The 140,865-nt window shown below is 40.9% G+C and overlaps 7 protein-coding genes across 9 annotated transcripts; 5 read left to right on the forward strand and 2 right to left on the reverse strand.

The window, feature by feature from the left end:
• The first annotated feature begins 14,078 nt into the window (after positions 1-14,078).
• LOC131242167 (uncharacterized oxidoreductase At4g09670-like) lies at positions 14,079-22,615 on the forward strand. The gene is made up of 2 exons (XM_058240633.1): positions 14,079-14,594; positions 21,817-22,615. The coding sequence occupies exons 1-2, from the start codon at positions 14,133-14,135 to the stop codon at positions 22,435-22,437; spliced, it is 1,083 nt and encodes a 360-aa protein (XP_058096616.1). The 5' UTR covers positions 14,079-14,132; the 3' UTR covers positions 22,438-22,615.
• Positions 22,616-31,658: 9,043 nt separating this feature from the next.
• Positions 31,659-41,188, forward strand: LOC131242168 (uncharacterized oxidoreductase At4g09670-like). Its single transcript, XM_058240634.1, has 2 exons — positions 31,659-32,168; positions 40,296-41,188. Exons 1-2 carry the CDS (start codon positions 31,707-31,709, stop codon positions 40,914-40,916), a joined length of 1,083 nt encoding a protein of 360 aa, XP_058096617.1. The 5' UTR covers positions 31,659-31,706; the 3' UTR covers positions 40,917-41,188.
• Positions 41,189-48,686: 7,498 nt separating this feature from the next.
• LOC131242169 (uncharacterized oxidoreductase At4g09670-like) lies at positions 48,687-52,168 on the forward strand. The gene is made up of 2 exons (XM_058240635.1): positions 48,687-49,207; positions 51,445-52,168. Exons 1-2 carry the CDS (start codon positions 48,746-48,748, stop codon positions 52,063-52,065), a joined length of 1,083 nt encoding a protein of 360 aa, XP_058096618.1. The 5' UTR covers positions 48,687-48,745; the 3' UTR covers positions 52,066-52,168.
• Positions 52,169-57,048: 4,880 nt separating this feature from the next.
• Positions 57,049-62,971, forward strand: LOC131244332 (uncharacterized oxidoreductase At4g09670-like). Its single transcript, XM_058243960.1, has 2 exons — positions 57,049-57,550; positions 62,129-62,971. Exons 1-2 carry the CDS (start codon positions 57,089-57,091, stop codon positions 62,747-62,749), a joined length of 1,083 nt encoding a protein of 360 aa, XP_058099943.1. The 5' UTR covers positions 57,049-57,088; the 3' UTR covers positions 62,750-62,971.
• A 10,425-nt stretch (positions 62,972-73,396) lies between these two features.
• On the forward strand, positions 73,397-77,512 carry LOC131242170 (uncharacterized oxidoreductase At4g09670-like). The gene is made up of 2 exons (XM_058240636.1): positions 73,397-73,965; positions 76,326-77,512. The coding sequence occupies exons 1-2, from the start codon at positions 73,426-73,428 to the stop codon at positions 76,944-76,946; spliced, it is 1,161 nt and encodes a 386-aa protein (XP_058096619.1). The 5' UTR covers positions 73,397-73,425; the 3' UTR covers positions 76,947-77,512.
• A 2,461-nt stretch (positions 77,513-79,973) lies between these two features.
• Positions 79,974-93,391, reverse strand: LOC131242173 (F-box/kelch-repeat protein SKIP6-like). Its single transcript, XM_058240639.1, has 2 exons — positions 92,211-93,391; positions 79,974-81,259 (listed from the first exon to the last, which is right to left on the reverse strand). Exon 1 carries the CDS (start codon positions 93,330-93,332, stop codon positions 92,229-92,231), a length of 1,104 nt encoding a protein of 367 aa, XP_058096622.1. The 5' UTR covers positions 93,333-93,391; the 3' UTR covers positions 79,974-81,259; positions 92,211-92,228.
• A 6,682-nt stretch (positions 93,392-100,073) lies between these two features.
• Positions 100,074-119,806, reverse strand: LOC131242171 (4-alpha-glucanotransferase, chloroplastic/amyloplastic). 3 transcript variants are annotated; one of them, XR_009169530.1, is made up of 17 exons: positions 119,204-119,805; positions 118,599-118,661; positions 116,903-116,991; positions 116,747-116,807; positions 113,076-113,154; positions 109,657-109,793; positions 109,019-109,177; positions 108,840-108,916; positions 104,774-104,913; positions 104,648-104,679; positions 104,489-104,563; positions 103,083-103,155; positions 102,895-102,983; positions 102,308-102,352; positions 101,998-102,150; positions 100,252-100,458; positions 100,097-100,129 (listed from the first exon to the last, which is right to left on the reverse strand). XR_009169530.1 is itself a non-coding variant. In XM_058240637.1 (16 exons), exons 1-16 carry the CDS (start codon positions 119,612-119,614, stop codon positions 100,354-100,356), a joined length of 1,788 nt encoding a protein of 595 aa, XP_058096620.1. In that variant the 5' UTR covers positions 119,615-119,805; the 3' UTR covers positions 100,074-100,353. The 3 variants fall into 3 exon arrangements, 2 of the variants coding, with proteins under 2 accessions (XP_058096620.1, XP_058096621.1); XM_058240637.1 differs by having other exon boundaries at positions 100,074-100,458; XM_058240638.1 differs by lacking the exons at positions 102,895-102,983; positions 103,083-103,155 and having other exon boundaries at positions 100,074-100,458; positions 119,204-119,806.
• Between the last annotated feature and the right edge of the window lie 21,059 nt (positions 119,807-140,865).

Below are 140,865 nucleotides of genomic sequence, written 5' to 3' on the forward strand. Positions count from 1 at the left end.
ATACAACTGCATCTCCTAGGGTAAATACTCACCCTGTAGTAGACTTGTTGTCCCCTTCACTTGATATCCAGCTCGCATCGGTATATCTTTCCAATACGGCAGGAAACTTTGAATAAAATAGTCATACGTCTTTGGTTGCTTTTAAGTAACCAAAGACTCTACTTATTGCATTCCAGTGTTTAGTACTAGGGTTACTAGTAAACTTAGTAAGTTTACTCGCAGCATATGCGATATCAGGTCTAGTGCATTGCATAGCATACATAAGACTCCCTATAGCACTCACATATTCTAATTGTGCAACTGTTCTTCCAGTATTTTCTTTTAGCTTGATACTTGGATCAAATGGGGTCTTTGCTTCTTTTATATTTATATGGTTAAACTTGTTTAGTATCTTCTCAATATAATGAGATTGACACAAAGCATAACCCCCACAATATTTTTTAACTTTGATACCTAGAATGGTATCAACTTGTCTAAGATCCTTCATTTTAAATATGGAAGATAGAAACCTCTTTGTTTCAGTCACACCTTCCATTTCATTACTTATTATTAACATGTCATCGACATACAGACAAATAATAACGATATAACTACCATCTACTTTAGAATATATGCATTTATCAGCTACATTATGAATGAAACCATGAGATAGTATTTTGGAATCAAACTTCTCATGCCACTGTTTTGGTGCTTGTTTTAATCCATACAAAGATTTGACAGCGATCAAGGGTCAAGCTGTGGCCGACCTCATTGCCGAATTCACCACTCCGAGCGCAGAAGAGATCAGTACTGAAGTCGAAATGACTCTACCCATCCCCCTAGGTGACCAAAAAGCGATATCGGACCCGGGGTGGGTTCTCTATGTGGACGAGTCATCCAATATCAAAGGGGCCGGGGCCGGAATCGTCCTGATTGCACTTGATTCCACGGCTATCCAACACACGATCAGACTCAGGTTCAAGGCCTCAAACAACGAGGCGAAGCATGAAGCTTTACTAGCTGGACTCAGATTGGCGGCAAGCCTAGGTGTTCAGTCCCTTCGGGTTTGATGCGACTCTCAGTTGGTAGTAAACCATATTTCTACCAAGTACGAAGCCAAGGAGACAAGGATGATCGCTTATCTCGACGAGGCAAGGAAATTGATTGAAAGATTTTGGAGTTGTACTATCCATCAGATCCCGATAGCGAAAAATTCATGGGCTGACGCCCTAGCAAGGCTCGCCTCGGTCGCGGAAAGGAAGATCCCGCGAGTCATCCCCCGTTGAATTCATAGAACATCTGAGCATCGACAAAGGAGAGAAGGAAGTCAATCCAGTGTGTGCTAATCTGAGCTGGATGAACCTAATCTTTAACTACCTTGCATCCGGCGAGATCCCCTCGGATAGGTTGGAAGCCAGGCGACTGAGAGTCCGAGCAGCACAATACGTCATCCTGGACGATATCCTATATAAAAAAGGGCATTCTCAGCCCTACCTCAGGTGTCTCCGACCCAATGAGATAGAATATATCATTCGGGAGATTCACGAAGGAATATGCGGAAACCATTCCGGCAGCCGAGCCTTGGCCCTGAAGATACTCCGACAAGAATATTTCTAGCCGACTATCAAGGAGGATTCTAAAAATTATGTTCAGAAATGCGACAAATGCCAATGCTTTGCAGCCGTGCTAAAGCAACCCGCTGAAGAAATGACTCCCATAAGCGGTCCCTGACCGTTCGCTCAGTGGAAAATCGACATCATTGGTCCTCTGCCTACATGAAAAGGGCAAGTTAAGTTCGCCATCGTTGCAGTCGAGTACTTCACCAAGTGAGCCGAGGTCGAGCCCGTTGCTAAAATTACAGAATAGAAGGTGATTGACTTTGTCTGGAAAAACATCATCTGCCGTTGGAATTCTGGGCACCATTGTGTCAGATAATGGTCGACAGTTCGACAACGACAAATTCTGAAGCATGTGTCAAGAACTCGGCATCACAAATGCATACTCTTCTCCTTGACACCCTCAATCCAATGGACAGGTGGAGGCAGTCAATAAAGCTATCAAGCACCATCTTAAAACAAAGTTGGAGAAAGCGAAAGGCAGCTGGGCCGAGGAACTCTCATTCGTTCTCTGGGCCTACAGGACCACAGTTCAGTCCTCGACTAGAGAAACTCCATTCTCGCTCTCTTATGGCTCGGAGGCGATGGTGCCAGTTGAAATTTGCATCCCTACGGCTCGGGTTAAAAGTTATAAAGAAAACCAGAACTCCGAGCAGATTGCGACTAACCTGGATTTGCTTGAAGAAGTTACAGGTATCTTTAGGCTTCGAGTCGCAGCTCGACATCAACAGGTTGCGCGATTCTACAATTCGAAAGTCAAGACTAGGCGATTTCGTATCGGGGACTTGGTCCTTCGCCAAGTATTCTAGAACACCGCTGAGCCGGGGGCTGAAACATTCGGACCTAACTGGGAAGGGCCCTACCAGGTCGTTTGGTCGACCAAACCGGGCTCTTACCAGTTAGAAGGCCTCGAGGGCCATCAGCTCCCCCACCCCTGGAACACCGAGTACCTGAAAGTCTACTACTATCCATGATGAAATAGCCTTTGAGGCTCTCAACAAATGTACGCCTCCGAGTAACAAGCCTTTAAGGCTCTTAATGAAATCACCTCTTCTTATCTACATGAATGAGTTATTTACTAAGAAAAAGTTGCCCCTCATATGCAGAGGCGAACAAAACAAACTAATCCCTTGAAGAAGGGGTTAGGGCGTTATCTCGTGAAAATTCGACAGGGCATCCCCTCTCAGTCAGGGAAAAAGGCCTAAAGATGACCCGACTCCCCCACATAAGAGTTGGCTCATCGCTTGACTAACGGATGAAGTGGAGGATTCTCGCCAATCGTGGGATGAGCCGACCTCAACGGGTTCGGACTCAATAATGATCAGGCCATAAAGGCCTAAAAAATTCTATGAAATGGCACTGGAAGGGGCCAACCTGTCAAAAGGTCGGCTCGGTCATGCCCTGAAATAAATCGACTTATCAACAAATCAATCCAGCAATCGACAATCGACAAAAATTAACTACAGATTAATATATAAAAGAAGAATCGTGATTCGTGCGCCTTCTCCAGAGAGTAAAAAATCTTTATTCATATACCTTCTTTAGAATGTCAAAAAGTAATCAAAAAGAAAAGTTTCAACAAGTTCTAAAAAAAAGGGAGGCAAATGATTCGATCTACGCAGTCAAGGGAGGAGGAGCTTGGGAGCTGGGGCCTTCATCCGGGCGGACGCTGTCGGTAGGCTTCTCCCCTGCATCTTCAAGCAACAAAGGCTCTAAGTTGAGGTCTGGGTATAAGTCCCGAACCGTCTCAATACAGGCATCGAAACTGCAATTGTAAAACTTGGTGGCTTCAGCGTCCCTTTCCTTTGATGCCTTCAAGGCGTCCACTGCAGAAGCCACCACTACAGTGAGGGAGGCTTCGTCTTCTGCCCGTTGAGTCTCCCTTGCTTGAGAGACGACTCAACTCTGCTCTTTTACCGCCTCGACTTTAGTCTGCTCAAGGACTTCACCCAATCGAGTGTTCTCCTTAGCCAGTGAGTCCACGTGAGCCCTGACTCGAGTCAGCTCGATAGTTGCAGCGTTGCACCGAGCTTTTAAGTCATCCGCGAGTCCTTGTAACTGCAGCCCTCTAGCTTTAAGGTCAGTCACGACCCCTTACGGCCGGAGCTCCCTTGCCTTCCCATCTTCAAGCTGCCGATGCAGCTCACCCTGCTCGAGTCGAATAAAGGTGGCCTCATCCTGCAAGACCCCCACTTCATTCTTGAGGGCCTCCACTTCAGCTTCTCTCTTCTTCAGCTCCCGCGCCCTCTCCCGAGCCGAAAGAAGCTTCGGGATAGACTGGTCAAAGACGAGAATAAGCGTTCGGAAACAGTAAGTGCAAAAAAGTAAGGAAAGTTGACAAAAATACTGTGTAGAATACGAAAGCCATGTCATTTAAGGAGTTGTTCGATTTGCTGAGGAGGCGGGCTATATCCTCCTCTCGGGCGTGTTTGGCAGCCCAAGGCGTCAGGCAAGACAGGTGGTAGCCTGGTTCGAACCTTCCACTACTCGTTCTCACCTGGGCCGAGCCTGTTGCTTCTGCGAACCCAGTCCTGCTGTCAGCCGAGGTCTGAGCCTCAGCCCCGAGGTTATCTCCAGCCTCGGGAGGGGTGATCATGGCATCAGCCATCCAAACGGCCTCCTCCCGCTCGGATGATGAAGGAATCGCTATGCAGGGGGCTGCAGGACGAGCCTCCTCGATGGGGGGAATGACGGTGGGCGGAAGAGAAGGAGTTATGGTTGATGGAGTCGGAACAAAGATTGCCGGAGTCGGAACAATGATTGCTGGAACTCGGGTCTTGACGGGCACCACAGCGGGGGCTGCGGCAACAGGAGCTGCAGTCAGAGCTGCAAAAACAGGAACGAGACCAGAGGGGCCCTCCTCGTGAGGGGCAGTCTGTCGTCTCTGGACGGTAGTCTTTGTCCGGGGCTCGGCCCTCAGCATCTCCTCTGCCGTTGGGGCGGTTTTCCTCCTCCGAGAACTAGATGTCTTGGCCATGCCTATGCAAAAAAAACAAATCAGCAACCAAGTGATTAAGTTTGGCCTTTCCAGAAGGGGATATAAGAGAAACTTACTGAAAGATGTCGGGAGAGGTGGGGACTTGCAAAGCCTAGACCGGTGAAGGTTGGTGGCTGTGATTAGGTCCGACCAAGAGCAAAGCTCCCCCGACCCGCCTTAGCCTTAGCAACGCGATTTTTTTGGTCCGAGGTGAGGAGTGACATGCCCCTCAGGAAATCTACAATGATAATGGAGGGCTTCAGTCAGACTGGAGTAAATAAAATGGGTGAAGGAAAAAATGTTTAAAGTCCGACCTAGTTTCGAGAATCGGGTAGGGACCTGATTCGTCAGAGTCCCGAACTCCGCCGCTGGCACCTCTCACTCGCCCGCAGCCCAGAACCATTTGTTCTTCTAGTCCTTGTTGGAAGATGGAAGATTTAGGACCAACCCTGACCCTTTGCTGCCTCAGGTCACGAAGTAGTACCATGGTTTTTGATTGTCGTGCTTGACCAGGTACAAGCTTATTAGCTCTTTTGGGGTCAGCTCCGGATTCCCGACTTGACGCCAGATGATAAAGGAAGAAATTAACACCCTCCAAGTGTTGGGGGTGAACTGCCCAAGAGCTAGTCCGAGGTAGGCGGTGATGGCTTGGACGAAGGGATGCAAAGGAAGTCGAACCCCGCATTATAGCGCATAGAGAAAAATAGCAACTTCTCCTTCAGCAGGTGCACCAGCGGTGTCGAGAGGCTCTGGGGCCCTAATCTGAACGGAGTCTGGGATCTAAAACTCCGAGCGGGTCCACTCCATTTGAGGCTCCGATAGTACAGATCCTCCTGGGACTACCTCTGAGGCTCGCCTACTCGCTGGTATCTCGACGGCCTCAGTAGTTGTGGTTCGGGGGGCTCGAGCGGTTTTCTTTTTGCCACCTCGACGAGTCCGAGCCCTCGTCTCCTTCGATTTTTTGGCGGGGGAAATATGGGCACAGCTTTAAAGGGGCCTTCAGAGGCCCCTCTCTTGCCATCGGAACTCCCCGACTCGGAATCATCATCATAATCCCGAACGGTCTCCAAGTCGGATGACATCTTAAAAAGAAGGAATGTAGAGAAGCACAAGGAAGAAGACTCACTGGACGGTCACCGGGAATTGTTTCTACCGGAAAGACTTAATCGGTCGGAATCGCCTGTCGAAAAACCTTATCGACCGAAAATCGCTTCCTCCGGTAACAACTCAAACACAAAGCGCAGAAGTAAACAGAGGTCTCTGAATGAGGCTTATATAGACCTTGCCAAATCCCTGCATTAATGACAAGAAATGATGGTCGTAGCTGAATCGTCGCGAGCTGACTTCGGAGCTTATGTGGTCACACGCTATTGGCTCGGGCTCTATCAGGCAGTACGCCTCTGATATCGAGCGGCGTGCTCCGAATAAACGAAACATCGCCCGAGTAAGGAAGGCTCTGTCCGAAACACTAATCAGGGCATACGTGGCAATAGGTCATAGGCGGACAACGATTCGAAATCCTAACTGTCGCCACGCACTCGATGAATGATTGGACCGTAGGCGGGAAACCCCGAGAGCGCAACGCTTCAGACTTTCAGAATCGTGCTAATATCGGCCTGCGCAGAAGGTTCAACAGATGAGGTGGTTGATCTTCCATGCGCTTACTCTCCGAGTCCGTGGCCGACCTCGAAGAGTATGAGGCTTCTGTTATGGGAAGATCCGAGCCTCTTACAATTCCAAGGGTCGACGTCATGCTGGGCTGATCGGACATATGACTGCCCTATGTGATGCCCACAATTGAAGGATTCACTGATGAGCCTCAAAGTTGTTTCGGTTCTGAGATTAATGACCGATTCGGCTCAAGACGATTTAAGAATAAAATATGAGGAAACTCAACTTGATAGAATAGACCCGACACTTCACCTCGGACCTCATGTAAAAGCCGTTCAGAACGTCCGACTGGCAAGAAGCCAAGGCCATCAGCTCAGCTCGGACTGTAAATGTGGCCACTATTCGACGAAGGCTTGTAACTGCTTTGATTGAGACCTTATCTGTCAAAAGGACCGAGCTGAGACCAGCTTTTGAGGTGGACGTTCCATGAGCTACGCTTAGAAACTACCATAAGTGAACGTGGCCGGTTATGTCGCTCACCGATACGCATGATGTGCATAATATCCTACACGATTCTTGAATTACGTGCGATATCCCCACGATCTAAAAATCCTCCTGATTGAGTGAATCGTGCCGATATTAACGGACTCGGACCATCCGACAGTCAGGTACAAATATATCAAGACTCCATTGCTACAGATACGCAAGATCTTGCACTCTCCCTTTACCTTTCAACTTAGACCCGGATTCCCTTGACCTAACTTAGGCATCGGAAGGTCCCCCGCTTAGCTAGGGTCTTCTTTGCTTACCTTTTGTGCAGGGTCAGGATTCGTCGAGGGTTCCTCTCATGGAGTGGAGGGTGATCCAGATTTTGACTTCAACACAAATCATTATAAAAAAAAAACTTTACACTATAAAGTTACCCTTATATTTTGATTTTGATGATATTTGCCAAGTATTTAATAAAATACTTATAAAATGTTGTTACTGGTTTGCATTAATTGGTGAGAAATTAAAGATGCATCATGCTTTTGAGAAAATGTTACACATGCTGGAACTCAACTCAAAATGGCTTGAGTTGCTGTTGGATCCGAGCTAAGCTAGCCTAAGAGGCTTGGGACCAAGCCAAGCCTAGTTAGTGTTGGAGTTAGCTATTGTCCTAGTCGAGCTGGGCCGAGCTGTGCCAAGATTGGCTCGATTTTAAAGGTATAAAGCTCTATCTCTTGCAATATACGTACATTCACTATGATGCAATCATTTGGGAGTACATTTTACCCATTTCAAATTACATCCTTTTCTGTTCTAAGCCCTACACGTGGCATTATTGTACGGCAACTAGACAGTGCTGCACCACATTGCGGACCTGACAGTGGAAGAAGCATGCTATAAGTTTCAATAAGACTAAAATCAGCTACGTGATTTTTACCTTCAAAATTGGATTAATCACCCTGTCTTCATAACCATATTTTTTTTTGGGTTAGCTTGTTAGTACACACCAATGTCGGTACACACACACACACACTCCATGTTAGCCACCCCCACTAGGGATCGATATCAAGACCTCTAGTGTTGAAACGAGGTATCTCCACTCATAACCATTCATTTGGTAGTAATGAGATGATTAGGATTGCTTATGATGTTAGAGATATACTTCATCCACAATGAACTCATAATCTGAATAATTAGGATAACAGTACACTGGTGCACATGTGAGGCGGATTGGGTACGAAATCTGCCTGCCCCGGAATGGACAAGGGCTATGAGGGGTCACTGTGACGTATGTGTCCATCCATTTGGCCTGTATCTTTTTTGGTAAAAGTAAAAAATGAGACAGATCTAATGCTCAAAAAACCCACACAAAAGGAAGCAGCCGTGATAATTACTACAGTTGAAACCTAATTGTGACCAAATGAATTGATTGGATGGAAAATAAACGTTAGGGTGAGTCCATGAATGTTTTAATGGTGAGAATCATTATCCCACTCTATTTGTGGTGTGGTCCACTTTAAATTTGAATATGACTCATTTCTAAGCTCAAGTTCTAAAATGATCTCAACAAACGGATAAACAGTGTGGATATAATAAATACATTATTTTGGGGCCATATAACTTTGATTCTTTTGAAACATTGGTACCTAGTAGCTTCGCACGCCACGTACCCACGCCATTCAGTTCGGCAGTGTGTGGTGCAACAGCCAATCCGCTTCCTCGTTTCTCAGGATTGATAGAATTATGAGACGCGTCACCAAGTTCTGTGGGCCCTACCATGATGTATGTTTTGTATCCACACTGCTCATCCTTCTGGAGAGATAATCACAGGGCATGATATTCAGATCCAAAGCTCTAGTGGATCCCACGCACCATAGGAAACAGTGGGGACAGTGATGCCACCTGTAAAATCTCCTAAGGGTCACAAGAGTTTTCGATCAAGGTGATAACTGTGTTTTCCCTTCCTTCATGTCTTTCCGAACTTGTAAACACGTTGGGTCTCAAATAAACATCATGATACACCATAGTAGTTTTTAACCGTGGGCGTCACTCTCACACTGTTTTCTGTGGTGGGTCCCCTACTCTCTGAATCAGAATCATTCTTTGGATCGCGTGCCTTAAAATTATCAAACCAGTGTAAGGACGGTGTGCATACAAAACAGATATCATAATAAGCTCACGGAATTAGTGACGTCACTTCAATAACAAGCGTAGCTACTCAACCCATCAGTAGCTAATCCGCGTCCGAATTATTAAGGGCGGAGATTAGGTACGAAGCTTATGACATCGGAGGCTCCGAGTGCCACTAAAAGGCCACTGTGATTTATGACTTTTATTCACACCTTTCATTCATTTTTAAATATTATTTTAGAGCAATGGACAAAAAATAAGGAAGATCCAAGTCTCAATTGGACCACACTACATAAAGTAGTTGTGCCAAGTACATCTACCATTGAAACCTTCTTACTGTCCACCATGTCATTCACTTTTCATCCAACCTGTTGATATGGTCATATACAACTGGATAAAGTGAAAAAACAAATACTCTCTTGATCCAGAACTTTTATAGCTCGTAAGAAATTTGCAATGGTGGGAATTTAAAACCCACTGTGTGGCCCATTTGAGGTTTGGATCTTCATTATTTTTGAAATAAAACTCTAGAATGATATAAAAAACTGTCATGGACGGTGTGGGTAAAATTTATACATCACGGTGGCCCTTCGGTGGCCCTGGTAGCCTCCACCTGTCCAGAGATCCAATCAGGCCAGGATACTACCTAATCACAGTGGCCTTTTAGTGGTTGACATGTGATGCAGACATGCATCACGGATCTGCAAATTAAGAGGTTGACAATGGACCCACTGTAATCTGTCAGAGACTCGGAATCATGTGTCGGTGGCAGTATGCGTGCACGGAAGACGAATTGTAATTATGTCGCCCGGCTTCGGTGGATTCCTTACTGTGAGTGTGGGGTCCACCATGATGCATGTGACTTACATCGAGTGCGTTCATCCGTTTTTAAAGCTCATTTTAAAGCATGACCCAAAAAATGAAGAATATCCAAATTTTAAGTGGACTACACTATAGGAAGCAGGTCACAAAGGTTTTGGATTCAGCTGACATTTGTGTGGTACGTTCATCCATGTCGATGGCAAATGAAGCTGATCATCCAGGTCTTTGTGACCTTATCAACAGGTTGGATGGCAAATGAATGTTCCAGTGGCCCCAAGACTTTTAATGGTGGGTATTCAATCATACATCGTGGTCCACTTAAGATTTGTTTAGCTTAATTTTTGGAATCATGCCCTAAAATGACATGTCAATACGGATGTAGTGTTGAGGAAAGGAAAAGACATCACGGTGGGCTCACTTTCAGTGGTCCACCAACGCCAGTGTCAGGGATGTGGATTGCGTGGATTTGATTGGGCCACGTCTATAAAAGAGACGTGTCACACGAAAAAGTTATTAGCTTTAGTGCATCACTGACGGCGGCATGTAGGAAGCGGATTAGGTCCTGGGCTCCTTACTATGGGACCACCTTGATGTGTGTACGCTATATCCACACCATCCGTTTTTCCATATTAGTTTAGAATATTAGCCTGGAAATATACAACATTCAAATATAAGGTGACCATACTTATAATAAATAGTAGTGATTGAATGCTTCAACATTAAAAACTTCCTAAGGTGCATGATAATATTTATTTTCCATCCAAATTGTTGGTAAGGTCATACAAACCTAGATAAAGGGAAAAAATAAATATAAATTTGTTCCAAAACTTTTGTAGCCCTATGAAGTTTTTAATGGTCAATCACCACTGTTTCTCATGGTATGGTCCATCTAAAATTTTAATCTGGTTTATCTTGTGCTATGCCTTAAGATGATCTGCGAAAATGAGTGGACCGCATGCGTATAGAATTAGTACATCAACATGGGCTCAACAGTAAGGGCTGCACTGTCTTTCATGAGGCCGGATCCGCACCTAATCCGCCCGTCCTACTTACCGTCAAAGATCACTCAGCCTATGGTACCAACTTTGCGTGGGCCATATCTGATAGTAGGACATGGCCCAATCAAATCTACAAACGCGTCCCTAAAAGCAGCAGTAATATATTTTAATCCCAGTCATTTGTTGGGGCTGCAATTAATGGGAGCGGATTAGGTGAGAGCCCGACCTAACCCAACACAGCGTTGCCTTAAATGTGGCCCCCACCTTGATGTATGGATTGTGTATCAAGTCATTCATCTGTTTTCTAAATTAGTTTATGATATTATTCTAAAAATAAAAATAAAAATCTAAATCTCATGTGGACCATACTCTAAAAAATAGTGGTGATTGAGTGACCTACTATTAAAAACTATTGTTACTGTAGTGTAGGCCACTTAAGCATGGATGAATGAAAATAAATAAATATAAGCTTAATCCACAACTTTTGTGACTCATTAATGATCAATCACCACGCTTTGCTAATGTATGGTCCAACTGATAATTGAATCTACTTCATTTCTGGGATAATGCCCTGAAAAGATCAGGAAAAACTGATGGACAGCATGTATCTGCTTCATTTTTGGTATAATGATAGGTTATGTTTCAAGTGAATAATATGGCATTGGACAGCTATTAATGAGGTTTATGCTCTGCCTATCAACTGGAATTCATTCACTCTCAAATGGTTTTGTAAATTTTAATCATTTTAAGAGTTAAATAAGAATATTAAGTTCTTAGTGGTATACTCACACGAGTTTCAATGCTAAGGTCATGGGTTCAGGTACCCATTATGGCGTGTGTGAGTGGGTATAACCGTGTAGAAATAAAAGAAGTTAAATAAAAAAAATTCATTAAGTTGGTATATTAAGAATTATTTACAAGCTTTAGTGGGATTAGACGTGTTTTTGTCATTTTAGTAATTTTAGTACCTTTTTTTCCATCTTTAATAATTTTTATCCTTTAAAGTTTTGCACTTCAATTCAAGTTAAGATCGTTATTATTATTATTTTTTCTTTTCTTTTCTTTTGTTTTAAAGGTACATTAGATACTTATGAATTCAAATATATCCGTCAGTTTCAGAGATTTTTCTTTCTATAATTTTCTTTATCTTTTTTAGTGGTATTTTCTCTTTGAGAATTTAATGGCTATTATTCAACAAAAAATAATGATATCTTCTCTTTAGCTATACAGTCATTATGTTAGCTTGGGCCTAAGTTATTTAGTCTATCCTACCTTTACATATACATGCATGATATTTTATTATATACATAACACTATCAATTAAGCCTTATCTTAATTAACAGTTCATTTGGGAACTTATATTTAAAATGCATTGGAGTCCAAATCACAGATTAAAGTGATAATGAGTATAGATGCAAAAATATAGCTTACCCTCTTTAGACCTTCGAGTAACTGCACAGGAAGAAGACAAATGAGATCCCGACTAAAGTAAGGGACGTCTAATGCCAAAGTCAAAATAGGAATCTAAGTCTAATAATATCGAGGGATTTTGGGTAAGAGATTTTGCATACATTTTCATGTAAATGAGCCCTTTATTTATAATGTAGGTGGGTTGAATACGGTCTGCAATCTAAGGCATAATCTTGACGCATGATTCTCAACCGTTACATGAGATCCACGTAAGTTATAAGTGTTGACGTAGTTGACCTTAGAATCATGCAATGGGTGATCAAGACCGACCAGAGCTGAACCCTCATCATTCAGGCTAAAGTTGAGCTGAGCCAAGCCATCAATTGGTCGAGCATATTTCCATGATCGGCTCAGAACGAGTTTCCTCATTGATTGTCGTTAGTCGGCTATTCGTGTTCCTCGATCTAGGTTCCGATCATAGAGGGTGGATCCATTTCCTCGACTTGATCGACCGTCCCTTTGATCTCGCCAAGCTGATCAATCTTCTGATCATCTTTTGATCGTATACATTCGAACCGCTCTTGGAGATGTACAAATAAGCTAGGTTGAAGCTCAGACAAATAAGCTTACTCCAAGCTCAGAAATACACTATACCAGTGACTAGGCTTGGGAGTGTAAAGTCTATCCTTTCTCCAAGATGATTTGCAATGGCTCTTCAGTAGATCTTTGGTTTAGAAGTATGTGCGCATGAGTTCGAGTTGACTCTATGGATGGTCCGACCACTTTTACCCACAACAATAAGTACTCAATTATGTTTTGTGGCATGTAATTTGAGTGCAATGTAATATAAAAATAAAAATACATTAAAATTTTATAAAAACTAGAATTTAATTACTAAATTAACTTTAATATCTCAAAATAATGTACATGTATGTGGTATTTGATATAATGATTGTAAAAATTTTATTAAAATATATAATTTGATAAAAAAAATGATGAAATTGTCAGCATTGGATGGGCCACAAGCATAGGTTTCACAAACATGTGACTGGCTGCTAACGTTTTTTAACCGCTTATGTGGCTAAGGTTTGGACAGCTTGAATCATTTCGTTGATGTGATTTTAGGGATGTAGCCGGTACTTAGATTATTTATTTGTCATCAACCACTTGAAACATACAAATATTAGCTTGATCCAAAACTTTCGTGACCCCAATAAGTTTTTAACGGTGGGCATTCAATCCCTACTGCTTCTTGTAGTGTGGTCCACTTGAGCTTTGGTACTGCTTCATTTTTGAGTTCATGCCCAAAAATTATGGTGAAAATTAGATGGACGGAATACACACATTACGTTAGACCCACATCGCCCAACACATGAACACACCATCGTTGGGGTTGTGTTAGCAACCCCGCCTGACCTGCGTCCAACAAAAAAGCCTACGTGGGGGCTACCGTGACCTGTGAGTGACTTCCAATCCATCCATCACACCCGCCGTCGCATGCTTAGGACGCAAGCCTAAAAATAAGACCGAACCAAAAATCAAATGGGCCAGGAAAAAGTGGGGAAGGGGATGCATACCGTTAAAACCTTCTTTCGGCACACCGAAGCTTACGCTCAGATTTATGTATTGCCTCAATCCTAGTGAGACTCGACTTTTGAACATGTTGGATGGCATATGAACATCAAGACGGGCCCCAGGAAGTTTTTAATGGTGGCCATCTCCATCTGCACATTTTCCTTTGGTGTGCTTCACTTGAGCGTTGGATCGGATTGATTCGTGGCCTCATGTCTTAGCATGATCTGGAACTCATGATGGACGGATTGGATTTCACGCATACATCACGTTGGGTCCCACAGAGCTTCTTGCTGGACGATCTCCCACTCTCCTCACAACAGTCGTCGGAAATTCGCGTCCGTCTTTTTCCAGCCGTAGATCAGACAACATTAGAAAGTAAAAAAGGAAAAGTAGGTGGGTGAATAGTGGGCCCCACTGACATGACAGAAATTATTGGTCTGATATCGTCTTTATAAATTTCCACTCTCCTTCATCTCTATCAATCGCTCCACCACCTCCTTTTTCAGAAAGCAAAGTGGGGAAAGGATGGCGGGAAACCCTATCCACTTCGGAATAATAGGATGCGCCGAGGTATCGAGGAAGTTGTCGAGGGCAATGTCCCTCGCTCCCAACGCCATCCTCTCCGCCATCGGGAGCCGTTCGATCGACAAGGCCAAGAGATTTGCGGTCGAGAACGGCCTGCCGGAGGCCGTCAATCTGTACGGCACCTACCAGGGAGTCCTCGATGACCCCACCGTCGAGGCCGTCTACGTGCCGCTCCCCACCAGCATGCACGTGCAGTGGGCCGTGGCGGTAGCAGAGAGGAAGAAACACGTGTTCCTAGAGAAGCCCACGGCCCTGAACGTGGCCGATCTGGACCGTATATTGGAAGCGTGCGAGTCGAACGGCGTGCAGTTCATGGACTGCACCATGTGGGTCCACCATCCCAGGACCCACAAAATGAAGGAGTTGCTGTCTGACCCCAACCGCTTCGGGGAGCTTCGATCGGTAAAATAAAATGTTTTTTACCCATGCATATTCACACGCGGGCGCATGTGTCACAATGTGACACGTGTGGTAAATTATACATGTGTGAGAATATTACTATATTAAGCTTGAACTTAAATTACCATATGAAACAGCATTAAGGAGATAAATATACTTTGGAGAATCAATTTATATTAGACTTAATAGCAAATAAATATAATATAATATCTAAGCACACGTATACTGATTTGAAATTCCGCAGACCATGCTATATCTCCACCGTATGCTTGTCTGAGTGATACATGAGTTGGTACTTCTAACTAGTGGACCGTCTCTTGGATGGCCCATTTTAAACACATGGGCCTATCAGACGATTTTATTTGCTAATTCTTTTTCACTTTCCACTGTTAATTTTTTTTATTTTCCACCGTTGCTTCTAAGGCTACTGATATGATGGCTAGTATTTATCTGAACCATTTTCAAATCACAGCATGAAAAGCTTGATGGACGGGTCAGAGTGTGACCGAGCTATGCATAATCTGGTGCTGGTATTACGATATTCCGTTTCTACCCGGTGTTCGATGTCATTAATATTTTTATTCTTTCTTTCTTTCTTTTATCTTTGTCATTTTTATTTTCTTTTTAGTGACGAGATTCTATCCACAGTGGTACAAGAGTTCCACATGTGAGGAGGATGAGTGACCACCTTTTAAATAGATATCACATCCGTGGGAAATGGGAGGCTGAAGAGCGGCACACGTGCTACTGTCTACAAGCGTGCAGGACGAGGGGCCGGAGGTTGCAAAGTCAATATGACCTGATGGAAAATTCAGGAAGGTCCATCCTGTTTAACACTTGTTTGACACATCGCTTTGCTTCCTGTCACGTGTAATGTGTAGTGTGACGAGAGCGTCTTAGAATCAATGCATTGGCTTGATCCAACTCGATTAACTTTGACCTCAAGTATCAAAATAACTAATATAAACGTATATAACCAGATTGAGATGATTCATGATTCATTGCTTAATCTGTTACTTATAGAATTTGATAATGATTAGGTGATGATAGAGAGTGGGGTTTTTACTCTAAAGATTAAGTACTTTGTGCCTTCTACATAAAAAGACATTTAGAATACTATTGTAAATTAAACGAAAAAAAAAAACTCATAATTAGTTACTAAGAACAACAGTAAAAATGTATCTTTTGAAAGAACCACTTAATATTGGATAAAGAACAAATCTAGCATTTGAGCATAAAATTTGATTACAACTAAAGATTACGACTAAAAATTAGCGCTACTTTTAGGATAAAATAAGATTAAATAAATTAATAGATTTGATCGATTGTTGATTTTTTTAAAAATTTTTAATTAAATATTTTTCCTATTACAAAAAAAAAATAAAATACATTAGATATAAAAGTTGGGAGTGGGACACCCACCCTTGATATTTTTAGGGCTCATTATGATAATTCTATGAAATCCACTCTAACCATTAGATAGAAAGCTAAAATGTAGGCTTTGAGACCAAAAATCAGGCCCATCATTTATTCGGGTGGGAAGAGCCACACAAAAGGAAATAACTTAGAGGGTGAGTGTTATTGTTCGCATGGTTCACAAGAATCATGGAACAGGCTGATATTTGAACCTTGTGGTTAATATCGAGTAACACACCTAATGATTGGGATTGATTTTGCATAAATATCATGGTGGGCCATCTAGACAATGTTTTTTAGGCCACTTCTGCATGAAAAATGGTCACTAGTTCACTTCAAGAATTGGTGTGCCCAACTATAATGTTTATGTGAAATCCACCCTAATCACCATGTGGGTTATCTCATTTTAGCCGCAGGGCTTAAAAATCAGTGCAGTCTGTGATTTAGCTGGACCATACGAGGGGAAATTGTTGGAAGAAGGACACTCTTATATTATTTTCAATCTTATAGTACACTTGAATCATGGACTGGTTGATATTGGGGCCCTATAACTAAAATTAAATGATACAGTTGATGATTGAGGTGGATTTTACATGAATATCATGGAAGGCTTATATGAGTTGATTTCACGGCTTCAGCATAAAACGATTGAAGTTAACTTTAAAGAATGGTGTATCTTATTGTAATGTTTACACGAAATCCACCTCAATCATCAGCCGTGTCACTCTACTTTAGTTATAGGACAAAAAATCAGCCTAGTCCCTAATTTAGGCAGATCATGCAAATATGAACACCCCGTTTACTATTTTCAGTCGCATGGTCCACCTAAATCATTGATTGATCTGAGTTTTGGGCCTTAAAAATAAAATGGAGTGACACGATGATCAAGGTGAATTTCAAATAAACATCATAGTCTTCTATGTGTGAGAATTGCTAAAATACATATCGTGCATACATGAAAGTGACAAATACAAATTTTGAATTCATATAGAATCCACATATATAGTCCTAAACACAAGCCCCCAAAACAAGTGAACGATTTCAATTTATATAAATTTTATGTTAATGATTAGGAATATTCCAATTCACTGGAATCCAAGCTGCCAAACACCCCTTTAAGCCATGAGCAAAAAAATAATTGAAGCAGATCCAAATTTAGGTGGACCACGGGACAAGAAATAATGTTGATTGAACACCCACCATTAAAAACTTCTTAGGGCCCACTGTAATTTTTATTTGCCATCCAACCTACTGATAAGGTCACACAGGTGATCTGGTAGAAGGGAAAACAAAAATATCAGTTTAATCCAAAACTTTTGTAGGCCCAATAATTTTTTTAACGGTGGGCAGTCAATCATCCATGTTTCCTGTGGTGTGACTCATCTTAGATTTAGATCTACCTCATTGTTAGGCTGGTACCCTAAAATGAGCTTGCCACGTGGATGAATAGTGTCACATACATCATGGTAGGCCTTATAAAGAATTACTGGAGGGGTCACTACCGAATCGGAGTCCTTTGGCTGCCACTTTGTGAGGCTGCTAGAGGACAAGGCCAAATTTACGTAGTGGCCCACAACGAGAACGGTGACAAAATCTCCTTTTACAGGATCAGATTTTCATTGCCATTTTTCTTGAACTTATGGGAAAGGACAAGACGGAAATGATGTGGTGGGCCACAAGCACGTCAGGATTACAAGAAAATTTGGATTTTATAAATTGAGAAGAGCACGTGAAGTTATAATGCTCCAAGTTGCCTCAATTCAGTTGGACAGCTTGCCCAATTAATTGATATGAACTGTCCATTAGGTCCGGAACACATTTCTCAGGCGACCATGCAAAAACTGCCCTGATGGGACGGCCAATCCATCCTTGATATGGCCTTATTTTCTGTATCCATCCTTTTTTTATGCAATAGACAAAATGGCTATGATTTCCTAACAAAGGTGATTCTTTAGAATCATAAGCAATCCATGAACGTCTCTAACAAATAGATGGATCAAATTGTTGATTGGACCTTTTTATCTATAAACGATATTCATCATCCATATAAAAAACCATTGATTAAATTGTTAATATCCATCAGATTAGTGAATGCTTGTATGATTGTCCATGAAATGTCCCTCGGACCTAGTGAAGAGGCTAGATCAATGGATTGGATAGTCCAGGTGTCCCAATGCACTTAAATGCAACTAGGAGCACTAACATTTCTCTTATAAGATTGGCTGGGCATCTAACGCCCACATGATTTTTAGGCATTATAGCAAGAAACTAGTAGTTTTTAGGGTTCATTTAGATAGTAAGTTGTTTTTCTTTCTTATGGTTCAAGTAGCTAATTTGGGTTTTTACTTATTTAACATGTAAGTATGTTTGATAAACAATATACTTAATCTTAATCTTGAAGAGAATTCATAAATTACAAATTTGATGTGGATAGTCTATCATTAATACCCACCTTTGATGTAGAGCCATACATCATGTGGTCTCTACCTTGAATATCTACTGTCCATCATGAGAGTTCAACTTTTATTATGTTGGGCCCACCTTGATGTGGGTCATCATGCAGGGCCCACCTTTAATGTCGATTGTCCATCATGTGGAGCTCAGCTTGATGTGGACCCTCCATCACGTGTGCCCCACCTTCGATTTAGGCTCTCCATCCTGCGGGGCCACTTTTGATATGGATAGTTTGTCATGTCGGGTCTACCTTGGTGGTGGTTGCCCATCACTTGGAGCCCACCTTCTCTCTCTCTCTCTCTCTCTCTCTCTCTCTCTCCAATGAAAGTAAGAAGTAGAGAGATTTTTAGGGCCTGCGTGGATCTTAAGTTGCTTAAGATAAGTTACTTATGCCATAAGTAATTTATCTTAGTTTCTACTTATTGGCATAAGTAATTTATCTTAGTTTCTACTTATTTAGAAGATAAGTATATTTGGTAAACAACTTACTTATCTAGCTTCTCCTCTTTTTACGTATCTCTGGTGCCTCTCTTCAGCAACTTATGAAAAGTACAAAGGTTAACTAAAGTAATTTAGTACGTTTAAGTAAAAAAAATTACTTATAACTAATCATAAACCAAACTTACTTATCTACTGGTGCAAGTAGAAAAAATAACTTATTTTGTGGTATCCACACGGGCCTTAAATTGCATTTTATCAAACTAATCATATTTGTCGGTATCCAAACGGGCCCTTAAATTGCATTTTATCAAACTAACTTTTGTTGCATAAGTTACTGATTTTGACCGTTTGCTGCTGTCAACCAAATACGTAGCTCACCGATGCTTTTACAAATGCGCTTCTAGCGGTTTTCTTTATCGGGAAAAGCTCCATTGTTCACAGAGCGTACTGTATATTTCTCCTGGTTGCATTGGCTCTCAATTAAATGCCATCTCCACACATCACGCATGTTCCAGTTTCAAGTCGGAACTTTTCAACTGGTGGCAACGCTGTAGTGCTATGGATGGGCCATTCCATTAAAATTTCCATAGGAAATGATACAAGCAACTTATTAAAAGGCATCTTTCCATCATCTGTTTGTAAAATCTCAAAAGTCGTCCAAATTGCTGACTAAGATTATCTACTGGTTTGATTCTGCAACACAATATCCAAGTTGAGTCTCAACACAGCTTCTTGCGAGTCTTCTGTACTAGTTTTCTTTGCTATTTTTGCGAGAATATCTATTCGACATTTCAAGTGAATTTATCTGTTAGTAGGAAGGCCAATGGGCCCTAGCCTGGCCATAGTCCCCCAAGCCCAGACCTGCTCCAACCCTAATCGGGCTTGAAAACCCTGAACCTATAAGAAGGATCAAAATGTCTAAAATAGTCCAATTTAAGAATTTTCCAAAGGCATCTTTCACTTAATTCCCCACCATTGGAACTGTTTGGAATACTAAAACATTGCCTGTAGTTAAACTACACATATAAGTTGAATGAAAACAGTTTTATAATGTGAAGTTTTTTCACATAATACAAAACAGTAACAATAGTACATATGTATTTCATCAAACACCCAGCGGGCAGTATCAAAATCATGATTTGAGGGTGGTTTTCTAATGCGAAGTTCTTTTTTTTAAATTTTATTTATTATAGTAATTTGTTTGGTATCCATTCCTTCGTCGCCACTAACCGATCCCGCAGAGAATGTATGCACCTAAAACAACACTTTATCGAGTCATTTCATCAAACACTTGGTGAGCAGTATCAATATCAAAATAACCAAGTCACCAAGCCGATTCAATCCGAGTCGATTTGAGTTGAGGTTCAATCTGAGTCGAGTCGAGCTCGAGCAAGCTCGAACTCGGCTCAAAATTTTTTGTGCTAAAAAAATCAGCTTGACTCGGCTCTAACTTAGTTTTAAACTTAGTCGAATTGAGCTTTTTCGAGTTGAGTCGAGCGAGTTAACCGAGCTAACTCGATTCATGTACAGCTCTATTTATAACCATGCCCTGCGATGATTCTCACCATGGTTGGGTGACTCATCCTCCTATGAAACTCGTTTGATTCAACTCAGTCGAGTCCCATCAGGTCTGACAACACGAGTTGTGCTGATTTGGACATACTCCGATGAGTTGCCTCGTAATTCGATGATTCTTCCGAGTCAGACGATGCGAATAGTCTGGCTGAGAAATTGTACAATATAGTTGCGTTTTTTAATTCTGGTAAGTGAGGCCACATGGTTCGGCAATCAAGACCGTTGGTATGTTCTGGATTGGCATTGATGGACAGTACTTCAAATAATTCCCGGATTGGTGGTCTATAGATACTCAGGTGGACTGTTAAGCAGAATGAAATAACAACACTGATTTGGGTCTAAATTGTTCCAAGCTGGATTTTTTTGGAGCATGATCCGTCGAAGATGTGAATGATAGACCAATGGTCTTGTGATGTAGAGTGGGTCGCAGACACTTTCATGGCTAAGATGTACCAAAAAAGGTTCCATGGAGACAACTGTTAGAATCTTAAAACAATAGTATCTTACAAACTAGAATGAATTTTGGACATATCATATATGCTTTTAGCGTAGGAGAAGTTACTTTAGCCAACCAACACAGCTCAGTTGCCCATGCTGGATTTGCGATATTCCAAGAGATAAACAGTCAAAATTAAGTTAATTCCTCTTATTTTTGTTTTTATTATAAATAATAAATTCCAGATTGAGCATAACTAAGTTGTGGGAGTCTTGAAAAGGGCTTAGAAAAGTAAGGAGAACAATGCGGTTATACTAAATTAGACACTTACCATTTTGGGCCGAAACCATGAAATCTAGTAGGAATGATGACTGTCTATAAATATTAAGTTTACTAGTTATAGTAATTAATGTTTGTAGGGTTTTTGAGTCTAAAACTTCCTTTTGAGTTTAGGCTCATTATTTAAAGGATTGTAATTTAGTTTTTTATTTTTAATTTTTTTTTTTTTTAAAATTTTTAATCATCAATCAAACTTAATTTTGGATTTATTAAAAATTATTTCTATTTTATCATTCGTGGATTCGAGAAAATTCTATGAGGAATTCAGATAGTTCCGTGAAATTATTGGAGTAGTTATTCCCTAGGAACATGGTGATCGACCTCATCGCGTCCCTCTGTGTCATCTAGATTACTGAACCATGGTCCCCATTTTTTAAACTTAGAACTGTAAATAGGGGTGACTCGTCCGGCTGAGTCGCCCCTGACTCGTCCGATATGACTCAACTCAAGACGTACCGGACCAGTTGGTCCAAGTCACCAAGTCTTGAAACCTTGATTCTAGCAACATTGTTATCTTCTATAATCATGATTTTCATACCTAATCGTTACTTACTGGACTGGCAGGTTCACAGCATTTTCGCATCCTGCGGCGATGCACATTTTCTCGAGAACGATGTTCGTGTGAAGCCTGATCTTGATGGTCTTGGGGGGCTTGGTGACACAGGATGGTATTGTGTCCGTTCAATCTTGTGGGCCAACGATTACCAGCTGCCCAAGACTGTAACTGCATTCCAAGGTACGTACTACAACAAAGCTGGTGTAATTCTATCTTGCGGCGCGTCGATGGTGTGGGAAGATGGAAGGGTAGCCTCATTCCAATGCGGTTTTCGGATCAATATTGTGATGGATGTAACTGTCCATGGATCGAACGGGACCCTTCATCTTCATGATTTTGTCATCCCTTTCGAGGAGACATCGGCGCCGTTCACATTCGTGACGAACACCGAATTCAAGGACAGACAATTAGGATGGAAGCCATTCCCTAGAGAACATGTTGTGACCACCAATTTACCTCAAGAGGTCCTTATGGTTGAGGAATTCGTCAGGTTGGTGAAATCCATCAAAGACTCAGGCTCAAAGCCAGATAGCAAATGGCCCACCATTAGTAGAAAGACTCAGCTGGTAATAGATGCCGTGAAGGAATCGATCGATAAGGGCTGCGAGCCGATCAATGTTGTGAATTAATCTAAGGCCAGCTAATTACTTACTCTTGATGGTGAATAGTGCTACTGCTACTGCTGGTGTTGCTTGTTGTTATGTCAGGTGTGTGCATTTTTACTGGCACGTTGGACCATTAAATAATCAGTATCTTGTTTTAAGCTTGTTCAATAAACATTGGACCAGGCCTTGTGTTTGTGTTGAAGGTTTCAAGGCTCAGGTGAGTCGCAGCTTGGAATCCTTTGGACCTAATCCACTTCGACGCCAGAGGTCAGAGCTGACAATGGAGGGTGACCCGGCCAACTTAGATAGTCACCCTTAACTCGGATGAGCCACGATTCGACTTTGGACTGGATGAGTGAGTCCCAGCGCCCTTAAAATGTTGCTATGGCTAGCTTAGGTAATGAAAGTTGAGAAATGCTGATGGTGAACCTCTGGGGCATGGGATACTGTAGATGTAGGCCCATGATTTTCGTAAACAGTTTGTCAGATTGAAAGATTCTAACCGTCAGTCTTTTGAAAGCTTATGGCAATTTGCTCAATGAGAGAATGAAGCGGTGAATCATAGCACACTCGCCTGTGTGGTGGACATGCTTGGGATCTAGGCCAGTAGTTTGGTGGGTCATAAACATGCTAATGCAGTGGCATTTTCATACTGGATTCGAGTGAGGTAGTCCGTGGGATGCAGGGACACACTTAGGATAGGCAGCCCATGTGAAATGAGTGGCTTGTGTGAGGCGGTACCCATGTGATGTAGGGCCCATGAGGAGGGTTCGGTTCAAGTCTTAACTCATGCGATGTGGGGTCTGAGTTACGAGATAAATGAATTGATTCGTCATGATTTAATAGTTCAAACTTTTAGAGCAAGTTGTTAATTGTCCTGATTAATGCACTGCTTGTGGAATTTTTGAGAACTCATCATATGATGTGAGTCCAAAATTTGAGCGAATCCTGGATCTTCCTGTTTGCCCACGCCTGCATGCATGACTGTGGAGTAGTTTCTTAGGGTCAAAACGTGTAAAATATGTGGGAGATTAAGAACCGAGATCTGATTTTATAAAGGATGAGAGATAAGAGTTCTACCCATAGCTAAACTCCATTTCTAAATATATCTCTTAAAATATATGGGTGATCCTAACCATTAGTAAATGTAGATGCCTCAGGAGGCACAGCATTTTCAAGCCTACATATTTTGTGTCCTACGCATGGTACATGTGTATGGTTATTAGAATCATGTATCATGCATGTTCTAGGTTTTTCTCTCATTGGCTATCTTTCAGTTAAAGGGGCTGTCCTCTTAATTAGATCCACCGTCAATTTCTGTCTTTTAATGTTCATTTCTATGCCACGACTAAACATTGTGATTTTTGAACCAAGGCTCGTTCATCACTGGAAACGTTAAATTGATGATTTCCATCTCATCCACTTGTGCCATGTGTTTAGAATGGCATAGAAGCATGGGAAACGGCGTGCCTCTAGATGCACAAAATTGGCCCTAAAATGTTTAGATTTTTGGAAATCAGTCCATGCAAAAACACTTTAATTTGAATTGAAATGAACAATTAAAAATGAAAATCTAAACAAATACACAAAGAACATATAATTTTTACATGAAAAACTCATGCGGAAAAAACTACGGTACAAAGTAACGATCAATCCACTATTCAAAAAAAAATTATAGGAATGGAAAAAACTTACAATTAAAACCCTGACCCCCCCTTAAAAATATAAAAATACAAAAATTGTAGCTTACTCTTAACCCAATATAATTAACTATAAATGCTACCATTTCTTAAGGAAAATATTAAAATTGTCCATCCAATTAAAGTGAAACATGGGTCATATAGGCTCAATAAACCCAACAACTATTTATGTTATTAATAATATGAATCAGTACAATTCTTTGGTCCTAATAGGAGGGGGCTGTCCATATTCATACACTCCATATGCACTGCATTTGTCACCATCAATCTCCAAGAAACTTACATGTGGAGCATAAATTTTTTTGCATGTGCCATTAACTATCATAAGTTTTCCATATGTGCTATATTTCATATTTACTCTTTGTTTTGAGTGTTTGACAATAAAGTATATAATAACTACTTTACAACATTGTGCCTTGGCTCCTTCCAGGTAATGTTGACTTATAGAGTGGGTGCAACTTTGAACTTTGCTTACACCCAAATAACCAATAAGGCCTATTGGGTAGAGCTGGGCATCGAGTCAAGTCAAACTGAGTTACAGCTGACCTGACTTGATCCGATTTTGAAATAGGCCTAACCCGAACTCAAACCGACTTAGTATCGAGTCCAGCATGCCTGACCCAATCCGATTAAGGGTTTGACCTGGATAATTCGGGTCAAGTTTGATCCAATCACTAGTATAAAGTCAGGTCGAGTCGGCAACGAGTCGAGTTGGGTGCAGTGGGTATTCATGAGTTGAAATCACCACTCAAAGTCTAGATTCACTTGCCAGAATTGCAGCCTCTCTCCATCAACTATACGGCATCTCAGATATGAAACATTATATCTCAATTTTCTTTACACACTCACACGAGTTGAGTTGGATTTTGGGTTGAGTCAAGTTACTAGGTGACTTGAACTCGACTCGATTTGAATTCGGATTAGACGAAGTCAACTCGATTTGGATCGACTCACCCACATTGTTTGAATCGAGTCGAATGAGTCGAATTTGTCGAGTTGACTCGTCCCATACCCATCTCTACCATTGGGTGACCATTGAAAAATGAAATCATCTTATTTTAATTAGCAATAATTATATGTTGGAGATATCGAAAGGATTAATATAATTTATCTTGATAATCATTTCAATTATATGAATTTTAATCACTATTAAAATAATTAATGATAATTAAAATAAGATGAAATCAATTTTAAATGCAAAGTCATATGTCACGGTGCATCTTCTGTTTAAGTGATAAAGACCAGTTCCTAATCCATCTGGAATACGATGGGTAGCCTCCTTTTCAATAATTAATTTTGGATGCTGATCTACTAGGCATTGCAGGTTAAGCTTAACTTATAATGTTATGGGTGTGGTCCGCCATGGAATCTTCAACATCCAATCCGTCTATTATGTGCGCCCCCTCATGTTCTTCTTAGCATTTGAAAATCAGGTTAATCTGAAACTCATGTAGGCTACAACATAGAAGAAGTTGAAATGGAGATGCCTGCCTTTAAAAACCTAGCAAATGATGTGTAGCCCACTGTATTTTCTATGTGCCATCTAATTCAATTGTAAGATGCACCCGCTAGAACGAATGGACACAACAAAACTAAGGCCATTTCAAAACTAATGAGGATCGCATCACCTGATTTTGCAGGTCTTAGTCATGATTTCATTTTACGTGGACTACCTTATATATATATATATATATATATATATATATATATATATATATATATATATATATATATATATATACCTTATATATATATATATATAGAGGCACGGGTCTTCTATTCCTGTTAGATAAGAATACATGAAGAGAAATGGACCGCTGTAAACGCCACCTTTTACCCGGCGTCTTTGCAAAGGGCTCCCAAACTTAACTTTTCCAAAGCAAACCATTCTGTACGGATATACTATTTGCCGATGAAAATACCTTTGCATTCAATAACTCTCGCTGCGAATTATAACCATAGCGATGGATACCCACCGTGAATACAAGAATGCTTTCGTCTGCAAATAGTACGTCCATGCATAATGATTTACTTTGGGAAAGTAAAGTTTGAGAGCGTGTTGAAAAGACGCAGGCTAAAAGGTAGCATTACAGTGGTCTATTTCCTCAATAAGTCTGGATCCTCTGTTATCTAGTTAATAGGGATTTCCTGTTACCTATGATTAGGCGTCGTAAGCTTTATTTTGTTATTATTATTATTTTTTCCTTAAGTGAGTGGTGACGTGCACCAATGAGGATTAGGATAACAGGAAATCCCTCTTGACCAGATAACAGAGGATCCCGACTGTCAATGCATGAGGTACTCAAGATCCGATATCATTGACATTAGGGCACCACATAGCGTTGTAGTCACGTGTATTTCGTCCTATGTCCACGGACTCTTGTGGTGAAGGTTCATGATGTATATATTTTTTTAATATCCATGCCGTCTATCCATTATTTCAGATCATTTTAAATATGAACCAAAAAATGAGGTAGATTCACGACTCAAGTGGACCACAGTGCGGATTGAACACCCACCATTAAAAACTTCTTAAGAGTCTGATATGTGTTTTTCTTTTTTCTTTTTACCTCCATCCAGGTGTATGTATGTGGGCTTATTAAAAGGTGGGATGGCCTAAAGACATCACAGTGGGCCTTGTGAAGATTCCAACGGTGGTTGTCATTATAGCCGCTGCTACTTGCTGTGTTATTAACCTCGGCATTCTTTTGATATCCAATGAGATTTGTCGGATCCCGGTCGTTCCACGGGAACGTGGGAACACTACTCACCCACACAGATCCACACGTGCATAAATGGAAAATATAGAAGATCTGATCTTTTAGTCTGGCAGATTTCACACCTTAAGTGGGCCACAGCATTTAAAACCATTGGACGGCTAGAAAATTTTGACTTAATAGTCAATTCATTTTTGACATCCTGGCCCACCCAAGGAGTGAAAGAGCTTAAAATTTGCAGTACAAGATCTAGGGATTATTTCCAATCAGAAAGAAGGCATACATCTCTCACACACGATGGCACGTGTACGTACGTTTGGTTTGGCATGGCTCCACACGCGCGAGAAATTAACGAACCTCATAAAAGAGAAATCCGAAAGCTTTCACTTGTAAATGATATCATAAGGCGGCTGTATACAGCCATCTTCTTCTTGCCAACGTGGCATGTCTATAGTAAATCCCGTCAGTAAAAACAGTGGGCCACTCTTTGACGCTCAACGGCTGAGAAATTCAGGATGATCCGATGATTGAACAGGACATGACTTTGAAATCAATGTAAGCTGAAGATATGATTTAATGAAACAGTATTGCCAACCTATTGAATGAATCAGTTTAAATCTTAATAACCCATGATCATGATTGTGTGCCAAACATTTTGAACGGATAGGATATTCTTTTACAGGTGGTTGGAAAGAAACATCTGTATGCAAAAGTTCATGTACAACCGTGGTATGTGATCGTCTCTGTGGTTTTTTTTTCTTCTGTTTCGTCCTTTTCTGTTGGGTGTTGTGCGGACGTGAATTTCCAACTACCACCGTTGGAGGGAGTCTTTTTTTAAAAAAAAAAAAAACCGGCGGGATGAACGGATTGGATAAAATACTACATCAATCACCGTGTGGATAAAGAGGAAGCGGAGTGGCTGGTGTACCACACACCAGCTATATAGCGGAAACGGATTGGCTACTCCCCTCCCACCAGCCAATGGTCGGTGCTCTATGGGCCCCAACATGATGACATGATGTATGTGTTTCATCCATGCCATCCATCTATTTTTATATATCATTTTATTTCATGAGAGAAAAAATGAGTTATATCAAAATCTCAAGTCGGCCACATTACAGGAAACAATGTTGAATGAACGTTGAAACGTTTTAGGGGCCATAAAAGTTTTGTATCAAGTTGATATTTATTATTTCCCTTCATCTGGGTCTTTATGACCTAATCTACGGATTATATTTCAAATAAACAGTACAGTGGGCCTGAGGAGGATTTTAATGGTGGATATCCAATCATTATTGTTTTCCTACGGCGTGGTCCACCTGAGATTTATATCTGTATAATTGTTTGTATAAAGCCTTAAAATGATCTGTAAAAATGGATGAACGGAATGGATGAAACATATACATCATGGTGGGGCCCACAGAGCACCGACCACCAGCCACGGGGCTGGTGTCAGGGGGAGTAGCCAATCCATCTCCCTATATAGCTGCGGTAGGTACGATGTCGTGCTAAGACGAGCACTGACTCTCCTCGAGCTCCGAGTTGCACGAACGGTTCAAAGGAGATCAAAGTTACATGGCCCCCTCAGTGATGTATTTATTATATCTACACAACTCATCTATTTTTAGAGATTATTTTAAAGCATTATCTAAAAAATGAATAATATCCAAAGATCATCTGAACCACACACCAAATAGCAACAGAGATAATAACTTTCCCTGTTAAAAAATTTATAGGGCCCACCATAATATTTATTTTCCATCCAATCTATTCATAAGGTCACAAAGACCTAAATGAAGAGGAAAAACAAATTTCATATATTAATCCAAAGCTTCTGTGGCCCCAAGGGTTTCAATGGTAGACATTTAATCCCCTATTGCTTTTTTCAATGTGGACGAGTTGATAGTTAGATCTGTCTTATTTTTTGTCTCACGCCTTAAGATGAGCTAGTCAAATCTCAAATGGATGGACGGTTTGAATATATCACATACCTCTTGGCCACTCGTCTCGCGTAACTTGCTGATGTCAATAAAGCAGCTATACATCCCGAGGATGGATCACTTGTCTCTTAAATAAAGGACAGTGGTCCTAAGGAGAGATCCCTTGTATACAATTCACTCACGTGGGTTGGCAGTCTCGAGGAGAGAATTTTTATGGGATTTTTGAAAAACGAGGTCGAAGATTAAGGTTCCACCTTAATATTGATATTAAATTCACCCCAACCAATACTTTTATCACACCATATTAGGTGCATGACCCAAAAATCAGTTCCATCCTTAATTTAAGTGGGCCACATGATTTTCTTTAATGTAGTCCGCTGTCTTAAATAAAAGACAGTAGTCCCGAGGAGAGATATTTCGTATACAATTCACTCACGTGGGTGGTCATCTCCAGGGGAGAATTTTTATGGGATTTTTGAAAAAGGAGGTCAAGGCCTAGGCAGGCTCCACCTTAATATTGATGTTAAATTCACACCGGCCATTAGATGTATCACACCATGTTAGGTGCATGGCCCAAAAATCAGTTCCATCCTTAATTTAAGTGGGCCACACGATTTTCCTTAATGTAGTCCACTGTCTTAAATAAAGGACAGTGGTCCTGAGGAGAGATACTTCATATACAATTCACTCACGTGGGTGGTTGTCTTCAGGAGAGATTTTTTATGGGATTTTTGAAAAAGGAGGTCGAGGCGTAGGCAGGCTCCACCTTAATATTGATGTTAAATTCACCCCGGCCATTAGGTGTATCACACCATGTTAGGTCCATGGCCCAACAATCAGTTCCATCCTTAATTTAAATGGGCCACATGATTTTTTTTTTTAATTTTTTTTATTTTTAATGTAGTCCACTTGAATTTATGCCTAAATATTGGTGTGACATCTAATGGGTACAGTGGATTTTATATAACTATCGCTGTTGATGCTAAAATCTGGATCACCTTCCACCGAGCTCCATGTGCTCGGAGCGAACCCTGGTTGTTGTACAAAAGGAAGATAAAGGAAACCCTGGCTAGAACAGCGGATCCTCTGATGTCAAAGTCAGGCTAGGAAATCGGGTCTAAGTAGCATAGAGTAGGTTTAAGGTGCGAGATCTTACATACCCTCTCAAATGGATTCGTCCTCTATTTATACTTGTCGATGAGGATAATCGTGCCCCTCATTCTTGGCACAATTTCAGCCATTAAGCAAGATGAACACAGTCGGTAATGTAGTTAGCTACCCTATGATCGTGCACCGGACGTTACTCTTGTTGTGCGTTACTGGATTTGGCCTCTTAATGCTATTGCTGACTAAGCTCTCATCCGAGCCGACCTTGTGGTTCAGATCTTACTTAGCGATCCAAGCCCACGAATGAGTTGATCCTTGACGCACTAGGTAAGGAGGATTGGGTCGGAGGTGATCTGGTCAGGCGTGTAATGGCTTCTTCCGTGTTCCGAGTTGATGTGAAAGCCCTACAAAAGGACTTGGAGGCGAGTCGGTTTGGACATACTGCTATCATTCTGAGGCCCTATTTGTCGGCTTCTCAACGCTGACCTCTATCGGGTTCGGTTCAGATTTTCCCACAATAATCACGATGGTCCTTATAAAAATCAAGGGTGTACTTTTGTCTTTTAACTCTTTCTTTTTGTGTGGCTCACCTAAATCATAAGGTAGCTTAATGTTTTTTTTTTTAAAAAAAAAATTATTTTATATAGCATTGGTGTAAAGTATGATTACACATCTAACTGCTTGAGGATATTTAAAATATATAATAAAAGTTGATCCATTAAAAAAATTAACATAATTAGGTAACTAGAATCTACACGAATAATTAGATTTGTATTATAGGCCACGAAAGTTTTAGATCAAGAAGATATCTGTTCTTTCCCTTCATCTAAGTTTATGTGATCTTATTAATATGTTAATCCACAAATAAAAATTTCAGAAACATTATAATGTGCCCTTTGACGTTTTTAATAGTGAAATGTTCAATTTCCACTGTTTCCTATGGTATGGTATACCTGAAATTTGGATTTGCTTCATCTTTTAGCTTAATAAAATGATATGAAAAAACACACAACAAGTGCCACACCATCCTGGGTGAGGCTGGGACCGCACCTAATCCGCTTCCCCTCAATTCGGGCGTGGCTTCTGTGTATCCCAGATCCACGACGTGGGTGAAATAGCTGGTGTGTGGTACACACCAGCTGGTACACCAGCCATATAGCTGGGAAACGGATTGGCTACTCTCCCTGACACCAGCCAATGGCTGGTGGTCGGTGCTATGTGGGCCCCACCATGATGTGTGTATTTCATCCATGCCGTCCATCTATTTTTAAAGATCATTTTACAGTATTAGAACAAAAATGAGGTATATCACAATCTCAAGTGGACCACATTAAAGGAAACAGTTTTGAATAAGTGTCGACCATTAAAAACATTTTGTGGGCCTAAAAGTTTTGGATCAAGCTGATTTTTGTTTTTTCCATTCATCTGGGCCTGTATGACCTAATCAACAGATTGGATGTCAAATGAACAGTACAGTAGGCCTTAGGAGAATTTTAATGGCGGATATCCCATCGCTATTGTTTTCATGTGGTGTTGTCCACCTGAGATTTATATCCCTCTCATTTTTGGTATCAAGCTCTAAAATGATCTGTAAAAATGTATGAACGGAATGGATGAAACACATACATCATGGTGGGGTCCACAAAGCACCGACCACCAGCCACGGGGCTGGTGTCAGGGGGAGTAGCCAATCCGTTTCCATATACCTGGTGTGGCACACTAGCCAATCCGCTTCCGAAGTCGATGCTGTCATCACGTCTCTATAAAAAGTCCAATCCCTTTTCATCTCCATCAATCGCTCCACCTCCACCTCTTTCAGGAAGCAAAGGATGGAGGGAAACCCTATCCACTTCGGAATAATCGGATGCGCCGAGATATCGAGGAAGGTGTCGAGGGCCATGTCTCTCGCTCCCAGCGCCACCCTCTCCGCCATCGGGAGCCGTTCGATTGACAAGGCCAAGAGATTTGCGGTCGAGAACGGCCTGCCGGAGGCCGTCAATGTGTACGGCAGCTACGAGGAGGTCCTGGATGACCCCACCGTGGAGGCCGTTTACGTGCCGCTCCCTACCAGCATGCACGTGCAGTGGGCCGTGGCGGTAGCAGAGAGGAAGAAGCACGTGTTACTGGAGAAGCCCACGGCCCTGAACGTGGCCGATCTGGACCGTATATTGGAAGCATGCGAGTCGAACGGCGTGCAGTTCATGGACGGCACCATGTGGGTCCACCATCCCCGGACCCATAAGATGAAGGAGTTGCTATCTGATCCCAATCGCTTCGGAGAGCTTCGATCGGTAAATAATCAAATATTTCCGACTTTGATTGGGTACTACCTCCACCGGGACGTAGCTAGAGACAGACGGTTCTGTCAGGGTTCTGTGGATTCCACTGTGAGGTATGTGTTTTATCCACGCCGTCCATCTATTTTGAAAAATAATTTTAGATAACAGGCCCAAAAATTAGGCAGATCGAACGGTCAAGTTGACCACACCACAGAAAGCACTGATGACAGTGACTCCCATGATTGAAGCCTTCGTGGGGCCGCCACGATGTTTATTTCTCATCAAACCTGCTCATAAGGTGGAATAGATCTGGATGAAGAGAGAACGTAAATATCTGCTTGATCCATAACTTCTGTGGCCACCAAGAGGTTTTCAGCGGTAACTGTTCAATCCCCACTATTTCCTTTGGTGTGGTTCATTTGAGTAATTGATCTGTCTCAGTTTTGGGGTCGTCAACTAGAATGATTTTTCAAAACGAATGGACGGCGTTGATATAACACATAAATCACTGTGGGCCCCACAGGATCTTCCGTCTTTAGCTGCGTCTGCTGGGGTAGTAGGCCATCCGCATCCAAATGGGAGCCGTAGATATCCACGACCACGTTCGTTACATCCGAGCTTCCCACAAGCTGTGATACACTGTTTGGATTCATTCTCATGAAAAATCAGGCTGTTTCGGACTTCAGGTGGGCCGCATTATATCCAAAAGGCCAATAGGGTTACCAAAAGGAATCTAACCGTCAATTTACGTTGAATGTTGTGGCCCACCTTACAAGTGAAATTGTCTAAAATTTTTCGGCGGAAAATCTAAGCGTTATTTCCAACTTTAGGGAATGCTGAGATCTCGAACGTTTTTCATGATTGCACGTATGCCCACGTGAATATGTGTACTGTTGTACGCGTATTGAATTCGAAATCACTATTAAAACGATTTGCGCGCGAACGGCGCTTCAAATACGTGAATTGCAGCTTGTATGGTAAATGTACATTTAAGAGAGAATATCACGGATAAAAAGTGCATACAGCCGTACCAAATTAGGTCCAACTCAATTTGATTCGATTTTTACAAATACTCAAACTCAATATCCGAACGAATTCCTTATTGGCTTGACCTAATTGAAGTAAAATCTGATCCGAACTGAGTTTTTGTTATTTGTTTTTTGTTAGCTTGTTTAGTACACTCATTGACAGTTCACACTTTATTGTTAGCCACCCTGCTAAGCCCTAAGTGTTGAAACGAGGTATCTTTCACTCACTCTCCTACTTGAGCTATGGATCACACAACTTGACCTTGGTTTTCGGTTCAAGTCGAATCCGACGAGTCATGTCCAATCCTGTCCACCTCTAACTATAGAGGCTCATGTGTGGCACAAGGTAAGCTTGCCCCAATTTTCAAGAAACATATTGGGTACTCCTGCCACCATCCAATGGCTGGTGGTACCGCCATGATGTATGTGTTTCATTGATGCTATTCATCTATTTTTATAGATCATTTTAAGGTACGGGACCAAAAATGAATTATATACCAATATTTGAATCCTTATTCTTGCTCGGGTGGCAGACTCTTGGGAGTTTTAACACCCGGTCAAGGGGTCGAGTATCCATAGGAGGTGAAAGCCCATTATGGCGTGAGCGTGTGGCGGTGTGCATGCGTGTGTAAAAAAAAAAAAGTTATATACCAATATTTAAGTGGACTACATTGTAGGAAACAATGTTGAATGGGTGTCGACCATTAAAAACTTTTGGAGGCCCATAAAAGTTTTGGATCACGCTCATCTTTGCTTCTTTTTTTTTTTCCCTTCATATATGCCTGTATGGCCTAATCAACAGATTGGATGTCAAATAAAGAGTACAGTGGGCCTTAGGAGGATTTTGAAGGTAGATATCCAATCACTATTGTTTTCCTCTGGTGTGGTCCACTGAGATTTATATCCCTATCATTTTTGGGATCAAGCCCTAAAATGATCAGTAAAAATTGATAAATGGCGTTGATGAAACACATACATTATGGTGGAGCCCACATAGCACCGACCATCAGCCACCAATCTAGTGGCAGGGGGAGTAGCCAATCCGTTTCCCAATTTTCATGTTCCATCTCTCCTCGAGTGGGCCTGGTTTTCACGCCTCAGGCAAGGAGAGAATATGCTACAACCATGTTGCAGCCTGAATACTACGTAACTATATTTCCACCATACACGTGGCTGAGTGAAACACGAATCGGGATTTCTAGCTGGTGGACCGTTTCTGGATAGTCAATTTTTTAAAGACACTTGCTGAAACAGATACTAAAGAAAATGTACGGATAAACTAAATAAGGTTCTAATAGAACTTCATCTCTGGGAAGACCATCAATATTCTAGAGATCAGGTTTCTAATCAATATTGGGCTGAGCACAGTCAACGTCACCATCTTGAGATGATTGGTACTCTTATATGTAAAATTGGTGCATGAGGCTCTGTGCTACTCTCGAGATACACCCCCCAATAAAAATAATAAATATTCAGACTATCAGTTGATAATGAAATTTCAAAAAAAAAAAAAAAACACTCCAATATTATCCTAAGAAAGAACAAGCAAAGAAGAAAAAGTTTTAGAAAAGAGAGGGTTTGATTGAGCGTATAAAACCCTATGGATGAAACTTTTAAGTTTTTAAAAAGAAAATTCATGACTAATTAGAAAATGTTGCGGTGAAGTTGTAAATTTAGGCAAAATTAAGTCCATCAAAACTCAACTAAGATTGTTCAATCCTCCTAAGGAGAATGAGAGAGGTGTGTCCAATCCTACCAAGGCCGAATCCTCTTCCCTAAGTGGGAGTGTCATGTGCACACATTGACTGAGCTGGCTTGGGGCATATGTAAGGGCTAGAGCATTATGTAGTATATTTTACTGGAGTCCATTGTAAGAAAAATGTTTATAACTAACTTCACAACCTTCTTTCTCTTTGATGTAGTACTAAAGATTCATACTAAGAGATAAGACAAAACAAACATAGTTTATCTCCTTGTCAATATTCTTTTCATAATGTTTAATGTACCTTTAATAAGCACTCACTTATTTTAAAAGAAAAACATAAAATTGAGCATCATAAAGATTTATTGTGCATAAATGATGGTGACATATTATCTTAAATCTCATTTTAGTGAAATGTGTTTGAATTATAAAAAATTCATGAATTACATCTTGAGCTAGATCTCTTTTAAAGGAGATCATAGATAACTTATACACAATAGTTTAAAGTTTTCAATTCAGTTACCTAACTTATTGATTGATTTAAACTGTCCATTATGTTCAGAATACATTTCTCAGACTACATGCAAAAACCAACCTAATTGGATGACCAATCCATCCTTGATATGCCTTCTTTTCTATATTCATCTTTTGTTTAAGCCATGAATGTGATGGCTAAGATTGCCTAACAAAGATGATTCTTTAGGGCGTGCTTGGGCACTGGGATTAGAAGGGATTAGGTGGGATGGAATTGTTGATTGGACTTATTTTTTGTATAAATGATCTTGACTGTACATATGAAAAAAAAACCATTTATTGAATTGTTAATATTCATCATATTAATTAGTGTGATGTTGCATGGTTGCCTGTGAAATATGCGTTGAACCCAATGAACAGTCTAAATTAATGAATTGGATTAGCCCAGGTGTACAGTGCAGCTAAATGCAACTTGGACCACTAACATTTCTCTTATAAGATTGCCCGGGCTTTAAAAAGTCATATGATCTTTGGGCATTAAATCAGGAAACAAGTCTCCATTATATCAATGGTATAGAACAATAAACATGAACCTGTATTTAAACTACACATATATGTTGAATGAAAACTGGTCACCAGTGTCGTTAAACCATCCATTCTTTTGTATAATGGTGTCTCACTTGATGATTGGATTAGGCCAATTGGCTGGACCGGGTCATTAATCACTGGCATTGGCTCAGCCCGGCACAGGCATTGGGCCTAGATTTCAGCCTTTCTGGCCCCTTTTCATCCCAATATCTACACTGCACTTGTTTCGTGTTAAGACATGGAACTAGTGAGTTATTGCTCACTAACTGGACATGGTATGTGCCTGGGCCAGCCTGACCCACATTCATCCATCAGTGGTGGTTGGTCTCTGGAGCATTTTTTGAAAGTTGTCTAACAATGAATCATCCACCTGACCTAGTTCGGTTGGACAACTGAATGAGTCGCCCTGCCAAATACATATGTACTAGGAGATCGATGTTTCATGCCAATTACTCAACCATGCCCTGCTATGGATTCTCATAAGTGCTGGTTGGATGGCTCATCCCATTTCGATGCGATTGTTTAGAGTCAACTTGGACATGGTTGAGTTAGATCCGGTCTATATCATGAGTTGGCTGTGAAATTGTGAGTATTTCACTAATACCAATAACTTAGGAGCTTAGAGCTATGGCTAAATCCTAAAGGGTGACTCAAATATTTTTAAAAATTTGTCAATCAAATCAATTTAGATCACTTACTGACTAGGTGTAGTGTGTACTAGATCATAAATGATCAAAATATAAATTTCATGAATGTTAGTCTATGAAGTGAGAAAGTTATATTTATTTAGGCACTTATTCAAACACTTAGCATACTATCTATACATGCAATCATAGAATAAAAATCAAGATAAAACATAAGTAGAAAATCATTAACACATTGCAACACAATAATATATAATGATTCAGCTAATTACTTACTCTACTCTCGGATGATGAACCCAAACTTGAGTTTTCTAAAATTTCACTATCTCACATGGTTTTCAATAGGTTCACCACAAATTATTACATTCTACCCAAGTTCTCACATGTACACACCTTTCGGTGGCCTAGATGAGGTGTTACGAGTTTGTATATCAAACTCTCAATTAGTTTTACATAAGAACTAACCATGTACACACCCTCCAGTGGCCTACACAAGGTATTACAATTTGACTTTGAGTCTCAAACTCGAAACCCAAATCTCCACAAGAAGTGAGTTGTACAATGGACTCAAAATAAACTCTTGCAAGATGAATGAGCCCCTTTAACAGCACAAGTCAAGATACTCCTTTAAAATTGAATTAGCTTCTCTTCAACTCCCATGAATTGACAACCTTAAGTGAATCTTCCAATTTAGTGTGCCAAGGTATTGGAAGTATGGGGATGGTGGTTAATCTCCTATAATTTGGGGCTTTGTAGGTTACAAGGGAGGATTCACCTAATTAAGCATTCCAGGTTGTTAAACAAATAAGGTTTACTTGTAAGATTAGTGTCTAAGCCCTAGAGAATGCTAGAGGTCATGTTTGTCTTTAGTGAGAGCTTTGAATGCTCATTTAGAGTGGTTAAAAACAAGAAAATGACATGAACTCCATGAGATTTGAGTCTTAAGAAAAAAGATGGGAGACGAATACACTCATACTTAAGCTCTAACAGAAACCCATGAGCTTGCAAATGCCTTAAAATATCCCTCAAGTAGATGAGTGAAGCCACAAATGTAAAATGGTTAAAAAATGGCTAGATCGACTCCGTTCGACATGTTTCTGTTTTCGCAGTTTTGGTTACCAGACTGTTTTGACAATTTTCGATCGAATTGATGGAACTGTCGATTCAATTGATAGTTCAATGATTTAACTGTTTTGCTTGCTTGACAATTTTGACTAGTTTCGATCAGATCGACAAGATCTGTTGATTCAATTGACTTGAATAAACTCCAATCGATACTGCTGTCGATACAATCGATGGGCCTCTGATTTTGTTGCTTTTGAGTTTCTAACTATAGAAGCTTTGAACCTCTTACAAGTCTAGCTGAACTTGTTCAATTTTAATTCTAAGGCTTGGGATGATGACTCAAGGTTTTTCTATGAAATTATATCATCTATAGGTAGGTGTTTTGGGTTTAAATGGATTCCAGGACTAGAGATACTGAGACACTTCAATATATACCCGTGTCTTTGTGCCTCCATCGCTGCAAGTCTTCAAGTCTTCACCTATCAATAAAGCTCACCTAACTTGACTACACACAGAAACAAACAAATGCACTTACAGGCTGGTCTCAAAACCATGGGCTGACGTGGATTGACTCAGATAAGTTGGGAAATGGATTGGCTACTCCCCCTCTACCCGCAAATGGATGGTGGTCGGTGCTCTGTGGCCCCACGATGATGTATGTGTTTCATCCATGTTGTCCATCTATTTTTCTAGATCATTTTATTTCTTGATCCCAAAAATTAGAGGGATATGAATCTCATTTGGACCACACCGCATGAAAACGACAATGATTGGATATCAATCCTCCAATGGCCCACTATACTGTTTATTTGAAATCCAATCTGTTTATTAGATCATACATGCCCAGATGAAGAGAGAAAACAAATATCAGCTTGATCCAAAACTTTTATGGCCCCTAAAATGTTTTTAATGGTCGACCCTCATTCAACACTGTTTCCTGTAATGTGGTCCACTTGAGATTTGGATATACCTAATTTTTGGATTTGTAGCCTGCAAGTCTTGGAGTCTTCACCTATCAATAAAGCTCACCTAACTTGACTACACACAGAAACAAACAAATGCACTCACAGGCTGGTCTCAAAACCATGGGCTGACGTGGATTGACTCAGATGAGTTGGGAAACGGATTGGCTACTCCCCCTCCACCTGCAAATCGGTGCTCTGTGGGCCCCACGATGATGTATGTGTTTCATCCATGCTGTCCATCTATTTTTCTAGATCATTTTATGGTATGAGACCAAAATCGAGGTACATCCAAATCTCAAGTGGACTACATTACAGGAAACAGTGTGAGCGTAGACCATTAAAAACTTTTTGGGCACCATAGAAGTTTTGGATCAAGTTGATCTTTGCTTTTTTCCCTCCATATAGGTTTGTATGACCTAATCAACAGATTGGATGTCAAAATAAACAGTACAGTGGGCCTTAGGAGGATTTTAATGGTGGATATCCAATCACTATTGTTTTTCTTTAGTGTGGTCCACCTGAGTTTATATCCCTCTCAATTTTGGTATTGAACCATAAAATGATCTGTAAAAATGGATGAACGGCATGGATGAAACACATACATCATGGTGGGGCCCATATAGCACCGACCACCAGCCACCGGGCTAGTGGCAGGGAGAGTAGCCAATCCGTTTACGATGAGTTGGCTAGATAATTTGATGATTCTTTTGTGTCAATCAACCGTCCAAAAATTTTCTGGCTGAGAACTTGTATAGTAATTGGGTTTTTCGGTTATTGCAACTGGGGCCCTATGATTCAGCAATGGAGACCGTTGGTATGTTATGGATCCCCGTTGAGGGACAACACTCCAAATAATCACCGAAGTTTACGGATACTCATGTAGACAGTTAAGTAGAGAGAAATAACAACACTTTATTTTGGGGCATGATCCATACAAGATGTGAACCAACAGACCAATGGTCTAGATTACTGAACGATAGACCCCATTCGTTAGAACTGGCAATAGAGGATGACTCGTCACAACTTAACTGAGTCACCCCTGACTTGTCCAGCATGACTTGACTCAAGATCAGACGAGTTGGTCCGACTCACAGTTGTATTTTAAAAATAATTAGGTGTTTTAAAAATTCCCGTTGGGAAGGGCGGTGACCGTGGCTATAGGTGAGCACGTGCCCTATGGATGTGTCTTTTCAATAAGAATATTTTGTTTTGAAAAGTTATATCTTTTTAAGCTTAATGGTCACGCCAAATAGGTTTAAACTCAATAGTTACAACCCTTTTTAAAAGGGTGTTTTCACAAAGTCTATAGATAGACTTCTGTTTTTAAGTTTTGAAATGTATTAAAAAGTCAGGTTTTGTTTTTAAAAATTGTGTTTAAATATTTCTGGTTCGGATTAAGATTACAAATGGTTCTAGCATGTGTAATTGTTGGGACCGGGTCATAGTCATTGTATCTTAGAGGTTGATTGCTCTGGAAACTATTACACTTGGGATGTTGTTGAATGAAAGCAAATTCGATTTCAAGCCGAGTGGCTTACATCATGCCTCGAATAAATTTTCTCTTATTCTTAATTTAAATTTATTTTGTTTAAATGATTTTCAAACCTCTAGCCACATTGTTATATTCTATAATTATGATTGGCATGCCTAATCATTACTCAATGTACCAACAGGTTCACAGCGATTTCGCGTACTGCGGCGATGCACAGTTTCTTGAGAATGACATCCGTGTGAAGCCAGATCTCGATGGTCTTGGGGCCCTTGGTGACACAGGGTGGTATTGCATCCGTTCGATCTTGTGGGCCAACGATTACGAACTGCCCAAGACTGTAACTGCACTGCAAGGAACCTACTTCAACAAAGCAGGGGTAATCCTGTCATGTGGGGCATCGATGGTGTGGGAAGATGGAAAGGTAGCAACGTTCCACTGTGGGCTCCGTATCAATTTGGTTATGGATGTAACTGTTCATGGATCGAACGGTACACTTCATCTGAATGATTTCGTCATCCCTTTCAAGGAAACATCTGCGCCATTCACGTTCGGAACCAAAAATGGATGGGCAGAGCTATCGTTGGGTTGGAGGCCATTACCTAGTGAACATGTTGTAGAAACCGATTTGCCTCAGGAGGCCTACATGGTTGAGGAATTTGTTAGGTTGGTGAAATCTATTAAAGACAGTGGCTCGAAACCAGATAGCAAATGGCCCACCATCAGTAGAAAAACTCAGCTGGTAATCGATGCTGTGAAGGCATCAATCGATAAGGGTTGTGAGCCTATCAACGTTGTGAGTTAATCCAAGGCCCATTTATCGGTTAATATTCATGGTGAACTGCGCTACTGCTGCTGCTGCTGTTGTTGTTTGTAATGGCAGGTGTCAACAATATTTCTACCTACTACTGCTGTTGTTGTCTGTTATGGCAGGTGTGAACATTTCTACCTATTAATGCTGCTGTGTTCTTGTTTGTTATGGCAGGTGTGAACATTTCTATGCAATATTGGGCCGTTAAATTCTCAATAGCATGTTTTAAGCTTGTTCAATAGATTTTGCTCTGGGTCTTATTTCTGAACGGAAGGTTTTAAGACTTTGGTGAGTCACAACTTGGAATCGTTTGGAGCAACCCAGTTCGTAGCGGGGTGACTCAGCCAGCTTAGCTGAGTCACTGATGCAGAGAAGGATGTGTTGAGGTGAGCACTGACTTCCTCAGGGGATAACTATTCCGAATCCACGTGACTAATCTAGACTCCTCGTGAAGATACCTCAAATCGAAGTGTAAAATAAGAAAAATAGAATAATTTTTAGAAATTCATAATGATGAAAAACGTGCTTACAACCTTTGCTGTATTGGTAATGATGAAAAACAAGCTTAAAACCTCTTGAATAAAGCATAAACAATAGAAAGAAGTTTCGAAATAATACTATAACTAAAACTACTAATTATAGACTGTTGTGATTTTTGCAAGACCTCTTGGTTTTTGGCCAAAAACAATAAGTGAAGCCCAGCGGATGAAGAGTTATAATCAAACTAAAATTTATTATAAATAGTAAAATAGAAAATAAACAGGGATTTGGACTGTTGTTCTGATGGAATTTTGCAAATTTGGTGTGGGGAGCCCAACATGCTAGGGTTGGGTGGCTAAAGTACCTCGTCTTACCCCAAAATCATATATGGTATATTTGATAACTCATTCCGATTTGCGAGATACATCTGTTTTAAAGTTTTGACAGTCTGAATCACCTCCGTCTCCGATCGGACTTTTCTGATCCATCTTAGCCATGAAATTATCCGTGACCCTCTCTACATCAACCCTTAACTGCAACGACTCTACTTTAGACTGAGCCACTTGGTCTGGGTTGTCCTTTTTAAAATCTTGTTATGGCTAGCTTAGGTAATAAAAGATGAGGAAATGCTGATGGCGAATCCATGGGGCATGGGATAATGTATAGGTGGGCCCATGATTTGTATATATCAGGACACGGATTTCCTACTAGAGCCTTTCAGAACTTCCTGCGTTGGGAACCCAAGTGGGGCCCATTGTGATGTTTGTGAGAAATCCTACCCATCCATTCGTTTTTTGAGTTCATTTCAGGACATGATGCCAAAAATGAACCGTATCCAAAGCTCAAGTGGGCCGTACTAAAGGAAAATGTGGTTAAGAAAATTCCTACCGTTAAAATCTACCTGGGTTCAGAATCTACCTGGGTTCAGTAGTGATGCTTACAAGCCATCCATACTGTTAATAACTTCATTCCTAATGGGACGAACTGAAATCACAAATATTAGCATGACTCAAAACTTATGTGGCCCACGAATATTTCAACTGTGGACGTTCAATTATCATATTTTTGGCCCACTTGAGCTATGGAAACGGTTCATTTTTGGTTACATGTCCTGAATTGAACTCAAAAAATGGATGGGCAGATAGGATTTCTCACAAACGTCACAGTGGGCCCCACTTGAGTTCACAGCGCAAGAACTCCCTGCTAAAGACTTTCGCAGGAAATCCGCATCCTATATATCATTGAGTTGATAATTCCCATCTTGAATTGGATGCTTCAAATCGAAAGATCCCAACCATTGAAGAGGTGAATCATAGCACAGTCGCTAATGTGGCAAACATGCTTGGGATCTAAGCCGGTCGTTGGTAGGGACCATGAACATGCTCGAGTCTACATATCAGGCTAATCCAATAATCCCATTGGCCCACCTTTGCGAGATAAAGTGGGTGTTCAACAATGGTCCGTGTGTAATGCACACATGTCACCCATCTGATGAGTGGACTGACCAGGTTTTTGGCACGTGGGGTGTTCATGTGGAACATCACCAGGTTTTCATCCATGCCGTCTATATATTTTTCTAGATCATTTTATGGTATGAGATAAAAATAAGGTATATCCAAATCTCAAGTGGACCACATTACAGGAAGCAGTGTTGAATGAACTTCGACCATTAAAAACTTCCTAGGAGCTATAAAAGTTTTGGATCAAGCTGATCTTTTGTTTTTTTCCTTCATCTGGGTTTGTATGACCTAATTAACAGATTAGATGTCAAATAAACAGTACAGTGGGCCTTAAGGATGATTTTAACTGTGGATATCCAGTCACTATTGTTTTCTGGCGGTGTGGTCCACCTGAGATTTATATTCCTATCATTTTTTTTCATAAACCCCGAAAATGATCTGTAAAGATGGATTAACGGAATGGATGAAGCACATACATTATGGTGGGGCCTACAGAGCACCGACCGTGGCAGGGGAGTTGACAATTCGCTCCCCTCTCTGCCATTCATTGGCATGTTCATGTGGACCTAGTTGTAGCGATGGCGTGCATTCCATCCATCCAATCCATACAGCGAAAGAGATCAAAAGCACGTACTCTCGTACACGGTCGTGCACGGAAAAGGATTAGCTACTCCCCCACACCTGCCAATGGCTGGTTGTCGGTGCTATGTGGGCCCCACCATGATGTATGTGTTTCATCCATGCCATCCATCTATTTTTACAGATCATTTTACTATATGAGTCCAAAAATGTGGTATATCGAAATCTCAAGTAAACCACATTACAGAAACAGTGTTGAATGAGGGTGGACCATTTAAAACATTTTGGGGGCCATAAAAGTTTTGGATCAAGCTGATCTTTGTTTTTTCTCTTCATCTAGGCCTGTATGACCTAATCAACAGATTGGATGTCAAATAAACAGTATAGTGAGCCTTAGGAGGGTTTTAATGGTTGATATCCAATCACTATTGTTTTCATGTGGTGTGTTCACCTGATATTTATATTCCTCTCATTTTTGAGATCAAGCAATAAAATGATCAGTAAAAATGTATGAACGGAATAGATGAAACACATACATCATAATACATCATAGTAGGGCCCATAGAGCACCGACCATCAGCCACGGAGATGGGTCAGGGGAGTCCGTTTCCCTCGTACACCTGCCATTGGAATCATCCTGCCGACCACATCATGTGCGCTCACAGGGAGGGGAATCATCCTGCCATTGGTCTACAACTCCGTACTAAGTATGATAAAAGTGCACTGAGTAACTCAGCACGGAATACGATTTCACAGGGGACGCGGATTGCATATTGAGGTACGCGTACGAGTAAACTCCGTGAGATTCACAAAGATTTATATATTTTATCTACTCTGTCCATCCATTTTACAAGATAATTTTAGAGTTCTAGACTAAAATCAAAGTATATCCAAATCTTAAGTGAATCTCACCGCGGAAAACAGTGTGAATTGAAATTATACTGTTGAAACTTTTTTAGGGGTCATAGAAGTTTCGAATGAATCTGGTATTTGTGTTTTCCTTTCATCCATGTCTGTGTGATCTTATGAACAGGTTGCATCACTATGGGGCCTACCAAGGTTTCAATGGTGGAAGTCATTATTCCCACTGTTTCCCGTGGTGTGATCAATTGAGCTTTGGGAATGCTTTAATTTTCAGCTCAACCACTAAATTAGTTGGAAAAACGGATGTGCAGCATGGATAATCCACCCACATTCAGGGTAGGCCCTACTGAGTTTACTCAGTATGATAAAAGTGCACTAGGTAATTCAGTACGCAATCCGATTTCACAGGGAAGCGGATTAGCTGGTGCATCACATGGTGAAGGTACGTGTCGTGCGAAGACGAGCGCTGACGCTCCTGAAGCTCCTAGTTATACGAACGGATCAAAGTTACATAGGCCAAATAGTCATGTATTTACTATATCCAAGCCGTTCATTCATTTTCCTTGATTATTTTAGAGCATTATAATAAAAATGAAAAATATCCAAAGATCAGCCAGACTACACCACAAATAGCATCGGGGATAATAATTTTCACCGTTAAAAAATACATGGTTTCAATGGTAAACATTCAATCATCCACCGCCTTTTGTAGTGAGATCCACTTGATAGTTAGATCTATCTTATTTTTAATATCAAGCTATAAGACCAGCTCGCCAAATGAATGAATGGTTTGGATATAACATATACCTCATAATGAAACCCACAAAACTTACTAACATTATTAAAATAGCTTTATTTCTGGTGCGTGGTACACCAGCCAACCCGCTTCTCTAATAGTGATTATATCGCAAGCGGATTAACCGGTGTACCACACTCACTAGCTATATAGCTGCGATGGGTACTTGTCGTGCAAAGGCACGCTATGAGTTGTACCACCCGCTGAGATGATATCAAAATTATATGGGCCCTACAATGATGTATTTATTATATCCAAACCGTTAATCTATTTGGCGAGATCATTTTAGAGAATTAGACAAAAAAATGAATCATATACAAAGCTCAAATGGACCACACCACATAGCAGTTGGGATAATAATTTTCACCATTAAAACATTCATAACGCCTACTATAACGTTTATTTTCCATCCAATCTGCTCATAAGGTCCCAGAGATGTGGATTGAGAGGAAAAACAAATATCATATTGATCTAAAACTTCTATGACTCCCAAAAGGTTTTCAATGGTAGATGTTCAATCTCCTACTACTTTTTTCAGGGTGGTCTAGTTGATCTTTAAATATGTTTTATTTTTTGGCTCAAGACTTACAACAAGCTCTCCAAATGAACGGTTTAGATATAACAAATACCTCATAATAGGATCCACAGAACTCGTTGACGTAAATACACCTGCTTATAGCTGGTATGTGGTACACCAGCTAATCCGCTTGCGCTTATTTGATCAACTATCACGCAAGTGTAAATAACGAAATCAGATTGTGTACTGAGTTACTTAGTACGTTCTTATCCTACTGAGTAAATTTTGTTGGGCCCACCGTGGATGTATCTGGTCTATCCACGCCGACCATCCTTTTTCTATATTATTTTAGGAATTTAGACCAAAATTTAAGCATACCCAAAGATCAAGTGGACCATATCATTGGAAATAGTTGGAATAATGACTTCTACTGTTGAAACCTTTCTAGGGCCCACAGTGATGTTTATTTCTTATCCAACTTGTTCCTAAGATTAAAAAAAAAGACATGGATGAAGGGAAAACACAAATACAAGTTTGATCCAAAACTTCTATGCCCACCAAGAAATTTTCAACAGTAGTTGTTCAATTCACACTGTTTCCTATGGTGTGATCTACACGAGGTTTTGATATAATTCATTTTAAGGCTCAAGCCCTAAAATTATCCGGTAAAATGGATGGACAGTGGATAAAATACATGAATCACATGGGAACCCACAGTTTAGCACGCAATTCGTTTCCACAAATAACGAGGATATCAGCAGGTCACGGAAATTTTCGAGGACAACATAAGAGAACCTTCAGTAAATGGCTATTGAGAGGCTTCAGTGAAGAAGACAAAAGAATCCCGGATCTTCTTAGACGTGGATTTCTCATATCATATTAGGACACAGGCCCATGAAAATAAGTGGATTCAAAACTCAAGTGGGCCTCTTGACAGGAAAAAATTGGGTAAGGAAATGCCTGCCGTTGAAAGCTCCCTATGGTCCCACCTGATGCCACGCGAAAGAAAATAGTGGAGATTGTATGCTCATTGTTGAAACTTATTTAGGCCTTAGGAAGATTTTAATGGTGGATATCCAATCATTATTGTTTTCCTATGGTGTGGTCCACCTGAGATTTATATCCCTCTCATTTTTGTAATCAAGCACTAAAATGATATGTGAAAAATGAATGAACGGAATGGATAAAACACGTACATCATAGTGGGGCCCAAAGAGCACCGACCACCAGCTACAAGGTTGGTGGCAAGGGGAGTAGCCAATCCGTTTCCTTGGATCTGTCTCATTTTTTATTTTTATTTTTAATTTCCGTGCCTTAATTGACTTGTTGGTTGCTGAAAAGATAGGTGCTGCGGTAATAGCCATTTTTGAATCATAGATAATACGTTCAGGATTTCCAACATCCTGCCCAGTGAGTCCTTACACCGCACCGTGGAGCAACATGGTGTAGAGCTGGGCTCACCACACAATCCCGGTGCCTATGTATGTGTAATATCCTCATTTTGTCAGATTTTTTTGTCAAGGCATTAGACAAAAATTGAGGTAGATACTACTCTAAAGTAGACCACACCACGGAATGTAACTATGCCAAAACTGTGAAAAAAGGACGGTCCAAAACCGTGTCAAATGACATTCATCTGGTCCTGTGCCAATTCCACGGAAGAGCTTGGAATTACATTAAATAGAATTGCATTGGTCCCGTGCCAATTTCACTCAATGTTAGCAAGTTGTTGTAGGTCCCACTATGATGTGTGGGCTACATCCACATCATCCACCCATTTATCGAGATTATTTTAGAGCATGGACAAAAAAATTAGGTAAATTTAATGCTCAATTGGACCCCACCATAGAAAGCAGGGGAATTGAATACTTACCATTGAAAACTTTTTTGGGGCCACGTAAGTTTTGGATCTACCTCATTTTTAAGCCCATGCCATAAAATGAGGTTACAAAACAAATGAACAACTTAAATATAACACATGTATGATATTTTCAGTAATTTCAAATGATGGTGGGTATATCCATTCAATGTACCACTGTATTATCAACAAAGCAGGGCATTAATCTTATCCCATGGCAAAAGCGGCAATCCCTGCCACGGGTAATAATTATGCTTTATTATCCCATCCCACCTAATTCCTTCTAATCCCACCGCCCAAACAGACCCTTGAAAACTTTCAAGAGCCGCGGAGGTATTCGATCAAGCTGATATTTGTGTTTTTAAGGTGTGTGAACCTTATAAACGGGTGAAATGTCAAATAAACATCTTGGTATACCTTAGGAAGATTTCCACTGTTGCGAGAGTAGCCCACCTAGCTAGATGACGTCAACGTACCACGGCGGTCAGTGGTGTGTCACACCACGCAATCCGCTCCTGTAATAAATGCTCAGATCACGTGCGTTGTCTGTTTCGATGTCAAATAAACAGTATAGTGGGCCATAAGAGGATTTTAATGGTTGATATCAAATCACTATTGTTTTTCATGTCGTGTGGTCCAGTGAGAATTATATCCCTCTCATTTTTAGGATCAAGCAATAAAATAAATTTTAAAAAGTGTCACACCACGCAATCCGCTCCTGTAATAAATGCTCAGATCACGTGCGTTGTCTGTTTCGATGTCAAATAAACAGTATAGTGGGCCATAAGAGGATTTTAATGGTTGATATCAAATCACTATTGTTTTTCATGTCGTGTGGTCCAGTGAGAATTATATCCCTCTCATTTTTAGGATCAAGCAATAAAATAAATTTTAAAAATGGATGAACGGAGTGAATGAAACACATACATCATGGTGGGCCCACAGAGCATCGAACACCAGCCACGGAGCTGGTGTCAGGGGGGGTAGCGAATCCGTTTCCGTCTGTCTGAGTCCGGATCCTCCGTTATCTGGTCAACAGGGATTTCGGATTTCCTGTAACCCTAATGGTTTAGCGTCCGAAGCTTTATTTTGTTTTTTATTTTTTTTGAAGTGACTGGTGACGTAGACCAATGAGGATTAGGGTAATAGTAAATCTCGGTTGACCAGATAACAGAGGATCCCGACTCTGTCTAAAAACATCTCACCCCATTTCATCTCTGTCAATCGCTCCATCTTCTCGTCATTGAGAAAGCAAGAGGGGAGGAAAGGATGGCAGGAAAATCCATCTGCTTCGGAATAATTGGATGCGCCAAGATATCGAGGAAGTTGGCAAGGGCGATGTCCCTCGCCCCCAACGCCATCCTCTCCGCCATTGGGAGCCGTTCAATCGACAAGGCCAGGAGATTTGCGGTCGAGAATGGCCTGCCGGAAGCCGTCAATGTGTACGGCAGCTACGAGGAGGTCCTGGATGACCCCACCGTGGAGGCCGTCTACCTGCCGCTCCCCACCAGCATGCACGTGCGGTGGGCCGTGGCAGTCGCGGAGAGGAAGAAGCAAGTGCTCCTGGAGAAGCCCACGGCCCTGAACGTGGCCGATCTGGACCGTATATTGGAAGCGTGCGAGTCGAACGGCGTGCAGTTCATGGATGGCACCATGTGGATCCACCATCCCAGGACCCACAAGATGAAGGAGTTGCTGTCTGACCCCAATCGTTTTGGAGAGCTTCGATCGGTAAATAATCAAATGTTTCGTAGCTGTATATATCCAGAAGCAGTCACATATGTTACACTTTTGACACGTTTGATTGTATCACGTTTATGGGTATATTCGTGCTTCTCCTGAGCTGGGATAATGATGCAAACATGAAAATGAAAATGAAAGTAAATAAAGCAATATAAAAATGAAAGAGACGGATGGAAAAGACCCAATAATCTTTTAGCCGAATATTATATATCACAAATATAAGACTATGACAAAATTCAACAGTCCTCTATTCTTGAAGTAGGCGCCACTCCCACTCACTTCAACAGTGACCCCGATATTATACATCATAAATATAAGACTGTGACCAAAATTCAGTAGTCATTATTCTTGAGATAGACACCGCTCGCACTCACTTCAACAGCGATGCTAGAGAAAATTAGAAAATTTCATAAAAAGAATATTAATTAACTTTTCTTATTTCATAAGTTATAGGCTCTATATATAATTAAACTTTACAATCTATAATAAAGTATGTATAATCTAAAAATCTACGAAAATAGGAAAGTACCTAAATAAAAAAGTATTATAATTAAGAAAATGAATAAAATAAGAAAATACTTAAATAAGAAAATATTTGAAATTATTCTTTGCCTAAAATAAAGATACGAAAGAAAGAGTACATTTTCTAATTTAGATATTTGAAAAAAAAAAAAAAGAAGAAGAAGAAGAAGAAAAAAAAAGAAAAAGAGAGAGATTTGAAAGAAAATGAAAGCGGTGATGGGCTAAAAAAATGCGGTCCTTTTCTTATACACACGTGCGGAGCGTGCATGTGTAGGATGTGTGATGATTGCATCAATTCTCCTGAACTCTCCTCAACTTGATATTATACAATGGACTCTAACAAATGACCCTTGTTGGTCAGAGTGAGCCTCATTGATTCTCCTTCTTTGAGATGCGCGCGTCTTCACCTCTTGAATCTACTTCTCTTGTGCTACAGTGATCTTTGAAGTCAATCTTCTTTCACTTCCTTGAATCGACAATCGGCAATGATCTTCCTATTAAGATGCCAATGTAATGGAAAAGAGGTTAAATCTCCTGCAATTATGAGAGAGTAGGTTCTAATAGAAAATTCACTTAAATGGGCATTCTAGAGGATGATAGACATTAAGATTTACTTATGTGATTGATGTCTAAACTCTAGTTAATGCAAGATATCATGTTATTCATCAAATTGAGCTTGGAATGCCCATTAGAGTTATTAATCACGGTGAAGGCTCACTTTAGGTGATAACCTAAGAGTGTTTGGAATGCATAAAATGCTCTGGAACTTCTAAATCACCTAAAACCATTATTTGCTCAATATTTAAATACAAAAAACATATAGAAAAAACTCTAACGAATCTATAACGGCTAATATTGATCGATCAAGCGATCCTTCGTATGATTGAAGTTAAGTTCGATTTCAGGGCAGAATGTTGCTGGACATTTTTACACACATTCGATTGATCGAGATTGATTAAATGTTTACTTAATTGATTACAAATCAATTGAACTTGTGCATGTTTTTTTTTTCATTCTTTCCATGGACTTTGCACATGATCTAATATGATCTAGTCGACACACACCTGATAACTAAATGTTTTTCTATATAGAACAAGCTATATAATGTATGTTATTTTTACCTAAAATGAGTCTAAGGTTAGGGTCATCAAGGCACCTCAATTTATATGTAATTGACAAACAAGTGTACTTACACCTTTAAGAAAGAAAGAAAAAAGTTACTTTTTGTTTTATTTAACACACACTCACACCCCACATATACTCGCACACTCAGACCTCAGTGGGATTACCACAATGGATACTTAAACCCATGACCTGTGTTGAAACTCTTGTAAGTCTACCACCCATGCATAAATAAGGACCAAAAAAGGGGAAAAAAAAGTAACTTACAGGAAAAAAGTTAACTTATAATTTCTAAACTAAACATATCTCAAATAAGTTATTTAATATTGCATATAGAAAAAGTAACTTATTTGGTGGTATCTAAACAAGCCTTAAACATATATACTTCTCTACCTTTTGACTGGTAAGTATGTTGCTTGCCAGACATATTTATTTGATGAATAAGCCGAAACCAAGATAAGTTACTTAAAGGTCAACTCATGAACCAAACGCTCCTTAGTCTTGAAACCTTGACTCTAGCAATGTTGTTATCTTCTATAATCATGATCGGCATACCTAATCATTGCTTACTGGATGGGCAGGTTCACAGCATTGTTGCGGCAGGCAGTGATGCACATTTTCTTGAGAACGACATCCGTGTGAAGGCAGATCTTGATGGCCTTGGGTCCCTTGGCCATGCAGGGTGGTACTGTGTCCATTTGATCCTATGGGCCAACGATTACATGCTGCCCAAGACGGTAACTGCTTTCCAAGGTACAATCCACAACAAGGCAGGCGTAATTCTGTCGTGCGGGGCGTCAATGGTTTGGGAAGATGTAAAGGTGGCTACGTTCCAGTGTGCATTCCTGATCAATTTAGTGATGGACGTATCAGTCCATGTATCCAATGGGACCCTTCATGTTCATGATTTTGTCATCCCTTTCGAGGAGACATCAGCGCCGTTCAGGTTCGTGACCAACACTGGATTCAAAGAGCTACAACTGGGTTGGAAGCCATTTCCTAGCGAACATGTTGTGGTGACGGATTTACCTCAAGAGGTCCATATGGTTGAAGAATTCGTTAGGTTGGTGAAATCCATCAAAGACTCTGGCTCCAAGCCAGATAGCAAATGGCCCACCATCAGTAGAAAGACGCAGCTGGTAATTGATGCCGTGAAGGTGTCGATTGATAAGGGCTGCGAGCCAATCAATGTTGGGAGTTAATCTAAGGCCTACCCTGTCACTTGATCTTTACGGTGAACCCTCCTGCTGCTGCTGTTGTCATTGGACCATTAAATTCTCAATAGCATGATTTAAGCTTCTTTAATAGATTTTGAACTGGGTCTTATGTCTGTACCCAAGGTTTTATGACTTGGGTGAGGCACAACTTGGAATCGTTTGGACCCAATCTAGTTTGACACTACAAATGAGGATTGAATGAGTAAGGTACCTCGGTAGACTTGCAAGAGTTTCAACATGAGGTCATGGGCTTCGGAGTACCGGCACATTGTGGTGAAACGGTGAAATCCTATTATGGTGTGAGTGCATTTGTCAAAAAAAAAAAAAAAAAAAAAAAAAAAAAAGAGTCAGAATTTAAAATAAGGGTTGACTGCGACAGCTTAGCTCAGTCGCCTTTAACTCTGGATGAGCTACGACTCGGTTTTGGACTGGACATGTTAATTAGTTTGAGTCGCCCCTCTTAAAATCTTGCTATGGCTGGCTTAGGTAATAAAGGATGAGGAAATGCTGATGGTGAACCTCTGGGGCACGGGATACTGTAGACGTGGGCCCATGATTTTTGTATAGCGTTGAGATGATAGTTCCCATCGTGAATTGGATGCTCCAAATTGAAAGATCCCAACCATTTGATCTTTTGAAAGCTATGGCAATTTTGTGCAGATTGAAGAGGTGAATGATCATAGCACAGTCGCCAATGTGGCAAATCTAGGCCAGTCGTTTGGTGGGTGGACGATGAAGGACGCGGATTTCCTGTGAAAAACCTTTGCAGAAGTTCCTGCGCTGGGAACTCAGGTGGGGCCCACTGTGATGATTGTGAGAAATCCTCCTGTTTATCCATTTTGTAAGTTCATTTTAAGACATGATGCCAAAAATGAACCGTTTCCAAAGCTCAAGTGAGCCGAAAACGTGATAATTGAACGTCCACGGTTGAAATATTCGTGGGCCAAAACTGTTTTGAATCATGCTAATATTTGTGACTTCAGTTCATCCCAGTAGGAATGAAGTTATTAACGGTATGGATGTCATGTAAACATCACTGCCGAACCCAGGTAGGTTTCAACGGTAGGAATTTCCCTAACCACATTTTCCTTTAGTACGGCCCACTTGAGCTTTGGATACTGTTCATTTTTCACATCATGTCCTGAAATTAACTCACAAAACGGATGGAAGGTGAGGATTTCTCACAAACATCACAGTGGGCCCCACCTGGGTTCCCAGCGCAGGAACTTCCTGCTAAAGGCCGATGAACATGCTCCAGTCCAGATATCAGTCCAATGCAATGGGCCCACCTTTGCGACATAAAGTGGGTATTTAACAATATCGCCCGTATGCAATGGAAGCATGTCGCCCATCTTATGAGTGGACTGCCCAGGACTTATCACATGGCATGTTCATGTGGAACACCACCTGGGAAATGGCCTCTCTCTCTCTCATGTATTTTAATCGGGTCTAAGATGGTGTACCCGAACTTGAATAGGCCCATTTTTAACAAGGTTGAAAATGGCACACCTGAGCCAACTTTAATCAAAATCTTTGGCTTTGACAGTGGAATTGAGTTCACTTTCAAGGGCAATGTCTCTGAACTCCAAACACTCAGAGGGCTCATTCACCCAAGGGCTATTTCAGCAACCAGTCTACTCATTTTGGATGCAGCCTATTTGAGAATTCAAATATCATCCGTTCCTAAGAGATGACTAATTTTTTTTTTTTTTAAAAAAAAACCTCTTGTGTGACCGTGACTCTTAGGGTGCTTTTGGATCTTAAGTTACTTAAGTTACTAATGCCTCAAGTAGCTTATCTTGGTTTCTACCATTAAGCTGAAGTGATTAAGTAACTTTAAGTAAAAAAAAATTACTTATAATTGATCTTAAACCAAATTCAGTTATCTCGAATAAGTTACTAATACACTGTTGTAAGTAGAAAAAGTAACTTATTCGATGATATTCAAACTGGCGGTTAATAAAATTTTAAAAAATCAATAAGAATAACGGTCGCACAAGAGGCACCGAAAGTAAAATACAGATACATTACAAATACATTTACTTCTCATCAGGATAAATAAAAAATTTAATCTTTTACCAACTGTGACAATCCACATGAGCTGGCATGCAATCATTTCCCGACATTAAAGGTTTATATATTATATGAAGAGAGTACCTTGGTAATCTGAGAGCTTATGTTGCTTGATGCGCAGGCACTGTAAAATTGTAACCTTCTGAGCTGTGGAAGTTACTGTCACAAAATTAGATTAGTTGAACAATCCTATAAAATCAGATTAGGTGGTAAGGATTGTGATGAGGGCCTTACCAGCTAATCCGTGTCAGGTGAGGATTGGGTATTTCCTCGCCCATCCAGAGATCGGGACATGCTAGGGCTCTGAGGGCCGTTGTGATGTATAGATTTTATATATGTAGACCGTCCATGCATTTTTCCACTCGGAGTATTTCTCTCTCGATTTCTCTAGGAAAGAATACTTAACAATCAAAGTCTTATAAATTAAAAGTTTTCTTCCACTCTTATCAAATTTATTTTGATAGAAATGCAATTTTCAAAAAAAGTATTAAAAAAAAAAAAAAAAAACCCAGAATCTCCACAACAATCACACAAGTCAAAATCATGAGGAGAGCAAGGGGTCAAAGAAAGTGGCTTGAATGAAGAAGACAATGGACGCCAACATGCATGCCTATTTCAGTAGCTTCTCCACACGACTCCATCATCTGTGTAGTATGGTAGATGCAAGGCTTTATCATTGTTTTCACACTATATTATTGTAGGCCTGCTAAATGCTCATGTGATGATCCAAACCATCTAAAAACCTCTATTCGGGGCCGCAGTTTAGGTGTATTCCTGGATTTACTGAGGTCGGTGAATCCTTAACTGTGGGGTCCACTGTGATGTATGTGCCTTACATCACACCATCCATTCATTTTTAACCATTCATTTTAGAGCATGATCCCAAAAAATAAAGCAGATCTAAATCTTAGATGGATCATAATATAGGAAGCAGTAGTGATTGAATCCCCCACCATTAAGAGCTTCATGAGGTCATCCAAATATTTATTTTTGTCATCTAACTGATGGATAAGGTCACAAAGACCTGGATCAAGAGACCCACAATTGTGATGTAGAGAGGGTCGTGGACAGTTACATGGCCAAGATGGATCAGAAAAAAGCCCGGTCGTTGATAGAAGTGATCCGGACTGTCGCACCTTAAATCAGACGTATCTCATAATCCGGAATTAATTATCGGACGTAAAATATATGATTTTGAGTAGAACAAGCTACTTTAGCCAACCAACCCTTTTCCTATTTTAATTCTATTTTACTATAAATAGTAAGTTTTAATTTGATTATAATTCTTCATCCGCTGGGCTTTAGGAGTTGTATCCAATGTGAAAAGAGCTTAGAAAAATTAGGAGAACAACTTGGTGAAGCCAAATGGGACACTTATTATTTTTGACCGAAAACCTTGCGCACTAATAGACATCACAACCATCTATAAATAGTAAGTCACGAATTCTAAGAGTTTTAGTTGTAGTTTGATTCTAATTTCTTTCTCATTGCTTGGTACCCCTATTTAAAGGGTTGTAAACTCGTTTTGTTCATTCATCAATCAATGTTAAATTTTATAGAATTTATTTCCTATTTTACTTGCTTTCTTTTTTATGGATTCGAGAAGTCTCTGTGAGAAGTCTAGAGAAGTTCCATAAATTTGAAACAGTTATTCCCTTGAGGAAGATGGTGCTCAACCTCATGTCCTCCCCTACGTCAAAATATCAGCTTGACCCAAAACTATTGCAGCTCAGGAGAAGCTTTTAATGGTTTATTAGCCCTTGTGTATTAATTATGATCTACCTTATATTTGGATTTGCTTCATTTTTTGGTTCATGTTTTAAAATAAGTTTTCAAAATGAAATCTTTTAATTCACATGGAACTTGTTGATAAGGTCACGGAGATATGGATGAAGATACGCACAAATATAAGATTGATCCAAAACATTTGTAATCCACGTAAAGCTTTTAATGGTTTACCAGCACTGTTTCTTGTATTATGGTCCACGGAGATTTGCATCTGCTTCATTTTTTGGATTATACCCTAAAATGAGTTTACAAAACGGATAAATGACGGTGATATATATAAGGCACATCCATCACAATGGGCCACACAGTCAGGGATCCCACTTACCTCGGTTGACACTTGTACCAGGTATGACCCACTTTAAGAAAAAAAAAAACTCTTAACATCTTATTCTCATTAAGATCATCCATCTTGGTATGTTTCAACCATTTACTTTAAAATTTGACAAAAGCTGTGCTTTATGTCAAGACAGATGCATGCATTCCCAATTATAGAGAGCTCATCGATTAAGTTTTATTGGCGGACGCGGTTTGGACAGTGACGTTGCCACCAGCCAGGTGGCTAGTCGTAGGTGCTATGTGGACCCCACAATGATGTATGTATTTTATCCACGCCGTCCATCCATTTTAAAATATAATTTTAGTGCTTGATCCCAAAAATGAGATAGATACTAGTCTCTAGAGGAACACACCATGGGAAAACAGTTTTGATTGAATGTCCACCATTAAAAACCTCCTAAGGCCAACTGTAATGGTTATTTGACATATAACCTGTTGATTAGGTCCTACAGAATTGGATGAAGGGAAAAAATAAATATCAGCATGATCCAAAACTTTTGTGGCCCTCAAGAAGTTTTTAACGGTAGGCGTTCAATCAACACTCTGCGGTCTACTTGAGATTTTGATCAACCTAATTTTGGGCTAATACCATAAAATAATCTGAAAGAATGGGTGGACGGCATGGATGAAATACATACATCATGGTGGGGCCCACAGAGCACCGAACACTAGCCATTGGCTAGTGGCAGGGTGAGTAGCTGATCCGTTTCCGTTATTGGCCACTCCTATTAAAATACATAATAAGCCTTTCTCAACCCTCGCTCACTCCACTGCCGGCCTTCCTTATTCTCTCCTTTCAGGAAAAGCGGAAATGTTGGAGAAACAGATACGGTTCGGAATTCTGGGATGCGCTGACATAGCCAGGAAGGTGGCGAGGGCGATATGCCTCTCTCCAAACGCCACCCTCTCCGCTATCGGCAGCCGTTCGATCGACAAGGCCAAGAGATATGCGGCTGAGAACGGCTTCCCCGAGACCGTAAAGGTGTACGGGAGCTATGAGGCGATTCTGGATGATCCGTCCGTGGACGCCGTCTACGTGCCTCTCCCCACGAGCATGCGCGTGCTGTGGGGGGTCTCGGCCGCGGAGAAGAAGAAGCACGTGCTCCTCGAGAAGCCGACCGCCATGCACGTGTCGGAGCTGGACCAGATACTGCAAGCGTGCGAATCGAACGGGGTGCAGTTCATGGACGGTACGATGTGGATGCACCACCCGAGGACGCACAGGATGAGGGAGATGCTTTCGAATCCCAGCCTCTTTGGAGACCTCAAAGAGGTAAATTCTGTGAAACTTTGGGGCATTTTGAGATTATTTATTTATTAAAAATGATCACGTGGATAGTCCGATCATTGATGGACGGACACTGAAGATTCCTGACAATGGGGCCCACCTTGATGTACGTATATTATATCCACGACTTCCATCCATTCCGACCATTTTATTTTATGGTATGATACGAAAATGAAGCCTATCTAAATCTCAAGTGGACCACACGGCAGGCATGAAACATCAGTGATTTGTGTTTTCACCGGTGAATACTTTTTATAGCCAACAAAAGTTTTAGATCGATCTGAAATTTGTGTTTTCCTTTAATTAATAGGTTGGATGGGAAATAAAAATTACGGTGGGCCTTAGTCAGTTTTTAATAGTGGGCATTCAATCCACAATGTTTCCTGTGGCGTACGTGGCCCACTTGAGATTTGGATCTACTTCATTTATCGTCTCATGTAATAAAACGAGCTAGCAAAATGGACGGACGATGTAGATATAATATACGTAGATAATGGTGGGCCCCGCAGTTAGGGATCCACCGACCTGGTTGTTGGTGGATCTACTGCTGGCAGGCAGGACGCCAATTAGGTAATTAGGCTCTCACGGCGAGATCTAATCGGTGGATCACATGCTATCAAAGAAAAGATCTGCCCGAGCATTTTTTTTTTTTTTTTTTTTTTAAGAGGTTTTTCGGCCAGTAAGGGCCTAGGCCCGATCAAATGTCGTAGCGTAAGGATACGGTTTGGCTAGTGACGCCGCCACTAGTCAGGAGGCTAGTGGTCAGTGCTCTCTGGGCCCACCATGCTGTGAGTGTTTTATCCGGTAGGGAGTGGCGCGGCAACGGTGGATCCCCGGATACAGTGAGGCGGGTGGATCGCCCTCCATGATGCATATGCATTACATCCATGCAGTTCATCTGTTTTTTTTTTCGGCTCATTTTAGAGATAAAAGTAAAAAATGAAGCAGTTTAAAATATAAGATGGACCACACCACAGGAAACAGTGTGATTGACTATTAAAAACTTCTCGTGAGCCACAAAAGTTTTGGATCAAGCTGATATTTGTTTGGCTCCTTCGTCCGGGTCTTTGTGACCTTAGCAACATGTTAGATGGTAAATAAACATTCCGATGATCCCCAAGATGATTTTAATGGTGGGTATTCAGTCACCACTGTTTCCTATGATGTGGTCCACCTAAGATTTGGATTTGCTTCATTTTTGGGATTATTACCTAAAATGATTTGCAAAGAAAGATGGATGGCGGAGATTTAACCAACATACATCATGGTGGGAAACCAGAGCCAAACTGAATGATAGTGCTGTAAACTTTGGGTTTGTGAATGAAATCCCAATAATACAGGTTTGCAATAAAAGGGTTAGAAAGACATTTCGCTGATGTTTGTGGCTGGGTCTTAAGTGTTTCTTCTAGTTGATGGTTTTGGACCCATTTCTCCCTACTTGATCTTGACTGTTTTGCATGATATTAGCTGGATGGTTAGGATCATTGGGTTGATATGATTCGCTCGTTGTCCCTTGCTAAGAGCTAACGAAAATAAATGACTAGTCTAGATCAAGAATTGGATGTCCCTTGAGTCTAAAGCCATTAATTTTATTTAGAACATAAGAATTGATATCCAAATCACCTTGTTTTTTTAAATTGAGTTGATTGTTTATCATAATGTGTGTGAAAGTTTAGTGGAGCTTAGAATTTCGACTAAGGATTTAGAGAGAGAAGATTGGTGAATAGAATCACTTTAAAATTTTTTCTAATTAATCTAATTTACCAATTCAACAATTAAGGCAAATAATATTTAGGCTTCCAATCTAAGTTGGTCCAATCACATATACTATAATAGATGTAACATTTTAAGCAACTAGTTTATAAAGATATAGTGAGTTTGTATGTGCTTACAAACTAAGTGCACATATCATGCAATCCAATTCAAGCATGCATATAATTTAATAAATCAAACACAAACATTGATAGAATTGTGTTCAAATGACAATCATAAATATAACCATATCTAGTGTTTCGGTTTCCTTATTCCACTTCTTGCAGATGCACTCTCTTCGAGTGTACCGGTATTCACTATTTTAAGAGTTTTTAATATGTTCACCCTTAACCTTTACAATGGTTTCTCTTAGACTAACTACTAACTTACACATATACTCCCGTGTCAGATGAACATATTTTCACCCGTGTTGGTGGCTCCTGCAAAAGACTTTAGTTGGTTTTCTATCGGCTAGCTAACAACCATTAGCGATCTTAATCCAACGCCCTACATACGCTCCGATTAGAGGCTCCGCATAAAGACTAACACATACACAACCGTCTCCAGTAAATTTGTCCCTACACAAGAGCCTACATCCTATACAAAAACATATTTGATTTTATTCGAGTTTGAGGCATAAATTCTACACTCAATCATACATAAGGAGTGTGAATTGAACTCTACAATTGATAGCTTGTCGAATTGACCCCCTTTTGTAATACATTTTTTATATGCTTTTTCAATAATCGGCTTCTCAATTGCTCCAACGTTCATCGATGCCGCTTGTTCAACTCTATGAACAAACACCTTGCATGCGATGTACCAATGAGGTGTCTAGGGTGATGGGATAATGGTTGAATCTCATACAACTAAAGATAATAGTTGTTTCTTATTAGGGATTCATCTAGATTAGTCTTTTAAAGGATTCAGATAAGAATATACATATAAGCTTAGTGTCTAATCTTTAGAAAATTGTGGAGATCAAGTTCATCTTTATCATGGAAGTTGAAATCCTCATTATAATAGTCAAACTCAAAAAAATGACTTGCATCTCATTGGTTTAGAGACTTATAATGAGGGATATGAGTAGAGAATCACATAGGCTTCAATTACACCAAAAACAAATCCAAATGTCCGAATGTTGTGTTTTCTATATAAAGGAATTAAATTCTAATGGTAAAAAAATAGATAGAAAATGGTACATTCAATCGATCAAGCGATGTCTTCGATCTATCGAGAGACCATTTGATATGATCGAAGGTCCCTTGATGAGATTGAGAAAGTCCAGAATTTTAGACAATTGTTGCTGGACGTTTTTGGTAAAGTTGGGCACGGGAAAACTCGACTTGTCTGACTTGTCTAGACCCGACTCGATCCGAACTGAGTGGGTGAGTCGATTCGAACCAAGTAGACTTCATCCAATCCAAACTCAAACTAAGTCGAGTTCAGGTCACCCAGTAACTCGACTCGATCTGAAACCCAACTCGTACATATATAGTAAAAAAAACTCCATATTTCACATTTCAGATCTGAGATGCCGTGTAGCTGATGGAGAGGCTGCAATTCTAGCAAGTGCACCAAAGTTTTGAGTTGTGATTTCAGCTCGTGGAAACCCGCTGCACCCGACCCCACTCGATGTCAACTCGACCCAACTCAGTACTTATGACCAGATCGAACTTGGTTCGGATTAGTCCAGGGCTAACTCATACTCGGATCGAGTCAGGCATGCTAGACTCGGTATCGATCTAGGTCAAGTTCAGGTCAAGTCTGTTCCAAAACCAGATCGAGTCGGGTCAGCCCTAACGCTGCCTAACTCGACTCGATACGGCCAGCTCTAATTTTTTACCACCTTCAATTGACCTCATCTTCGATTGATCGAATGTTCCAATCAAGGTCCATCGACGAGATCCCTCGAAAAACTGTTGTTTTTAGGTTGTTACTTATAAAACAACTTTGTACCTCTTTTTGCACATCTTATCATATTCCAATATAGTTCATAAAGCTATGTGATGATCAACCAAGGGTTTACCTATTAAGTTTAGGATCATCTACATGGTAAGTTGTTTTAGGTTTAAGATTAGGGTCACCAAGACATCTCAATTTATATGTTCTTCATTCCTTGATACTTCTTGTCCTTTTGTATTTTCAGTTTTCAGCTTCCAAGGATTCAATCGAGGCAATGTATTTTGAAATCTCACTTCTTTTTTTTTTGTGATTTGAGTGGAATTCCGATAAAATGCCTTTTGTAACACATTTTTTAAGGCAGGAGAGTAGAACATATAGCAAAAGTCTTACTGGGGTACTAATTTGTTATACACTTGGTAAATGACCTTTATACCTCTCATTTCAGGTCTTCAAATCAGAATGCATTTCTTTTTCAAACCTCTTGCCCATGAATTCCCCATTCTCTGCTTGTCACAAGCAGAGAAATCCAACTTGTTGCAATCTGATTGGGCCACATTATCATACACTGCATTTAATGCAGCAGTGCTGGCAACATTGACGATACTGTGAACTAATCAGGATATAAGAAAACAGGATTTTAAAATGCAGCAGTGCCGACAACATCAGTGACGACGTTAACCGATCAGGATACAGGATTTTCCTGCTTGTTGCAAGCAGGGGATCTGGATTCCTTGCCCACTAATCATCTGTAAAATGTCAGACCTTTGAAGGTTCAGGCATTAAAACTATGGAGTCTAGATGCATGGTCGTTTTTCTTGCACTCTGATTTCTTTTTCTTTTTGTCTGTCAGCTCATCTTTTATTAATTCTCGATATTATATGATGTTGATATTCCTGGGTCTCCCAGGTCCACAGCATTTCCGGGTACCGTGGCGACTCAGATTTTCTGGAGAATGACGTCCGTGTGAAGCCAGATCTTGATGGGCTTGGGGCTCTTGGTGACGTTGGGTGGTACTGCATCCGTTCAATCTTGTGGGCCACAGATTACGAACTGCCCAAAACCGTAACCGCACTCCACGGTCCCGTTTTCAACAAAGCAGGGGTAGTTCTATCGTGTGGAGCTTCCTTACTATGGGAAGATGGAAAGACAGCGACCTTCAATTGCTCATTCTTATTCAATTCGTCAATGGACATAACTGTTCTTGGAACAAAGGGGACTCTGCATCTCAACGACTTCATCATTCCTTTCAACGAAACCTCGGCAAGTTTCTCATTTGCCTCCGAGTCGGGATTCACAGAACTGGCGACGGGCTGGGCCCCATTGCCTAGAGATCATGTTGTCACCACGGATTTGCCACAAGAGGCTCTTCTGGTCAAGGAATTCGCGAGTTTGGTGGGACTTATCAGGGACTCTGGTTCGAAACCGGATGCGAAATGGCCCACTATCAGTAGAAAGACGCAGCTGGTGCTGGACGCTGTGAAGACATCGATCGATAAGGGTTGCGTGCCTATTAACATTGTGAGTTAATTGAGGCTTGCCTAGGATGGAAGCTGATTGCGTCCCAGTCTCTCGCCAGGAACGGACAGATCTGTGTGAGAACCTACCTTGATGTTTCTATTTATCTATGTCATCCACACTTCTTGTATCATTTCAAGGAATGGACTCAAAAATATGCATTTAATGCCACCTAAGCTTATCACTTGGTGTGGTCCACTTGAGCATTGTATCTGCCTCATTTTTGAGCTCATGGCTTAAAATCATATGAGAAAAGAGATAGAACGCTGAAGTGGAACACATCACATATGACTTTTGCATTTAATATAACACAAGATAACAACCCAACTTACTATTTGGCATGGTCTACTTAAGCATTGGATTTGCCTCATTTTTGGCCTCATACCTTAAGATAATCTGAATTTTATTTTATTTTATTTTATTTTAGTTTTTCGTGCCTCAGCTAAACATGGGGGCCAAGCACCCAATGGTTAAGGTTCACATAAATAACATGACGGGGCTCACCCGAGTGCCAACCCATTTAGTTGCTAGGCAGTGCTAAATAGCATACCGAATGCTAACAAAAAGGCACCTGAATGTAAGTTTTATATTAATTATGTACTTTTCTTAAAATTTATTTTAAAATAAAAATAAATTGAAGCCACTTCTTCTGCAACTCTTTTTAGAATGAGCTTATTATACATTTCTTATTGCACACTGGAGTGTGTGTATGACATCTAACCTGTCCCCCAAGGTCAGCCCACCATGAAATTTGGATGCCCCAAAAATCAAGCAAATCTAATTATTATATGGGCCATCATGTGAATTTGGAAGAGGTTTTTGGATGGTTTGTACATTTTTTTCTTGTGAATTAAGAAGAGGTTTTTGGATGGTTGTACATTTTTTTTCTTGTGAATTAAGAAGAGGTTTTTGGATGGTTGTACATTTTTTTCTTGTGGGGCCTACCATGAGTTCCACCGTGATAATGGAATGCCACGTAAATGAGCCCTTTACAATCATTTGGTGGGCCGCAACATATAAAATAATGGAAAATCGTTTTAAAATAAAATAATAATAATAATAACAACAATAATTTTAAAAAAAAAAAAAAAAAAAACTCCAAATTTATACAATGGTGCACCTGATCATCCTATTTTTTGGAATTTTAACTTTCGTGATAGGCCGATCCTATTGGATATGGTAGATTCCATACACACGGCTTGTGGGGCCATTCCAACTCGTGCATAACCCGACTCAAGTAGAAAACGGTATCAGAAGCTGGGAATGGGCGAGCGGTCCTGTTTTTAACAAGAGAAAATACACTCGAACTAGGGAGCAAAATGTTCACCTTGTACTCTACCTGATGAATTTACTGTAACTTTGACACGCCTACCGCACCGGATGTCCTATGCCGTAAGATCCCTTTCCAACGTATCATTAAAACTTAAAAGGGGTTTTTGACGTAGACTGTTGAATGAATTTTTGTGGGGTCCACCTTTAATATCCACTGTTGATCATACCTTTGATGTGGACCACTCATTATGTTGGGCTTAGCGTGGCACTATCTTCAATGTGAACTGGTCATTATGTGGGGCCTACCTTCAATGTGGACCATCCAACTTGTGAGGCCTAGCTTCGTTGTCTTGGATATGAGCCGGCTAACATGTCAGATATTGGATGTAAATTATCCATTATGTAGGGCCCACCGTTAACATGGACGGTCCATCATGCTTGCCCAACTTTGAAGTGGGCTGCCCACCATGTAGGGCCCACCTTGGATGCAGCTAATTCATTGGTATGGGCCAACCTTTGATGTGGACTGTCCATCATGAAGAGCCCACCTTGATGTGGATCATCCATCATGTGGGGCCACCTTCAATGCCCACCATCCATCATGCCGAGTGCATCCTTGATGCGGATCATCCATTGTGTGAGCCCCACCCTTGACGATGGTTGTCCATCCTGTGGAGCCATCTCCATCCTCTCTCCCTTTGACAAAAGTAAAAGGTATAAAAACATTTAAATGTCATTTTATTAAACCATCTTTTGTCATATGAGTTACTGGTTTGCTATTTTTAGTCAAATAAATAGCTTAACAAATTTTTCTCAAACACATCATTAGTGATTTCCTTTTGTGGCTTATTTGGATTCATAGAAATCTTTACTTTTCATTGTTTGTTAAGCTTTTTTTTTCTTAATGAAAAATTGTAGAAAATGTTATTTTTCACTTTCTGTATTTGTCGGAAAATAAATTTACCACCTCTATCTTGAGAAATGAATTTTCCTACTATAGAAGGAAAATGAGTTTCTCAATGGTTAAAGCCTAATTGCATTCCTATCCATGTTCAATGGCCTCACATGTACTACATGTCAAATGAGGCGTTGCTCGTCTCAGTCGTGCCCCACACTTGCCATTATGCTACATGTGCCGCCACCATCTTATCTTGTGTACAACATGTGTAAAGAACTCCTAATGTGCTAATGTGTCACATGTCACCATCCATCTTCTCTTGCGCACTATATGTACTATTGTGTCATGTGTACCACCATTTATTTTACTTGTGCCTCACATGTGCAAAGCCACCCACATGTACTAATGTGTCACATGTGCCATTGTCCATATTCAATCCTCCAAATATGACACATGCCATTGTCCATCTTGAATTCTCCAAATATGGCACATATCAATGGTGCCAATGTGCACAAGTGTCGTCGTGCAACTCTAGTATGCATATATCAAATGTCTCAGTGTGTCTTGTGCTACATGTGTCACAATACAACTTAAGCCACCTTAGATTTATCACATATGCCACAATTTAACTTAAAATGCTCACATGTGCCGTGTATGCCACATGTGCTAATCTAGCACATGCTAGTGACTACTTTTTAAAAAAATCAAGAATCTTTTTTGTTTTGCCAAATAACAAACTTAAAAAATAGATTCCAAAGTTCTACAAAAATACAAATAATAATAATAAAAATAAATAATAAATCTTTATGAAAAAATAATAAGGAAAGTAATATTTCATTTCCCACAATTTCCTAAAAATAAAGTTTCTCAAAAAACATTATTTCATTTCTCATGCTTTTCATGAATCCAAACAGGCCTTTATTGAAAAATGCTCCATTACTCTCAGTGCACCATAAGCTATAGTGTTCTTAGTTGCATTAGTTCACTATTAAATACTATCTCCATGCATCACACATATATTCCCAGTTTCAAAGTCCATGCTATTCATCTGGTGGGCAACATTGTAAAGGTGAGGATGGGCCATACCATGAAAACCATTAGAGAAAATGATACAAGAAGGCTGTTAAAGTGCATCTTTCCATTCAATGTCTGAATCGAGTGATCTTATCATCTTTTTGTAAATCTCGTAACTCGTCCAAATTGCTAACTAAGATTATTAATTGATTTGATTCCGCAACCCAACATCCAAATCAAGTCCCAGCACTGATAGCTCCTCATGGGTCTCCTGCATGAATCTTCTTTGTATCTTTGTTAGAACATTCAAATGACATTTTAGGTGAATTTTTCTTTTAGTTGGAAGGGTGGCCTAGCCGTAGTCCCTTAAGCCATGGCTTTCCCCGAGCCTAATATGGTTGAAACACTTGATCCTATAAGGAGAAGAGTTAAATGATCAAAAAATCTGAAATAATTGTTGTACCCTATTTTAAACTGTTCATGGGAAATCCAATTGGAAAATAACACGTGTTATTGCAAGGGAAATATATAGCATGCGTGAGATCTTTGAAAATATTCAAAGCGCTTTTTACAGACCTACAACTAGGAAAACTGAGCAGTCCAAGGTGCAAAAAACAATTGAGCAGAAAGATAGGATGTGGCCGAGAAGCCTAAGAGGCGAAAAGCGATTGAGCAGAAAAGAATGGTTAGAGAGAAACTAAGAGACAGAAGTATCCAAAAGGCCAATATGGCAACGATTCAGTTGTCATAATTGACAAAATTAAATAGTAGAACCGCTTAAAGAAAAGCTGCAGAGGATATCTATAAATAGCATAAGAAATTAACATAACAAATCGTCTCACATCGATAAAACCAAATTAAATCTATCAATTTATTTTATCTCAATTTATCGTAAGAATAACGATAATCCAATAGAAACAATCCTTAGAGGTAATACTTAGTTGTAATCCAAGTCTATGTGCATACGCTGGACTTGATCTTTATCCAATATTAGCAGTTCTTTCAAAAGATGCATTCTTCCAGTCGCTCCTAATGACTCGTGCGTTTTTTATTTTGTTCAATTGCACATAGTATACTGAAAAGTACTTTCTTGTGAAAGACAAGGCGCGACCCATCCTCAGAGGAAGAATCCCACCCTCCGACAATCGCTTGACCATTATAAAATTCTGCAAGTGGCTGAGTAAAGGACTAATCTTATTAGATTATGGTCATATATGTTCATATTATATGTATCTATTTATTTCAGCCCTTGGATCAAAGTTGATCAATTTGAATTAAGCAGGTATATCGATTCTAGCACACTCGCACACACCTTACATGACAGAAAACAAACCAAGTCCCTATAAAAGCCTAATTTAAAATTTTTGTGGAGGCATCTTCCATTTAATTCCAATCTCCATCCCGAGAATTATAATTTCCTATAAAAAGCAAAATAAATAAGCTACCATTATCATTTTCAAGTATTTGTTTAAACAAAAATTATGGCTCATAAATCAAGAGCCAAATATATGTGTAAAAGAAGTAGGTAAAGTAAATTATAATTATTACATTTTTATATTATAAAATTATAATTTTTATGGTAATTTATGAGTGAAATAAAATCATCATTACAATCAAATATAAGTAATGTCACCACAAAATTGCAAGAGCAAATAATCATTACCCATTAGAGCCATTTATAGCTGTAATGAAAACCAAATAAGCCTTAAAACATGACCATGTATACATGTATTAGTTGAATGGAAATTGCCCGCATGGTGTCTTTAAACCATCCATTCTTTGTTTTCAAATACTATTGCTCACTTGATGACTAGACTGAGCCAACAGCTTGAACTGGGTTATCCATCATTGGCCTGGGCTCAATCTGGCTTACACATTGAGCCTAGATTTCAGCCTTTTCATCCCAATACCTATGCTGCACTTGTTTCGCAGGTTATTACTTACCTACCGGACATGGAATGTGGCTGGCTAGCTCAACCTGCATTCACCCATTAGTGGGAGTTGGAGTCTTAGAGCATTGTTTGAAATTTATCCAAAAATGAGCCATCCACCCAACACAGTTCAGGTGGACAACTGAATGACTCGCTGATGTAGAACGTGTCACAGATACATTCCCAGCATGGTTGAGCCAAAAGAAGACGGATCGTGAATTGACCATAACTTTTGATCCGGGTATCGTCATGGGGCGTACAACCTATCAATCTTTACTAAAACGGGCCATCCGAAGTGAACCGACCCACAAAGTGGGTCACATCTATCTGTTTCATCAGAAAACGTGCGCTTTCAGCTCAAAAACGAATTTTTAGAAAAATTTTACTATTTTTAGTAATTCCGATTTTTTAATATTTTTAGAGTTTTAGATTTTCTTTCCTTTTAGAAATAACTTTTAGTTATACTAGGACACTTCTAGAGAAAGTTTATTTGTAATTTTTATTTTTAGAAATTAGGCCTTAGAAGAGTTTTATTAGAATTAGGATTTTTAGTAGAGTTAGAATTTTGCTATTTTTGGTAATTACGAATTTTAGTTTTTTTTTTTTAATTTATTAATGGTGTAAGGAGATACAATAGGGAATTTATCAATGATCAATTAATCAATTTCGAATTTATTAGAATTTATTTCTATTTTTTGCTTTCTTTCCTCGTGGATTCGAGAAGTCTCTGTGAGGAGTCCAGAGAAGCTCCGTGGATTCGAAGTAGTTATCCTCACCATGTTCATCTCTGCGTCAATTGGTATCAAAGCGAGGATTCCCCTCGCGCCGATGGCAAACAACGAAGGTATGAATCAAAATATTATGGACGGTGATCCAGGGATTCGTTATCTTTCGGAAAGAATGGAAGCTTTCCACCGGAAGAGTCAGTTAACCATGCAAGGGCTGTAGGCAACCCTTAACCGTATTACGGATGTGCTAATTCCGCCCTGACCTCAAAGTGATACTCAACCGCCTGTGGCCGCTGTACGACACAACCCCAATTTCTACAAAGCACCATTAGATGATGGTAATTCTCAGGCCACCACTTCGATTATGAGGAAGCCGTTATACATGTCAAAGGTAGAAATAGAATTACAGCAAGACAACATCTTTCGAACAAGGTGCACTGCATACAAAAAAGTCTGCAATGTGATCATCGATGTCAAGAGCGATGAGAATTTCGTGTCGAAAATAATGGTGGAAAAGCTACAACTGAAAACAGAAAGACACCCATCTCCATACATGATTGGATGGATCAAGGAAGTCAACAAAATAGAAGTAACTAAACGATGTCATATATCTTTTTCCATTGGTAAATATTATAAGGATAAAGTAATGTGTGACGTGGTCGACATGGAAGCTTGCCACTTGCTACTTGGTCAACCCTAACAAAATAATATTAATGTTACACATAGGAATTGGGATAACCTATTTATCTTTATTAAAGATGGTAAAAAGATTATCCTCGGCCCTATGGGAAGGGAGAACCAACCCAAGACTTCTAAAGTTGAGGAACAGTCTCTCACAACTAAACAGGCTTTTGTCAAACAATCTGAGGAAACAAGACATATAAATCCATTTGTTAAAAAGAAAGAATATATGGAGCCTGTGAATATCCCAGAAGATTTGAAGCCAATTTTGCAGGAGTTCAAGGAGATTGTGCTCGATGAATCCCCCGATAAATTGCCTCCCATACGAGATATACAAAATCACATTGATCTTGTCTCAGGAGCAAGTCCGCCTAATTGTCCACATTATCAAAAAAAATATAAAATCTTGAAGGCAAATATGAAGGAACTGATCAATATTAGTCAAGTCAAGGAAAACATGAGTACATGTATTGTGTCAGCTCAAAAAAAGAGCTAATGAACATCGGCGTCAGAAGTTATCTCAGACTCATGTGCCAAGTCTCTTGTGTAACTCGAGGACGAGTTTTTTTCAAGTGGAGGGGTCTGATGTAGAACGTGTCACAGATACATTCCCAGCATGGTTGAGCCAAAAGAAGACGGATCGTGAATTGACCATAACTTTTGATCCGAGTATCGTCATGGGGCGTACAACCTATTAATCTTTACTGCAACGGGTCATCCGAGGTGAACTGACCCACAAAGTGGGTCACATCTATCTGTTTCGTCAGAAAACGTGCGCTTTCAGCTCAAAAACAAATTTTTAGAAAAATTTTACTATTTTTAGTAATTCTGATTTTTTAATATTTTTAGAGTTTTAGATTTTCTTTCCTTTTAGAAATAACTTTTAGTTATACTAGGACTCTTCTAGAGAAAGTTTATTTGTAATTTTTATTTTTAGAAATTAGGCCTTAGAAGAGTTTTTTTGAGTTTTGGATCTGTTTCATTTTTGGGGCCATGCAGTGTGTGGTACTGGCTTTTTAGTTTATATATATATATATATATATATATATATATATATATATATATATATATATATATATATATATATATATATTAATGGTGTAAGGAGACACATTAGGGAATTTATCAATGATCAATTAATCAATTTCGAATTTATTAGAATTTATTTCTATTTTCTACTTTCTTTCCTCATGGATTCGAGAAGTCTCTGTAAGGAGTCCAGAGAAGCTCCATGGATTCAGAGTAGTTATCCTCATCACGTTCATCCCTGCTTCACTCGCCCAGCAAAACACACATGTATTTTGAGATCGAACCTGGATGCCCTGACATGGATTCTCATTTCTCACCATGGTTGGATAACTCATCACAGTCTGATGCGACTCGTTAGAGTCAACTTGGACTTGGTCGAGTCTGATCTGGTCCGACACCATGACTCGTCTGGTCTTAAACCAGTGGCTAACTTGGAGTGACTCGATGAGTTGGGCACATAAACTCGATGACTCTTCTGAGTCGACCCTTGTGAATTGTCTGGCTGAGAACTTGTACAATATAGTTGAGTTTTTTAATTCTGGCAGGTGGGGGCCCATGGTTCAGCATTCAGCCATCAAGAGCGTTGGTATGTTATGGATTGAAGTTGATGGACAACGTTCCAAATAATTACTGGATTTGTGGTCTATAAATACCCAAGTAGACGGGTATAAGGAGAGAAATAACAACTAATTTGGGTCCTGTTCCAGAAGACATGTTCATATCGCGTAAAGGAGTTACTCCATAATCTGAGAGCATTTGCTTAATGCGCACGCACTGAGAAGGAGTTGGTGTCTCGGATTCGGTAATGTACCCTTCTGTCGGTGCTAGAAAAAGCTATGGGCCCACTTCCAGCTTATTTTAATACATGATGTCAAAAGGGAGGCAGATCCAAATCTCAGGAGGACTACACCACAAGAAACAGTTGTGATTGAAGGTCCACCATTAAAAACTTTCACCTTTCGATCAGGTAACACAGACCTGAATGAACCGGAAACATAAATATCAGCTTGATTCAAAACTTTTGTGGGCCCAGAGAAGTTATTTTTACTGAGGGTGTTCAATCATGACAGTTTCCTTTGGTGTGGTACACCGTAGATTTGGATCTGCCTCTTTTTTCACTGATGCTCTGCATGACATGTAAAAATGGAAGAACAGCGTGGATAAAACACATCCTCCATGGTGGATAAAACAAATACATCATGGTATGCCATCATATTCTCATATTCGTGGAAACTTCTTGAAATAAAACAATCGGATGTTCTCCATTTTTAACCGTCTAATAAATGTCCCCCAATCCCATATTCAAATAACAAGGTTAGCGTGATATTTAATTACTGAAACTCACAAACTGATTTTAATTACTTATATTCCAGTTATGCAATTTTTTCAGTAATTTATAAATGTCTCTATAGGCAGATTAGGTGAGACCCGGGCCTCACCTGAGATGTGCGACCTTACTGTAGGGCCCACCTCTGCATCCATGTTGTCTTCCCATTTTTCCATATCATTTTAGGGCATTCCCTAAAAAATGAAGCAGATCCAAGTACCAGGTGGATCAAAACACAGGAAACAATGTGGATTGAAAACCCTACCATTAAAAACTTGTTAAGGCGTACCTTGGGCCTGTTTGGGAGCGTGGATTTGGAACCCCCTGGATTCGCAACCCCCGGGATTGGAAACCCCCTTGATTGGCAATCCTCTTGGTGTGTTTGGTACCCTTGAGTGTGAATCAACTTTAATTCAAAAATACCTATACATGGTATATTCACGGGGGTTTGAATTACTAAATCAACTTTAATATCCCCAATTAGTGAGATATATAATTTTTGACACTATGGTTGTGATAAGCCCGCTAAAATATATGTTTTGCCTAAAAGTGATGAAATTCCAAGTCTCAAATGGACTGCAAGCACAAGATCATGTCTGAGTTACTAACCAACGATTTTTAATCGTTGATTGATATGGACAATGTTTGGACGGTGCTGATCTACATGAACAATGTTTGGACGGTGCTGATCATCGTTAGTGGGCCATGTGCCCAGTAGAATGATAGTGTACAGTGACATACATTTATACCTGCAACTATTCAAATGATTTTAGGTGTAATCCAAGCTCTCACCTTGGATTACAAACCCCCTCAAAGAGGGGATTGGAAACCCCCTGGATTGGCAATCCGCAGTTGCCTTACGCTGCCAAACAACCATGGGGATTTGAAAACCCCTCTAATCCTCTCTAATCCCCTCCAATCCAAGGTGCCAAAGGACCCCTAGTGTTTGGTAGTATTTATTTGCCATCCAATCTATTGATAGGGCTGGATGAAAGGAAAAACAAAAAAACAATTATTAGCTACATCCAAAACTTTTGTAGCCCACAAATGGCCAATAACCATTGGTTTCCTATGTAATATGTAATGGTCCACCTGATAATTAGATCTGCTTCATTTTTGGGATAATTAGATAAAATGATATGGAAAAATGATGACGGCGTGGATACAGAATGTATACGTCAAGTGGGCCGCACCGTCTTGGGAGAGTCGGAGTCCGGGGTCTCACTTAATCCGCTCCCATCCCCCTTTCCCGGGGGAAACGCTACTCCCCCTGCGACCAGCCCGGTGGCTGGCCGTCGGTGCTCTGTGGGCCCCACCATGATGTATGTGTTTCTTCCATTCCGTTCATCCATTTTTAAAGATCATTTGAAATCGTGATCCCAAAAATGAGAGGGATATAAATCTCAGGTGGACCACACCATAGGAAAACAATAGGGATTGGATATCCACCATTAAAATCCTCCTAAGGCCCATTGTACTGTTTATTTGACATCCAATATGTTGATTAGGTCATAAACACTCAGATGAAGGGACAAAACAAAGATCAGCTTGATCCATAAAAGTTTATGGCCCCAAAAAGTTTTTAATGGCCTATGTTCATTCAACACTGTTTCCTGTAATGTGGTCCATTGAGATTGGACTACATGTAATTTTTGGTATCATACTATAAAATGATCTATAAAAATATATTTACGGCATGGATGAAACACAAACATCATGGTGGGCCCATAGAGCACCAACCATGTCACGTGAGTAGCCAATTTGTTTCCTTATCCAGGACACTACGCCAGAGCATCAAAGATTCTCCGATGGAAAGCCTTTTTTTAAACCCTCAGCACTCCAACGCCGGCCTTCCTGACGTCTCTCCTCTAATAGGAAAAATGGAAATGGCAGGCAATCAGATACGGTTCGGTATTCTAGGATGCGCCGAGATAGCCAGGAAGGTCTCCAGGGCGATATCCCTCTCTCCAAACGCCACTCTCTTCGCCATCGGCAGCCGTTCGATTGACAAGGCCAAGAGATATGCGGCTGAGAATAGCTTCCCTGAGACCGTAAAGGTGTACGGGAGCTATGAGGCAGTCCTGGATGACCCGTCCGTGGACGCCGTGTACTTGCCTCTCCCCACGAGCATGCACGTGCCGTGGGCGGTCTTGGCCGCGGAGAAGAAGAAGCACGTGCTGCTCGAGAAGCCGACCGCCCTGCACGTGTCTTTGCTGGACCGGATACTGCAAGCGTGTGAGTCGAACGGGGTGCAGTTCATGGACGGTACGATGTGGATGCACAATCCAAGGACGCACAAGATGAGGGAGATGCTTTCCAATCCCAGCCTCTTCGGAGAGCTCAAAGCGGTAAATTCTCTGATGCTTCAGGGGTATTTTTTGGGAATGTTTTATGGAAAATGATCTCCTACAACTACTGCATTGGACACCTGGACCATCCAATCATTAATGCGGATGGTCCATCGATCTGGCCTACTGCAGGCAGGGCAGGCTACAATTGCCAAAACCATACATTGATGGGTTGATCTTTGCCCTTGAAATGTTTGTGAGTGGGTCTCATTGAATACATGTTTCTTCAAGTTGATGGTTTTGGACTTTTTTATCTCTGCTTGATGTTGACTGTTCATTTTTCATGCTGTTGGTTGGATGGTTAGGATCATCTGGTCGGTGTGATTCTTGGGCCTTCCCTCGCCGGGACCCGTCGAAAATGGATGAATAGTCTAGATCAATGATTGGACGTCCCCAGAGTCCAAAGCCATCAGTTTTGTGTGTGTGTGTGTGTGAGTATCCAAATTATCCATGATTAAGTTGAATAGATGCATTTCTGTTTTGGGAATTTGAAAACAAGCATTTTTGAACCATTTCAATGCCCAAAATAACAAATGGTTGTAATTAGTGGCTCCCTGAAACAGAACTTGTTTGAAGCAGGGAGTTGACATTTTACACTTTCTACCTTTTGGTGCATACACACTTTTGCTACTTTGGGTTTTAGATAACTATTGAATGTAGGCCATTCAGGTTCTGGAAGTGGACTAGCCTGACTTTTGTGTATGGCCATCTTCTCCATGGGGGCCACCTTATGCTTTGTTCGTGTGTCTCACATGCTTCCCATGTTGCCATGTGTGATATGTGTGGGGCTAAGGGTTCATTTCGATGCCTGTAAAATTTTAATTTGGAAATTCTTTACACTTGAGAAGAGTTTTGATGTAAAGTGTTTGCAGTATTCCTGTTTGGCTTTAAGATGTAAAGTGTTTATAATAGCTGCGAGCAGAGACATTTGGATGTCTGTAAATTTTGAAGTTGGATATGCTTCACACTTGAAAAGAGTTTAGGTGTAAAGTATTTACAGTATGTCATGTTTGGCTTTAAGATGTAAAGTGTTTACAGTAGTTGCAAGCAAAGAGAGAGAGAGAGAGAGTTAACACCCGAAACTCTTTTCAAGTTTAAAGTGTTTTCAGTCTGTCCTGTTTGGTTTTAAGCTACAAAGTATTTACAGGTAGTTGCAAGGGGGGGTGTGAGTTAAATCACCTATAACCTGAAACACAACAAAATATCATGATTCTAAAAGCCCTTATGACCTATAAAATTATCTCTGTTTACAAGCGCTTTACGCTTGAGACCAAGGTATTCCATAATAGTAACAATGGTCGTAACAGCCACCACCATTACCTTTATGATTCAGGGCCGTAACTGGTCTCTTTTTTTATTGGAAAAAAAAAAAAAATCCAGAAAATCTGTATTGGCCCCATAACAGACCGTTACGGGGTCTTTATGGCCTTTATGGGGGCGTTACGGGCCTTTACGGGGGCTATAACGGCCTTTACCAGTCCTTTTTTCTGTGACATCCTTTACAACCTCGTAAGGTGTTACGGTTGCCACCGTTGAATTAAATCACTTATAATATGAAACACAACAAAATATCATGATTCTAAATGCCCTTGCAACCTATAAAATATTTACTACTTGTAAAGGGTTTACAAGCACTTTACGCCTGAAACCAAGGTATTCCATAATGGTAACGGTGGCTGTAACGACCACCATCATTACCTTCATGATTCGGGCTGTAACGGCCATTATGGTCTCTATTTTTATTGAAAAAATTCCAAAAAATCTATATCGGGCCCATAACGGACCGTTACGGGGTCTTTATGGCTTTTACGGGGGCGTAAGCGACACGACAAAGTGTTACTGGTGGATGGGAGGAGAGAGAGAGAGAGAGAGAGAGAGAGAGAGAGAGAGAGAGAGAGATTACCTCTGATCTGAAACACACACACACACAGTTGGATTACCAACAAAATGCCAAGATTCGAAAAGCCTCAGTAACTTGTAAATGGTTTACCGGCAATTACAAGCGTCCAAACAGCCCCTATAATGTCTTTTCCTGTAAACCCTTTACAACTAAAGGATTTTACAAGTATCCAAAAAACCTCTATATCCTTCATTTCAAATCCTCTAGTTAAAACACACTACATTTCTTCATCAGACCTCTTGCCCACTTATCATCAGTAAAATGTCAGACCTTTGAAAGTTCAGGCATTAGGACTATGGACTCTAGATGCATGGTTGTTTTCCTCAAACTTTGATTTCTTTTTGTTTTGTAATTTGAATCTCATTCTGCTGAATGCTGTCATTCAGATCATGTTTTATCCTGTGGATGTGACAGTCTCAAAACTGATATAACACGGTGATGCTATTTCTGGGTCTTCCAGGTCCACAGCATTTTCGGGTTCTGTGCCAACTCAGATTTTCTCGAGAATGACATCCGTGTGAAGCCAGATCTTGATGGGCTTGGGGCTCTAGGTGATGCTGGGTGGTACTGTATCCGTTCAATCTTGTGGGCCGCCAATTATGAATTGCCCAAGACGGTAACTGCACTCCAAGGGCCCGTTTTCAATAAAGCAGGGGTAGTTCTGTCATGCGGGGCTTCTTTACTATGGGAAGATGGAAAGTCAGCGACCTTCCAGTGCTCGTTCCTGATGAATTTGACAATGGACTTGACTGTTATTGGAACAAAGGGGACCCTGCATCTCAACGACTTCATCATTCCTTTCAACGAAACCTCGGCAGGTTTCTCATTGGCCTCGGAATCAGGATTTACAGAACTGGTGACAGGCTGGGTGCCATTGCCTAGCAATCATGTTGTCACCACAGATTTGCCTCAAGAGGCTTTTATGGTCAAGGAATTCGCGAGTTTGGTGGGAAATATCAGGGACTCCGCTTCTAAGCCAGATGCGAAATGGCCCACCATAAGCAGAAAGACGCAGCTGGTATTGGACACTGTGAAGGCATCAATCGATCAGGGTTGCGTGTCCATTGACATCGTGAGTTAATTGGTGTTCATTTATCCCTTCATATGCATCATGAACTGGGATTATGTTTGTTACTGCTTTAATATATGCGATAATGAGGTCTCAAGTCCAACCATCCACCTAGCGAATAACTACCAACCTTTCATGTGTGCGTGAAATCCAACCCATGCAATAGGTTTTCCACATCATGAGGATCACCTTTGGCTAAAATCAGCCGCATCCACTCATTGAAAAGTTTTTTTTTTCCCTATGGTATGGCCCACCTGATGAGTGGATGAGGCCAATTTTTACACAAGGCAATCCTCATGGTCAGGCCAACAAATTAGGAAGGGTTGGATGTGGCACGCATGGTAGAATGGATTTAGTCGCTAGGTGGACTGTAGATTGTGGTCCAAACCCGTTGGAGTTGAGACCTCTGCAATGATTATGACTATTGGACTTTAAGGTACATGGAACTCCTTCGGACTTTTACAATGTTTAAATTCTGTTCTTCTGAATTTGGTTTTTGTGTGGGTTTGTTGTCAGGCTTTTTCCACAGATTTCTGTAATGCATCTTATTCATATAGCATGTGAGGAGTTATCGGGGATATGATCAGTGTTTTAATATGCTACTTTATGCAACTGGGGACCATGGTTGATCCAGACTGTTGATTTGATGTATTGAACCTTCCATATTAGAACTTCCTAGCTATCCAAATCATTGGTCATTTCATAAGTTGCCGTTGGAATCTGTACCTAACCTCTATCTTGTAGGCTAGTAATTGACAGGCTTAGAATGCCAAGCTGGAATATTTTGGGGGATTGCGAAAAGGGTCGATCATGAAACTATTCGTGTTCTAATAGTTTCATGATGCATCAATGCCAGCAATTTCTGTTCAAATGAGACGACATTAGCTTCCTGAGCATGCTCTGTTGGTGGGTTCTGAAACAGAAGTGTAGTTAAAACATGGTCTTCAGACTTGCCGACCCAAAATGATTTGTGCGGTCTTGAGTCGGGTCGTGACCCAAACCTTGTTGGGCCAAATCACTCCTTTTTTCGGTTCAGACGCACAGCTGTTTTGTCCTACTAAGTCCAGCTTCTTGTGCAGGAATCCCAACTATGGAAAAGTGCAGTGATTGCCTAGTAGAACCTTCTTTCTTTGTTATGAAAACATCTCAAACTGTCACACCAATGAAGAACCTTTTCCATTTCTATTGATTTCCATAGAAAACCTTTTCCATTTGTGGAGTCATCGCATTTCTTTTCTTGTTTGGAATGGAAAAGGCAGGCACTTTTAAGGGAACTGGTGTACCTCCCACTTCTGGAGGTAGACCCCCCACTGGATATCCCATGCTAATTCAAAAATGAACTTGAATGTCTATGATTGTAATTGTAACTGCTTGTAGATCAAACAGGTAGATCGTATGGCAACCAATTCGACCATGGCATAATAATTGTGATGGCCCAGTGGACAAGGAATTCACTTATGCAATCCACAAGCAGCATCTTGATAACCTGCAGAGGCTGATGACATTAATTAAAGTTGTACAGTTTCTTATGAAATTCTTCTGGTTATCGATGGGCCATTGTCATGCTTCCTTTCTTAAGACTGCAAATTAAAAATCCCAAAACCTCAGAATTATGATGATAACTGCCTTTTTATATGCAATCTTCGGAAAAATATTCTAGGTTGTCGCTAACATGTGCTAGATTAGTGGCACATGTGGAATGCTTGAAGATAGATAATAACACGTGGCATATTTGGTATGTGGGAGCTTGAAGCTGAATTGTGGCACACATAGTACATGTGAGCTACATGAAGCTGTCTGTCCACTGTCACATGTGACACAGGGAAAGCATTGGCACCTTGACAATGGCACTTGAAGCTAGATGCAGCACTTGTGCACATTGCCATTATTAGCACATCTCATATTTTGAGGAATTGAAGATGGATGACCATGTGGCATACTGGTGCATGCGGAGTGCTTTGCACGTGGGGTGCAAGAGAAGATACACGGTGTTACATGGGGCACAAGAAAATATTGATGGCATCACATGTGAGAGCGGATTAGGTGAGACCCTGGCCTCACCCAAGACTGCATGGTGGTCCTTACCGTGGGGCCCACCTTTATGTATGTATTATATATCCACACTGAAACAGTGGTGATTAACCATCCTATTAAAAACTATTCAGGGCACACGTTAATATTTGCCTAGTGTTTATTTACCATCCAATCTATTGAAAAGGTCACATAAGCCTGGATGAAGGGCAAAAACAAATATCAGCTTGATCCAAAACTTGTGGCCCATTAATGGTCAATCACCACTGTTTCTATGGTATGGTCCACCTGATAATTGGATCCACTTCATTGTTTGAATAACATCCTAAAATTATCCGGAAAAACGGATGGACGGTGTGGATACATAATACAAACACTAAGGTGGGCCCATGGTAACCCCGTGCGTGCTGGACATAAACCTTATTAAGCACATCGACACTTGTAGCACCCGTAGGGTAAATGAAGATAAATGGTGGCACTTGTAGTATATGAGGGTAATTGAAGATGGATAGTAGCACTTGTGGCATGTGAGGTAATAGAAGATTCTCTCTCACTCTCACAAGAAAAGGCCCCCTAAATTCGTTTATCTTCTTCTAGCCCTATAGTGGGATAACAACACATTGAGTAAAATATTTAAAATACCCTCTGAAGGTGAAAATACCCGTTAAAGGTGTGTATACACAAAGACACTTGCTACATTACATATTATAAGTTCTTTCATGCGGCAATAATTTTAGTATCACACACTAGTAAGTACACCTGTATACTGAATGGGATCCAGCAACAAGAATCTTTAAAACCGTACAGTTCTTTGACTTAACCGTGGCCCACTTGATGATTTGACCGGGCCATTCATGGTTGGCTCAGGCACAGGCTGACACCAGACCTAGATTTCAAACACCAACCTGACCCTTGGGCCAAGTTTAGGGGCCAAGCCCTGCACAGCTAGGCTGACTGCCACACCTATTAGTAGCCAAGAGATAAACTTCACGGAGAACACAACAAATATTCCGGAATAACAACCACAGATAAGATGGATAGGGATCATCCAATCTGGAAAGTTTCCCAGGCATATTCAATCCATGGAGGCTTATTATTATTTCAGTGGTCTAGATAACATAAACCCAAACACATATTGTACCAAATAGATGCGTGAGGACACTACTCGCCCTGTTAGATACCTGTTACATTCATGTTTGGAGTTGCCAGGATCTACCAAACACCTCACACAGTGACTGTGAAAAAAATAAGCAGCACCAAAATAATACCCACCATCACATACCCACTGCAACAATGGCCTTTGTTGGACATGAAGGTCAAGACAGATGATGATGACGATGTTCTCTTACATGGGGGCATGATCAACCATGTACACATTCCAAGCGTGGTTCCCTCTACATCCTGGGAAGATGTGCTGATGGACGCAGGGAGCACCCATCTGCCAAGAACACTTTCTGCTCATCTAAGCTTTTCACTTCAATCCAACTTCTGCCCCACTAATCCAGCTTGAAATAGAGTGCTGCATCATCGACATAAATTTCATAAAACTCTTATCCCTCATCACTGTTGTCATCGCCCTGTCTCTGCTATCTGGGATCCGCTTCCCATTATCGCTTGGCAAAAGTTCAACGACGATTGGCTGCCTCACCGACATCAATTCTCCTTCACCCGGGCTTGAAACTGCAGGCACATCACTCCTGCAGCCTTGTTACTTTCCCCAACTCCTCTACCTTTGAAATTAACAGTATCTAGAGGCATGTAATATGAACACCTACCTTCAATTACTTCTTTTTTTTTAATGCTTTTGAACACCCTCTTCCAGACAATACAAAAGGCTATAGAGTTCATCCACCCGTACTAATAAGTCCTTCAGATACAACCTGCTGCAGCTACCTTTACATCACCAAGTTCTGCATAGTTTATGTCAGGCACTAAACCAATGGATAGCAGAAATCAGGCCAGCATACTTGGCCTAGTTTTTCTGGTGAAAAATAACCCCACATGCAACACTCATTTCTCTATGCCACTCCAGCCTCCATATGGAATGGTATAGATGTGATGGCTTAATGAATGGAAACACTGCTAACACTGCTATTCACAGCACCAACAAGAGATGAAAGGTCTCTGAAGAGGTAACGGAGAATGACGAGGATTTGGGAGCTTTGGATGGATCCAACATGTTTGACCACCAAGCATTAGTTATCTGCATCCATGCCACCACCATTCCAAGCAATGCCCAAGAGTGTAGAAAGCCATAAATAGTATTTCAGAATCTCCCTCACAAAAATTCAACCCTGAAAAAAAAAAGAAGTGTTAAGACTGAATGTAATCCTAGAATAAAAATGCTTTATTACTCTCTTTGAACTAATTCAGCAACACAGCATGCATGAAAGCTTCCTCATTTCGGATTGAAAATTAGGGGAGAAAATGCATACGTCAGAAGGATGATAATCCCTCAAAAAACCACTGGTGTAGGACGGCCTAATCCAACCTTAAATAAGCATGGTATTTGAAACGGGCAGATTCATGCAATTTTTAAAAACAAATAAAATATCAGCCTTGTACATCATAAACACAAGAAAGAAATAAGGTTAATACAACATTGATTATGGCCATCGATCACAAACATGAAGTATTGAATCTTAAAATCTGAATTTAGTTGGATCCGGCGAAAGATATAACTTTCGTCTTGCAATAGGCCCGTCTAACGATCCAAGTGGATTTTCTAATCTAGAAAATAGAAATTTTCTGGATTGGGAAATCTGGAAATTTCATAAGAAAAAAATAAAAATTAGTGGTTCTTCAAATTTAAGCTTTGGATGATGGGTTTTGAAGAATGTCAAAATATGTAAATGTGGGGATGAAAATATTTTAAGATATAATAATTTAGATAAAAAAAAAAATAGGATCAACTTCTACATCTAAAGATTTTAGGAGTAAACGAAGATAATAGGGTTAAAGAAAAGAGTACTTTAAGAAAAGAAAGAAAGAAATAGAAGTAGAGGATGAGAAATCACTTCCCTGGGCCACACACCCTCTTCCAATCACTGGAAGTCGAAGACGAAATCGTCAAAAGCAAAAAGCTCTCTTTTTCTTTCATAAACATAACATAGCATGCTTTAGGTTTAGGACAACCCTTATAAATTCGTAATTACATAAAATTACCAAAATACCCCTACTAAAAAAAGTTTGAAAAAAAAGGCATTCGCACAAAAATTGTACGCAAATTGTCTCAGAACTTAAATAAATCAAATGTTCATAAACTAAATTCAAATTAAAGATGCCTGATGGGCTTCGATGATAGCGCCATAAAGGTGGCGTAACGAAGGTGAGTCGTGACGATCCAACGGTCCGATCACACCATCTTCACGATCCAATGGTCCAAAGGTCTCCTTTAAGCAACTTACACATGTCACGAACACGTGTAAGATCTTCAACCTCTAAAGACCCGAGCCGTACCCGTCATCTAACTACATTAACATGGGTAACGCATTCCTCCTGCGTTGATATACATTGAATGGCCTAGTGTCCACATCAACTCCCCTCGGCTGAGAAGAGCTCGACTTCGGCGAGATAAAACTCTTGTGTTTTTCTAACAAATCTGGATCTAGTGTCTGCAACTCCGCTTCCGTCAACTATGTACAGTCAGATGATGGTCTGTTCTTCCACTTCACCAAGCACCTCTGAAATCTACTATCTCGAGTGGAAACAATTTGTTCATCCACAATTCCTTCAATTTCTTCTCTTTTCTCAGGTATAGTAGGCATAGGTGGTGTGGGTTGGGAAGAAAATTCATAAATTGGCCAATGGTTTGGAACAAAATTAGGGTCTATGGGATGGCTTGAACAAGGCATTAGATCCTCCACATTGAATGTTGAATTAATCTCCATGCGAGGTGGAAGATCTATCACATACGCATTAGACCCGATCTTTTTCAGAATCTTAAATGGTCCATCACTACGTGCTTGTAACTTCTTAACGGTACCTTGTAGGAACCGTTCTGGCGTCATCCTAACCATTACATAATCACCATGATTAAATTCTTAAATTCTACAATATAAGTCAGCTGAAATTTTATATTGTTCATTACTAGCATTTATCCGCCTCCTAATCCCTGCATGCAACTCATGAATGTGATAGGAAAATGCATCGGTTGACTCTGAGGTCCTCTGGGTGACTGACATAGGTAACAAATCTATGGGTAGTCTAGGTTTGTAATCACTAATAATCTCAAATGGTCACATACCCGTAGACCTATTAACTGAAGTGTTATATGCAAACTCGGCGACTAGTAGGACTATGTCCCAAGTTTTAATGTGTTCACCCACCAAACATCGTAGTAGATTTCCATGACTTCGATTCACAACTTCAGTTTAGCCATCAGTTTGAGGATGGTAGGCAAACGAGAACTGGAGTCTCGTACCCATCATGTGCCATAATGTCTTTCAAAAATAACTAGTAAACCAAACATCCCTGTCAGACACCAGGGTCTTAGGCAAACCATGTAATTGAACCGCCCCCTCAAAAAAAATCTTGGCTATGTTGGACGCATATGAGGTTTTTGAGCACGGGAGAAAGTGGGCCATTTTTTAGAAACGGTCCACGACCACAAAAATGGAATCGTGCTTTTTATTTGTCTTAAGAAGCCCAAGCACGAAATCCATACTGATGTCTTGCCACGGTGCATGTGGCACTGGCAATGGCGTGTATAATCCAGTATTTTGCTTCTTCTGTTTTGTCAGTTGACATGTTCAACATTGCCCTAAAATTTTGGCTATGTCTCGCTTGAGACTTGGCCAATAAAATCGATCCTCCACTAGAGCTATGGTCTTATCTCGACCAAAATGGGTAGCTATACCTCCAACTTGAAGCTCCCAAACAAGGAAATCCCAGAGGGAAGTGCGGAGAATACAAAGTCAGTCGGTCTCCTTTGAAAAGGAAGTCATCTTTGAGCACGAACTCACCCGAACTATGCTGGGCACCTAAGAGTGACAAGTATGTTCCCCAAAAAATCTGGACACATGGGATACTCGTCTTTCAATTACTCGAACCCGACAATTTCTACGCTCAAGGAGTTGAGCAATGTCACTCTCCTACTAAGGGCATCGGCTGGTTTATTCTCGATCCCGGCTTTATGTTTCAGGACAAATGAATATTCTTGAAGAAACGCTACCCACTTGGCATGCCTTGAGTTAAGCTTCTTTTGAGAATTTAAATACCTCAAAGCCTCATGATCAGAAAACAAGACATTCTTGCGGTAGAAGATAATGACACCAATGACGTAGCGACTGCTCTACCGCATAAAATTCTTTGTCATAGGTGGAATACTTTTGTTTTGCTTCATTCAGTTTCTCACTAAAATAGGCAACTGGATGACCCTCTTAGCTTAATACTCCTCCTATACCTACGCCTGAGGCATCACGTGCTACTTCAAAGACTTTAGAAAAATATGGAAGATGCATGACGAAAGCCTCTATCATCTTGCCCTTAATATCTTTGAATGCATTAGCTGCGGCCTTAGACCATATGAACTCCCCATTTTTAATGCAATCAATAACGGTAGTCATAATAGTGTTAAATCCTCGAATGAACCGACGATAAAATGTAGCTAAGCCATGAAAGCTTCTCACATAATGTATGTTCCGCGGTTCAGGACAGTCAACTATAACCTTGACTTTTTCTGGATTTGCTCGCATCCCTACAAATGACATGATGAACCCTAAGAAAACAACCCTATCAGACATGAACGAACATTTCTTAAAGTTCGCACATAACCTCTCCGCCCTAAAGACACTACAGACCTGCCTCAAGTGGTCGAGATGCAGCTCTTTAGTGGTACTATATACGATTATGTCATCAAAATAAACCACTAAAAACTTTCCCATGAAGGGTTTTAAAACCTGGGTCATCACACGCATAAAAGTATTGGATGCATTAGTCAAGCCAAAGGGCATGACCAACCACTTATAGAACCCATCCTTCGTCTTGAAGGTTGTCTTCCACTCAGCTCCTGGGCGTATGCGTATCTGGTGATACCCGCTCTTGAGGTCTATCTTGAAAAAAATGCTGGATCTGGCCATCATGTCTAACATACCATCAAGCCTCGGTATTGGAAACCGATACTTGATTGTGATCTTATTAATGGCCATACTGTCCACACACATCCGCCACGTACCATCTTTCTTATGCATTAATAGCGCTAGTACGGCACATGACTCATGCGCTCACGGATGAAACCCTTTCGCATGAGCTCATTTACTTGCCTATGCAACTCTGTATGCTCTGCAAGATTCATCCTGTAATGAAGAAGGTTCAGTAAAGTAGACCTCGGGACGAGATGTCCCGCATAGGTTGAAGCTCATCCGGTAAATCCTCAAGGAATACATCACTGTACTCCTCTAGAACTGGAGTCACCTCAGGGGGTAACTCTACATGAACTCCGAGTGTAACTTCCCTAACCATTAGGGCATACACCGTCAAAAATCTCTTTCGCAAACTCTTTTGCATTTATGATATGTAGAGACTTCGGAATAGATTTCCTCTCTTCCTTCCTTGACTCACTCGTTCTCACATCCCTAGCATTGTCCGTGTGGCTCTTGGGTGGTAATGGATTAATCTTGATTTTCTTGCCCTCATGCGTGAATGTACACACATTCGAGTGGCCAAAAATCGTAACATCTCTATCGTATAACCACAGCCTCTCTAAAATGATGTGACCTACATCCATAGGTAAAACATCACACCACAACATGTCTTTATATGAACCAATTTGAATAGGGACTTAACACTGCTGGGACACAGGCATAGAAGATGTGTCAACCCAAGAAACCTTGTAGGGTTGAGGGTAAGGAATGGGCTTCAAACCCAAACGAGTGACTATGCTAGCGGAGACCACATTAGTGCAACTACCACTATCCACGATGACTTTGCAATTTTTGTCACCGCTCTTGATAAACGTGTAGAAAATTGTGCTTCTGCGCCAATCATCACTCTCTTTGACCTGCGCCAAAGCACATCTAACTACAGCTAGTGGTGCATCCTATGGTTCTTCTTCTTCATAATCACTAGCACCTATCTCTGGGTGATATTCCTCAACTTCATAATCACCCATGTCATCCGCATTTTCATTTAACTCGTCTATGACTAGGGCTTTACCGCGAGTCTTTGTCGTGCACTAGTATGCAAAATGACTTGTACCTCCACACTCATAACATCTCAAGTGACTACCACTACCAGGATTGGCACCAAGGACACATTTGCTCTTATCATCCTTAGGCTTAGGTGGTGCACTAGCCTACGCCATATGCTGACTTCCAATGTTAGGTTTGGTTCCCTGAAAACCAGATCTAACAGTAGAGTCTCGGAACTCAAAGCGCCTCATGACAGGAGACTTTAAGTAAAGCTCTTAACTCATGTACAACTTGGTAAGCCTAATCTAAGTCACTCACTGCATGGGTTATAAGCTCACGCTGCAGATCCATGCGAAAACCCACCTTGAAACGCGTTAGCGTCACTAAGGGATCCTCTTGAATATCACACCACATCATATACTCCTCAAATTTTGTGATGTAATCTGTAACCAACATATATCCTTGGCGTAATGTTTGCCACTGATCTAGGAGCTTTTGACAGTAAGAAAGAGGAAGATATTTTTCTTTTAATAGCTCCTTCATCTCTACCCAATGTGCGATCGAGACACCTCCTGATCTCTCGATCCTACGCTCCGTATTTGTCTAAAACAACTTAGCTTGACCCACAAGCTTCATCTTTGCAAACTGCACTTGTCGGTTCTCAGACACTCATACCATTCAAAATAATGGTTCGTGTCCGCTAACCAATCAAAGAATGTTTTTGGGTCAAGACGCTCATCAAAACTATGAGCATCTACTTTATTACTCTTTAAGACCCTCTCATCAGTATCATAACGGTCTTGATACTCAACAGTGAACTGTGGATTTCGCGCCCCTCCACGTCCTACCCCTCGGCCACATGCTCCACGACCTCGACCTCGATTTCCTACCCATTCCTCAACTACTCCCCCTATGTGAGATTGTTCATCCCCTCCAATGTCGGAGACTTCTCTTAGGGACGCTTCTATCTGATCTATACAGGTATTCGTGTTCCTAGATTATGCCTCAATGGCAGCCAAACCTTGGTTGATCGTGTTCATCATCTCGGTCAACTGCTCCATGTTCAAGATAAAGTGTAGACCAAACCCTCTACCAGTCCGAGTGGGCATACACAATAAGACTCAACTTAGGTTTCCTAAAACACGACTCTAAGAGATTGTTTTGACACAAGACTATGGACACCAATGATCCTAACCTTTAGAATGATGCAAATGTGAAAAAATTTGGATCTAGACTCTTATTGTGCAAATCTAAAAATTTCAGATCTAGACTCTATATGCTATGCCTGAAACCCTAGAAAAATAAAATAAAATAATAAAAATAAAAATCTAGACTTTTGATAACTCGATCTAGGACGACCCAATGTAAGAACCGGGCTTTTATACCAAAAATTGGTGTAGGATGGCCTAATTCAACCTTAAATGAGTGTAGTATTTAAAAGAGGCAGATTTATGCAATCTTTTAAAACAAATAAAATATCACTCTTATACATCATAAACGACAAGAAAGAAATAAGGTAAATACAGCATTGATTATGGTCATCCATCACAAACACGAAGTATTGAATCTTAAAATCTGAATTTAGTTGGATCCGGTGAAAGATAAAACTTTCATCTTGCAATAGGTCCGTCTAACGATCCAAGTGGATTTTCTAATCCAGAAAATAAGAATTTTCTGGATTGATAAATCAGGAAAATTCAGAAAAATAAAAATAAAAAATTAGTGGTTTTTCAAATTTAGGCTTTGGGTGATGGGTTTTGAAAAATGTCAAAATATGTAAATGTGGGGATGATAATATTTTAAGATTTAATGATTTAAATAAAAAGAAACAGGATTGGCTTGTAGATCTAAAGATTTTAGGAGAAAAGGAAGAGAATATAATTAAAGAAAAGAATACCTTGAGAAAAGAAAAAAGGAAAGAGAAGTAGATGATGAGAAATCACTTCCCTGGGCCTCACGCCCTCTTCCAATTACTAGAAGTCGAAGACGAAATCGTTAAAAGCAAAAAAACCTTTCTTTTCCTTTCATAAACATGACATAGCATGCTTTAGGTTTAAGGCAACCCTTATAAATTCGTAATTACATGAAATTACCAAAATACCCCTACTAAAAAAAGTTTCATAAATTTTAAAAAAAAAATTTGTACAAAAATTGTGCGCAAACTGTCTTAAAACTTAAATAAATCAAATGTTCATAAAGTAAATTCAAATTAAAAATGCCCAACGGGCCCCGATGATAGCGTCATGAAGGTGGCGTAATGAATGTGGGCCGTGACGATCCAACAATCCGATCACACCATCCTCACGATCCAACGGTCCAAATGTCTCCTTTAAGCAACTTACACATGTCACGAACACATGTGTAAGGTCTTCAATCTCTAAAAACCCAACCCGTACCCGTCATCTAACCACATTGACACGGGTAATGCACGCCTCCTGCGTTGATATACTTTAAATGGCCCGGTGTCCGCATCAACCACAACACGCCATTATCAGTTTATTTTTAACCTGAAAACATGGTTTTGACAAACTCCTAGAGAAGCAATATAAATATCGCATGGTGCAGTTTTGTCACTGAAAGATGCCCATCTCAAAGAAGGCTCAACTGTTCATTCTGAGTTTCCTTATGCTCTTCTTTCTTCCTTATCCTATCCTTTCGATTTCTAACTTACGGTAAATATATCAACAGTCCTCAAAGAACTGAAAAAGACCCAGATTTGGTGGCTTGGATCTTCCAATAATTTTCGGGCATCAGCCATCCTTGATGGTAAGCAACATGCAGTAATTTGGATTGCTGAAGCATGGGCCCACCCGTCAGAACTTAGAGCCAGAGAATACCCTGCAAAGCCTTGGGTTGATGATCCTACAATTCCTCATTCGATATGATAGGCATATGGATTGAAGGTTACATCTAAATTTTGAATAGGCAAGATATTTCTTCAAAATAGCAGTACCTTCTAAAACCTTACAGATAGAATTGTAAGAGCCTGCATGCATCATTCATTGGCTACAAATATAGAAGAGTTACTTGCATACTGTCAAAAGGTTGATTGAGATGGGAGGAAGATCAAATCATGAAATATGATCCCACGTTAAAAAAACAGCACTTAAAAAGCTAACCCAAGAGTTTATAATGGATCTGTCCAAGTTTATTCGAGACTCTCAACCGAGTTTTCGCTTAGGGCATGTTTGGATTGATGAAATCCAAAATGTAGATTTTGAAAGGAAAACATCACGTCTCAAGAAAACCATGGATAAAGAAATTTGTGGAAAAGAATTCTAAAAAGGTTATTTGTTTTAGCTTCCATGATTTCCAAGGAAATGTGGAATGGTCAGTCAAAAGTGAAGCCCATCTCTCAAAAGGTGTGGAATGAGGATTATCAAAAAATTTAGAGGAAAAGTAAAACACCATCTTTTGAGGAAAACCATGGAAAGAGAAACAGCATGGCACAAAGTACTTTACTGTCACAATCGGCTGAAAACCTTACATTTTCAGATAACATTTTCTTTTCCACAGTTGCCTTTTGGATTCCACCAATCCAAACAGACCATTAGATTTTTGCATTGGTGGAAAACTTGAAAAACCAGAGAAGTGAAACCGATTTCACATATTGGATGCTTTCACCTACTTTAAATTAAACAAATAAATTTAAAAAAAGGTCTAGAAGTTGATTTCCGTTTTTGCGGTTTTCTTTGAAAAACAAGTAAAATGATTTCCGAAAAATGTCAAATATAGATTTCCTAGTTTGCAAGAGAGCTCTACTGTTTGACTATTGACCTTCGAACATTTCCATGAAGATCACGTGTGCTAAACCTAACAAGTTTTTGTGGTTTCTATTCCATACATTTCCTTTTCCTCATATGTGAGGTTTGGTTTTCGACAATCCAAGTAGGCCCTCAAATATTTACTAAAAGCATAGAAAAAGATAAAACCAGATCATGTTAGAGAAATAGAGAGAGAGCAAAGTGAGAAAGATGTCTTCAAACATGCAAAAACGAGCTAAAGAAAGGGTAGGGACCTAGATCATCTTAAATGCATTAAGAGCGATGACCAGAGGATACTAATAGAGGGCAATGAGATCAATGAAAGGTGGAGAAGCTATTTTCAGAACTTATTAAATGACAACAACTCCAAGAGTATGGGGATAGAAGGAACCGTAAACTCAAATGAAGTCGGAGACCATGGATACTTTTTTAGGATTAGGATATCTGAAGTAAAAGAAGCTTTAAGAAAGATGAAAACAGGAGAGGCCTTTAGACCATATGGTATACCGATAGAGCTTTGGAAATGTATGGGAGATATTGAGTTATTTTAGTTGATAAAGTTGTTCAACAAGATTGTAAGACCGAAGAAACTGCTAGAAGAATGAAGGAAAAGTATTGTACTACCTAGTTATAAGAATAAAGGAGATACAGAGCTGCACTATCTTAATCTTAAGCAAAGATTAAGATATAAGACGAATATATCATAAAATCAATTTGGTTTCACGACAGGGAGCTATAACACTGAAGCTATTTTCCTATGCGGAAATGAAGGGAAAAGAGGAAGGATCTCCACGTGTATTTCTTAACTTAGAGAAAGCTAATGATAGGGTGTCCCAACTCCCAAGAGGGTCAATTTGTTCAGCGTTGGGAAAGGAGGAGTTTCAAGAGACTATATTCACATGATGAAGGATACGTATGAGGTAGCAGTAACAAGTGAGAGGACGACTAGTGGAGCAAAAAGTGAGTTACCAATTACTGTAGGCTTACACCAGGGATCAGCATTGAGCCTATACCTTTTCGCGTTGGTTATGAATGAGTTAACAAGGCATTTGCAAGAAGAGATCCCACAGTTTATGCTATTAGCAAATGACATAGTTTGTATGACAAGTTGGGGGAGAGCGTAAGCACAAAAGCTAAATTTATGGAGGTATACTTTATAATATAAAGGATTTGAAATTAGTTGGACTAAAACAAAGTATATGGGATGCAATTTTATTAACAATAAGAGTGGAAACAAGTAGTGAGTTAAGAGTGATGACCAAGAAGTTTCCCAAAATGACCACTTTCAGTATCTTGGGTTGATACATGAGAGTGGAGAGATTGAGAAGGATGTGGCCCATAGAATTCAAGCTGAGTGGAAGAAATGGAGATGTGCCTCCAGAGTTTTATGTGATCGTCGTTTACCACTCAAACTAACAAGGAATTTCTTTAGGATACCTCTAAGACCAGCCATGATTTTTGGGATAGAATCGTTAGGTAGTTAAAGAACAACATGTGCGTAGGATGGGTGTGATTTAAATGAGGATGTGAAGATGGATGGTAGCAAGATGAATAATAGAATTAAAAATGAATGCATTCAGGGGAACTTAGGACTAGTACCAACTACCAATAGGTAATAAGATGAGAGAGTAGACATAGATGGTTTGATCATGTGCAACGGATGCCAAAAACTATGCCAATTAGGAGTGAGTTGGTACAAGTTGAAGGCTTTAAAAGGGCAAGGGGAAGGCCCAAAAGGACATGGGTAGAGGCAATAAGAAAAGACCTGGGTACAAGTTGAAGAATCTAAAAGGGCAAGTGGAAGACCCAAAAGGACATGAGTAAAGGCAATAAGAAAGGACCTGATGACCTAGGTCCAACAAAAGTTATGGCCTTCCAGAGCGTGGAATGGCAGAAAGGATTCATGTAGTGAACCCCAATCAATTGAGATAAGGCTTAGATGCTGATGATGATTAAAATATTAAAAAAATGTAGAAAATCAGTACAATACAAGCATAAGCATAAATTTACAAGCTACTGTAACACAAATATCAGTCATGATTTTATACAGTAGTGTTGCCCAAAATGGGTAGTGGCATGACCCACAATAATGTTATGTAGTAGTTATGGTTTGCAAATCAGTTTTTGCGTATTGAATTGTTCACCGCCAATTAAGGTTGCATTGACCCTGCGGTAGGCTGTTCGATGCCAATACAACCGTATAGTTTATGGATGATAATGGTACGTATCAGCCAATACATACTGGTATCAGACAGTAGAGCGAACCTTGGTAGTATTAGCTTGTAAGCAGATTCCATTAGAAGAAGGAAAAAAAAAATCAAGGGGCAAAGGTGACAAAGGCATCCAAATACCGGATCTTTCACCATCGATCACAGTCCAACCGCCACGCAGTTCACAACTGACGACTCACTCAGAACCGCCATCACAACCTCCGACCAGAGGACCACTCCGGACAGCCCTCCCCCACTATCCTTAAAAACATTAATTTCGGCGGACCAGATCTCCATCTCCTTACCCTTCCTTTTCCCTTCCCAAATCACACACAGCCTACCCCCAGCATTCGCCAGAGCTGCCCCACATAGGAAGCTCGGCAATTCACTATCTACCCCCTTCAATTGCTTCCATTTATCTTCCTTCCCATCATACCCTCTGATCTTCCCCAAATAATCATAGCAATACAATATTCCATCTACCACGGCGGCCCTCCCTCTCCACCCCAGATCGAGCCTCTTCGACACAGAACACCACGTGCCCGCCACCGGATCAAAGACCATGCCGCCGCGGTCTGCCATCGCATAGACCTTCCCATCAAGAACCGCATTCCCATGCATCCATTTAGCCTGGACATCGGCCGGGCTGGGGACCCCCGCCCACGATCCAACGGCTGGATCGAATGCCTCCGCCCATGACGTCGACCTGGCCCATGAGTCGACCGGGCAGCCGCCGAGAACGTAGATCTTCCCGTCCACGACCCCGGCGGCGGAGAATTCGCGGGCGATCCTCATTCGGGGGCCTGGCTCCCATCGATTGAAGCGGGCGTCGAATATCCAGACGCGGGCGGTGGGAATCTCGTTGACGGACCCGCCGAGGAGGAAGAGCCGAGGGCCGAGAACGGCGGAGGATGATCCGATGGCTGGTATGGGCGGTGGAGGGAGGGGGACGAGCCTTCTCTTGGGGGAGTTGGGGTCGAGATAGAAGTATAGGAAGGAAGAGGAAGGGCGGGGAGTACGGATGGTGATGTAGAGGAAGTGCTGAGAGATGTTGAGATGAGATCGGACAGTGTAGAAGAGAGGAGAGCGGAGGAGAGAGTGGAATGAGCGTGAGACGAGGGAGAGGTTGGGGTGGAAGGAGCGTGGGACCCGCGCTATGCACTGGAGCGATATGTCGTCTGGGAGGTTTGGGATGAGAGGTGGCAATGTGCCGCACGGCGATGTATTGACTGGAGAGTGATCGGAATCTGTCTCCTCGCTCATGTCTTTTTTTTCTTTCCTTTTTTTAAGAAATTAGAGGAGAGGAGTTCCAGTAGAGAAGATGCGAATTGTTTGGTGTACCACACATCCGGTGCAGATACGTCTCGTGCGAAGATGAGCGCCGACGCTCCTCGAGCTCCGAGCTGTGCGAACGGTTTAAAGGAGATCAAAGTTACGTTGCCCATAAGGATGTATTTATTATATTCATACCGTTCATCCATTTTTCGAGATCATTTTAGCATTAGAAAAGAAAATTTAATCATATCAAAGCTCAAATGGACCACGCCAAAAATAACAGCAAGGATAATGATTTTCACCATTGAAAAATTTGTAGGGCCTGCTGTAACGTTTATTTTCCATCCAATCTATTGATAAGTCATAAATACATGAATGAAGAGGGAAAACAAATTTCATATTATTCCAAACTTCTGTGACCCCGTAAAGATTTCAATGGTAGACGTTCAATCCCCTATTGCTTTTTGGGGTATGGTCCACTTGATATTTAGATTTATCTTATTTTTCTGCTCCAGCCTTGGGATGATCTTGTCAAATGGATGGACGGTTTGGATATAATACATACCTCATAATTAGACCCACAGAACTTGCTGCTGTCAATACTGTATAGCTGGTGTATTGACTGTGGGTTTGATCATGAGGTATGTGTTATATCCAAACTGTCAATCCATTTGGCAAGCTTATCTTAAGGCTTAGAGAGTAAAAATAAGACAGATCTAATTATAAAGTAGACCACGCTGCAAAGAGAAGTGGGGGAGTGAATGTCTACCATTGAAATTCTTTTTGGGGTCACAGAAGTTTTAGATCAATAAGAAATTTGTTTTTCCTCTTCATTCACGTATTGCTGACCTTATGAACAGATTAGATGGAAAATAACTGTTATGGTGGGCCCTAAAAAATTTTTAACGGTGAAAATATTATCTCTGTTGCTATTTATGGTGTGCTCGAGATGATCTTTGGATATAATTCATTTTTTGGATAATGCCCTAAAATGATCTCTAAAAATATATTAACAATGTAGATATAATAAATATATCTTTGTGGAGCCCATAAAACTTTGATCTCCTTTGAACCATTGTACAACTCAGAGCTTGGGTCGGTGCTCGTCTTAGCATGACACGTACCTACAGCAGCTATATAGCTAGGTACACCAGCCAATCCGCTTCGGAGAAGATGATACTTATGCGGATTTCCTAGCAAACCTTTTGGCAGGAACTTTCTGCACAAGGATTCTGCGTGGGGCCTAATTAGATGTTTGTGAGAAATCCAACCCCTTTATTCGATTTTGAAGCTCATTTTATGACGTGAGACCAAAAATGAGAAGGATCCAAAAGTAAAGTGGGCCACACAAAAGGAAATAGTGTAAATTTAGTGACCACTATTGAAACATTTATATGGCCATAAAAGTTTTGTAAAGGTCTAATTTTTTGGTGTTTTCAATTTATTTGAGCGAAAATGACCTTATAAACTGTTTAGATGGCATATAAACAGCAAGGTGGAGCCTAGGAAAGTTTCAACCATGGGCATTCCTATCCCCACTATTTCATCTCCTATTGTCTACTTGAGTTTTGGATCCTCCTCATTTTTGGTAGCATGTCTTAAAATTAGGTCAAAAAATGAATGGACAGATTTAATTTCTCACAAACATCACAGTTGGCCCCAACTAGAATCCTTAGGCTTTCGCTAGATTTCCAGCCAAACCCTTTCCCAGGAACTTCCTGCGCAAGATTCTGTGTGGGGCCCAATTAGATGTTTGTGAGAAATCCAACCCCTCTATCTGTTTTTTAAGCTCGTTTTATGACATGAGACCAAAAATGAGGAGGATCCAACACTCATGTGGGCCACACGAGAAGAAACAGTGTAGAGTTAGTGACCACTATTGAAACATTTATATGGCCATAAAAGTTTTATAAAAGTCTAATTTTTTGGTTTTTTCACTTTATCTAAGTGAAAATGACCTTATAAATAGTTTAGATGGCATATAAACAGCAAGGTGGAGCCTAGGAAGGTTTCAACAATGGGCATTCCTTTCCTCACTGGGCATTCCTTTCCTCACTGTTTCATCTCCTTTGGCCTACTTGAGTTTTGGATCCTCCTCAGTTTTGGTAGCATGACTTGAAATTAGGTCGAAAAACATAGATGGACGGATTTAATTTCTCACAACATGGATTTCCTGGGAAACCCTTTCGCAGGAACTTCCTGCGCAAGGATTCCGTGTGGGGCCCAATTAGATGTTTGTGAGAAATCAAACTCCTCTATCCATTTTTTAAGCTCATTTTATGACATGAGACCTAAAATGAGGAGGATCCAAAACTCAACTGGGCCACACGAGAGGAAATAGCGTAGATTTGGTGACCACCGTTGAAACATTTACATGGCCATAAAGGTTTTGTAAATGTCTAATTTTTTGGGTGTTTTCACTTTTTCTGAGTGAAAATGACCTTCTAAACGGTTTAGATGGCATATAAACAGCAAGGTGGAGCCTAGGAAGGTTTCAACGGTGGACATTCCTTTCCCCACTGTTTCATCTCCTATGGCCTACTTGAGTTTTGGATCTTCCTCATTTTTGGTAGCATGTCTTAAAATTAGGTTGAAAAATGGATGGACAGATTTAATTTCTCACAAACATCACATTTGCCCCCAACCAAAATCCTTGGCAGGAACTTACTGCTAAAGGCTTTAGCAGGAAATCCAAAATCCGTGGATTTCCTGCTAACTTCTTGTGCAAGGATTCTATGTGGGGCTCAATTAGATGTTTGTGAGAAATCCAATCCCTCTATCTACTTTTGAAACTCATTTTATAACGTGAGACCAAAAATGAAGAAGATCCAAAACTCAAGTAGGCCACAAGAGGAAATAGCGTAGATTTAGTGACCACCTTTGAAACATTTATATGGCCATAAAAGTTTCGTAAATGTCTAAATTTTTTGGTGTTTTCACTTTATCTGAGTGAAAATGACCTTATAAACGGTTTAGATGGCATATAAACTGCAAGGTGAGCTTAGGAAGGTTTCAACGGTAGGCATTCCTTTCCCCATTGTTTCATCTCCTATAGCCTACTTGAGTTTTGGATCCTCCTCATTTTTTGTAGCATGTCTTAAAATTAGGTCAAAAAATGGATGAACGGATTTAATTTCTAAAAAACATTGCAGTTAGCGCAACCAGAATCCTTGGGTAGGAACTTCCTGCGAAAGGCTTTCCTAGGAAGTCCCAGTTGGTGGATTTCTCGCTAAACCCTTTCGTATGAACTTGCTACGCAAGGATTCTGTGTGGGGCTCAATTAGATGTTTGTGAGAAATCCAACCCCTTTATCCGTTTTTTAAGCTCATTTTATGATGTGAGACCAAAAATGAGTAGGATCCAAAACTCAAGTGGGCCACATGAGAAGAAACAATGTAGATTTAGTGACCACTGTTGAAATATTTATATGGCCATAAAAGTTTTGTAAATGTCTAATTTTTTGGTGTTTTCACTTTATCTGAATGAAAATGACCTTATAAATAGTTTAGATGACATATAAACAATAAGGTGGAGCCTAGGAAGGTTTCAACGGTAGGCATTCCTTTCCTCACTGTTTCATCTCTTATGGCCTACTTGAGTTTTGTATCCTCCTCATTTTTGGTAGCATGTCTTAAAATTAGGTCAAAAAATGGATGGACGGATTTAATTTCTCACAAACATCGCAGTTGGCCCCAACCAGAATCCTTGGGCAGGAACTTCCTCAAGGCTTTCGCAAAACCTTCTGCAGGAAATCCGGGTGCGTCAATACTGACCTTCCAAATAGCGGACCCTCAGTTGCCTACAGCGTACCTAGAAATTGACACTGATGTGATGATCTTAGCCGTCCGGTTTCTCTCCTTGAATTTTGACAGGTGATGATTACAGTTTTAACCATTCATTTGGTGGCCACGGATGATAATCTGGGCTGGTCGACATATATGATTATGCAGTGGGGCATGTGCTTTTGGCTATTTGGATTGGCGTGCATGCATGCCAGGTCTAAATTGAATGAAACCCCAGCTCAAAACAGTGGTAGCAAACTATCACCCTAGTGTTTCTCGACTTCGGGTGGCTGAGCCAACGCTGTTCTTGGTATTTGAGTTGCACCAGAACCCAAGTGATGAGTGCCTGAGCTACGATTTACTGGATCTGGATCGGTAGCCATCGGATCGGACCGCCTAAACTTGTGGTCACTAGATCTGATGATTCTTGAAATCAAGTGGCCAGAATTGTCCCACCGATGCAATTTCGGACAGTATCCCCAATACGGATAGTCGATTTCTTTTTCTTTTCTTATTTTTAGAACCAGATCTGACTCATTTTTTTTAATTTTTGGAACCAGACCTGAATCATATCAGGTCCATCCGTATTCGTTGCTACCTATTGGGTCATTGGACCTTGACTTATGGTCGGGTCTACGTCAAACGAAGGCATTTTTACATGGTTGGCTGGCTCCCCTGATGGATGGATTAGATTGCACACACATGTTCTACTTTTACGCATGGATGGTGTGAAGGGTCTCTCTTATGTCCGTGTGACTTACCAAACCTCTTTCAATTTTATTTAGCATACATACCATCAAGTCGGACGAGAACTTGTGCTCCGACCGGTTGGACTTGAGACTTCTTTAACATTACTGCTAACTTTAGCTGGACCTTACCTGACCAGATTGTAACAGGGTCTAAAGTAGTGGGCCCAACCCAAACCCGAATAGACAGATTTTTAACTGGCTCTAAAATGGTGGGCCAAACCCCGCCTGACTCTTAAATGGGTCTCGAAAATTGGACCCAGGCCACTTAAATTCTGGTCGTGTCCAACGTGGACCCGCACGAGTGCCCATTGACAGGCCTACACATGAAGATGGACTCTCAAGCGCCAAGAAGGAAAAATGTCTCTAACCATGTCACAAGGGATGTAAGTGTTACAGGACCCCCTCGTGACCCCCTGATCCCAAGGAAAATGAGATGCATATGCCTATGAGATGGGGGTCATAATTTCATGTGGGAGACTTTGCAAAGTTCGAAGTTCGCTGTAAGCTTCACTTGAAGCATGCATGGCCGTGGTGCTTTTTCATTGGCCACGGCAGGTCACAAGAAATTCCGTAAACCCATGATTGGGTTTGTGCTGGCCTTGAGGTGGGTGGGGTAGAGGAATTGGAGTTTTAGGCCAAGCAACTAATTCAGCTAAACATGTGCTTGTGACTGACAAAAGACCTGCCAAGTAGGTAATATGGGCCTGACTTATTCCGTGGGCTGAATTTTTTTTTATTTTTGCCGAATTCCCTGAGCCCGACTTGTTGGCTCATGTTGGTATGGGCCTGAACTCAGGTTTATAGCTCACAGGCTAACTTGGACATGCTTTCAACTGGGAAATTCTATGATGTAATGCCTTAAATGGGAGGCTACCATGCATGCAGCAGTCCATCCAATCCCTGGGTCCAGGCTGGGCTTTACGGAGTAATGGGCTGGACTGGCCAGGCCCAGAACAACCCAAGGGTAGCCTACAATGAGTTAGATTTGCACTGAGACCGTGGGCTGGACGACGGTCTTAAGTAGTAGACAATTGGGCTGGACATAGGTGTGTGTCTGCCTGAAGGCCTGAGAACTAGACACATCCCGGCCAACTTTTTTTTTTGAGGCAGGGCTGAATCTCAGTGGAGATCCTGGCCAACTTACTAACATAGGAGAGCTGTATTTTTATATGGTAGGCCCACCCGGTGGGAGCTAGATCCAGACAGGGATGCACGTGTACACAGGTCCTTAGCTAATGGGGTGGAACTGAGCGGTGCCTCGGCTACCATGGCTGCCTTTAGCAGGAGAAAAGGAAGTCCATTGATCGCAGCAAGTTTGGAGAGGAGTCAGCTTTTGGCAAATGGTGAATACCAATTAGTTAGCTACACCAGCCTGAGCGATACTGAGAAAAATAAAAAGAAACATCATATTTGAGGAGATTTAAGAGAATGTTTCACATGTGCAGCATGATTTCTATGCGATATAAACTTGAAGATCTGATAAAAAAAGGACATGTCAACAAAAAGAAAAGAATTGATGACCCGTGGTTTAACCGAGGTATAGCTTGTAATAAGAGTGTAATGGCTGAACAGGATTCATGTAGCTGAACCCAATTAGTGAGATAAGGCTTAGATGATGATGATCAACTTAAACCAGTAATTAAAAATGGCGAATCAAAGATATCACCTCTACTAATTAGTTGAGCATCGCCATACGGTTGATGTCACACAGGACCAATGGAACACTTGGTTGGCTACATGTGACACGCTGTGCTTACGCTCATAGTTGAGTATCTCTTTATGCTCCGTCAGCAAGTGGGTCACTCTGTTGATGGTCTGGATCTTTACTATGTCTACGGTGAAAATGGTAGTGTCAGATATTTTAGTCCAGCCATGGGAGAGTGCCTGAATGGTACGAAGTTAAAAACTGATAGAGATGATATTTTTCAATACATCTGTATCAAGATATGGACAGACATTAGTATTATATCACCATTTGTAGTATCTTGCAATGCATTCCCAGCACAAAGTGATCCTCCCCATTGTTTTGAACCCTCACCCTACCCAATACACCTATCTCTTAGACAATCAGCTTTGATTCAGTTTGCACATTGCCCTTGAAAAACAAGAGATGTTCTATGAAGCCTTTATATTGGCAATGTTTATGACTTATGAGGCTCTTCTCCTTATCAAATTTCGCCCAATTTGTAAAACCAGACTTGCCACGAAGAAAGCATTCGGATTGTGTGAACCTCTTTTTCTGATACTACAGAGACTGCAATAACCATGTTACATGATGAGACATCTTAGAAGTTAGAACCCATTTTACTTCCAGGACCAACGCGCTTTGCATGCAAGCAGGCCCATTTTTATTCATTACAAGCAAAAGAAACCTACGATGGCAGAAGTTGGATGGCAAAAACCAAGAATGTGGCGACAGCTTAACGGAGGTTGGAAAGGAGCATGCCCAGAAAAGGGAAACCTCTGCGTCTTTCAAGTTCACAGCCTATTGTACAGTGAGAGCAGATCCTTCATTTCCCTTGCTTCTGCTCCCAACTTGTCACAGCTCCTTGAGCTAGGCATCCTCCAGCGCCAATTTCCCAACTGTGTTGAAAAGAGGGAAAATAACAAAAAAACAGGGGGGGCATGGGTTATAATTCCTGAGGCATATGCAGATAGCTTGCATTGAATTCATGAAAATAAAAAGATTGGAAAATAGGATATTTCTTCTTGTCGTAACTGGAAGTGGATGGCGTCCTGCCCCCGCCTGGACCAAAATCAATCCAGGCAGGGGCTGTGGGGCCCATCATGAAGTATAAGCTTTATCAATGTGGTTCATCCAATTTTCCAGATCATTTTATAGTATGAGCCAAAAAATGAGGCAGATCCAAGGTTCAAGTGGTCCACACCACAGGAGGCAACAGTAATGATGATGCCCACTGCTGAAACCTTCCTAGGGCCCATCATGATGTTTATTTTCCATCCAACCTGTTCATAAGGCCACACAAACCTAGATGAAGGGAAAGGACAAATGCCAGCTTGATCCAAAACTTTTGTGGCCCCCAAGAAGTTTTTAATGGTGGACGTTCAATCCCCATTGTATGGACCACTTGGGCCTTGGATGTGCCTATTTTTGGGCTCATACCCCAAAATGATATGGGAAAATGAATGAACGGCGTGGATAAAGCCAAACACATGGTGGGTCCCACAGAGCCCTGCCTGGACCGATTTCGTCCAGGCAGAGGCAGGACGCAATCTGCTTCCATTGTAACTATAGGGTGCAGTCCAGTAAGTGGATTTTAGCCCATGTTTTTGGTGACCCAGGCCATGGGTGCTGCGATGGAATGAGTATGCTCCAAAATTCTTCCAGATCGGAAGATTCTAGCCAACCATTACTCGGCTCTTTTTTTTCCAACTGTCGCTTCTTAACCCTCTTTATAATTTGCTGGTAGAGAAAAGTTCAGCTGCTCTTGTGGAGCCTTGGGGGATCCTCCCCCAGACCATGTGGTCCATCAGATCAACATTTGGATCACCAAACCTAAGCCCCACTTGTACGGAAGGACATGTCAGGGAAAACTATAGACATCCTGATGCATCAGGACCCACAATTCCTCTTTTTAAGCATTCCCATGGTTGGTAAGAACCACGTGTTGATCGAGGTGGCATGTTTGGATGCACGGATGAATTGGATTGCAAACATTCCCTTTAATCAAGAGGAAATTACAGGACTTGATGTTGTTTCCTAAGATTTCATAGTAAGGACCCAGCTATTAAATTGCGGTTACATTTCTCTCAAGACCAACTTGAAAGTTATCATAATTGCCATTTGGAACTACGGCCCTTAATATGAATGCTAAAGAAAGAAATCACAAAATTTTTAATTTCCAATTATCAGATTACAAACTGTAATCCAATTAATAGTGCAGCCAAACGCACACTTATAGGTGGTGAAACTCATAGGTGGTAGACTCTAAGGAGTTTCAACACGAGGTCTTGGGTTCGAAACTCATAGGTGGTGAAATCCCACTATGGCGTGCGTGGGTGTGGTGTCGGGTACGTGCGTTAGAAATTAAAAAAAAAAAAAAAACAAAAAACCGCACACTTAAAATCCTAAATCTGCATCAAAACTAGCAGTTGTCTTACCTGTGTTGCAGGAGTATTCATCCTAGCAGAGCTCCCTAATCTAAGGATATCTTGCATGGGTATGATGGCAGTTCGGGCAACTGACGATACAGCAGATTGAATCATTGCCCATGAGATATCATCTGCTTTTGTCATGCCAAGATACTTCAGTGCCTGTAAGAAGAGTTGGCTTGAAATAAGGCTCTACTGATAGAAGTGAAGCACCAGCTTTTAGTTCTCATCTGTGAAATCTTAAGATGCCAAGGCTTATAGAGAGGACTCAAATTTCTAATATTCCATGCCTAGACATTGCATAACTTGAGATGCTTACAGTGGACTTCTCTTCATTCGGCAAGTTCTCCCACCAACCTACAATCTTGAAACCACAAAAAGTACAGTGGTCATGCTGATGAAAGAAGCAAGTTCCAGGACCAATCGGAATATGAAATCAACGCAAGCAAAGTGCTCCACAAAGAATCCAAAAGATGCACCAGGATGCATCATGATATGGTGCGGTCCCTAATCTGAACCATTCAGGTTGCACCATGTATTGGCCATGGTAGAAGTATAAGTTACCAGGATGCTACTGTTCGATTGCTGACCTACAAATTGGCAGTAGGAAAGAATATTCACAACAATCAGTGTAGAACGGTGAAATATCCGGCAATCTTATAGTTATGTTCATCAATCCATGTGAATTGCAGAGTGGTCCATCAACGGTAGGAACCGCCCAATGAATGGTCCAGATCACAGATGCTATGCCATGTGTATAATTTCAGTGCAGTGCACCAGAAAAGGAATAGATGCTATGCAGAGGTTAGACTCCTTCCCAACTAAAAAAGGAAAAAGGTAAGGATGGCCTTCATATAGTGCTCGTTGGTGAGAAAAGCCCCCTTGTCTACAATCAATGCGACTTACTGTGTCATTGTCATGAGTGCCAGTATATACAACTTGATCGTGTTCATGGTTATGAGGCAAATGAGGATTGTCTGAGCCACTCCCAAACGCTAGACCAATAAAAATAAAGTTTCAGTTCAAATGAAAATTGTCAAAGAGTAAAATATTTGAGAATAAAGTGTCATTCTAAACTAGCATTTGCTCATTACCAAATTGGAGAACAGCCATTCCTGGTGCTCCAATAGCTTTCCTCAACCGAACTACATCCTCCGTGATTACTCCCTATTAAATTTAAGATTAAAGCACAGAGATGAATGTCAGGTGAAATCTTAAAGTCCAAATACACCCTCAAAGCTCTAGTTTACTCCACCCTTGTTTTTGAAAACCACTCAATATTGGCCACCAGCCAACCTGGTTAGCCATTTGAGATCCCATAGAAGGTGTGAATGTCAGTAGTGCCTCACAAACAATAAATAACAGTAGAACAAACAATTAAAAGACTCCGCCCGCTAGCTATGCACTAGCCAGTTCTATAATCAGGTAAAGGAGGCTTGCTGTCACAAAGGCAGCTGATCACCAAAGTTTTGCCAAGCAATCATGAAAGTTGACCCCAAATAGCTGGGACAAGGCTATGATTGTGGTGGTGGTGGTGGTGGTGGTGATGAATGACTGGATTGCACCAATTTGATATACTTATGCCCAAAAGGTGCATTGTATCTAGATTACACCGTCAACTAAAGAATATGAGGATCTCCATGTTTTCAATAGGTTACATTTTGAGCCACAACCATGACCTCTGACCCTACAATTTCAACATAGAAAGCATTCCTATCAAAGTTCTCCACAGTTGGCCGGCAATATCTCAATTTTTCTAAGCTCCAAAGTTGACTATATATGCCATGTCAAGCTAAGGACTGAAGATATCCATGACCCAGGGAGCAAATATGCCAAAAAGGATATGATGCTATCTTCATCAAATAATTAATCATGCTAATAATTCTTATTCACATAACATAAACAAGGGGTCTGTGAGAGACACATTTTAAGAACAGCAATGTGCAGTTTGGCCCATTGGGCCTATGTTCAGCCCACCATGCTGGGTCCATCTAAACTACACCTAATGGTTGGCATTGACAGTGTCTGGGTCACAGTTCCAGCCCCATTAATTAATCAGGCTGGGTTAGCAGCACAGACTTGGCCCAACATGCCCTTATTGCCTCTTTTTTTGTCAAAATTTAAGAAATTCCATTCAAATAGCTAATGTTTCTACGGAAAATATGGAAAAATTAATACATCATGTGCATAAAGGATGGATCAGATCAGCCCGCCTTAGGCCCTGCAAAGCTTAAAGCTATCACAAGCTGGACCAGTCCTAGCCTGAAAGTTTTATTTCGGGGCAGCTGGACTAAGCCTTTTTGCCCAAAAGGCTTGATTCAGGCTCAGCACAAGACCACCCTATCATGGGTTGAGCAGGGGCTGAGACTAACCTAGTCCGTGCCAGTCGGTTGACACCTGACCAGTTTAAGATGACAAAGATTCACTGACAATCCGAAAAGATGAAAGATAGTAACCTCCTCAATACATTAGTTCAGGATCATCATCTGCTGAAACATACCAAGTCTTCTGCAATGATATTGATCTTTCCAACAGCTTTGAGGATGGCATCAAAGAAGGCTTTGTTTGGTCCAGCCTACTGTCAATAAAAATATGACTGTTATGGATTACTAAGATCATTGAAAAAGAAACAACTAGTTGGTATCTCTGTAGAACTTACCTTCCATCTTCCAACCATTGCTACCTTGGATTCTGCACATTTATGCAATTTTATTATTATAATATAGATAAAACAATAATAACAATAACACAAGCAGGTATTGAGATTATGGAACTAAAAAGACACCAGAAGGAACAGCCCAAAAGCCAGCAAGTCCTCGGAAATGGTCTATCCTGAATTCATCATATAGATTAAGTGCCCGCTTTATTCGCTGTACCCACCAAGCAAATCTGTCTTTTTCCATAGCTTTCCAATCATATAGAGGGCTGTTAAGTAGAAGGCATTAAGAATGGTGACTAAGTTAGCAAGCGGAAAAAAATGCATAAGCTATAGTAATGTCTCATATAAATGGCACATGCATTTCACAAATTTCAATATGTTATCTATAGGAATGGGAGGAGAGGGAGAAATTTTGAATACTTAAATACTTCTCCCATCATAAAGTGCTACATATGAGCTGGTGGGATTCAACAGGCAACTCAGACTTTTGAGCAGGCCACTCCAGATTCAAGCAGAAGAAGGGTGCATATGCTATGGCAGTGTCTCATATAAACGGCAAACGCATTCCACAAATTTCAATATGTTATCTATAGGAATGGGAGGAGGGAGAAATTTTGAAAAGGTGACAGGTGCATACGCTATAGCAGCATCTCAAATAAACGGCACACGCATTTCACAAATTTCAATATGTTATCTATAGGAATCGGAGGAGAGGGAGAAATTTCGAAAACTTAAATACTTCTCCCATCATAAAGAGCTACATATGAGCTAGTGGAATTCAAAAGGCAACTCAAGACTTTTGAGCAGGCCACTCCAGAATCGAGCAGAAGAAGGGAACTATATTGCTGTTTGGACTTGCAAATTTTCCTTCTTCAAGAAAATGCATTTCTTGTTTATTGTAAAATTCTGTAATTAGTCTCAGATATTAAAGGTAGATTTGGGTACTCATTTTTGCATGAAGCTTTCCTCCCAATATAAGCCTATCAGCCTTCTTTTTCCTTAAATTGTTAATGTATGCATGTGTGATGCATATTCTCTTAGTAGAGTGGGGAAGACCATTTGGATGTTGGAATTTATGCTTTTCATATTGATCCACTACTATGTAATGAGGTTTGCATTAGGACTCTTCCTCTTCTAATCAAAGGTAGGAATCTTTCTTTAGATTATAAGAGCAAAAAACGATTAGAGGAAGAAAAAAATTTATAAAAGCAAAAGAAGCTGCAAAAGCAATGCCATGTAGAGTGAGTAGAATAATCTGGCAGCTCTGGCATCCGTGTTTTTTGTGTCTCTTATCTTATCAGGACTCTTCTACACAATTTTCCCGCTCCTATTTATAATCCACCTCTTCCACCTAAAGCCAATTTACCAGTACCAGTATTCACCCAAAAATGTCTTTATGTGAATCAACTTTTGGAATATTGGTAACCATTGTTAACTCCGGATTCAGATAATTAGAAATCCATAAACACAATCACTATGTCATTTACCTTCTATCCATTATTAAATAAATAATGTAGTTTACATTTTTATCATTGTTTTATACATAGAAACTTTTTAATGCATACACTGCACTTTTCTTTTCAGAATCCACTCAAATTCTGTGCTTTGATCCTCAAAATAGGCCTTTAAAATGAATTTCTAAGCTTCATTTATGGTGTGAATGAATAAAAAAGTGGAAATGAGAGGAAATTTGAGGGGAAAAAATCATAATGGACCCTTTATCGCCGTGTAGACCTGTAACAGCCGTATTGACCCTGTAATGATACTGACATTGGGCATATCAGCCCGTATCAACAGATACAAGCCATTTTTTTTCATAGCGGACCAATTCACCTCTGTATATGTAACAGGGGTGACTGTTTCCTTTACATAATGGCCAATACAGCCCATGACATAACCATTTTTTTAAAACCGTGGTCAGGTATCATAATTTTGTATGGTCATGTGGTGCACCATACTAAGGGTTTTCTTATTTATTTTGTTCTTCATCTTGTGTAATCTTCTTGTTTATTTTGTTCTTGACATTACCATTTTTTAATACCATGATCAGGTATCACAAGTTTGTAACTTTGTTCTTTATCTTGTGTACCTTCTTATTTATTTTGCTCTTATCTCGAGTAATATTTTTTTTTTTTCTTTTTCTTTTTTTTTTCTTTTTTTTTTTTACATCTTTGTATCCAACTATCATTATAAATAAAGCTATTCTGTGAGAGAGGAATACACAACTCTCTCTTCGCTTTCTCTAAGATCTCTCTTTATCTCTTCACTAAAATCATGGTTTATTTGAAGTGAATCATCACCTCCGTGATAAGAAGTCAATCTCTAAGTGATCTTGATGTGCATCATCATCTGGTCGGCAAGCTCATTTATATGAGTAAAACTCAACCACTCAGATTTTGAGAAAATGCCTTTGGCATTCTAATCAATGCAATTTAGATTTGAGTGGCCATTGTGATGCAAACTAGGTAGGATTCAAATGACAGGAGGTCTACAACCGGCTATCATACCTTTGTGAGAGATAATTTGGCCACTTTTTTTTTTTTTTTTAAAGCAACACATGGAATTCATAAAAGGGAAAACGGATACAGGAGAAAAAAAAAAAGGAGGGCTGCTGAGATAGCAGACGACTCCTAACTACCTAAACAGAAAAGATCAGCCCTATTTAAATCCTTTACATTGACTGCCCATTCTAGGACCAACGATTTGGCCCTAGCTCCCACCCTTTTCACAGAAGATGAACGATCGTTAAAACATCTATCGTTTCTTTCCTCCCAAACAGCCCACCAAACAGCAAGAATGGCCAAGCGCCAGGTGATTGATTTGGATTTCCCAAGCTTGGCCCCATTCCACGCAATCAACAGACTGTCAGCCGACTCCGGCATACACCAGGACATGGAGAAAATTTGACAAAACTCCATCAAAATGCCCCAAATAAAGGAACAGTGAACCAATAGATGGTTCACGGATTCCGCCTGCTGCAAACAACAAAGACAAATGTTCACCAGCTGCATGCCTCGCTTGACTAGATTATCAATAGTGAGAATTCTGTTACGAGCCGCAAGCCACCCAAAACATTTGATCTTTGGCGGAGCTTGATATTTCCAGATAAAAGGGGTCGTCTGAAATAGATAATTTGGCCACTTGGAAAAGCAAGAAACAAAATGTGGTGGCTCATTCTCTGTTGAAATTGAATACCATGCAATGTCTCATGTCATGTGTGAAATTGTTTAGATTCAATCTCTCCTTTTGTAAACAGGTTTTGAAGTTCCTTCACCCATTCCATGAGAAGACCAAACATGTTGAAGTTGACTATCACTTTGTTCAAGAGACATTTGCCTCTAAATTATTATACTCCATTCATTCACATGGATAATCAACTCCCAGACATTGTCACAAAGGTCTCCAGTTCTTCACATTTTCATTATACATTGAACAAGATGGGCATGAGTAATATCAATTCTCTAGCTAGAGGAGTGCAAAAAATGTAGGTTTATGCGTCAGTTATCTTCTGTGCTCCTGTGGTGTTGTATAGTGATTAACTTAATATAAAAAGGAGCTTTACATCTATGCTCTAGCTAGAGGGGGGAGTAAAAAACTTAGGTCTATGTGTCACTTATCTTCTGTATTCCTGTGGTGTATTGTATAGTGATTAAGATTAAATTAATATAAAAAGGAGCTTTAGGTATGTGGGGAAGATAACTCGGACGACCTCTCTCTCTTTTCCTTTTCCATTCTTTTATTTTTTCTTCATTAAATGTATTTAAACAGCATTTAGAAGGTGACTATGCATGTCACTTGATTCCTTACCATTTCCTAAGATTTATTGTAGACAATATTTCACCAATATATTGAAAATAAAAAAGAAATAAAAAAGAGGTCAAAAAGATGTTTTCATATCAGTAACAAATTGATAATCCTTTTATGAATGACTTGCGTTGAACATCTATTATTAGTTTCAAAGTCATCTGATTAGGAGGAATGTAAAAACTACAAAAATATTTTGAAATATAATGAAACTAAAAGAAAAATTAAGTTTAACTGCCAAATATTGGCAGAAATATTCAAGTTTATACTGTAAATAGCTCCACATTGAGCTAGAACAAGTAATTAACACCCTGGTTTATGGAAGACATCACATTAAAGAGATTTTTGCAGTAATGAATCAGGAAAAAAATTGTGCACTGATGGTAACCTGTCCCATAGTTGACCAGTTTTGCTGAAGGCATCAGGAGGAACGCCACTTACAAGAGTAGGAAAACCATTCCTGTCCTGTTAGACAGAGACAATACAGAGATCAACTCGTGGAACCAAATATTCATTAGCCATCTGATTGGATGAATAAATTGAAGTAGTTGAATGGGAACTACGCACCAGCAAAAACATTCCTCTGTTCGCCCAAACGTCTGCACTATGATAACCTACGTAAATAGGCATGTCTCCCAAAATTTTGATACCTTTCATCTTCGCATAATTGCGAACTTTTTGCCACTGCCTTTGAAATAAGAACTGTTGTGCAATGAATGTATCTATCTGCAATAATATAAATATGAAACGTACAGTGTCCATGAGAATTTGTGACAGAGTAAATTCCAATGGATATGATAAAAGAGGAAATATACAATTCTCAAAGAAACTACACAGCATGGTAATTTGGGCAGCAACCATACAGGCACGTCTGTGATCCAGGTCATTCATGTGTTGGGACTTGGGACCAATAATGATGGGCTGCACCCCAAAAATCTCTGCTAACTTATAGAATTTTGGACTGTTGGCTAAGTTCCTTCCATTTACAAACTGCCACCAGTTGGACAGTAAAAAGCTTCCCACAACAGATATCTTTGGGCGCGGGCGCATGGCCCATCAATAATGAGGCCCAGCAGATGACTCAGTCTGGACCTCCAAAATGCTGAGAGCCGCCTATAAAGTTGCTGGGATGAACAAAAGGTGCTGTTTTATTTGGTCAAGCATCATAAAATACCTAATATTCACAAAGTTTTACTGGTACTCACAAAATCTTTCTGGCTTTGGTAAATATCTTCCAAGGCAGCAAGATGGCGATTTTTTAAAGGTTCAGGCCACTCATACCAAGTTAATGTGTTTAAACCGTTGTCAATAGCTGCAAAAAAAGCTGCATCCTCAAGCCAGCCTAGAAAAAATAAAACTTTGTGAGGGATGATGAACAGGGTGTTCAAAGAAAAAACCATTGCACTTAGCTGTCTTGCTGTGTAAATAGGTACACGTGTAAACATGATGCAACATGCTTGTATGATAGTGCATAGTGCAGTCATAGGAAAGCAGAAAAGGATTTAAACTCTGCACAACACTCAAAGCGAGTAAAACAAATGTGCCAGTGGCTCTTGACCCATCAATTATATTAGTCGTGAATGATAGATGGAACAGAAATTTAAGGAAAAAAAATGACAAGGATCAAGTAACAATTAAAACACACATCTCATACAGTACATAGAAAATAAACTTTAAGCAGAAACCAACGCATGCATGGAAAAAAAAAAGAAAAAACAATGCTCATAAGATAATTTGAAGTATCTTGTTCTTCGGTCATTCTTATCAACCATCTTTTACAAGATATTGTCAGATCCTGCTAGCTCAGCACCCTCGCCCGTGTGGCACTCATGCAACATCCCAACACTACTTGAGTATGCATACCACCCACTTGCATAACCAAGTGCCAGACACTCAGCACCCTCGCCCATGTGGCACTCATGCAACGTCCCAACACTACTCGAGTAAGCATACCAACCACTAGCATAACCAAGTGCTAGACACTAAGTACCAGCTCTTACGCAACCTAACTCAAGAGAGCATAAGAATGGAATGGGAAAGCTTGTGTTGCAAGGAGAGAAGTCTACAACTCTAAGTGAGTCCCAAATGAGTTCTCCCCTATATATAGGCTTGTGAATCTTCAACCAACTTACACCAATGGTTAGGATTGTGCCACGCAACATACATCTAAAGGTGAAGAACTCTCTAGAATTTTTTTAGACTCTTCGAAACTTCCACTAGCTACCAAAACTTACTGGAGAACCCTAAAACCTTCCAGTGATCTCTAGCCAACTCTACCATGTGCTAGAAATTTCAACTTCTCTACAAACCCAGCCTACTCTGGAAATCTCTACACACCATGTACAGGCCTTCTATGTAACAAATGAGCCAGAAAGGGTTAAGTCCCTATACTAGCCTCCACACCCATGACAATGCATCCACTACCTGTGTTAAAGCCCCCGTTACACCTAATTGATGAACCTCCACATGGTATCCTCTAACTCCTAAATCTGAGGTTCAAGTTGCCGATTCACAAAGTGATGAGGACATGGACAACCAAATGTTGACGGACAGGGCTGATGTACTTGCTGAGGGGTTTTGCTATAGATTAGAGCGTGGAAAGAGGCTCAAATATATTCCATAATAGGTCAATCCGTAAACCTACCAATGGACTACCCATTCCAGCACCTATGGTACACTTTTAGGTCCACAAAAGGGTCTTTTTGTGACATTTAATTTAAGTCGCGAATTTTGATTTATTTTTTTGCTTTGATTATGCCTCACTTCCTCACTTTTTGTGAGTTTCTAATAAAGTTTGGTTATCTTTCAAAAAAACTTATGTCTCACTTAAGTAGATAGGGGTATTTTAGTCATTTTCCTTTAAATAAAGTGTACGGCTAAGATTATAACATCCAACTCATAGTTTATGCTTGATATAAGGCTCAGATTAGCACTAGGGTTTTTCTTTTATTTCCTTTCATATAAAAACTCAATAAACAGAATGTGTAGGAGCTTTTGGAACATTTCTCTTCTCTACAAGCCGTAGGCGTCAACCTTTCTCTAGGGTTTGTGCAAGTGTATGTTTTCACAAGTGGAGCATATGATCTAGATATCAAAACCGGTGAGAGCTTTGAGAATGTGCGAACGTTTTACCATAACAATTGGCATCGGAACCAAAGTTTGAGAAACCTTTTTAGCACAAGATCGATGTTTGGCGTTCGTTTTGCAATTGTATTTCAGATGGCTAGATCAAGTTCTACCAAATTCGAGGTGCCAAAGTTTGATGGATTCAATTAGGCATTGTGGAAATTCAAGATAAAAATGATGTTGCTGAAGGGGCAACGGTTGGTGTTGGGTTTTCGACAAAAGTGAAGGGGCAGCAACTGAAGTTGGGTTTCCGGCAGAATTTTGCCAGAGAAGGAAGCGGTGGCGGCGATGACATTTAGATCTAGATTTTATGTTTGGCTATTGCCAGCAATGAAGAGAACGGCTGGATATGTCTCCATTTAAGTTCCATTGTTTTTTCACCTGGTGGATATGATGGGATTCCATGGAAAAGCCATAGCCAACTGCAATCAAACGGGGGAATTTGTGAATCCTCATGAAGTCGATGCTTTTCGGGCATCGTTTCCAATACCGAAAACCGGCAATATTAGGTATCCCTGCCAAATGCGATCACATGTGAAAAGTGAAGGATAAATAAGTCTTTCCCATCTAATATGCCTGAATTACATGCACCAAACACACCCTTATCCTATTTAAATAGGAGTAAAAAATATTTTTAAGTGTCAAATCTTACAGAAGTTAATCTCATAGCGTTTTATAAATGTATTCAAATCTTATGGAAGTTAATCTTATGGAAGTTAATCTCTACAAGCCTTAGGCGTCAACCTTTTTCTAGGGCTTGTGCAAGTGTATGTTTTCACAAATGGATCATATGATCTAGATATCAAAACCAGTGAGAGCTTTGATCATTCGTTGGTTATTGCATTGTTTTTCCTTTCTTTTCAAGTAAAAGAATCTCTATTCATGGAGCAGGTGAGTTTGGGTATGATTTGGTCCTAGACTTCAATATAATTGTGCAGTTGATGATTCTCATTCGTTAGCTACACCACAGAAGCACTTAGCATAGCAAAGGTTGCTCCATCTATCAGAAGAGATGAGAATGGTGGAAATCATTTCCCAGCTCGGTGTTCTTGTCCATCTTTGTTAGTTAAGTTTATCTCTTATCACTTCGATGGTCACTCTTCATTCTTTATGCCCACTAATAAATAATACTATTTTCTAAATTTGCTTCTATGCTTAAATATGAGGATTGCGGCTCATTTCAATTTCAATAATAACACTTGATTCAGTCTCCAAATCTCTCACTTCTTTCTTGACAAACAATTTTTTTCCGGTGCTAATATTACCAATAAAGGAGCATCAATGCACAATAACTCCATATATCAAATGCCAGTGAGTTGACTGTAGGTTCTTACCTGTGAGGTCAAAATGTGAGTTATAATTAAAATAGTGCAACATCCCGACATGATTTCTTTTCTTTCAAGGAATTGGGAGAAAATGTGAAGGATTACTCACTTGGAAAAAAACAATCAAATGTGTGAAAAGCTGCAGCACATTATTCAGACAAAGAAAAAAATACCTGAAATCTCAGGATCTCTACAGAAATCCTCAAGCTGCATTTTGAGTTCGCCTTGACTTCCGATGAGCCTCTTTGCAGCCTAATGAGTAACAAGGGGGCAAGGAATGTCATGCATGTTTTTGAAAAAGAAAAAGAAAAAGAAAAGAGTTAACAGGCTGTAATAACACTCTTACAGAAGTTTCACACAGCTTTAATCCGAAAGAAATGAAAAAACTATGGATAGTTTTAAAACATGTTTGACGAATTAATAACCATCTCCATGTTTATTCTGCATCATATTCAAGGTACATAATGACCAGAGTTGCCTGGGAAGAGTCATCTTTTGGCAGGCTGTGGGATAGGGATAGGTTACACGGAAAGCACTACCACTGCTAGTATGTTGATAATCCTATCATATTGCAGAAAACCAACATAATTGAATCAACAAAATGAACTCAACGCTACAAATATTTGAGAACAAAAGGGTGAGCGTGTTCAAGGAAAGATCAAGTTTATTGGTTTATAAAAGATTCGACTAGAAATTCTATGGATGTTCTGCATTAGTCCTATTTTTATCTGAAAAAGAAGATCTTCCACCTATCTTGTTCATAATCGAACTCTTAAAATTAATGTTTTTGCCGATAGCATAAGTAGATTTATCTTCGATAAAGTTGGAAGGCCAGAGGCTGCCTTATACTTTAGGTTTAGATATGACGCACAAGTGAGAGCTTGGAAAATTGCATTTGCTAGTCTTTGAAACTATTAGAGAAGAATTTCTTTCTTTCTTAGGTTTGATTATGTTAAAGAAGAATTTCTTTCTTTCGTAGGTTTGATTATGTTTATCCGCAGGGATTAGTCTCACTTCAAAAAAGAGGTGGGGACACCCTGTGTCTTCAAAAAAAAAGAAAACTTTGTTCCAAGCTGGGCCTCATTAGGATGCTCCAGCTTGAGGGAGAGTGTTGAAAGGTTGATAGTTGGATAAGGGCCCATTGTGCCCAAGTCCATGTAATAAGATCATAGGGCCCAATAACATTTTTACCATTATAAATAAGAGTGGAAGACTAGGGTTTCAATATACCCTGAGCATCTCTCTCTCTCTCATATTGTTTCTCTCTTCCATCTTTCTTCTCCTTTCTTCTTCTTCTCATTGTAGCTTCTCATAAGCCCTTAAGATTAGCACAGTGTGGCCATTTAACAGGAACATTTAACTCCACCTTTAGGTTGAAGCAAGAATGTCATTTTTATATGATAAGAGCACATCCAATCAATTACTCACCTAAAATACTAGAAATGTTAGGTGTATAAAATAATAAGTTTAGTACAAAATGATACAGTCAAATTGTACCCAGCAAGAATCCAGAAGGTATCAGGTATGACTATTGATATTGTAACATATCATTTATCAGTGGCAGAGGTTTGTTCTTCCCTAGCTACCTCCTTCAGTTGCAAGGTAAGTAACCTTCCTACTATTTATCTGGGCTTACCTTTATGCATTGGCAAACCTCCATTAAAGCTCTGGGATCTAATCACTAAAAGAATGGAATGGAAGCTCTCCCCTTGGAAATTGAACCTGCTATCTCTCAGGGGAAGGTTGAACCTCATAAAGGCATCCCTTTCTAATCTACCCATCTATTTCTTATCACTATTTAGATGTCCTAAATCAATGATTCAGAGAATTGACAAATTGAGAAGAAATTTCCTTTGGCAAGGTGGCTCTATGGATGGTAAGTTTCCTCTCCTTAAATGGAAAGAGGTCTATATTCCTTATGAGGTCGGGGGAGCTAATATAAAGGATCTCCTTCTGGTTAACGAGGCCCTTTTGGGCAAATGGGTCGTGAGAGGAAGGAAGTCTGTGGAGGCAACTCATATCTGCCAAATACGGTGTTTCTTCTTCTAGGCGGTGGATGTTGAATTCCTCCTAATATCGAGCCTCATTTTGCGGAGGGGTATTGCTAAAGCAGCCCTTGCTATGTTTGATAGAATATCCTTTAAGTTGAGCAATGGAGTTAAAATCATATTCTGGCTTCAATATCTGGAGCAGGGATCAGCCCCTTGCTGAATCTTTCCCGGACCTGTTTGCAGTTTCCTCATACCCGGAGGCTGGAGGCCACTATTAGGGATTGTTTCTGCCCTGATGGTGGTCAGGGCAGTTGGATTCCAACTTTTCATAGACTTTTCTTGGATTCTAAAGTTGAGGGATTTACTCATTTTCTTTTCTTCTTGCAAGGTATTCCCTTTTCTCATTCTTCTTCGAAGGATTCCACATGCTAGAAGTTGTCACCCTCAAGAATGTTCACAATCCAATCGTCCTACAAGTCTCTGTCTGCTTCTTTTTACTCTCACTGCCATACTAGGCTCGCCTGGTCTTATGGAGTTCCCCCAAAAGTTACTGCCTTCGAATGGTTGATGGGAAATAAAAGAATTCTCACAGTAGACAACTTGAGGAGGAGAGGTCTTCAGCTTCCGAATGTGTGCTTGATGTGACTTCAAGACGAAGAGACTGTTGATCACCTTCTTCTCCATTGTCCTTTCTCTTCTGACATTTGGTGGAGCGCTTTCCGCCTTGCTAGTGTCTCCTGGGTCATACCAAGCTCTATCGACATCTTCTTCTATGTGTGGCAAGCAAAGTCGGGTGGGGTTTTGGGCAAGAGGAAATGGAGGATTATTCTCCTAGCTGTGATCTGGGTCATCTGGGTTGAACGTAACAATCGTTGTTTTAGGAACTTGTCAGTTTCGGCTGCGGGGGTTTTCTCTAGAGTTTTGGTTCTTTTCCGAGATTGGACCCCGTAGTCGGTTTCTTGGGGTTGTGGAGTTTTGTTGTTGTGGGGCAGTTGTCTGTATTTTTTTCTTTCTTTCTTTTTTCCTGTTTTCTTGTTACTTCGTGCTTTTGCTCATGTTCTTGTTTTTTGTTTAGTCTATTTCTTGTTGTTTTTGTAGTTTGTTGCATTAATAAAATTATCCCCTTTCAAATAAAAAAATCAGTGTTGACCATGGGTTTTGATTCTATTATTTTCCCATCTTTCTACTGAATTGCATGGCTTGTAATTTTCTCTTAGTTTTTTAGTATCCAATATTCCAATCGTTACATGTTAAACTACATGTGGTAAAATATTGAAATTTTGCCTGATCCGGCCATATAAAAAATAAAAAATAAATAAATAAATAATGTCAAATGGATCCAGTTAAAGATTTTCTAGTGGAATCTGCAAAAAAGGAATATGGCTGCTCTTTTTCTTTTATTTCATCTTCTTTCTTTTCCTTTTTTTCTTTTTTATGATTTTCTAGAGGAATCTACAAAAAAGGAATATGGTTGTTCTTTTCTTTTTTTTCCTCTTTCTTTCTCCTTTTTTCCTTTTTTTAAAGAAAAAAGGAACATGGCTGTTGTGCAAATATAAGTATATAATAATCACTTCTTGAGGGCCCAATAATGATTAGCAATTAGTCATACTGCACCTAGAAGGAGAGGAAAAGAGTGAATGATAACACATGAAAAAATACAAAATCTCTAGAACATTATTGGAGGAAAAGCTCATCTACACTAAAATAACATAAAACCCCATAGTTTGCCTTCGTTATTGGTAAAACATAGTCCTAATTGCTCAAGTACAAGGAAAAGCACTAAGCATGATTCTTCTTTATACATAAAAACAGGATGAAATGTTTCAATACTTTGATTAATTTTAAAATTTTACCTTGGCTATTAGAGGATCCTTTATGTCAGCAACAGTAGCGAAACCTACATACTCCTCATCCCTTTCATTGATGACATGACATACACAAAATAGCATGTCAGAACTGCAAACTTAGTGCCTGTTGCTATAATTTTCTGAATAATTAGTAATTCTTACGTTGGTTCTGGGAGTTCTTCCTTTGTTAACAGCCCGTCTTTAACAAGCTCTTCAAGAGAAACCAAAAGCGTGTTACCACAATTTGCATCCTGCAGGTGATCACTTATCACAGTGAAAAGTTCTCTCAATTATTTGAGATGTTCAATAGCAAGGGAGCTCATGCTGTAGTTAGAAGGAAAATGGGTACAAAAGTTGATGTCACATTTCAATCCCAACTTGACCATGAACAGCAAAAAATTAAGAAATATAATTTGTACCCATGCAATGATGTTTCTATGCACGCTGAAGAGATTGGAGTGAGCGAATAAAAATATAGCAGAATATGAAACACCAATTGGTCCTCTAAGAGAATTAATTCACATAAAGATTAGGCATCAAATTATTGACCGACATTGTTTAAATCTCAATACAATGATTAGAAATTCGCCAAGTCAACTTGAATCGATCAAGAATGGAATCAAGTTAAAGCGCTCAGTTATTTAGAAACCCTAAAAAATCAATTGAGCATTCATGAAACTTTATTGAGTTACTTGAGTAGTATAAATTTTCAAACTTTGCATTCGATATTTTAACTTCAAAATCAAGTCAATCAAGTTTTGGACCACATTTCAAGTCAAGTCAAGCTCAAGACCATCTTGAGCCTTAGTTGAATTTCAAATTTCTATTACAAATATCTCTTACAACCAAATTCATATGTCATTTCAGATTTTCCAAACAAATTACAAATAAATGTTGGAGCTATAGTTTGCAATGGAGGTTCAATGAGTCTTTCAAATGGATATTCTGATGTGCTGAAACTGTCAATAAATGTTCATCAGTGTAACTAAAAGCTCATAAAAATGTCCACCTTGGCTGTTTCCCTTTATGAGCTAAGCATCCAAGTTAATAATTGTGGTATAAAGTGGCGCCAAAATCTCCGAAGAAAAAGGCTCAACAAGTGTGACGCAGGGATGAACGTGATGGGGTCGATCACCGTCTTCCTCAGGGATAACTACTTCGAATCCATAAAGCTTCTCTAGACTCCTCATAGATACTTCTCGAATCCACAAGGAAAAAGCAAGAAAATAGAAATAATATTCTAAAAAATTCATAAATTGATTGATGATTAAATAAATGAGTTTACACCCCTTTAAATAGGGATACTAAGCTATGGAAGAAGTTTCGGAATTAAACTACAACTAAAACTCCTAGAAATAGCGACTTACTATTTATAGACGGTTGTGATTCCTACTAGTGCGCATGGTTTTCAGCCAAAAATATTAAGTGTCGTATTTGGCTTTACCACACTATTCCCCTAATTATTCTAAGCACTTTTCATGTTGGGTGCAACTCCTAAAGCCCAACGGATGAAGAGTTATAATCAAACTAAAACTTACTATGAATAGTAAAAACGAAATTAAAACAGGAATTCGACCGTTGATCTGATGGTATTTCGCAAATTCAGCGTGCGCAACCCGGCATAGTAGGGTTAGGTGGCTAAAGCAGCTCGTCCTACCCCAAAATCATATATGGTATGTCCGATAGTAGCTCATTCTGGTTTGCAAGATACGTCTGTTTTAAGTTTTGATGGTCCGGATCACTCCTGTCTCCGATCGGGCCTTTTCTGGTCCATCTTGGCGCAACCCGCTCTACATCAAAGTGCATGAAATCGAGCTGATTATGGGGATGCTACTTCAGTTTAACATGCAGGGCTTACCTGGCCTGAATAGGGTGACCCGTCTTCATTAGACTTTCTCCCTGGAGGAACAAGAGGAAGAACCTGCAGCAATGATACAGTTCCTATTAGGATTCCTTGTAGAATTTAAAATTCCAAAACCAGAACTTCATCTATCAATAGACAACACTCTGTTTGAAGTAAAACCACCAGAATCTTCAATAAAATAAAGAAATCCAACTTTCAAGCACAGTTCCGCAAAGAGCGTAGATTGGATTATAGCCACAAATTATTAGACGAGATCTGATGAAATCTCAGATGTCCATCTGACAAGAATTCTACCTAAATGGCCAAACGGAAATTGGGCAATCCAGTGGATCATGAGCCCGAAAATGTACAGTTGAAAAACAAAATTACTACAGTTCCCATTCCAGCAGCAAACTGACATTAAAGATCCAGTCCGGATATCCAGTCAGTGCAATTCTTGCACGTGATATCCACGACAGGGCCCACCAGGTGAGCAGTTCCAATCACCGAGGACGAACTACCTGCTGTGGATGGCCCCTGAGGACTACATATTAGAGTGGTCCCAAGGACTGTTAAGTCAAACCTCGTTCTCGTTAGATTGAGATATGAGAAACAGAAACCTGCCAAACGGAGCATCCAGCTTCATGAAGCCAATCCAAGAACCGGAACGCCTCTCTCCCGAGATCTCCGATACCGTACGGCCCAGGCAACGAACTCGGATGGAGAAAAACCCCTGCTCTCCTCCGCTCAATCGGATCCTTCTTCGGAAACCACCATTCATAATCACCAGGCAAATCGTCTCCGACACCGATGGCATTTTCCACAAAGGTAGCATCGATCTCGAAAAACGTTCTTCTTCTCCTTCGAGCTTCAGATTTCAGCCCTAGCGAGCGTACCGAACCGGAAAAAGAGCAGATATTGGGGTTGATGCTGCGGCTGCGGCTGCGGCTGGTGAGAAAAGTATTGTAGAAGCTGAGAGGAAGAAGTTGGTCGGAGGAAGAGAGAATGGAGGGAGAGCGAGATATAGCCATGAGAGAAGAAGAAATTCAGTTTTCAGGGTTTGAGAGAGATATGGATACGAGGAAACGAGGTTAAGAAGGGTTTGAGAAGGCGAGGTGGATCGGCCATTGGAGGGATATAACATATCTGTGGCGGCTTGAAAGCAGGGGAAGCACGTGCAGTGCGAGAGACGCCGACATGGGATAGAAAGCGCTTTGAGCTTTTTTCAGGAAAAAGATAAGAGTCCTGATGCATCACACATAAATACAGTTAACTGGGCATGTTTGGGAGCATGGATTTGGATACCAGCCGTTGTCTTTGGCATACTGAATTAAGAACTGCGTGTGACGCAAAAGTAGCCATGCATGATAGCTTATGATATATTTATAGGAGTTCGAATTTAATTATTGAAGTAACTTTAATATCTTTAATTAATGCATGTGTATAACATTTGACAAAATAATTGTAATAAACTTGTTAAAATATATGCTTTGTCTGAAAATGAAGAAATTTCAAGTCTAGAATAAGCCACAAGCACAAAATCACGTCAAAATAATTAACCAATAATTTGCGTAAATAATGTTTGGCACAAATTATCCTATGATACAGTTGATAATTTAATTGTTTTGGGATATCATCATTAAGATACGTGTCTTATAAATTAGTGACTCCGTTACACATGTTATATAAACTTTTGAAAAAAATTTAAATGTGATCTAAGCTTTCACCTTTGGAATAGGGGATTTGAAATCCCCTCAATACTTCCCAAATCCATGGTACCAACCGGTCCCTATTGCTATCATATCTAGTGTAAACGGTGGATCACCTGAAAAATCTTCAAGATTGTAAGATCCTGGGCGTCCAATTTTGGCCTTTTATTGCATGTTGTTGTATTAAGGTCTGGACTGTTTATTTCTAGAACATTCATCAAGGACTTGGAGCATTGCAGAACCGTCCATATACAGCAGTTCCGGCCTGATGAACGTTCTGGATTGGCAAACCATGGCTCCATTTGTACACATTGGTGCCTGTGAACACTATTCACATCGTGCATCAGGACTCCAGCTTCCTTTCTGTTTCTTTTTCAATTTTTTTTTTGTTAAGAGAGAAGAACTTTAATACCCCGGCGTTGCGTGATGATAATACGTAGGTATCTAAAAAATATTTCTAACTTGCATACGTGGCATACAAATAAGTCAATTTAAACTATTCAGATTATGGTTCCCTGTTTAGATCTATCGTGAGAAAAAAATCGCACTTAGTTCGTTACATGACCATTAGATCAATGGACACTTATTAGACGGTTAAGAATGATAAATATCTAGTGTACACAAATCAGAGGTTAGGATTGTACATCTAATCTGATTTAGAGAATATAACTTACAGGTAGTGGTTCCAATAATTAGTCGGTTTTAACTTTAGCTATTGTATGCCACGTTAACGATTTCTGCGCGCCTGCTTATCAGGCGTCATACACTGCCCGAGTATCATACAACTCCACTTTGTAACCACATAGCCGGATCTAGTGCTTGTACCATTTGCACGTGCCATGTAGGATTGGTTTTGCCCATGCAGCGAGACTCGCGACTTAGGATTACTCCATGTGGATGCAAAATACTGGTTTGCCCTCCCCCATCCTATCACCAGCAAGAGGAAGAAATAAAGGAGACCTGGCTAGAGTCGAGGACCCTCCATGCTAAAGTCAGTAATAGGACTATGTAAGAAGGGTCTAGAGAAGAGTTTTCTGCGTACCTTTCAACTTGAAGTTCTTCTGTATTTATAGGAATGCGAGGGTCCCATCATGCGGGGATTCTTCCCCTGATATCTTGGAAATTTGATTTCAATCCGTTTTTTGTGTCCATTCGATCCCGAGATCCTCGGGATCGGGGATCCTTTTACGAGATTTTCAGGACAACATTTTCATTCACGTTGTCTTTTCCTTACTCGGCCCAGTCCTGACCGACTCTAATAATGAGTTAGTCTGGGTCAGTTTTATGGATCAAGTTGCTCGTCATCTGTCGGGCGAGATAGAGCCGATGTAATCGATATCCTCTCTTACTCCGATGTCGACCTTATAACCGACCTAATTGGGTCAGTTTTATGGTCGGTCAGGTGGCTTCTAAGCTTCAAGCCTTAATCGGCATTTTAGATGTTGTTGTCTCGTCTTCCGAGTTAACTTCATGCATCTTATATACTCTGTCTTTAGCTCGTGACTTTATAAGTCTCAGTCGGGGTTTATTCCCTACAATCCGAGCTAAGTCTCTCCTTGAGGCATTTAGTTCTTTTTCCTCGGTCATGCTTATTGCCTCGGAATCCCGGGCCATGTCAGTAGAGTTGGTCCATTTCATAATCGGATCTCCGGACTTGTCATATTTTTTCCTAACAGTAAGCCCCCTTACTCCTTGCGTCAACTGTGTTGATGCTAAGGAGTAAAGAGTTTTGGGTCGGCTTGGACTGGAGAACGATATTATGATGGAGCATTTAATGTTCGTAGGAGTCATGTGTCGTCCAGAGCACGCGCCTGTTCATTTACCTAAGTCACACATGTGAGGGGCCGTCAAAGCGTCCTTTCGGCTTATAAGAATCGGACGCGTGGCGAAGACGACGTCTCCGTCAGTCGGCGTGTACCACGTGTCGGGCGGGGGAGTCGAAACGATCGTCGATACGACTCCTCCTTAAATATTCTTGCCACGTGGCAGGGCTATATAAGGAGGAGCGGGACGCCCGTTTCTCATTTTCGCACGTGCCCTCTTCTCTTCTGATTTTCGTTTTCTCTATTCTTCCGCCATTTTCGTCTTTCCTTCCTGATTTCTATTCACGTTCGCGTCCTTTCTGCCATCTTCGGTGAGTTCTAGCTCTCTCCCTCCCTTTCGCTTTTAACTCTAATAACAATGCAAGATTCCCAAAGCCCTCGGGAGGGAACTTCCGACGACAAGGGTGAAGCAAAACATTTTTAAAACATCTAGGAATCGCCCTCGTTGCTGGCAGAGATGACCGTTGGTGTCAACGAGGTCTTGCTGTACTCTAAAAGGGCAACTGGGTCTTCAGCGAAGCGCCTTGCTTCTGTGGGTCCCTCTCGTGGAGAGGCGTCATTAACGACTGCCCCTGGCAGACCTAATCCTCTTGGGGAGGAAATGAAGGAAGAGGATGAGGAGATCAAAGGGGCCAGTGGGTCGGTCTCTACACGGAGATCAGCGAAGGTTGTTGAGTCGGCGGCCGAGGGAGGGGAGGTAGGAAATGAGCAGAAGGGTTTGGTTCCCTCGGTTTTAACTGAGGCAGATCTAGATATGATCAGGGCCGGGTACCATGTCCCGGATTCGGTCATCCTTCGCCTTCCCCTACCGAGTGAGTTACCCGGCCATCCTCCGGCTAGGATGGTCGTAATCTTTCAGGTCACTTTACAATACAGCTTGCGTCTGCCCCTCCAAGGCATTGCTCGGGATTTGCTTTTCCAACTCCAAATAGTGCTTGGGCAGATAGTCCCAAACGAGTGGAGGAACTTGTTCGGATGCTCGGTGTTGTGGGCTGAGACAGCAACCCCCACTGACTATCGACGAGTTTCTCCATTTGTATCAAGTTCGGCCGAATCCGCAGTAGCCTGGCTGATACTTTTTGTGTGCTTGGTGGAACAAGGGCGGGCCTTTGATAACCGACCCTCCTACCTCCAACAAGCACTGGAGAGATAGATGGTTCTAGGCGTGTGGCCGCTAGGAGACTGCCGAGCCAGGACTTATTGAATCTCTCGTTTCTTGGGCGTTCTCCCAAGCAGGTGACTCGGCATGCACTTCTTCCTTTATCTCCTCACACTGTTGTGTCTTTGAGTCTGACTGAAATGTGTTTCATAGATATCCCCGTGCACAAGCCAAAACTTGGAGCCGGCGCCCTACCACGGATCAAGGATCTGAAGGCGTTGAATCCGGATGAGCGGTCTTGGAAGATACTTCTCCAGCCGGAGCATCTTCTTCTCTCGGGTTTAGTCTCGGCCGTGATAGGTAACTTCTGGATGTCTGGTTGCATTTTATTCGAATTTTACTTGACTCGTCTTGTATTTCCTGATGCAGAGATGGCTGAGGCAAGGCCCATTCATCGTCCGCCTTCCAAGATGAAAGCTCCTCCACTGTCAGAGATTCGGTCTGAGACTCGTCCTCTAAAGAGACCGAAGACAGTCTCGAAGGCTAAGGGGCAATCCACACCGATCGTCCTGACCGTAATAATCCCCGATGTGGAGGAAAGGGCGGAAGTGGCGGACGCGGTGGCTCTCGAGCCTCAGGTGGCCCCTGAGCCAGTACTTGTTGCAGAGGGGGTTCTGGAACAGAGGGAGGAGCAGGGAAGAGGGGAGCCCTCTGGAGGGGAGATGGCTCAACAGGAGACATTGGCTTTCCAACGGGCTGTGTCGGACATGGTCCCTTGGGCAATTTCCCATAGGAGCGACAAAGAGTTCGCTGCCTTCTTCGAAGCCTCCCAAAGGCGGACTCTCTCTCTCTCTCTCATGTAGCGAAGATTCTTCTCGAGGTAAGACTTGAACTTTTCACTTGTCTCACTTATTCCTTCGAGTTTAATCTGACTACGCATTTTTCTTTTGCAATTTGCTCATTGTTTGCTCAGGGCTAGCGTGGATATGGCAGAAGCTCAGAGTCGGGCAGCGGAAACTGAAGCAGCTTGGAAATGGGCGGCGGAGGCGAAAGCACAACTGGAAGCTATCGTGACTCGGCTCAACATTATGGTCGGCAACTTGGGGCTTGCTAAGAAGGCTGTCGAGGATGCCAAGGCCGAGTGTGCTCATGTGGCCTCACTATTGAAAGAGGCCCAGGAGGAGAGTCGGTCAATTCGTCAGGCTCATGCCTCTTCCAAGGACAAGTTGGCTCGACTAAAAGCTGAGACCAGGGCTGCCATTGAGCAAGCCAAGGAAGAGGTCAGGGACCAGGCCGTAAAGGCCTTTCTTGAGTCCCAAGAGTTCTTAGAAGAGCGAGATCACTTATATAAGGATGGATACATCAAATGTGTCCAACTGATGAAGCAGTCTTTTCCCGACCTTGATCTCTTGAGATTTGATGAAGGTGTCTCTGGGTCTGAAGGTCCGGTAACCGAGGCAACTGGGTCTACTAACGCTGCGGCTGCTATCGAGGTCGACTCTGAGGCAGCTTCGGAGGTCGCTCTGAGTGGCGGCAGCAGCTGAGTCCGAGCTATCTCCTGAGTTAACTCCTAATGAACCTTGGAGTTGGTTAGGAGCTGTCGAGCAGTTTAAGCACACCAAGCTTCAAGCACACCAGGTAGGCTCGAGAGCATCTGCAACTGAGAGGGGACATAGTATATTGCGGCCGACTCTTTTTGCTTTTATCTTTGTGGTTCCATCAATGAAATTGCAAAGTAGAAACTAATGTAATCCGATGTAAAACACATACTGGTGAATGAATATACTCGTTTTCTTATTCATTTGACTCAACTTACACTTTTTTCATTCTTTGCTTAACCGAGTTTTCGGAATGTTCGACGACCGACTTAGGGATAATAGATCTTTAGATGCTTGGCATTCCAAGGATGGGGTAGCAATTGCCCGGTTAAGTCTTCCAACTGATATGTTCTGGGTTGGATGGTGCTTGAGATGACATAGGGCCCTTCCCAATTGGGTCCTAATGTGCCCGTACCAACTTCCTTAGTGTTTAGGAGCATTTTTCGGAGGGTCATGTATACCACTCCGAAGCGCCTAATCTTTACTCGGGCATTATAGAACCAAGCTACTTGGCGTTGCCGAGCCATTATCCGTAGCCGAGCTTTTTCCATTTGTTCTTCCACGAGATCGGATCCGAGAGCTAGCAATTCTTTGTTGTCTTCTTCATTAAACGAGCTGACTCGGGCTGAAGGTAACCCGATCTCGACCGAGGTAACAACTTCTGATCCATACCCAAGGGAGAAAGGAGTTTCTCCTATGGCTGTTCGAGCAGTGGTTCGATATGCCCATAGTACTTTAGGAAGCACTTCAGCCCATGCTCCTTTAGCTCTGTCGAGTTTAGTTCAGAAGTGCTGTTTAATAATCTTATTGACTGCCTCAACCTATCCGTTTGTCTGAGGGTGAAGCAGGGATGCGTAAACATTTTTGATCCCAAGATTACCGCACATTTCTCGGTATTTTCTGTTATCGAACTGCTTACCGTTGTCGATAACAATGGTTCGGGGTATCCCTAACCGATAGACGTTTTTTTTCATAAAAAGTCTGTGATCTTCTGTTCGGTTATCCTAGCCAATGACTCGTCTTCGACCCATTTTGTAAAGTAGTCCACTGCAACAACAGTGAACTTGGTTTGTCCCTTCCCTAAAGGGAGTGGTCCGATGATGTTAATTCCCTATTGTGCGAATGGCCAAGGGCCGGCCATATGAGTTAGTTCCTCGGGAGGCTGTCACGAAACGGTGGCGAATCGTTGGCATTTGTCGCAACTTTGGACGAGCTTCCGAGCGTCGTGCTGTATAATCGGCCAGTAGTATCCTTGTTGTAAGACCTTATGTGCGAGTGATCATCCTCCCGAGTGATTTTCGCAAATCCCTTCATGAATCTCTCGTATCACATAATCAGCTTCATCGGGATTTAGGCATCGTAGCAAAGGAGTGAAGAATCTTTTCTTATACAACACCCTGTTAAGTATGGTGTAACAAGAGACTCGGATTTTCAATCGTCGAGCCTCGGCACGATCCTCGGGCAACTTTCCACTGCCGAGATATTGAACGATCGGGTCGAGCCAAGTAGGTTCCAAATCAATTGAATGTACGGTCGAGCTAACCGGGTCATCGATACTCGCCTTAGCAGTGTACTCGATTGGAACGGACCTGGGGTACGTCGTCTTCGTCAGCAGAGGCAAGTTTTGTCAGTAGATCGCCTTAGCATTTTCTGTTCGAGGGATCCGAGTTACAATATATAGTTGAAAACCATTGATCAACTCTTTGGCTTTCTTCATGTATGCTTTCAGTTGCTCTTTTCGTGTTTGATACACGCTGGTGACCTGGTTGACGACCAACTGCAAGTCGCTGAATACGTTGAGATAAGTAACGCCCAGACTGGCTGCTAGTTGGAGGCCGAGCAACAAGGCTTCTTATTCTGTCGTATTGTTCGAGGCTTAAAATTCAAGTCTTAAGGCATATTGCATGTAGGTTTGATCGGGAGTTTTCAAGACGACTCCTGCCCCGCTTGCCTTAAAGTTGGATGAGTCATCAACATAAAGCTTCCAGGGGGTTGGGTGGGGCGAGGACTCGGAAGAAGCAGTCGTCGAGTGTTTGGATCCAAGCTCGGCAAGTGGATCGGCTTGTGGTGTAACTTCAGCTATGAAGTCGGCCACAACTTGTCCTTTTATCGCTATTCTCGGCTTATATTAAATGTCAAATTTGTTGAGCTCAATCGCCCACTTCATCAGTCGGCCAGACGCTTCTGGTTTCTAGAGAATCTGAAGCAGTGGGAGGTCGGTCATGGCGACAATAGTGTGAGCTTGAAAATATGACTGAAGTCGTCGGGAAGAGACAACTAGGACTATGGCTACTTTCTCTAGCGACGGATATCTTATTTCTGCTGGTAATAACGTTTTACTGACGTAATAGACTAGTAATTGCTTTCCTGCATGTCCATGTATCAAAGCCGAGCTTACGGCTGCATCGGAAACCTCGAGGTACAATAGCAAAGCTTCCTCGGGCTTGGGTTTCGATAAGATAAGTGAAGATCCGAGGTAGGACTTCAACTGCTGGAATGCTGCTTCACACTCTTTCGTCCACTCTACCATTTGCCGACCCTTTAGTTATTTGAAGAACCGGAGACACTTATCGGTAGCTCGAGAAAGAAAATGGTTAAGTGCGGCTACTCGTCCAATCAGCTTTTGTATATCCTTGATAGTTTTTGGGGATTCCATGTCAAGTAATGCTTTGATTTTCTCTAGATTTGCCTCGATTCCTCGCTGACTAACCAGAAATTCGAGAAATTTACCCGAGCCGACTTCAAAGGCACACTTGCTCGAGTTTAACTTCATCTGGTATTTGCAAAGAATGAGAAATATCTCCTCTAGGTCGGCAATATGATCGGCCGCGTGTATACTTTTGACGAGCACGTCGTCAATGTATACTTCCATGGTTCGATCGATCTGCCGAGCGAACATTTTATTTACCAACCATTGATACGTCGCTCCTGCATTATTTAGACCAAATAGCATTATACGGTAACAATAAAGTCCTTTGTCGGTGACAAAGGTAGTCTTAGATTTATCTGATTGATGCATTACAATTTGATTGTATCCAAAATAAGCATCCATAAAACTAAGAAGCTCATGCCCTACCATGCTATCCACCAGTTGATCGATCCTTGGAAGAGGAAAACTGTCCTTTGGACAAGCTTTGTTTAAGTCAGTATAGTCAATATAGACTTGTCACTTTCCGTTGACTTTCTTAACGAGTACGACATTAGCTACCCATTCCGGGTGTATATCTCCTCGATGAATTTGACCTTGAAGAGCTTGCTAACCTCTTTTTCAATAATGGCATACCTTTCGGGGCCGAGCGATCATCGCTTCTGTCGAATCGGTTAATAGTTTGGATCGATGCTGAGTCGGTGGGTCATCACCGAAGGATCGATCCCGGGCATATCCTCATGACTCCATGCAAATACATCAGCGTATCGTCGGAGTAGTGATATCAGCTTGTCTTTTAGGAGCGACTGTAAAGACAAGCCAATCAGTATTATTTTGGACTCGTCTGTCTCGATTAAGGGTACTGGGATAAGGTCCTCCACCGGTTGTCCTCGCTCGTATGTCTCAGCCCGAGGGTCCAACAATTCGATCGTGGTTATCTCGGCTGGAGCCTTTATGGTCGTCGCATAACAGCACCGTGAGTCCTGTTGATCGCCTTTCACGACTCCTACTCCCGACTCAATCGAAAATTTCATGGAGAGATGGTACATTGATACCACAACCCGGAGAAGGCACAGAGAGGGTCAGCTGAGTATAACATTGTAGACCGATGGTTGATTGACTATCAGAAAGTCGACCATTACTGTCACTTATGGTGGAGAGTTTTCGGCAGTAAGTGGCAACGATATGACTCCTTCGGGGAGTATTCGTCCACTCGAGAATCCAATCAAGGGGGTGTGAACCGGCCATAACGCTAGTCATTCGACACCCATTTTATCAAACACTTGAGTGACCAATACATCAGCGGACGACCCTATATTAACGAGAATGCGGAATACCTTACGATTCGCTATAGCGAGGGTGACGACCAATGCGTCATTGTGCGGATGATAAATGCCCCGAGCATCTTCATCGGTGAACGATACGCAGTATTTTTTCATTTTTTTTTCTTTCAAAGGCCGAGCTAGTATCAGGATTTCGGACTCAGGCCGACTGATGCTCCTGGTATGATTTTTTCAAGTATTGTTTGTGTAAGACCCATATCCTAGTCTGTACCGTTCCGTTGGCTTCTGTAGTCCTTCCGGTCGAATTCCGACAACCTTCGCACCGTATCCGACGTTTACGCACGATCATAAGTCGAGTCCCGCTTATCGAAGTCGGCTCGAATCGAAACTTGTACCTTGACGACCTCGCCGTCGCCGCGGTTCTAACACCGCGACTCGCGCACCGAATCGATACCCAAGCTAGGAGATGTAGGCCTGCGTTCATTCCGAAGAAACGCCGTGCATTGCGAATATCGAGGGAATTTCTACGATATGTCCCATCAATCAATGTCAAGTGCAAGCCTTACCCCAAGTACAACAAACCATCCCTACTTTTTTCAAAAGTCCACTCTCTCTCCACCTCACCATCTCTCTTTTACAATTTTCAAACAAACCCATCTCCTTTTTCTAAAAAAATCAAACTCACCTATACCTCCCATCTCATTCCTTATATTATCCTATCGCTTTTATTATTTTCCCTCTCTCATTCCATCTCTTCACTCCCAACAACAAAACTTCACACGTCCAACACTCTCTCCCAAATGCCAAGTGTGGCCCACTTTCCCTACTCTCTCATCTCTCATCTCAACCGTTAATCCATCATCTACTACCATCAAAAGAGAAGATAAAGAGCCTAGAAGACCAAGGAAACAAGGAGAAGGCCTAGAGGTGGGTGATCCTTAAGTTTCTACCGTTTATTTCATGATTTATGTGGGGCCCAATTTGATGTATGTATTTCAATCATATGAGGGACCTATAGTGGCGAGGTCCCTCCATTTACACCGCTCATTTCTCTCTTTTTCTCTTTCTCTCTCTCTCTTTCTCCTTCTTTGGTGTGATGTCTCGTGGCCACCATGTGCAAGGCGATCTTGGCCGCCCAATCGTGAGGCCCACCTTATAGTGGGTCCGTTAAACGGCCAAGATGAAGGAAGACACAAATATCATATTGATCCAACCGGTGGGCCACTTTCATGTGGGACCCACCTTGATGTGTGGGCCATGTCCACATGGGACCCACCACAATGTGTGTATCCACGTCGTCTAGCGTCCTGGACGCTGGACAGTGGCTAACATGGAGTGCATGCACTGACGTGGGTGTGTACTTCAAGCTAGCAAAAAATAAAAATAATAATAATATAAAAAGTACCTCTGGAGAGGGCCACTCATGTAGGCCCCACCTTGATGTTTTTATATAATCCAAGCTGTCCATTTCGTTCCCCAGCTCATTTTAGGCGTTGAGCCAAAAAATGAAGTTGATCCCTTTTCTTGGCGGGCCATACCATAGGAAACAATGGTGTTTACCGTTGAAAACCACCTGGATCTTTTTATTCGTCAAAAACAAGCCGCATATTGGACTCATTTGGTCAGGCTTGGACCATGGAATCCAATGGCTGGAGTGGATTTATCTGATGAGGGCCCTATAGGGGAAAAACTATAGAATCTTGAATTTTCAAAAAACAAAAAAACAAAAACAGTAGCAGCAGCGCTGCTGTTGTCAGGACCTAGCCGGCGCTGCCTGCGGCTGACGGACGAATGGCGGGCTGGCCTTCACGACTCCAGCTGTGGGCCCCACCATGATGCGTTTCGAACATCAACACCATGCATTTGATGGGTCCCCTCGGACCAGGTGGCCGCCCCAAAAATCAGCTGTATACGGAACTCAGGTGGGCCACACCATTTAAAATCATGTGAAGACATGCCTAAACATATAAAAACACTTGGTGGGGCCTACTTGAAATTTGGATGCTGCTGAAACTTGGTCTGAACCCTCAACCAAGTGGGACACACATAATGGGTGGACTGGATTTGTGAACCATATCATGGTGGGCCCCTGACCGTGACCTTATGCAAAGTTTGGATGGCAATAAACATCACCGTGGGCCCCTGTCTGTTTGAATGAATATTACAGTGGGCCCCCTGGTCTACGTGTCCCTATCAACAGGTTGGATGTAAATAAACATTATGGAGGGCCCTGGTCCACGTGACCTTATGTACAGGTTGGATGTATATAAACATTATGGTGGGCCCTGGTCCACGTGACCTTATGCACAGATTGGATGTAAATAAACATTACAGTGGGCCCAGGTTAGGTGGAAAATAAACATTATTGTGGGCCCCAGGTCTGAGTGACCTTATTAATGGGTTGGATGGAAAATAAACATTATGGTAGGCCCCACTTATGTATGTATTGTAATCCACACCCTCCATTAGTGTGGGCTTCATCATGATGCATGTGTTTCATCCAACCGTCCAACCATTTTGGAGATAATTTAAGGCCCATTATTGAGGCCCATCTTGATGTATTGGTGGTCCTTGTTGAGGCCCACCTTGATTTGTATAAAGCCCATATTATGAGGCCCATTGTGATGTATGCAAGGCCCATGTGACTAAGCCCATCTTGATGCATTTGTGGCCCGTCGTTGAGGCCCACCTTTATATATATATATATATGTGATATATATGAGACCCATGTTGGAGGCCCATTTGACGTATTGGAGGCCCATTATAACGCGATTCCACCATGGTTTATGTGTTGACCTTTATAGCGGTAGTGTCTTGGGGGCAATGTTGGTTTGATGTCCACATTGTAAGGCGATGTTGGTTAAATGTCCGCATTGTCACCCTCCTTAGGGCCCATTGCTAGGCCCATACTTGTAGTGTGTAGGCCGTCTAGGCCCATCTTCGCCATGCACAGAGCCCATCATTATATAACAGGCTTAGTATAGATCCATGATCAAATGCATCATATGTATGCTTAATATGAGGAGTGACTGATCATAGCATATGCCCTTGGGCAGATTGTTTATGGGCTTCCTGATAGGTGGAGTTGCCCTACACGAGCGTGCGCTACGCGCAGGATTTGATGCATGTCTGGAAGAGTGATTCATGCACTTGCATTAGTATGATTATGATTACTATATGCCTTAGTGACTTCAGGGTCATAGCCTCCACAGACACATCGTGGGTGGCTGTATTGGATACCGAAAATATTGTTACTAAGCATCGGGGCGCCATAGATGTCCCTGGGTGAAAATTTCTAAATCCGATAGTACCAGAGGATAACTCCAACATCGAGACCGAGTAGATATATGAGCGCACGAGGGCCGAATATCAGGAGGCCGCGTCTCCCACTGTGTGGTAGTCGGTTGGAAAGGGGTGTGGCTTTACTCGCCCAAGGGTAGGGGGCAATACTAGGCTGAGTTTGACCAGCTCGTGAATGGGTCCGCTATCAACGTGCCGGATAGGTATTGGCAGACTATTAGCCAGGTGGATAGTGAGGTTTCTTACGCTCACTTGAACTATGCGGCTAGGAGAGCTGCAGTGCCATTTGGAGTGTACTGAACCCCGGTGATTATCCAGAATGAGAACTGTACTGATACATGATGAGGATTGACATGCTTGAGTTGCATCTCGCATCGCATGGCCGTATTATGGCTGATAGCATTCATATCTTGCACCGCATAGCTTTGGTACGGTTGATTGCATCCATGTACGCATCATCATGATTCTACATTACTCTGACCTTGCATTCTGAACACGCTTATATTGCGCGCACACTTACACCACCCTCCAAACTTTTTATAAGCTTATGCACGATTGATGCGTGCAAGTAACGTCATGACGCAGTCGCAGCTACAGTCTTGCCGCAGTTGGAGCGTGCAGCCGAGCTTCTGGAGTTTTGTTACTTTCACTATATTGTATTTCCCTTTCTTGCGCATTGTACTCAAAAGTTTTTTTATCATAGTGGATTTTGTGATGGTGTTCTTGTTGTTATTGTTCGTGGGTTATGCTTGTGGTTATGCTCATTACGAATCAGACTGATGATTAGAAATCCTCCTTGTAGGATCCCAGGATTGGAACCTGGTAAATGGGTGCCGGGAGCAGAGAATGGGGTTCTATGGAGGTTGTCAGCGCCGAATTCGGCGATCGAAAATTTTGTGAGCTCGGTTTCTGAGTTCTGGGCATGACAGTTTGAGTCGCCTCTGCCTCGGGGACCACCGACAATGGTTCGGATTTCCTCCATGGGTCGGTTGTCACCCGCGCGTTCTTCCGTTGTCCCGATTCTCTCGACGTGCTCTCTGAGACAGCCTTCTCGGATGAGTCGCTTGATTTTCTTCTTTCAAGTGATAGTAATCACTTGTGTTGTACCCATAATCGTGATGGTAATGACAATACTTATTTTTGCTTCATCGATTCAGGTTACTTCGAAGCCTATCTGGCCAGTTGACGAATCCTTCGCCCTTAATTTTCATCAAAACCTGTTCTTGTGGCTTATTGAGCGAGGTATACGTTAAAAACTTGCAGTCTGGCCATTTATCTGACTTATGCTCATCACGTGTCCGATCATCTTTACGTTTCTTTCCACTGGCCAAGTCAACTTCTTTCTTTACTGACTCTTTGGCCAGGATTTTTGTGTTCTGGGCGGCTTCGTGCATGATCTGAGTTTCTTCAGCATCCACATATTTATCTGATCGAGTCATGAACTCCGCCAAAGTAGTTGGGGGTTTTTGTCTAAGGAGGCGAGAAACGGCTTGTCTCTAATGCCTTGCATGATCGAGTTGAGTGCTGTTTCGTCTGAATGTTTCCGGACTTAGAGCGACTCGAAGTTGAAACGTTTGATATAATCTTTCAGCAGCTCTCCCTCTTTTTGAACTATGTTATTCAAGTGTGCAGGTGGCTTCAACTTTTTCTTTCCACCAATGAAATTGGTAAGGAAGACATCGCTGAGCTCTGTGAACAAGCTAATGAATTTTGGTTTCAACTGTTTGAACCAAAGTCGAGCTACGTCGGCTAAAGTGAGGGAGAAAGCTTGGCACATTACAGCATCTGAGGCATCGTGCAGCTCCATATATGTCTGAAAAGATTCGATGTGCTCGGTAGGATCGGTCTTACTGGTGAAGGGCGTAATCTGCGGAAGACGGTATCGCTCCGGTAACCGAGCCTCCATTATCTACTCTACGAATGGAGATGCTTTTGCCTTGGGTCTTGTTGGGTGTGCATCACGGCCTTGCTTCATGTCAGCGATCTCTTCCCGCACTTCCCTCTTGAGGTCCTGGAAGTCGGCTTTTCAGGGTTCGTCACCATTGGCCGTACCCTCAACCGGAGGCCTGCTGCGTCTCCTCCGATATATTTCGTGTCGTAGATCGAAGGCTGGTAGCGGGGCAGTCACGGATTGAGCAGGCGTAGTTTTAGCTAGACCCTGGTGCTGACTCGGCTGAGAGACAGATCGCGGAGCGGCAGGTTGAAGGTCGGCGAATTGTTACGGAGCATTCGCCCCGACCATTATCATATTGAGGCGGAACTTGCGTGCGATAAATCTGTTCCAGTATCTGCTTCATATAGTTTAGATCGGTCCTGAGCTCCTAGACTTCCTTATCCAACTGACCGTTTCCTTGGTTCCTTTGATTGTGCCGGGTTGAAACGGAGGCTGCTGGGCAGGGGGTAGAACCTTGTCGATGATCGGGTTGGTTTTGAGCCCCTTAGGCTCCATTCGTACCCGTCGGACTTTCAAGTGTCGGTGGTCTAGTAACAACGATCTCAGCAGGCTCGTTTTAAGCGGTTTTTCTAGTTCTCGCCATTGAAACTTGTTTGAAGCTTCTGGATAGAGTTTGAAAAATGACTTTTTATATCGTTTCCCATAGATGGTGGCAATCTGTTGATGTAAAAAACTGGCTCGCCCTCCCCTGTCCTACCACCTGTAAGAGGAAGAAATAAAGGAGACCCTGGCTAGAGCCGGGGACCCTCCGATGCTTAAGTCAGTAATAGGACTGTGTAGGAAGGGTCTTGAGAAGAGTTTTCTGCGTACCTTTCAACTTGGAGTTCTTCTGTATTTATAGGAATGCGAGGGTCCCATCGTGCAGGGATTCTTTCCCTGATATCTCGGAGATTTGATTTCAATCCATTTTTTGTCTCTATCTGATCCCGAGATTCTCGGAATCGGGGATCCTTTTATGAGATTTTCGGGACAACGTTTTTATTCACGCCGTCTTTTCCTTGCTCGGCCCAGTCCTGACCGACTCTAATAATGAGTTAGTCTGGGCCAGCTTTATAGATCAAGTTGCTCGCCATATGTCGGGTGAGATGGAGCCGATCCGTAATCGATATCCTATCTTACTCCAATAGCCGACCTTATAACCGACCTAATTGGGTCGCTTTTATGGTCGGTCAGGTGGCTTCTAAGCTTCAGGCCTTAATCGGCCTTTTAGATGTTGCTGCCTCGTCTTCCAAGTCAACTTCATGCATCTTATGTACTTTGCCTTTGGCTCGTGACTTTATAAGTTTCGATCGGGGTTTATTCCCTGCAATCCGAGTTAAGTCTCTTCTTGAGGCATTTAGTTCTTTTGCCTCGGTCATGCTTATTGCCTCGGGATCCCGGGCCGTGTCAGTAGAGTTGGTCCATTTCATAACTAGGTCTCCGAACTTGTAATATTTTTCCCCAACACTCCCCATGGCCCATATGGGAAGATAATCGGAACCGTCCAATGCTATTCTGAATGACCTATGGACCATTAAGTCTGGAAAAGATTGCAACTATTAATTTTTATATTTTAATTTGAGCCATTGCCGGCTCATTGTTTAGGTCGGCAGAGAGTGTTGCATGTGTGAGTTTTCAGGGTTCAGTTCTTATCTTGTGGAAGCGGATTGGCAGGTGTACAACACACCAGCTATATAGCTGCTGTAGGTACGTGTCATGTGAACATGAGCACTGACGCTCCTCGAGCTCCGAGTTATATGAACGGTTCAAAGGGGATTAAAGTACCATGAGTCATATAGTGATGTATTTATTATATCTCATCTATTTTTAGAGATCATTTTAGAGCATTATACAAAAAATGAATCATATCTAAAGATCACCTGGACCATACCATAAATAGCAGCTGAAATAATGATTTTTACCGTTAAAATTTTTTTAGGGCCCACCATAATGTTTAGTTTATATCAAATACGTTCATATGGTCATAAAGACCTAAATGAAGAGGAAAAACAAATTTCATATTGATTCAAAACTTCAGTGACCCCAAAAAGGGTTTCAACAGTAGACGTTCAATCCTCCACTGGTTTTTACCGTGTGGTCTACTTGATATTTAGATCTATCTTATTTTTCATCTCAAGCCAGGAGATGATCCCGGTAAATGGATGGACGGTTTGGATATAACACATACCTCATGATCAGACCCACACAATATAGCCAATCCGCTTCCCTTATCTTGTAAAGCGTACTAAGCACAAGAAAGAGTTAAAAAGAAAATTTTGTTTTAGATTGTCAACGTTTTGCTACGGACAGAGATTACCAGGGCCTTCCAAACAGAGTAACTTTTTTTAAAAAAAATTTATGTGGACCATACATAGTAGCACGCACACTACGCACATTTCTGATCATGGGACCATCTTAGCATGTGTACTCAATTCGGTGGCGACACATATGGTTTTGCCTAGTAAACGTGGCAATTTCAGCTCGCCAGAAATCCAGGAGGCTCAACCAGCGAGTCCCGCCGCTTCAAATGCACTGTTCGAACATTCAAGGTGGGCATGATCCATGATGTAGCTGCGTGCTACTTAAGTGACGTCCATTAGCTACTCACTTGATTAGCGAGTCGAGTAGCGAGTCTTGCTACTTAAGTAACGTCACTAAGTTTTATGAGTCCCACCATAATATATGTGTTGTATCCACACTGTTCATCCATCTGGATAGATTGTTTTAGAGCATGATCCAAAGAACGAGGCATATCCAAAGCTATAGTGGACCCCACTGCAGAAAACAGTGGAAAGAGTGATGCCCACCGCTGAAATCTTCTCGACGTTACACCGTGGTATTTATTTGAGATCGAGAATGCTCATAAGTTAACACATACTTTGAAGAAGGGAAAACATAAATATCAGCTTGCCTTGGAAATTTTCACGGATGGCGTTGCTTTCTCCACTATATTTTTGTGGTGGGAGAGCTTTGGATAAGACTACTTTGGCTCATGCCTTAAAATCGTCTCTTCAAATTGATAGATAGCGTGGATACAAAACATGCATCATGGTAAGACTCACGTAACTTAGTGACGTCACTTCAATGGCGAGTCTCGCTGCACAACTTGTCAGTAGCCAAGAGGAGTTGTACGCCGATCCCCAGTTTCTAATACAAGGCATGCATTGGATCTTGCACACATGTGCTGCGTTGACTGCTCTTGAAAGCTGGAGCGCCGTGGAGAGATTTGCTCTCCTGAGGCACGTAGAGTGGGACCACGATGGTGACCGATTGTGAAGGGTTGATAGGACGTCCATTGGATTAATATAAACGTTGGTAGAATTATTATTTTTTGTCATCTAAAAATACTGATGAAACAAATATCTATCCAAGATCTGGCCCACTGATTTGACGGGCCCCATCCATAGCCATGTATGTAGACCGATTGAGGTCTTGTGGAGTGTCTTTGGCAGATGAGATCTGATCATCTGCAGGCAGGGTACCACAACTCGTGGCATGCAACGCATCCGCTAACATGCCACTTGCTTCGGACGCCCGTACCATTGTATGCCGACTGTGTAGGAAAGAGCTCACCACGTGTCGCCTAGTATGGATTCTCTAAGGGGCCACTGTCTTATATATATGTTTTATCCCTGGCATTCGCCCATTGTTTTCAACACATTTTAAGAGCATGAGCCTAAAATTGGAGCACATCCAAAGCTTAGGTAGACCATACCTCAAGAAACTATTGTCTTTATTTTAAGCCTTGTGGCAAGATAAAAACATTTCTAGTCCAATCAACTTGTGGATAGAGTGCACGAAAAACTTAACTAATTTTGAACTACTATAAAAGAAAAAAAAACATTATTCATAATAAAATAATAAATGATAAAAAGGATAAATGGTAGAGGAAATCTTTCCGAGGACTATGAAGTTTTGAATCAACTTGGTGTTGAGAATTGTTTTTGTTAAACAAAATAATTATTTTGAATTTCTTTTTAAAAAATCAATTCCCTTCAAAATAAATTTAATAAGTGGGGAAAGAAAAATAAAAATAAAATAACCCCATATCTTTTTTTCTAAAAAAGATTAACATATTAATACACACCCAACTTGTTGGAAATTGATGCCATCATTATTGAAACAAAGTTATTCTCACTCAATCTATCACAGAAACTATGGATTGGTGTGTGTACTATATCTCTTAGAGATGTAAATTTTTCTTATTCATAAATGACTTTAAAGTTAGATTAGAAAAATGGAGAGAGTGAAAAGTAGAGAGAGAGAATATGGGTTGCACAATTTGCACTCTATGGCACGATGGTGTGATACTCACTCAGTCGGTTGGAGACTAACTATGTTAGCCCAAATTCCTACAATACTTTGTGATAGCTGCACGCAGGGTTAAAGGAAAATTATCATTGATTAAATTAAATTTCTATTTTTATTTTTTGATACCTAAAGTATCATTTTGAAATATTTTCTAACAATTGATGTTTGTGTTTTCTCTATATATAAGTTAGTGTGACTTTATAAAAGAGTGGACAGCAAATATTCCTTACTGTAGGCCTTTGGAAGATTTTCTAGGTAAACCTTATCATCCCAACTGTTTCGTGTGATGTGGCCCACTTAAGCTTTGGATATACTTTAGCTTTGGGCACATGTTCTAAAATGAACTTAAAAAATTATTATACAGCGTTTACAGGACGCATATATCAGTTGGGTCCCACAGAAAATCCACGCCACGTCGGGAGTGGATTAGGTTCTACCTTCATGGGCCCACCTTGACGATGTGTTATATATCCACGCCATCCATCCGTCTGCCTAGCTGTTTTAGGATGCGTTCCTAAAAAGTTAAAGCAGATTCAATTATACGGTGTGGGCGTACGTTCGTGGGGCGTGGGTTTGTGTAAAATATATATATATATATATCTGAATTGCAACACACCGCAGGAAACTGTGCTGATTGGACACTTATTGTTAAAAATTTCCAAGGGCCCACTGCTAGCACATATGTAAAGTTTATTTTCCATCCAGCCCATTAATAAGGTGAAAGAGAACCGGACTAAGGTAAAAATATAAACATCAGCTTCATCCAAAACCTTTTAGGCATTAAAAAAAAGTTTTAAATTCTCATTCATTACTTTTCCAGTGGTTAAGGTCCACCTAACATTTGAACCTGATTGATTTTTTATTCGACGTCTTAAATTGATCTGAAAAAACGGATGGACGGTGTGGATATACAAAAATTTCATCAAGGTGGGCTCCATACGGTAAAGGTAACATCACGAAAGTGTTACCCGGGTAACAGCTAATCCCCTAGCGTGAGCTAGTGCACTTCGTGTTCGTCCAGATCTATCACATCGTAATTGGTACCTAACGTGCACAGGCGTCTGACATCGTCCTTTTTTTTCTCCGTTTTTGGGTAAAGGAGATGTGAACGCCGTAAGGTGCGTGGCTCGTTTGGCATATTGTATCGGGTTTGGAAATCGGAATACTTTCCTCCCGGGGAGGTCCTGCAACCAAAGTCCTGCGGGGCCATTGCATTGCCTGTGTGAAATCTAGTCCTCCCATTGGTGTTTCCAGCTCATGCCAGGACGAGAGCACAAAAATGAACCAGGTAGAATGCTAAAGTGGGCCACACAACAGCAAACAGTGTGGACTCAATGCCCACCATTGAAATCTTACTGGGTGTATAGAAGTTTTGATTACTTATCCCCATTATCCCCATTCTCTACGGGAGCCAATCAAGGAGAATTATGTGTGATCTATATTAATCTGCATAATATATTTGAAGATATGGAGATATGTACGGAGCATATTTTTCAATAATAGTAACCGGAGAGTATAAAATGATACCACGTATTGTTCCGGGGATTAATGAAAAAGCAAGTGTGAAAGCAGCTACAGTAGAGGTGGAAAGAAGAGGAACAGAATAAGCCAAGTATAATATAATTCTTTGCTTTTCCTGTTAAGCAAATTATATTTGGTAGTATAATCTTTTACTTTTCAACTTACTATTTACATTATGTAATGTAAATCAAGTAACTAATAATATTTAGTTGTAATTTAAGTCTATATTTATATATTAGATTTAGTTCATCATTCGAAAATGTTTCAAAAAAAGTAAAGTAGATCTAAATCTCAAGTAAACCATACCAATAGGGAAGAGTTGTGACTGACCATTAAAAAATTATCATGGGCAACCAAAGTTTTGGATTAAGCTGATGTTTACGAGGTTTCTTCATCCATAGGTGACCTTATTAACAGATTGGATGGAAAATAAACATTAATGTAGCCCTTAAGAAGCTTTTAATGATGGGTATTCCATCACAACTATTTTTGTGGTATGATCCATGAAGATTTGGATCTACTTAGTTTTTGGATTCATGTTCTAAAATAATAATTCAAAATAGATAACTGGTGTGAATACAAAGAAAATCTATCAAGGTATGCCCCACAGTAAATGATCCACCACCGTCGGATGTACTAAAGCCGCGTCAATGAAAAGGGTGCCTCTATTTGCCTAGCTGGTAATGAAAATGATAAAACATTGTTTCATAAAGGAAAGTCTTTACTTTTCTGGACCCACGAACATGTGGGCCCCATCAATATCATCCTGAGCCATTTTCAGGGGAAGTAGATTGGCTGGTGTACCACACACCATCGACGTGGTTGGCGTAAGTATGTGTCATGCAGGCAACTCCGGGTTGTACCAACGATTCAAACGAGATAAAAGTTACATGAGCCCGTAATAATGTATTTATCATATCCACACGTTCATCCATTTGGTGAGGTCATTTTAGAGCATTAGCTCAAGTATACCACGCTACAAATAGTAGTGGAGACAAGTGGAGCATAAGACAGAATGAAGAGATCCAAAGCTCATGTGAACCCAACATAGAAAACAA

This window comes from Magnolia sinica, chromosome 4 (assembly GCF_029962835.1).
Source record: "Magnolia sinica isolate HGM2019 chromosome 4, MsV1, whole genome shotgun sequence".
Lineage (NCBI taxonomy): Eukaryota > Viridiplantae > Streptophyta > Magnoliopsida > Magnoliales > Magnoliaceae > Magnolia > Magnolia sinica.

Coding starts and splice junctions, on each gene's coding strand:
- LOC131242167 (XM_058240633.1), top strand. CDS start 14,133: ATGGCGGGAAACCCTATCCACTTCGGAATAATAGGATGCGCCGAGGTA. Junction 14,595..21,816: donor GCTTCGGGGAGCTTCGATCG/GTAAAATAAAAT, acceptor CTGGACTGGCAG/GTTCACAGCATTTTCGCATC.
- LOC131242168 (XM_058240634.1), top strand. CDS start 31,707: ATGGAGGGAAACCCTATCCACTTCGGAATAATCGGATGCGCCGAGATA. Junction 32,169..40,295: donor GCTTCGGAGAGCTTCGATCG/GTAAATAATCAA, acceptor ATGTACCAACAG/GTTCACAGCGATTTCGCGTA.
- LOC131242169 (XM_058240635.1), top strand. CDS start 48,746: ATGGCAGGAAAATCCATCTGCTTCGGAATAATTGGATGCGCCAAGATA. Junction 49,208..51,444: donor GTTTTGGAGAGCTTCGATCG/GTAAATAATCAA, acceptor CTGGATGGGCAG/GTTCACAGCATTGTTGCGGC.
- LOC131244332 (XM_058243960.1), top strand. CDS start 57,089: ATGTTGGAGAAACAGATACGGTTCGGAATTCTGGGATGCGCTGACATA. Junction 57,551..62,128: donor TCTTTGGAGACCTCAAAGAG/GTAAATTCTGTG, acceptor TGGGTCTCCCAG/GTCCACAGCATTTCCGGGTA.
- LOC131242170 (XM_058240636.1), top strand. CDS start 73,426: ATGGAAAGCCTTTTTTTAAACCCTCAGCACTCCAACGCCGGCCTTCCT. Junction 73,966..76,325: donor TCTTCGGAGAGCTCAAAGCG/GTAAATTCTCTG, acceptor TGGGTCTTCCAG/GTCCACAGCATTTTCGGGTT.
- LOC131242173 (XM_058240639.1), bottom strand. CDS start 93,332: ATGAGCGAGGAGACAGATTCCGATCACTCTCCAGTCAATACATCGCCG.
- LOC131242171 (XM_058240637.1), bottom strand. CDS start 119,614: ATGGCTATATCTCGCTCTCCCTCCATTCTCTCTTCCTCCGACCAACTT. Junction 116,808..116,902: donor GAAGAACTCCCAGAACCAAC/GTAAGAATTACT, acceptor CATCAATGAAAG/GGATGAGGAGTATGTAGGTT. Junction 102,353..102,894: donor GCACTCATGACAATGACACA/GTAAGTCGCATT, acceptor TGTGGTTTCAAG/ATTGTAGGTTGGTGGGAGAA.